Source organism: Vicugna pacos, chromosome 7 (genome assembly GCF_048564905.1).
Source record: "Vicugna pacos chromosome 7, VicPac4, whole genome shotgun sequence".
In the NCBI taxonomy this organism is placed as follows: Eukaryota; Metazoa; Chordata; class Mammalia; order Artiodactyla; family Camelidae; genus Vicugna; species Vicugna pacos.
The window spans coordinates 5374852-5516598 of NC_132993.1; the positions used below are offsets into that span (position 1 = coordinate 5374852).

The window sequence follows — 141747 nt, forward strand, 5'->3', positions numbered from 1 at the left end:
AGTTTCTCCTGAAGAAAATTTTTTATAGCCACTAGGTGGCAGGGTTAATCACATCAAGTGGGCTTGCTGGGGGAAATTCAGATATGGAAGTAAGCATTTGTTTTTGTTTTTTGAATTGAAGTCAGTTACAATGTGTCAATTTCTGGTGTCCAGCATAATGTCCCAGTCATGCATATATATACACATATTGGTTTTAATATTCTTTTTCATGGAAGGTTATTATGAGATATTGAATATAGTTCCCTGTGCTATACAAAAGAAATCTGTTTTTTAATCTATTTTTATATATAGTGGTTAACATTTGCAAATCTCAAACTCCCAAATTTATCCCTTCCCGCCCTCTTTCCCCCGGTAACCATAATATTGTTTATTATGTCTGTGAGTCTGTTTCTGTTTCGTAGATGAGTTCATTAGTTTCCTCTTTTTTTCTTTTCTTTTTTTTTTTTTATGATCCACGTATGAGTGACATCATTTTTTTTTCTCTTTTGGAAGCAGGCACTTGAATTTAAGTTCATTCTTGTTTTAATTCTGTTTTTGAGCTTGTTAATCACTAAGTTTAAAAAACATATTGTTGTAAGAAATATTTGCAGAGTAAAACTGAGATAAAGACCCTGGTGGGTTACTTTCTTCCTCCAGCTTAAGATGGTATGGATTTCTAAAAGTGTTTCCAAATTAGTCCTTTTACAGCTTGAGTGGATGTAAATTCTTTCCATTCTTTGTTCAAATGAGTGAATGTCAACTCAGTTTGCCCTTCTGCTCAGAAGTGGTCTTTTACTGTCAGAATGTGGCAACCTCCTTTGTTTATTGCATCTGGCAGATCTGAGTCTCTGAGAACAAACCACTTTGCTCTGCCTGACCCCTTCACAAGTCTCCCCAGGGCTCCTCCTCAGCTTCTGTCTCCCTTGGCTACCCCCCCCCCCCTTCTGAACAGCTTCAGATGAGTCCCAGATCTTTGATTTTCTGTAGGGAGTCAGATGTCTTGCCAGCTCTGCTTTTTGTTTAAAAAAATTCAAAAGCAATTTGTTTATTTGAAAGCTAAAGCCACAGACTTCAAACAGGCTTCTGTTTTGAAGGGGAAGATGAATACACAAATCTGGAAAGGATTTTGAGATGCTGAGATAGGGATGGGCAAATAATCCCAAATGTATCTCCTTATCATTATTGACGTGATGCTGGTTGATCACATACCAGTTTTTCTTCTCTGACTCTCATTTTATCCATGTTGCCTTAAACAATGCTTCTTATTGAAAAATACATAACCAGCTTTCAATTAGCTATAATCAATTTGTGCTTTCCAGCTTCTGCTCTGGGTGATACTCATTCCTCAAATGATAGATTTTATCCACAAAGTGACAACTGTTCTTTTTGAGGGAAAAATGTATTAATTAGAATGTCCGGGTCTAAGTGATAGCATATGTAAAATAACCTGTTTTTTTCTCATATAAACATCTAGACAGGCAGCCCAGGATTAGTATGTTATGCCTCCAGTAATGCTTTTTCTATTCAATGAATGGACTCTATTCCTAAATAACCTCATGGTCCCAGATGGCTTGTTCTGGGTCCAGCTATCACACCTGCATTCCAAGCATCATAAAAGAGGACACAACCTCTTTTTTAAAGGGTGCTTGCTGCCCAAGAGGTGCACACACTACTTCCTCTTAAATCTAGTTGCTTAGAAGTCACTTGATCATACTTTGCTGCAAAGAAGGTTGAGAAATCTAGTCTGCATTCAGAGAAGTTATATGCCCAGTTAATATCCAGAGGGCCGATTACGAGGAATAAAGGAAGAATGAAAACTGGGGAACAGTATTAGTCTCTGCTGAAGGGTGTTCCCTAAGCGTGGAAGACCATACCTTCCACTGTGTGTGTACATTTCAAATCCAATAATGGTTTACATAGCTCTGGTTTCCCTAATATTTCCACTTAGGAACTCTGTTTTACCTCATTTGAAGGGAGGAGAGAGGGCTTGGGGATCTGTGAGTACCTTCTCTTTTCCCAAGTTCTGTCATTAGTAATCCACATTTGTTTGACTAATTTGAACTGTGAAATGTCCAATTTTTAGACAGTCTTATATTTATACTTATCATTCAACCCTCACATCAGCCAAGGATTTAGATATAACGGTCCACATTTTACAACTGAAAGGACTATGTCTCAGGAGGCATCTGTATCTGACCCCACATTCGGGAGCTTCTGAGTTGCAGGGCTGAGATTTGCGCTCAGGTCTTCTAGTTTACTACTTCTCTCTGCAGCTGTGTCTTTGTTTCCTAGGGTTTTATTCTAATTACATAGTTTACATTTCTAGAAGTTCTTTTTGGGATTTAAAAAAAAACCCAGAGATCATTTTCTGATAATCCCTTATTTTTGCCAATACTTTAATTCCCTTTAAAAAGTTCTATAAATACATTAAACATGGTAATTTTATATCCTATGTCTAAAAATGGCAATAACTGAAGGATTTGTGTTCCAGATTTGATGTTTGTAATTTACACTGAATTTCAGGTTTCTTGAAAAATTTTTTTATTGTGAAACAGTGCTTTTAGAAATTTTTTTGAGGCCTGAGGTGAAGGTGAATTTCTTCAGACAGAATTTGCATTTGTTTCTTTAAAAAAATTTTTTTTATTGAAGTGTAGTTGATTTACAATGTTAGTTTCAGGTGTACAGCAAAGTGATTCAGTAATACATGTATGTATATATACATATTTTTCCTTTTCAGATTCTTTTCTATTATATGTTATTACAAGAAATTGAATATAGCTCCTGTGTTATACAGTAGGGCCTTGTTGTGTATCTCTTTTATATATAGTAATGTGTGTCTGTTAATCCTTGCATTTGTTTCTGACAGGTGTCTGGGGTTATAGCATCTTGAAGACTTTAAGTTCTTTCGCAGGGCTTTTGGATCACCTAAGCAGTGGGAATTCAATCCACAACTCTCTGTTGAAGTTAGCTTGTCTTCTTGAGCCTTCATTTCATTCTTTTCACCAAGAATTTGCTTGTCATATCTTTTGATGGGGTGGAATTTTTTCCAGCTGTTCCTCAAAATTGCAGATTTTTTTTAGTGGGGAGGTAATTAGGTTTTTGTTTTATTTTTGTTTTATTTATTAATGGAGGTACTGGGGATTGAACCCAGGACCTTGTGCATGCTAAGCATGCACTCCACCACTGAGCTATACCCTCCCCCCGAAACTGCAGATTTATACAGGGATCTTTACTTTGACTCCTCAGTTTAAGTGGCTCTAGTCTTCAGTATAGTCATGAAGTACAGTTTTGGATTATAAGAATTTGGCAGATGGCCCTGAGGGCAGCGTGTGGGTCAGTTAACATAAGGGGCTATTCCTTACAGGGCCCTGCTTGAAGGGCTGGCCCTTGGCTGTCTTCTCAGAATTTGGCTTTTGGCATGTTCCTATGCTGATAAGATTGTTTTGTGTACCTGGAGCCCAAATTCCATGATATCAGCTCCCCTAGACTATTTGTACAAACAACGTGATTTCAGATGGATACCTACTTCTCTTTTTCCTGAACTGTTGTAGTTGTGCAGGTGGAGAGAGTGCTTATGTGACCAGTCCAATAAAAACCCCGGGCTTGGAGTCTTAAACAGGCTCCCTGGGCAGAAACACTGCATGTGTGTTCCTGTGTGGCCCCTCACCAGTGGGAGAATGTAGGAAGCCTGCACCTGGATTCTTCCAGAGTCTACCTGATACATCTTTCCCCCTTGGGGGTACTACTGTGTATCTTTTTGCTGTAATGTAATCAAACTTAGACATGAGTACAACTCTATTCTGAGTCCTGTGGGTCCTTCAAGTGGAGAACCGAATGGGTGGGTGGTTGGGGGACTCCAAACAGGCAGATGCTGGTTTCAAAGCGCAGCCGTCTGAATTCATGCTCCTACTTCTGTTATGACCTGTTCAGTTTAGTGATGAATTTAAAACTATATGATTCATATTTTATCCAGAAGTTTTAGTTATTTTTCTTCGTGGGACAATTATTCAGAGTTTATATTTCATCATATTGTTGGATGTCCTACCTTTAAAAATGGATTCCTGAAACGATTGCATCTTGGCGTTATGTTATCTACTTATTTTTTTAAATTTAATTTTTTTGAAGTGTAGTTGATTTACAGTGTAGTTTCAGGTGTACAGCAAAGCTGTTATTTACTTCTTAATATTTCCAAACAGTCAAAATAAAAAATGCAACTCTCAAATTTTCAAGTATTCACCCCCTTAAATCTGAATTGTAGGGGGCAGGGCTCAGAGTCTCAGTTCTTTTCATCCTGTGTCCCCAGGCATTTGGACGTACAGTCCCAGGACCAGCCCTCAAAGAGAGACTGTTTTCAGGGCCAGCAACACTAGACCCAGATAGGAGGTCAGGAGTTGGAGGAGCTTTGTAGGTTTGCTGTTGGCTCATTGTCCACTGCCTCCCTCCAGCCAAGAGAAATTCCCTAAGTGAGAAGCTGGGAGCAACAACAGAGAGTTTATTTTCATCACTGCTCAGGAGGGGACATGAAGCAGGCAGGATGGTGAAGGTGCCGGGCGACAGCAGCCGTGATGGGTGCAGGAGCAGGGCGGAGTGTGGCTGTGGGGGACGGCCGACCGGGGCGAGTGGGGAGCATCTTCTCAGTCTGGTCCTTCTTCCAGAATGCAGATGCAGGGCCACCTGGTCCAGAGGCTGACTTCCAAGCAGAAGTCCTCCAGAGAGTCAGGGCTAGATTTCACTGGCCTCCAACAGTTTCTTCTAAGGGAAGGTCTCTTTTCTAAAAGGAGGGGTGAGACAACCCAAGAAGGAGAGAAAGAGTGAATTCTGTCCCCTAGAGCAGCTTAGTTCTACAGCCAATCAGATCCAACATCAGCCTCCTGGTATCTGATGCAAAGAGCAAGGTCCCACCCCGGATATGGACTTCCCTGGCTTCCCAGGGTCTTGGACTGGATATGTCCCACTTGGTCAGAGACAGGGACTCCCTGGGCTGGGCCACTCCTGGGGTAGAAAGACAGGATTGATGCCCCTTGAGACTCACTGTAACCACCCTTTTCTCTTCCCCAAAACATCCACTCTCCATTCCTGTCTCCTCTGGACAGCCCCGCTGCCCCAAATACACAGACACACAGTTTAGGGACTCACCTCCTTAGGTCGGCGTCTTTTCCAGCAGTACAGACACAGGGGGACCAGAGACGCCAAAAGGAGCAGAACCCAGACACCTAATAGCAGGCCCTGAAGGCTTCTGACCATGGCCTGGGGACAGAGAATCAAAGCTGTAGGCACCAGAGCGACAGTTGCCATCTGTGCTCTGTCTCCACGCTCCTCAATGATACAAGGTAACCATCCAGCCCATGCATCTCTGAGGAAGGAGCCCAGTGTGGAGGCGGGTCAGTGGATGTAGCCTTCAGAGAGCAGCCAGAAGACCTTCTCATCGGGCCTCAGTGTCCTCACCTGAACAGTGATGGGCTTGGGCTGTGATTTGGCTCCCTGACAAGCCCAAGACTTGAGAGGACCAAGGGTTTGCACACCTTTGCAGCACCTCACACATTTGCAACATCAGCTCATTCACGGTGATTTCAGTGTTTCTATTTCCACTAATCTGTCCCACCCACAACCTCAGGAACTGCTTCCGTGCCCCATCTGTAGTAACGGTGGTCACACTTGGTGTCGAACAGGTCACACTGTTTTTGATGGTCAGCCTCACTGTCGCCCACTATCTTGGCCTCCCTGCCCACTGTCTCCTGCTGAGCTGGTCCCCGGCTCTGCTACCTTCAGCATGTCCAAGTAGGAGATGCAGAGCCGTAGCCTTCCGACATCTGGATTTGGAGAGCCGGGGGGCCTGGTGGGCCCCCAGGATGGGGAGGTATCACAGATACTGTCATAAAAATAAAAGGAGTACTCATGGAAACCGCTAGCCCCAGTGATGATGGCGGCCATGGCCGTGGAGAAAGCTCCCAGGGCGAGCAGGGTCCTCAGGAGGGCCTGGGGAGGAGAGGAGGCAGAGAGAGAGCCAGGTGATTCGGCCTTCCGGAGCCCAGCTTCGGGCTAAGATGGGGGGAGCCCCCAGGACCTGGCAGGTGACAGGGCAGGAGGCTTGGAGTGGCTTCCAGCTTCTGGGTGTGGTGTCAACCCATGCCCTTCCCTGAACTCACCCAGTAGATGCCACCTCGTTTCTCATAAATGAAGGCGACAGCTCCAGCCAGCACAGCCTGGGGAGAGATGGAAGCAGGAGCGGGGGTGGTGCGGGAAACGCCAGCCCCTCCAGCTGCCTGCTTCCCTTTCCCACCACGGCCCCCACTGATAGAGCCAACCATCGGGCTGGCCCTTCCCCAGAACATTCCATGTGGACCCGAGATTGTGAGCTGAGCTCTGCTGTGTGTAAGATAATGGTGAGGGTGTTGAGGCCTGACTTCAACCCCGAGGCTGCAGGACCCTCTGTTTTAGTGACATTGAAAAGTGCTTACGGTCAAACAAGGGGTGAGCCCTCCTTCCCTTCTCCAAAACCTCCCTTTTGAAGCAACACCATGTGCTTTCTGAAAGCTCCAGGGTGGCGAGGTGGAAGTCCAGGTTGGTGGAGAAGCTCTCAGTATGGGATGAGTCTCCCTGCCTCGGGGGTAGGCACCCTGTGGCACCCAGCCACCCAGCCTGCTGGGCTCATGGAGCAGGAAGCCTGGCTGCTCCCAGTGGAAAGAGGCGCCCCAATTCAGTGTGGAGAGTCTGTAACTCATCTCAGTGTTTCCGCCGTTGGGTGGATGAAGATGATTACTTTCGACTGCCCTCTCAATAAATATGTGTTTGGCTGCTATTCTGTGGGTGTGCCAAAGGGCCCTGCCCCCATCCTACCAGGACCCCCTCCCCCCCCCACCGAGTTCCCACTGTGGATTGCACACACCCATCTCTTGACATAAGCACTGCTGTGATATGGATTCCCCCTGGATTCCCGCTGTGTGCAGAGGGCAATGGGAAGCCTCCAGGGAGCTGAGCCTTCCTTGCAGAGTATGCACCCTCCAGCACGTTCTGCTTCCCCCATCTCAATGCAAGAGTCTGGAGGTGAGCCAGGTCCTAAATCCTTAGCTGATATTTGCTGTTGAAGGTGGAAGAAGTGATGGGAGGAGCTCGGGGTAGGGAACCAGGACAGCTGACCAGGGACAGTGGCCACCCCCGCCCTTAGCTTGGTGCGTTTCTTGTCTGTAGAAGCAGGGTGTTGGCCTGGAGAGCTTGGAGTCTTTTCCATTGTTAACAGTCTGCATTCTGATGGGGTCGAGGGTGGTGGTCTGTCACCGCTGACAGGAGGTCCACCTGCCCACCATCCTCCGGCCCCACTCACCACAGTCCCTGTCCAGATGGCAGCGCCCGATGCACGCATGGCGGAGTTGTAGAAGATGTAGAGGAGTCCTCCCAGGACCCCACTCAGTATCCCCAGCGTGATCTGCGCTGCCTGAGACATGAAAAACCTAAGAACCCGGATCCCAGGTTCCTGGGTCCCGGAGCAGCCCTCTGCGCCTAAGGCTCAGGGTAGCTTTGGGGACCTGCCACTCTGAGTATTAACAGTTAGAACCCCGAGAAAGAGAAAGAGAAAGAGAAAGAGGAGAGGGTAAGAGGCAGGGAGGGAGAAGGAGAGGAGAGGGAAGGAGAGGAGATGGGAGAGGACGGGAAGGGAGGGCTGTGGAGGGTAGGGGAGAGCCAGCCCATGCTGAGTCTGGCCCAGGGGAGAGGATGGACTCAGGGCCCCACCAGCTGGGACTTTAAATGGTCAGTGGCTCCTTCACAGCCCTTTAGCCCTGAGCCTACCCGACTCACAGCTTTTACTGAGAAGGCCAGTGAGGGAAAAGCCAGAACTTGATTCTAGTAACAAGATAAAACTGGCCCAGGGGCTTGTTCAGAAAGAGGCTGGCACAGATTGTGCACCACAAGAGAAGGGGTCTTCCTCTCCTGGTCCTGGGAGCCTGCGAGCCCCTCCACGCTGCGAGGCAGGCAGCCCTACTCACCCAGGAGGCCACAAGCAGCCGGTGGCTGCTCAAGGGCCGGGAGGCCGGGCCGGGCGCAGGGACGAGGGGCTGCAGCAGGGAGCAGCTGCTCAGCAGGAGCTTGGCCAGCGCAGACTCCTGGTGGACGTGCACCCGGATGCATGTGGGCTGGGGAGCCTCAGGGGCCACCTCCCCACTGTCTACGGTCTCCATGCCTGTGGACATCCGTCTGGGAGGGAGGAAAGGAGTGTCAGGGCCAAAAAGTCCACAGAAGGTTTTTACAGATTTTCCTGGAGCTGGAAACTGGCGGAGGCCCTGGTCACAGAGCTGCATCCTGGACTTGAGATGTGTCATGTGAGAAATCCCTGACCGCCCTGATGCTGTGGCCACCACTGAGCCCACTGGAGCCTCCCTCTTCATCCCAGATCTGCTCTGTCTCCCTAACCTCCTCCCACGGCTGGGTGGGGGGGTCTGGACCAAGCAGCACCCGTAATCCACACCCCTTGGCTTTCTGCTCCCAGCCTGCTTGTGCAGCCATGGGCCCGACCCTGGCTCCTCTGCCCACCCCTTCTCCCCAGAGCCCTCAGGCTGCTGGACAGAACTGAGTCCTGGCTGCCTGTTGAACTTCTATTGAGACAGCTTCTTCCCAGGTGGGCCTAGCGACCGCCCCCACCCCAGCCCCTAAGTACCTCCCTCTCCACCCATGGCTACTCAGCCCTGCACTGCCAGTTCACACAGCGCCCCGCACCCCCTCAACCCTATGAAAGACCATGTCGTGGCTGGAGATGGAGGTCAAAAGCCAGAATGACTTGGCATCGAACAGGGACAGAATTGTACCTGGCCTCTGCTCCTGTCACCACCCTGAAGGCACAGCCTCTCCATGGTGGTTGGTTCCTCCCTCCCTCCCTCCCTTCTTCCTAAGCAAGTTTTGGGCGGCCCTTGAGGGATCAGGGTGGGGAATCCTCTGGGGAGGGGTCCTGTGAGAAGGGTCTCTGGGAAAGGGCCCCTGGGCCGAGGGCCTGCCTCACCTGCTCTCCTCAGGGACCAGTGGCTGGGCTGGCAGTCGAGTGTGCTGAGTCCCAGTGTGCCTTGTGATGGGGAGGGCTGGGGAGGGCTGGGGAGGGGGTGGTGCTGAGAACAGGGCAGAAAGGGGAGGGGGCTGGTGGAGTGCCAGGAAGAGAAAGATGAGGCAACTTCCCAGCACACAGCTGGTGTAAAGGGTCCCTCCAGGGTTTTCCAGCTGCCGGGGGGGGGGGTGGTGGTGACTGGGCTCCGATGCCCTGGAGAGTGTCGGGGTGAGGTGGGTGGCTTGGGAGACCATGGAGCTGACCAGCCTGGAGGAGCCCTATGAGCGTGTTCTCTCCCTATCCCGCCCAGCAAGGGCTTTCTGAACTCCGTGCTGCGAGTGTGTGCTGTCTGAGTGGGTATGAGTGTGCCAGTGTGTATGTGTGTAGGGGGGTGCTGTCTTCTCCAGCCAGCCTCATTATCTACCCAAGACGGAATCCCCCTAGAGGGGCCCCCTTGGCCCAGCTATTTTCTGGGAAGTCAAGATGCTGAAGGTCAGGGCCTCATCCCTCCACCGCTTCCTTCGGCTCCCCACCACTGGCAGGTTCCTCAGCTCTGGGGCAGCTCCTCCCAGCTCTGCTCTGCTCAGCACTGGTGACGGCAGGTGAGCAGGGCCCTGACAGCCCGGGTGATTCCCTCCCAAGAGACTCTCACTGCAGGACCCCTCTCCCTTTCTCTCAAGGGGTCTCCAAGACCAGTCCCCAGAGTTCCCATCCTGTCTCACAGGATGTCATTCTCCCCCCATTCCTGGTTCCCAGAGGACTTACTTGGGAGAGAGGGACGCACTGGATAGAGGGTGTGACCCTAGAAGGATGGCTGGGGAGGGTGGGGGTCCCGTGCCCAGCCACGTCAACCTGGCTCTCCCTCACCTTCACCAGTGCTTCATGCCTTTATTGAGGGTTGGGTGGCTGAGGCTCAGGTGCTTTTGTGATGAGAGATCCTTTGCTAGTAAAGGTGGAGGTGGAGGGCCCAGGGTGTAGCCGGGATGCTGGCCCTCTCTCCCCAGCTTTAGAGTCACTGAGAGGAATCAGGCAGAGGTAGTATCCAGGGCACCAAGAAAGAGCCCACAGCATGGAGTCAGGGTGGGGAATCTTCATGGGGCTGGCCTGGCTCAGAGGAAGAGCAGGAAGCTAGGATAATCTGGGGATTGGAGTCCAGGGTGGGTGGGTGGGGGTAGCGGTGGTACCCAGGGTGTTCAGAGGGAGCTGGAGCCCAAGGCACATTCATGACTGCAGCGTGATGCTGACTCTTGAGCCCTAAGGAAGATCTGGTTAGAATCCAGGCTGGACTTCCTTGTGTGTCTGTGAACAAGTATGAACCGCTTTGTGCATTTGCAGAATTGTCAAACATCTGTCGTTTATAGCTCAAAGGAGACCAGGCAGGTGAGAGAGTGAAACTTCTCTGAAGAGCGCATAGATTACAAGTGGGAAGACTTTAAGCTTACTGTTGTTGCTGATGTTATTAGAACTGTTATTAATAATATTACGATTTAAACAGCGACATGTAAGTAGGATGTCCATGAGAATCACCTGTAGAGGATTTCTTTTGGACCTGGGCAAGTTGATTTTAAAGTGTATGAGGAGAAGCAGTTAAGCAAAAATGGTCATGAAAGAAAAAAGTAACATGGAGTGGGGTCATGAAATAGCTCAACTAAATATTAAACTCTATACTCACAATTAAAATTATGGTGATGATGTATCATCAGACCCACCAGTGGGCAGAATGTAAAGACTAAAATAGTCTTGGATTCCTATGGGAATTGCATTTTTGCTCAGGGGAGCATTTTAGTCAGTGGCAGAAAGATGATAAACAGAACATAGTCTTCAGAAGTCAACCATCTGAAAAATATAAAATAAAACTAACTTGGATCCATTCTTTACAACTTACTTACAAGATAAATTCCAGATGGATCAACATTTAAATGTGAAAACTGAAAACATAAAAACACTTAGAAAAAACATAGAAGAATTATTTTATAACTTTGAGACGGGAAAGTCCTTTTTAAGTATGTTATAAAACTCAGAAATCATAAAAAATGATTGAAAACTTTGATAAAATGAAAATACGAGCAAAGTCAAAGGATAAATCATAAACTGTGAAGCAGTATTTGGAACTCAAGTGACAGACGGTAATTCTCAAATACACAAAGAACTCCTATAAAGACCAAAACAAAACAAAGTAAAACAGGCAGGTCATAGGACATGAATGGAAAGCTCACAAAAGAAGGGTAAAAAAAGATGACCAACTTCATTCATAATAAAAGAACTAACGCTACTGGAATAGTCACAGAAAGCTGATTATTGGTTACCTGGGAGCAGGGCTTGGGGAAAGTTTACTGGGGAGAGGACACTAGGGAACTTTTTGCAACGCAGAAATGTTCTATATCTTGATTGTAGTTATGGTTGTAAAAATTTTCACATTTGTTAAAACTCCTTGAGACACACAATTAAAAGAGGGTATTTTATTGCATAAAAAGGATTAGAATCTACAACAGAATGTAATTTTCCTTATATACATTTGAAAAACATTTCAGTTTGCTGACACCTTCTGCTAGCCATGGGGATGGGCAGTGGAGACTCTTGGAACTTGCTTCTATATGTGAATTGCATGATGTAGCTCCATGGAGGGTAATATTTATTAAAATGACAAATGCACAGTCCTACTGACCTGCCGACTCCATACCATACTGTTTGTAAGGAAAACATAAATGTCTATGAGTAAGGGACTGTTTGAAAAATTATGATGCAGTCACACAATGGAATACTATACAGCCATACAAATGAGCAAGGAGGCATTTTCTGGAGCAATGTAGGATTCTTTTCTTCTTTTTATTTATTTTATATTTAAAAAATTTTCACAGTGTTGTGTTACTTTCTGGTGTACAGCAAAGTGATTCAGTTATATGTATGTGTATATATTTCATATTCATGTCCATTATGCTTTATTACAGGATATTGAATATAGTTTCCTATGCAGGATTATTTTTAAAACTGGGTTTTGTGAACAAATCATTGTGCAGAAGCTGTGTGTGTAGCATCCTGCCATTTGTGGGAAAGAGGGGAGAAAAAGAATATTTTTACATGTTTTTATGTTACAAAAAAGTCATTGTAGGGGATGTAAGAAAATGATAGTATTTTTCCACCTGGAAGGTAACTAGCTAGCTGAGAGAGGAAGATAGGAGAGAGGGTTTTAAAGGTACACCTTTTTATATCTTCTGATTTTTCTAATCAAATGAAAGTATTATGCATAAATATATATACTAAGTTGCTGAAATAATTCAGATTCTTACCTTTGTCAATCCCAAGACCCAGACAAACTGTATCCGACCATTTAAGGGTATGTCCAAGAATATGTGTGGTGATTCAGATTTGCATCCCAGGTTAAGGGCACTGTGACATGGACACCTGCACTGGGAAGACCCTTGACAAGGAGACTGTTTTCTTTCTCTGCACTCAGGCAATGTATTCCTTTTTACCCTACCTAGTTCCCAGACTCCACCTCCGTACATCTCCCTAGCAGGCAGGATGACCCAAAACACGCTGACTGTGAATGGGGTCGATGTGGCCTCCACGCTGTCCCAGCCCACCCACATCGACATCCACATCCACCAGGAATCCGCTTTGGCACAACTGCTAAAAGCTGGGAATTCCCTGAAGGAGCGCCTTTCTCACCGCCCTTCCAAGGCCAGGATAAGCCATGGCCAGCTGGCACTAGGGGTAAGAGCGGGCTGGAGGGGGAGTTAGCAGGGTGACACTGAGGAGGGTAACACTCCTTCTTCAACAGGATGCAAAAAAGGCAAGTGGGTTGAAACCCCATGAAAACCCACTATTCATATCCCATCTTGTTTGGGAAAAGAAGGTTTTGGGAGTTTCACTACAGAGTTTGGGATGGAAAGGAATGATGGCCCTCTTCTTTGGTGAAACGTGCGCAGTCCCAGCCGGAGGTGGGGGATGGTGGAGACTCCCTGGAGGCTGTTAATTCAGGTTAATTGAACCCGCGTGGACAGAGGACCGGCAGACGCCCGGCAATATGGTAGGCACTTTGGGGGAAAACTACAGAGCGAATCCCGAGACGAGGACCCGACAGTGCCCAGCACCCATCAGAAGGGATCAGGCAAGCACACAAATACCAAGAATTAAAGGCAGATCAGGTGACATCTTGGGAGGCAGGACAGCGTCCTGTAGGGGTTGCCATCTGAACTGGATCTTGAATGAAGAAATGTGTTTAGACAGAGGTGGAAGATGGAAGAAGAGGAATCCCAGGTTCAAAGAATGGCAGGAACAAGGGCAACGAAGCCAGAAAGCACAGGGCAAGTTCTGTTGGAGTAAAGAGAATGAGACTCCTGGCTGATGAGGCTGGAAATGCAGACCTAGCTCAGCGCCATAGTGCTGAGAGCCTGAGTGACAGGGTGAGGAGCCTGTCCCGAATCACCTTCGATGGTGGGAAGGCTGTGGATGGATTCTGAGCAGGAGCCTGAGCTTTCGGCTGCCTCACAGCCAGGAGGTGTCCAGGTAAGAAGTATAGAGGTTCTGCTCCTGCAAGGTCAGAGCAGAAATGATGAGGAAAGAGAGGAGCCCATCCTTTGTGGATGCGGGTCTCCATGACGTGGGAGTGAATGCACTGGGGCTACAAGGGAGGAGAGGAGTCTGAGAAGATGCTGAGGTTTGGAGTTTGGGTGACCAGAAGATTGGAGCTCTGGAAGTCAGGAAGGAAGACACTGGGGGTGGGGATGGGGGTGGGGATGTGATGGATCCGAGAGGCCAGCAGGACACGTAGGTGGTGATGTCTAAAAGGCTGTGATAGCTGGATCCTGCAGCAAGTGGATGAGTTGTTGCTGGGGGGTACAGGACATTTACTGGGGTGTAACACCCATGAAGGGAAAAGGGCAAGGGCAGGTTTGGGCAAGGGAGACATCAGCTCATGATGCAGACAGGGTCTGTGCCAGCCTAGCGGGGAGCTTGGGAGCAAAGACTGCTCATTACAGGAGTTCCATGTTAGGCGGACATGGTCCTCGTAACCCCGCCTTGTCTAATCATTTGGCTGGGCGGCCATCCCTAAAGAGTGTGCCCTCAACTTGAAAGATGAGGGGACCCTGAAGTCGCTGACCCCTGTCGGCTCTCAGCTAACCACACCCTGTTCTCGAAGGAGGTCTTTGTGACCCCTCCTGGGCAGGGTGATGGGCTTCGCAAGGGAAATTGAGGGAAAATAAAGCAGGAATCACCAGGTGGGATGACAAAGTGTGGTACTGAGGAAAACAATGAAGGATAAAAGCCTGGGAAGTCAGACCCAGGACGTGCTGCTTTGTGGATGTTAAGGGAATTTCCAGAGCCAGAGCTGCGGAGAAGTCAAAGCAGAGGAAAGGGGAGGAAGGCCGCGTGGGTGGGAGCTGGGCGGCTGGTCCCGGGGGCGTGGGCTCATGGGAAGGGGCCTGGCATTGCCCGTGTCTTACAGGTGGCCCAGGTGCTGCTAGGGGCTGTGAGCTGTGCTCTCGGAGCCCTTCTCTACTTGGGGCCCTGGACTGAGCTGCGTGCCTCAGGCTGTGCCTTCTGGGCAGGGTCTGTGGTGAGTAAGGCTGGGGTTGTGAGCTCAGTGGGAGGCAAGTGGTTATGGACAAAAAAAGAAAGAAAGTTCCTTTGGATCTGGGTCAGGGATTTGGGGAAAAGACCAAAGACCCAGAGCCCAAAGGCCCTTTGCCGGGAAGAAGCTGCCTTAGGGCATGGGCAAAATCCTTCCACGCGCCATTTTCCTCTTGAGGCGAGGCTGGGAAGTGTGGAGCAGTTGTAACTGGAGTCCAGTCCACTTGCTAGGATTCTCTGCCTGCCCTTGGATCCTGCTTCAGATTGGGTATTCTGGGGTCTTTGGGGAGAAGGGTGATGGGGGATATTTCAGGAAACTAAACTGCAGATTTTTCCGGTGTCTTCTCTTCCTAGGCCATAGCAGCAGGAGCTGGGGCCATTGCTCATGAGAAGCACCGGGGCAAACTTTCAGTGAGTCTTGGGCATCCTCCACCCCCACCTTGTCTTCTGCCCCCTCCTATGTCTCAGTTTTTCTGCCCTATTTTTCTGTCCTCTCCCCTTTGGTTTCAAATATCCTGGGATCTTTCCTGGAGAAGTAGGGAAGGTTTCCTGGGCCCGAAAGCTGGGGGAAGAGGAGACCGGAAAGAGGGAGTCTGTATCCTGCACCTGTCTCTTCTAGGGCTGCGTATCAGGCCTGCTCATCCTGGCTGGCATTGCCACGGCCACGGCTGCTGTTGTCCTCTGTGTGAATAGCTTAATCTGGCAACCTGATGGCTTCTTCGACATCAGCTCCGTGTGTCATTCTTTAGTCCCTGTCACCACCACCGCTGCGTACCGTCAGAGGAGGCGAGGCAGTTCCTATACACTGTGGGAGGAGGATCGCTGCAGAAACTACATGCAAATGCTGATGGTGAGAAAGGAGAGTCCAGCCTTCCAGGGACGCATCACAACTATGAACTGGGGAGCTGGGGCACCGGAGGGCAGAGATGTCGGCTCTTTGAGCTTGGACCTCATCCTAGGTCTTTGGTTCAGGAGGTTTTAACTTATGCTCAAGACATTGTTCAGGTCTTCATGAAATTTCCCTAAATCACAGGGGATGACGAGCAAAGGGGAGACGTCAAAGAGAGGATGTGATGAACCATCCTTCTGTCTTTTCTAGTGTGTGGCTGTTCCAGTTACCCACTGCTGCGTAACACACCACCCCACAATGTAGTGGCTTAGCACCACAGTTTATTATTATTTCTCCCATCCTGTGGGTTGATTAGGCTCATGTGGGGAGTCCTCACTTGGATTTTTTCATGCAGTTGCAGTCAGATGTCAATTGGGGGTGAAGTCATTCAAGAGCTCGATTGGGCTGGACTGCCAAGATGGCACACTCACGTGGCAGGGACCTCAGCTGGGGCTCTCAGCCAAGGAGCCTACAATGACTTCTCCAAGTGGCTTGGGCTTCTCATAGCCCAGCAACTAGGTCCCAAAGGGAGCATCCCAGTGAGCATTTCAAGAAGTAGGAAATGGAAGCTTCCAGGCCAGTTAAGGGCTACTCCGTCATTGGCATAGGGTCATTTGCACTGTATTTTATTGATCAAAGCATTCTCAGGCCCCTCTGGAATCTAGGGGTGAAGCAATAGAACCCCCACCTCTCCCTAGGGGGGTGGTTAGGTCACACTGCAGACCAGCAAATGGAGTGGAATCTGCGGCTGGCCCCATAGTTGGAAAATGCCATCTGCTTTGGTGGGAAGTAGTTAGTTGGACAGAGTCTGATACCTGCTGGGGCGACAAGGTGAGAGTAACAGAATCAGAGGAGTGGACTCCCAACTGTAATCTTTTTCTCCCTTTATCTTCAGAACTTCTTCCTGGGAATCCGCGCTCTGCTCCTGGCCATCTGTGTCCTGCAGGTCATTGTATCCTTGGCTTCCTTGGTCATAGGTCTTCGAAGCTTGTGTGGCCAGAGCTCCCGGGCCCTGGTGAGCTGTTGGGGGGGCATTAGGGAAAGACTGGGTCTGGTGGGTGAGGCTGCAGGGACAGGGTGGGACATCAGGGCCAGGAACACTGCTTTGCAGTGGTCATGCTCCACCTCACTCCACTTTTTTCCCATGCTCGGCTCTGCCCTTTGCTGTCTGGGGAATGTGAGAACATGACCCCAACACTCTGTCCTGGGTTACCTTCTGCCCTCTGCTTCCCCCTAAGCTCCTTTACTCTCATTTCCTCACTTCCCCTCTTTTTTGTCCTAAATCTTGTCTAGCTCCCCTTCCCCATCACCTTTTCCTCCCCTGCTTCCCTCTTTTGCCTTGTACCTGGTTCTATGGAGCTAACTGCCCCATCCTTTTCCTCCCGAGAATTGATTTTCCTCCTGTTTTCTTCCCCTCCAGGATGAGGAAGGGTCAGAGAGGAAGTTACTAGGGGAGAACTCAGTGCCTCGCTCCCCCTCCAAGGAGAAGCCCACAGCTACCATTGTCCTGTGAGCAGCCCAAGACCTTGCCTGGACCCTGCACGTCCTTCCAGAGCAGCCCAGGGCCTGTGCAGAGGGGCACATGCTCCCCAGGGCCCCTCCCTGCCCTGTCCCTCACACTTGCTTCCTTTGGCCCCGCCTCCTCTCCCCCCCACCCTCACCCACTCTCCTACTCGTGTCCTCAATTCAATGGACAGGTATTGTCATGTTTTCCTCAATGCTGATTAAAGAGAATCGACTACAAACAAAAATTTTGTGCAGGAAGGATGTGGTCTCCCTTTGTTGATATGCGTGGTGTGTTGATACACAAGAAATTAAACAAAAGTTATTTATCTTATGGCCACAAGGTTCCAATAAGACTCAATTTAATTATGTTCTGCTCTATATCCCAAGTGCAAAAACTCCTTGTTAGGATTTCTTTCTGTTCAATGTAAAGTGAAAATAACCCTCATAGACTGAGAACGTTTTTAACCTACCAAGATTGTCTTCAAGCATCTATAACTGGTTTGGGTTTTACAGAATTATGTGAGGGATGGAACAAGATTTTTCCTCCCTCCCTCCTTCCCATCCTTCCTTCCTTTTTCTTTCTTTCTCTCTCTCTTTCTCCCTCCCTCCCCCTCTCTCTTCTTCTCTGAGAGGCAGGCTTTATTACGACTTAGCAGACCCACAACAGAAGTGGCTGGGGAGCCCCCCTTTGCCCACTGCACAGTCCTGCCCTGCAAGGCTGCGCTGACAGGTGCAGAGCTGCTGGGATGAGCGAGGCGTGGCCCTGCTGTGGGAATTTAGAGTGGAGGGCTCCTCACTGGCCTAGTCCTTAGAGATGTGTCAACAGGCTTGTGTAATAAAAGGTCACAGAGATGAGACAGAATTATGTTCAGAGTATTGGACAGGGTTTGGCAAATTATAACCTGAGGGGCAAATCTGGTCTGCCATCTGTTTTTATAAATAAAGTTTTATTGAAACACAGCCACACTTACTGGTTTCCACACTGTCTATGCTGCAAAGGTAGAGTTGAGTGGTCTCAGCAGAGACTAAATGGTCCACAAATCCTAAGATAGAGTTTGCCATCCTGGTGCTGGGGACCCCAGTGGAGGGAGTGGGTAGTTCTGCTGGGTGACTGACGGAACTCAGGGATCCTGAACTCTGGCTTCCCCAGCTGTGCACCTGCCCCCAGATTCTGGGACCAGTGGCATGGGTAACACGGAGCGCTTGCTAGAGACACAATCTCTTTGCCCCACCCTAGACCTCCGAACCAAGATTTGCATTTTCTCAAGATCCCCAGGTGCTTCCTGGGCTCAGCACAGTTTGAGAAGCACAGGTAATGATATCTAGGGGGCTTTTTCAGACAGAGGACAGACTCTCTTGAATTTGATCTCTTTGTTTTCATTCTTTTTATGAACTTGGTAACCTTAGAGGTTTTTTTTTTAATCCTATTTTTTCTTCCAGTTTTATTGAGATATAATTAACATACAGCACTGAATACATCTAAGGCACACAGCATAATGATTTGACCCACATACATCATGAAGTGATTACCGCAAGCCCAGGGAACAGCCACCATCTCACGCAGGTACAAAATTAAAGAAATAGAAAAAAGTTTTTTTCCTGTGATGAGACTTCCCAGAACCCACTTCCCAGTAGCCTTCACATAAAACATATAGCAGTGTTAATTCTATTTAACATATGGTACATTATATCCCTGGTACCCATTTATCTTAAAACTGGAAGTTTGTACCCTAAAAAAATATATATATTATATATATTAAAAAACATCTTTATTGTGGTATGGTTCCTGTACAGTAAACTACACACATTCCAGATGTAAAATTTGATAAATTTTGATAGATGTGTACTCGATAAACTTAGAGTTCTAAAAAGGAATTTTCGTGATAAGAAGCAACAGCAGGGCAGAACTGAAGATGCTGGGAAGAGGAGGCAGCTTTACTTTTTTCAGCTTAAGATGCTGTGCATTCCTGTGCGTCAGTATTTCTAAACCAGTCCTTTTATGGCTAGATCAGACAGAAGTTCTTTTCATTTTTCATCCTGGTAAACAGACGTCAACTTGATGATTTGTTTAAACGCTGTCGTTTTGGTTTTGCAGCATGAAGTCATCTCTTACTGTCAGAGTCTGGCAACCTCTTTTTTTCCCCCTGAAGTTTCTAAGTCTCTGGGGGAAGCGACTCCTCCACCGGACTCCCCCACCCTCCCCGATTTTCTGTCTCCCCTGCCCTCCCTCTCCTCAATTTGTGAATAGCTGTGGGAGTTTGCTCATCTTTGGTTTCCTTTTCTGTAGGAAATCAGATGTCACACTCCTCTCCCCCTCGATAGATGTGTACATGGTAAACTTAGAGTTTACCCCTTGCTTTTGTTTACTTAGAAAAACCAACGGCTATTTGTCTATTTGCACAGCGCAGTCTTGGTGGCCAAACTGCATACACGCAGCTAGAAATCACTTCATGACCCTGACATGGGGTCAGGCAGATAATCCCAAGCCTCTTTATATTTACTGAAGGATTTAAAACCATTCAGAGTGTAAACGGGAAATGGTTCTGTTACTCGTTTCCAATCACTACTTTCCACCGTGTTTCGTCGGCTCCTCATTTCCCCATTTGGATACTGGTCTTTTAATAACAGCACCAGATTCCAGATTCCTAAACGTGGTCATTAAAGTGGTCTCACATTTGGTGTTTAACACCCAGTTGTGTTCATGTTTGAGCCTGCAGTCTTCAGAGCTTGGTCCCCCGTCCCCCCCCCCGCTCCGGGAGCTGACCGCTGCTTGGACCAGGAGGGGCGGAAGGAGCCCCTGTCCGCCTGCAGCTCCTCCTCCGTTCGCTTCCTGGCTCCTCCTCCGGGCTTTCCAGGCTCAGCCCGGGGCCAAGGGTTGTTTGCTGTGATGTGGGTGGTCGCTGTCCTTACTCAATCTGGGAGGCATCTGGGAATTTCCCTGCCTTCTGCTCCGTTACCTACCTGGGTCAATCAGGAAAACTGCCTGGAAAAGTGTATCCTAAAGAGAAAGCTATGAAATGACGGGGAGGGGAGGGCTTTCCTGCTACTGGAATATTCATTTACTGTTTCTTGCCCCTGCAAGGCCCAGAGTCTGTTCAGAGATACTTTAGTGGACGGGATAAGGCCAAGTCACCTTAAACAACACAAGGAAGGCCCCGGAGATTCAGATCCAAAGACTTGCTGACAAAAAAGTTTGTAGTTAAGTTTTATGGAACATTATCAACTTTGTTTAAAAAAACAACACCTTTCTGAAGCAGGAGGGAGACAACACGGTGTTGGTTTTCAGTAGCAGCATGTGCTTCTCCGAGCGTCTTCAGCGTTTATTGGTTTGGTTTATTTCTCCCTCTCCCCATCTTCAACCCCCCACCCACTGCTCATTCAGGAGGATTTCTCCTTTTGTAGTGGTTTCCTTTGAAATCTTTTTCTTTTTTAAAGCATGTGCACCTGACTAAACAAATTCTAAAGATAATCAATAGCCTTGTCCTTTACCTGAAAAATATATAGTGCCTTTAGAATGCTCCTTGTTATATGAGATTCTTATCTTGAATTTTAGTTTTATCTCGATTTATTTTAACCCCACAAATTAGATTTTTTGTATACTCAGTGTTTGTTTAAATTTATGTATGTTTTCATTAAAGAAAAAAAAAAAGCTCTTCTTTTCTTTCTATAGTCCAGGCATTCTTTTGGATATAATTTTTGTTCTTTCTTGAGGTGCAGCCTTTAAAAGTTTCTTCAAAACTGGAAGTCTCTTATATGATTCAGCAGTCCCACTCCTGGGCATATATCCAGAAAAGACAAAAACTCTAAGTTGAAAAGATACATGCACTTCAATGTTCATAGCAGCACTATTTACAATAGCCAAGACGTGGAAGCAACCTAAGTGTCCATCAACAGATGACTGGATAAAGAAGACATGAGGTGTGTGTGTATGTGTGTATAGAAAGGAATATTATCCAGCCATAGAAAAGAATGAAATATTGCCATTTGCAGCAACTTGGATGGATGTAGAGATTATCATACAAAGTGAAGAAAGTCAGAAAGAAAAAGGCAAATATCATGGATATCACAAATGTGTGGAATCTAAAAAATAATACAAAAGAATCTGTCTACAAAACAGAAACAGACTCAGAGACATAGAACACAAACTTATGATTACCAAAGGGGAAGTAGGGGGAGGGGTAAATTAGGAGTATGGGATTAACAGATAGATACTGCCATATATAAAACAGATAAACAACAAGGATTTACTGTATAGCACAGGGAAATATATTCACTAGCTTGTAATAACCTAGAATGGAAAAGAATCTGAAAAAGAATATATACATAAACATCTGAATCACTTTGCTGTACACCTGAAACTAACACAATATTGTAAATCAATTATACCCCCATGAAAAATAAAAATAAAATGTAAACACGAAAAAAAGTCACTGCAAACACTGGAAAAAAAAGTGGGGTCTCTTGGTGGTAAGCCTTCTTAGTTTTTATTTATCATAATGTTCTTTATTATACTCGGCTCAAGATAGATAGTTTCACTGGATATAATATTCTAGCTTTAGTTAATTATTTCCAGTTCTGGTTGCCTTTAAGATCTTTATCTTATCTTTGGTATTTTGAAGATTTACTTCAAAATGTGTAGTTGTATAGGAATTTATTTTCCTTCGAAAATGCTCCCTGAGAAATTATTTAAAAAAATAATTTTTCAAGATACTATACTAGCTTCTTTTTAAAATATTTCTGTTCTTTTTTGATGCTCTCTTGTTCCCAGTCATGCCATTGATGATCTATTTTGTTTCTTTAAACTTACTACATTATTTGTTTTCTTTTCTGTAAGAAAAGTACCAACTTTGAAGTCTTTGCTGTTTTTTTCTCCCAACTCTCACTAAAAGTATCTTAGTTATTTATGTATTAAAATTTATTTATTTTCATTAACTTTTAAAACCATTTAAACCATTTTAAGTGTATAGTTTAGAGAGAGGGGAAAATTGGGAGTTAGTATTTAATGGGAGGAGAGTTTCTATTTAGGATAAATGGAAAATTTCTGGAGATGGATGGTGATGATGGTTGCACAACAATGTGAATATACTTAATGCCATTGAACTAATGCTCCTCCAACAAAAGGATACGAGGAAACCGCAAGGGGTCAAGAGGAGGGCACTGAGGTCAGGAGGAGGGCACTGAGCATGATCCCTGCACGCAGCACCAGCACCACAAGGGAGTTGGGCGGACCATCCTAGCCTCCCTCTTCTCCAGCCCAACCCTGGTCAGCAGGAGCATGAGAAAAACCCTTTAAGCCATCATACAGTTAAGCAGTTACAAACACCATTACAGATGGTCACCAATGATAATAGGGTGCTGCTCACTTACATAGTAAGGCCTCGTTTTCTGACGTTTCGGGGTTTGGGAGTCCAGAGTCTCTAATCAGACTTCCCGGGTGGGGAGGGTCCCCAGGAAAGTCCCAGAGTGGATGTGGCACATTCAGGCTGCCTCTACCTTCATTTGCAAGAATGAAGACCAGGTGCCTGAGGAAAGCAGAGGTCCCAGTGAGCTGCTAGAGAAGCAGAAGGGAAACACATCCAAACAGCACCCTCAGCAGCATAGGGAGCAGTCCATTGCAGCCATCAGCCATAAGGACATGCTGTCTCCGGGGACCAGAAGACAAGAGTTACTTAGAGATCAAACCTATGGTTGCTAAAAAAAAAGTCCAAAGAAAATCTAGAAAACAAAAAGATGAAGAAGAGGAAGAGGTATGAAATATGAGAGAACAAAATCAGAGCAAAAGAAGATAATCGGTTCTGTTAGTGAGACATCCACTAATAGGAACCTCTGAAGGGGAGAAAGGACTGGGGAGGAAAAATCAGTATGAAGAAGACTACAGAGTTACGGGAAGACTTTAATTTGCAGAATGAGAAGGCCCACAAGAAACAGGAAAAAATCGACTCTTTCACACTTAGACCCATCTTCATGAAATTTCTGAGCACCCAGGATAAGAAGAAAATTCCAAAAGTTAAACAACAAACAATGGCATTAATGATTAGGGTGCTTACAAAGGTATAAGAATTAGACTGGCATCAGATCCAATCTAAGCTGGAGAACAAATGGAGTAATGGCATCAGAATTTTGAGGGAAAATGATTTTGAATTAGGAAGTTTTTAAAGGGCACCAATCTGGCTCTTGAATGAAGGGGCAGGAAAAATTATTTTCACACTATCTGGAATTTGGAAATTGTGCCTCCCACGTACTTTTTAATGATATTTGATGGTTTATGCTAAAAAAACTAGGGAGAAACCCATCCAAAGGAGAGGTGGGATCTCCCAGTGGATCAGATCTGGAAGAAGATACAAGAGATTAAGTTGGCAGCAGGTGGGAGTTGAAGGCGGTGGGGATGAGGGAGGAAGGGCAGGGTGAGGACACCCGCATCTTCCCTGTGGGAAGTTGGAGCAGTCACTCCTGGTGATGGAACGAGACAGGGAGACAGGTATTCATAGATAATGAAGATGTCACTGGCTGAGAAAAAAGTAAACGTTGCAAAGAAAACTCAAAAATAACTTTGAAAGAGGATCAACTTAAATTATGCATAAGTAAACTACATCACTGTGGTGCGCACTACTGTCAATACATGAATGAAACATTCAATTTTGATTTGTCTTTTAAAAATCATCTACATAATTCACTTTATTTTGTTTTAGATATTTGTAATCGCAAATAGCATTGCTTAAGGATTGCTCTCTAAAAACACAAATTTAAAAGGACATTTTCAAGCTATACCCAATAGTAACACACCCCCCCCCTCACCCCCCTCAGGAACACCTTTTCTTCTTTCCACGAAAGTTTACCTTGATCAGGTCTAGTTTCATCTATAGTCCCCTCATATTGCCTTCCTTGGGAGAATGTGTTTTATCTTGAAGGGGTGTTTGCTGGTTTCTGTAGAGGAGAGCTGTGTTTAATACCAGATGAGACTCGTCATTATCTCAGCTTCCCAAATTGATAATCAGAGGACCTGGTTTCAGAAAATAAGACAGGAAGGATGTTCAAGTAGGATCTGCAAACACGTCGTGCTTGTTTCTGGTATTGCATTTTCTATCATTCCTGGACTGATGGACTTTTATGGAAGATGCCGGGAGTCAGAGGAAATCACCATTGCCCGACTAGAAGAATTATCCAAGTGTGTAATTAACCAGGATCAAATTGAGGCGTCAGCAAGGGAGAAACAGACATCACCTCAGTCTGAATTTATATTAAACTGGAATATCGTTGGGCCTTTTAAAAGTCTCTTGAGCATTTTAAAATAGAAATAAATACTGACCTTAAGAACTTAAAAATTTTTAAAGAATCTTTTTGGGCGACTTGATTGTTTTGGCAGCTTAGCATCCATTCCTGCTTTCTGGGAGCAGGCTCCCTGATTTCCTTTGGAAACACTCCTCCTCGGCTCTCAGCTCCTGCACTTTACCTGAGTGACTCCATAACCTCACCCTCTCTCATGCTGGGACTTGGGGGAGGGGGACCACGTGTATCCCATCCTCCATCCCCGAGGCATGGGTTTAGGGATGGGCTTGGGATCCAAGGCTGTCCCACAAGACTCAGTCCTGGGATTTTTGTTGGAATAATTGGAAAAAGAAGTTCTTTTTCTTCCTGGATTGCTAGCTGTAAAAATAATGTAAGCTGGTGCTCTGCATACGCCCCTCCCCCACTGAGAGGGCCAGTGGGAGAGAAACTAACACTAAAAGCTGTTATGAGAGGTGGAGGGAGCAGGAAGAGAAGAGGAGGGGAGGAGCGGGGGGGGGAGGGGAAGGGGAGGAGAGGGATGGGGAAGGGGAGGAGAGGGATGGGGAAGGGGAGGAGAGGGATGGGGGAGACGAGGAGGAGGGGAAAGAGAAAGAAAGGACAGAGGGAGGGGAGAGGGGTAGTGGAAGCAGGGGAGGGGAGAAGAGAGAGAATCTAGCTATGACTGAAACGAGAAAAATTTCCTTTTTTGCTTAAGCTGCGTGAGTGGAACTTCTGTTTCCTGCAACAAAAAGGGCCTTACTGATTGGATCGCTTACTTAGAACTAGAGACAATATTGTAAAAGTGATGAGAATGGTGCTAATCACACGAAACAGACAAAGCTGACTGTAACTGCTGAGAGTGGACCAAAAATTTAGGACGCAAACCAAAATTTGCAAAAGCATCTCAGGTTTAGAAAGTTATCCAAAGACATCTGTTCCGGATTCCGGGACCAGACGTAACTGCTTTAAAGTCGATATGTTTGAAAATCAGCAGCCTTCATGCCCAAAGGGTAGAACCATATAAAACCAATCACCAGACTTCGTAATTTAAAATATTTTTTTGTGTTTTCAACGGTGAACATTTCATATTTGTTTTTATTTTTAGCGCAGTATTTTTCCTCATTTCTTTCTAAAATTCTTGGTCATTCCTTTGACCAGCCCCCCTCTACCCTTACCTCACCATTCCAAACGACTTGTCTAACTTTTTTGTATGCTTGTTTGTACTTTGATTTGCATTGGTTTATCTTTATTGGGGTATAATTGATTACAATGAACTGCACATATTTACAGTGTACAATTTGATAAGTTTTGACATATATAGAGCACAATTAAGGTAGTGACTACATCCATTACCTCCTAACAGTGTCCTTGTGCTCCTTGGCAATCCTCCCTCCTGGCCCCATTCTCCCTCCATCCCCAGGAAACCACTAATTTGCTTTTTGTCAATATAGTTTAATCTGCATTTTCTAGAGTTTTGTAAAAGTGGAATCATACAATGTATATTCATTTTGTCTATTTGTTTGACTTCTTTCACTCAGTGTAGTAATTTTGAGATCCATTCATGTTGTTGTGTATCAGCAGTTCGTTTCTTTTTATTTAGAAGTAATATTCCTTCATGTAGATATTCCCAAGTTTGTTTATCTGCTCACCTGTTGATGGCCATTTGTGTTGTTCCCAATTTCTGGCTGCTACAGATAAATCTGTGATCAGGTACGGGTCTTTATGGACATAGGTTTTCCTTTCTCTTGGGAAATACCTAAGATTGGAATGGCTGAAACATCATGGATGTATGTTTACTTTTTACGGAAGGGACCAACTGTTTTCCAAATCAATTGCATCATTTTACATGCCAACCAGTTCCTCCGCATCCTCACCAACACTTGGTGTGGTCAGTGTATTTAATTTTAGGCATTCTAATCATCCTTTTAACGATTGCACAGTGTTTCCCTGATACTCCTACTGATGAGCTTTTACCACATTTCCTGTATTTTGGCCTCTGGGAACAAAGCTGTGCTTCTGGGCTGCACTGACTGGAACTTCGATAGCCGTGAGATGGAGTTTTTGGAAGGGATTGCTCATTAAAACATATAAATATTTACAAATGCAATAAATATTATCAGAGAGCTTTCCCAAAAGGCTGTAACTATTTACAGTTACCAGCAGTGCATTAAAGTGTCCTTTGTCCTTCTCCCTAACCTCACTATCCATTTCTGCCAGGAGTAGATACTATAACTCATGTTAATGTTTGTAAATCAGTTTAATTTTCACCTCCTTGACTAATTAGGAAGTTGAGTATCTTTTCAAGTATGTATTGGCTATTTATTGTTCATCTTTAAACAATCCATACGTATATTGCACATTTCCCTTAATTTTTTTTAATAACAGATCTGAAAATTTCATCTTTTTTTCAAATCTGATTTTCTTTTGTCTTTAACTTTGATGCTATAATAAAATACTTAAAGATATCTTTTCTTTGGTAACTTCTGGCTTCATGTCTTGCTTGAAAGCATACCCAACTCTCAGAGTATACATATAGTTTCCTATATTGTATAAAAGATTTTTGTTGTTTTGATTTTTACAGAGAAGAGTTTAATTCTTCTTGGATTTTTATATAGTCTGAAGTAGGAGCTCAGCTTTATTGTCTTCTAGCTGGAAAAGCATTTAGGTAGGCACTACTTACTAAATAAACCATTATTTCCCTGCTTTTGTCATATATTAAATTCCATTGTTAACTGGGATTCACTACGTACTATGTACATTGTTGTATTATTTGTTCTTATGTCACTCCAGACTGATTTAATTATGCTAGGCATTTTTCATCCCATGGGAGCCTTATCTATTTTTAATACAAAAAGTTGAGATTTCAGTTGGAATTAAATTACCATATACCAATTTTGGAAGAATATTTATTTTATGGTAGTATTTCCGTACAAGAACATAGTATGTTTTTCTATTAGTTTGGTCTTGTTTCACTGCTCTTGGAAGCTCTCCACTCCACTCCAGTGATCACATCACCTTCTCCCTCTCAGCAAGGTATTATCACTGCCTTATCCTTTGTGACATTCATTCCCATGCTTTTCCTCATAGTTTCACCACCTACGTCTGTTGCTTTAAATAATATATATATATTTAGTTTGTCCATTATGAAGTTTGACAAAAATGGAATCAGAGTCTGTATTCGCCTGGGAATTTCCTCTTTTATTCAGCATAGTGCATGTGAGATTTATCCATGTCCATGCAGGTAACTGTATTTTGTTCATTTTCACTCCTGCGTATTATTTCATTATAGATGGTGTTCTACAGTTTGTTTATTCAGTCCATTGTTGGTGGATATTTAGGTTGTTTCCAATCTTTTACTGTTATGAGATTTCTTATAAAAAATATCCTCATGTATTTGTTCATGTAAGTGTTTACCAATTGTTTCCAACCTTGTATATTCACTAAAAGAATTTTTTAAAAAAATCTAAATGCTCTCTTGAGCATTTTAAACCAAACTTAAAATTTTTTGTCATCATGAATGTTTGCAAAGAATACAATTTCTAATACATTGTAGATATTAATATTTTAAAATAAAATTGCAACTTCTTAAAAAAAGACATAAATAACATAGAAATTGAACACCAGCCTTGGTTATTTTTAAAAAATACAGGAATATAAACAAATAAATAAATAAACATGAACAAGCTAATGGTCAGAAATTTTATACTGTTGCTCTTTCTTCTGCCTGTGCATTTACATCCCCTATAGAATTGTATTTTTTAATAATGGATTTTTATGCTGGAAATGCTTGATCACCCTGGCACATATTGCTGCCACAAAAATATATATGAAAATTGAAAAATCTTCTGTGACCATAAAACTTTCAGTGTAAAACATCTCTTCTGTATTTAGTTATTATTAGAGTATTATTAGCACACAATTGACCAAAGCAACAAACATGTTACAACATTTGTAAAATAATAATTTAATGGTAAACTTTTTTCTTTTGGAAATGCATCTCTCAGGATGAATGAGACTTTTTTCCATTTACTTCATATATGCATGCATGATTGTTATTCTCTGCTAGAATGAGACAATGTTCAGGTTAATTCTCCTATTTTTTTGTTTTAATCAGTGCAGGCACTGAGGAACCTTGTTTACAAAAATAAATAATAAGGAATGAAAACACTTTTTTAATGGCAATGCCACTCAATTCTCTGAACCACTTCCAAGATGAATGACAAAAAAACCATATAGCAATTTATCATTAATTTTTAATTATCTATTAATGGGTATATCTGCCTTCCTTTTGTTGAAAACAAAACGGAGTAAACTGCTTGACTTGCAAAAGGGAAGTTATTAGCCAGTCATTAGAGACATTAAATTTCACAACACCTGGGAAGTATACCAAAAAGGCTTTACCAAGACTATATTATATCTCTTATTCTTTCACTGAGAGGCTGAAAAGTATTTGTTTAACCCAATGTACCTAAAATATTTGGAAAAAGTTGAAATATTGTAAACTTTGATAAACCTTTGTCAATTTCTTCCAGTTTTATTGAGATATAATTTATATACAGCACTGTATAAGTGTAAGGTGTAGAGCATAGTGATTTGACTTATATACATCATGAAATGATTATCACAATAAGATTAGTGAGTATCCATCATCTCATATGGGTATAAAATTAACAAAATAAAAAAAATGTTTTCTTGTGATGAGAACTCTTAGGAGTTACTCTCTTAACTTTCATATAGAACATACAGCAGTGTTAATTATATTTATCATGTTGCACATTACATCCCTAGTACTTATTTATCTTACAACTGGAAGTTTGTACCTTTTAACTGCCTTCATCCAATTCCTCCCCAACCTTCACTCCCTGCCTCTGTTAACCACAAATCTGATCTCTTTTTCTGTGAATTTGTCTTTGAAGTGTAATTGACCTACAACACTGTTAGTTCCTGTTACACAACATAGTGATTAGCTATTTTGATACATTTCAAAATGATCATCATGATAAGTCTAGCTCCAATGTGTTATCATACAAAGATATTGTGTGGTTATGGAGTATATTCCTCACATGGTACATTTCATATCCATAACTCATTCATTTTGCAACTGGCAGTTTGTACCTCTTAAACTCTCTCACTCATTTCTTTCCTCCTCTCACCCTACTCCCCTCTGGCAATCACCTGTTTGTCCTCTGTATCTATAACTCTTTCTGTTTTGTTATTTTTATTCATTCGTTTTGTTTTGTTTTTAGATTTCACATATAAGTGAAACCACATATATTTGTTTTTCTCTGTCTGACATATTTCACTATGCATAATACCCTCTAGGTCCATCCATGTTGTTGCAAATGGCAAAATTTCATTCTTTTTTTTATGGCTGAGTAATATCCTGTTGTATGTATATATGCCACATCTTCCTTATCCATTTATCTATTGATCGGCACTTAGGTTGCTTCTATATCTTGGCTATTGTAAATAATGCTACAATGAACATAAGGGTGCATATATTTTTTCTAATTAGTGTTTTCATTTTCTTTGCATAAATACCTAGGAGTAAAATTGCTGGATCATATGGTTCCATTTTTAATTTTTTTGAGGAATCTCCCTACTACTATTTTCCATAGAAGCTGCACCAATTTGCAGTCCCACAAACAGTCACAAGGGTTCTGTTTTCTCCACATCCTCACCAACACTTGTTATTTGTTGTCTTTTTGATAATAGCCTTACTGCCAGCTGTGAAGTGATAGCTCATTGCGGTTTTGATTTGCATTTCCCTGGTGATTAGCGATAGTTTCCTTTATTGTGAAAGCTTTTTAGTTTGATGTAATCCCATTTGTTTACTTTTGCTTTTGTTTCCCTTGCCTAAGGATACATGTACAAAAAATATTACTAAACAGATGTCAACTGCCTATGTTTTCTTCTAGAAGTTTTATGGTTTCAGGCTTTACATTTAAGTCTTTAATCCATTTTGAGTTTATTTTTGTATGTGGTGTGAGAAAGTAGTCTAATTTGATTCTTTTGAATGTAGCTGTCCAACACCATTTATTCAAGAGGCTGTCTTTTCTCCTTTGGATATTCTTGCCTCCTTTGTTGTAGATTAATTGCCCATATGAGTGTAGGTTCATTTCTGGGCTCTCTATTCTGTTCATTTGATCAGTGTGTCTGTTATTGTGCCAGTACCACACTGTTTTGATGACTATAGCTTTGTAGTATAGTTGGAAGCCAGGGCGTGATACCTCCAGTTTTGTTCTTTCTCAACATTATTTTGGCTATTCAGGGTATTTTGTGTCACAAATTTTAGAATTAGTTGTCCTAGTTCTGTGAAAAACATCATTGGTATTTTGAGAGGGTTGCACTGAATCTATAGACTTCCTTGTGTACTATGGTCATTTTAACAATGTTAATTCTTCCAATCCATGAACACAGTATGTCTTTTCTTCAGTTTGTGTCATCTTCAATTTCTTTGATCAGTGTCCTATAGTTTTAGTGATATCTAGTAATCATTGATGAGCATCACCAAGATCTATTAATTTATTAAGGATTTCAAAATGACAAGACTTTAATTTTATCATCCCTTCTGTGTTTATTAGCTGGGATATTTTTATAAAAATGAAAGTATTGGGCATTGGGAGCTCTTTAAGGTCACCTCTTATGTCCTTTTGATATGTTCCCTCTCTCAGCCCCTCCTTTTTGTATTTCCTTACTTTTTGACGCTATAAGTTTCTCCAAGCTCATCTTTCATTTTCCCTTTTCCAGTCCTGGAATCAGCCACTTCTCAAAGGAGTCTTGGTTCCTTTTTTTGAAGAATGGCACTTAGAAACCAAGATCTTGTGCTGGCTGTTCTCATTGCTCTTGGGGTGTTTCTGCCTGTAGCCTCTCTCAGAGGACATCTAGGAAATCCATACATGTATTACTAACTCACAGATACACACACATATGTATTTGGTTTTCTATATGTTAAAAAATAACACCATGAACGCATACTAATATTTGTGCCTCCAGTCCAGTACCAAGATATATTCTAGCATTCTCCCTCTGCTTATTTGTTTTTTATATTAATTTTAAAAAGAGAAATATAGTTGGTTTACAATGTTGCATTAATTTCTGGTGTACTCTCTGCTTATTTGTAATTTCTTTTTCTGACAGTGAGAAATTTCCTTGAAAGATATAGGATTATTTAGGCCACCTATTTCTTCTCAAGTGAGTTTTGATAGTTTGTGTCTTTTAAGGAATTGAAAGACAATTTCACCTAAAATGTCAAATCTATGGGCATAGAGTTAGTCACAGTACTTCCTTAATGGCTGTTTAATTTTTGTGGGATCATAGCAATGTCCCCTCTTATTGGGGCTTGTGTTATGTACTTTTTTCTGTTGGAAAATATTCTTTAGAGCTTTATTCATTTTATTGATCTTTTCAAAGAATTAGTTTTTAGGTTTTTTTTTCCTGTTTTTAATTTCATGATTTCTACTCTCATCTTTATCATTTTTTCAATCTTCTTGCTTGCTTTGAGTTTCTTTGTTGTTTTTTCTCTAGTTTCTTAAGGTGGATGGTTAAATTGACTTTTTGAGAGGTTTCTTCTTTTCTGATATAAGCATTTAATTCTTGCTATGGTCCAAATGCTTGTGCTCCCCTCAAATCATATGTTACATTAATGTGGTACATTTGTTGCAGTTTATGAGCCAGTATTGAGATATTATTATTATTATTAAACTTTTTTTATTGAGTTATAGTCATTTTACAATGCTGTGTCAAACTCCAACTATACATGGACATACAATTATTCAGTGTCACATATTTTTTCACTGTGAGCTACCACAAGATCTTGTATATATTTCCCTGTGCTATACAGTATAATCTTGTTTACCTATTCTGCATATGCCTGTCAGTATCTACAAATTTTGAAATCCCAGTCTGTCCATTCCCACTACCCACCCCCTTGGCAACCCCAAGTTCGTATTCGATGTCTGTGAGTTTGTTTCTGTTTTGTATTTATGTTCTTTTCTTTCCTTCTTTCTTTTTTTTAGATTCCATATATGAGTGATCGCATATGGTATTTTTCTTTCTCTTTCTGGCTTACTTCGCTTAAAATGACATTCTCCAGGAACATCCATGTTGCTGCAAATAATGTTATGTTGTCAGTTTTTATGGCTGAATAGTATTCCATTGTATAAATATACCACTTCTTCTTTATCCAATCATCTGTTGATGGGCATTTAGGCTGTTTCCATGTCTTGGCTGTTGTAAATAGTGCTGCTATGAACATTGGGATGCAGATACCTTTTTTTTTTTTGAAGACACTTTGGCTTTTGCAGGTGTCTTTTTGAAGTAGGGTTCCTTCTGGATATTTCCCTGGAGCAGGATTACTGGGTCATATGGCAAGTCAATTCCTAGTCTTTTAAGGAATCTCCATACTATTTTCCACAATGGCTGCATCAAACTGCATTCCCACCAACAGTGTAGGAGGGTCCCCTTTTCTCCACAGCCTCTCTAGCATTTGTCATTTGTGGACTTTTGAATGATGGCCATTCTGGCTGATGTGAGATTATACCTCATTGTAGTTTTGATTTGCATTTCTCTGATAATTAGTGATACTGAGTGTTTTTTCATTTGTCTATTGATTATTTGTATTTCTTCCTTAGAAAATTGCTTGTTTAGGTCTTCTGCCCATTTTTGGATTGGGTCTTATTATGTCATGTGAGCTGCTTATATATTCTGGAAATCAAGCCTTTGTCCATTTCATCATTTGCAAAATTTTTCTCCCATTCCATAGGTTGTTGTTTTGTTTTACTTATGGTTTCCTTTGCTGTGCAGAAGCTTGTAAGTTTCATTAGGTCCCATTTATCTATTCTTGCTTTTATTTCTATTGCTTGAGTAAACTGTTCTAGGAGAACATTTTTGACATGTATGTCAGATACTGTTTTGCCCATATTTTCTTCTAGGAGGTTTATTGTACCTTGTCTTATGTTTAAGTTTTTGATCCATTTTAAGTTGATTTTTGTGTATGGTGTAAGGGAGTGTTCTAGCTTGATTGATTTACATGTTGCTGTCCAGTTTTCCCAACGCCATTTGCTGAAGAGACTGTCTTTATTCCATTGTATATTCTTCCCTCCTTTGTCGAAGATCAGTTGACCAAAAGTTTGTGGGTTCATTTCTGGGCTCTCTGTTCTCTTCCATTTTCTTTTTTGTGTAATATCTTTGTCTGATTTAAGTATGAGGATAATGCTGACCTCATAGAACGAGTTTAGAAGTGTTCCTTCCTCTGCAATTTTTTGCAATAGTTTCAGAAGGACAGGTGTTAACTTTTATCTAAATATTTGGTAGAATTCTCCTGTGAAGCCATCTGGTCCTGGACTTTTTTTTTGCTGGGGGTTTTAAAATTACAGATTCAATTTCATTACTGGTAATTGGTCTGTTTGTATATTCAATTTCTTCTTGGTTCAGTCTTAGGAGATTCTATGTTCCTAAGATTTGTCCATTTCTTCTAGGTTGTCCATTTTATTGGCATATGTTTATTCATAGTAGTCTCATGACCCCCCTTATATTTCTGTGGTGTCATTTTTAACTTCTCCTTTTTCATTTCTGATTTTATTGATTTGGGCCTTCTCCCCTTTTATCTTGATAAGTCTGGCTAAAGGTTTATCAATTTTGTTTATCTTTTCATACAACCAGCTTTTAGTTTTATTGATCTTTGCCATTTTTTTAGTCTCTATTTTATTTATGCTCTAATCTTTATGGTTTCTTTTCTTCTACTAACCTTGGGTTTTGTTTATTCTTCTTTCTCTATTTCTTTTAGATATAAGGTTAGATTATTTACTTGAGATTTTTCTTCCTTCCTGAGGTAAGCTTATATCTCTATAAACTTCCCTCTTAGATTACAAGCCCTCCTGACAGGCTATGGGTGGGCTGCTTTATAGGGTTCTTGTCAGGGAAGTGGGCTGAGAGGAGAAGGTGTCGGGGAGTGGGAAGGTCTAGCTCAGTGGTACAGCTCACTCACACCTCTCCATTCCTTGGTCCAAGAATAAAGCTTTCCTTTGCCACTGAAAAAAAAAGCAAAAATAAACAAATGAGACCTAATTTAACTCAAAAGCTTTTGCATAGCAAAGGAACCATCAACAAAAAGAAAAAAACCTACTGTGTAGTAGAAAATATTGCAAGTGATATGGCCAATAAGGGGTTAATATCCAACATATACAACCAGCTCACACAATGGAACATACAACAACAACAACAACAACAACGAATAAAACAAATGGGCAGAAGACCTGAAGAGAGATTTTTCTAAAGATTACATACAAATGGCCAAGAGTTATGTGGAAAGATGCTCCACATTGCTAATCATCAAGGAAGTGCATATTAAAACCATATTGAGATATAACCTCACCCCTGTCAGAATGACTATCATCAAAAAAGAACACAAATAACAAAAGTTGGTGAGGATGTGGAAAAAGGGGAACCCTCATACACTGTTAGTAGGAATGTAAATTGGTGCAGACACTATGGGAAACAGTATGAAAATGAAATTGAAGCTATAAAGAAAAACCAGTGATCAATAGGCACATGAAAAAATGCTCAATATCACTAATTATCAGAGAAATGCAAATCGGAACTACAATGAGGTACCACCTCACACCAGTCAGAATGGCCACCATTCAAAAATCCACAAATGACAAATGCTAGAGAGGCTGGGGAGAAAAGGGGACCCTCATACACTGTTGGAGGGAATGCAGTTTGGTGCAGCCACTGTGGAAAACAGTATGGAAATTCCTCAAAAGGCTAAGAATAGACTTACAGTATGAGCCAGGATTCCCACTCCTGGGCATATATCCAGAAGGAACCCTACTCCAAAATGACATCTGCACCCCAATGTTCATAGCAGCCCTATTTACAATAGCCAAGACATGGAAACAGTCCAAATGTCCATCAACAGATAACTGGATAAAGAAGATGTGGTATAATTATACACTGGAATAGTATTCAGCCATAAAACCCAACAACATAATGCCATTTGCAGCAACATGGATGCTCCTAGAGAATGTCATTCTAAGTGAAGTAAGCCAGAAAGGGAAAGAAAAATACCATATGAGATTGCTCATATGTGGAATCTCAAAACAAACAAACAAACAAACAAAACATACATACAAAACAGAAACAGACTCATAGACATAGAATAGAAACCTGTGGTTTCCAAGGGGGCAGGGGGTGGGATGGGATAGACTGGGATTTCAAAATGTAGAATAGATAAACAAGACTATACTGTATAGCACAGGGTAATATATACAAGATCTTATGGTAGCTCAGAGAAAAAAAAATGTGACAATGAATATATGTATATATATATGTATATGTTCATGTATAATTGAAAAATTGTGCTCTACTCTGGAATTTGACACAACATTGTAAAATGATTCTAAATCAATAAAAAATGATTTTTAAAAAACCCTAAGAATAGAAACATAATGTGACCCAGCCATTCTACTTCCAGGTATATATCTGAAAAAATGAAAACACTAATTCAAAACGATACATGCACCCCAATGTTCATAGCAGCATTCCTTACATTTGCCAAGATACAGAAGCAACATGAGTCTATCAATAGATGAATGGATAAAGAAGATGTGAGATACATACATACTCAGTCACAAAAAAGCATGAAATAATGAGATTTGCAGCAACATGGATGGATCTGGAGGGTATTGTGCTTCCCCAGATTCCTTCCAAATTACTGCCTCCGTGCTGGGTCTCAGAGCATGTGAGATTTTGTTTGTGCTCTTTAAGAGTGACGTCTCTATCTCCCACAGCCTTCTGGCTCTCCCACAGAAAGCCCGTCCGGCCTTCAAAGCCAGATGTTCTGGGAACTCATCTTTCTGGTTCAGGCTGGGACTCGGCAGTGGGTTCTCCCCTTGCTCCTTGGGGACAATGTCTGTGCTTGTCATTCCCTGCTTGTATGTGGGTCACCCACCTAGGGGTGTGAATCTTGACTGTGCCCCCTCCTATCTGTCTTGTGATTCCTTCCTTATATCTCCAGTTGTGGAAAATCTTTTCTGCTGGCTTGTAGGTCAGATTTGCTCTCTAAATAGCTGTATTTTTGCTGTGCCCATAGGAGCAGGTGAGCTTGGGATCTTCTCACTCTGCCATCTTGGCCACACTCTGAGTGGCAACTCTCTGGTTTTGACCCAGGGTTTTTTTCTCAAATTTTATAGCATAACCCATGTTTCTTCCCTCCCTGCAGAGTATATGCATGGTCTAAAATATGGTAGCAACTAGGCAGATTTGGCTACTTAACTTTAAATTTAGTCAAAATGAAATAAAATTAAAAATTCAATTCTTCACTTACACTCATCACATTTCATGCGCTACTCAGCCCACATGGTCAATGACTGCCACACTGAACCGCTCAAAACAATTCTATTATTGCAGAAAGGTCTAGTGCTTCTGGATGATGAGGTGGGCAGGTCTCTTGAATGAGCAAGTATGGACATCTCCTCCTCTCACTTCCTCTTTCCTCCTCCTTCTCAACAGCTCAGCATCACTTCCTGGCTTAGCATTGTCTTCAAAGTTAGAGCAGAGGGCAGGACCTGGACTTTCCAAGTAAGTAAATAAGGGTGTTTGTGGGGGTGTGGGAATGGAGGGAGGGAAATGTGTGATTTGGTGGAGAAGGGACCCTGGATCTGTATCTTAAACCTCCCTGCACACTTGCTCTCAGAATATGTTTCTCATTGGTTCCTGTTTCCTGTCTTTGCTGATTTTAAGCTATGATCTGTTTTGAAGACTGAGCCCTACAAACTGATGCTTCTTCGGGGTCACTGCTCAGAGGATACTTATACAAATAAATGATTCCTTTTTACCATTTATAGAATGTACAAATAAACTTGAAGTTCTCAGGAGTAGGATTATTTGAGCAGATCAAACCAGTTCTGTGGGGAGCTGGTAGTGTGAAGAGCACTGGGAGATGTAAGAGGCACAGCTCATCACACCCCCTGTTCATAAACCAGCAAACAGGTCAAGATCAGAGGCTCTGCTGCCCAGTTAACTGTCTGCTCAGAGCTGCCCCTTTGGAACTTTCCTCCTCAGGAACAGTCCCTTACTGGGCCTCACCTAGACTTGGGCAAGGGCGACTTTTAGGAGAAAGAAGGAGGCAGATGCCAGCCCATGTTATTGTTTGCAGTTCAGGAGAAGCTGGGGACCAATGGATGCTCGTTTCTTAGGCAGGAATAGGAGAATTCAGCCGTCCAACATCAGTACGTAGGAAAGTGTGGTCCTCTGGTTTTACATCTGAATTAGGATAAACAGAACACCACTAAAGAATGCTGCAGAAAGAGCCCACATACTGGAAGGAGGACCTTAAGAAATACCTAAAATCTTGTGTTTTCCTATTTTGGTATTCTGCCCCTTCTCCTAACACCAATCACCAACATCAGTTTTGTGGTCAAAGACGATTGTTTTCTTAATTCTGTGATTTCTCTTTCCAGTTTTCAAGAAGCTATTTCCTACTCCTTATACCTAATCCACTTTCTAAAGAAGTACCGTCTTTCTAACATTGTTTCATATTTGTATTTGATAGCTTCCATCAGATGAGCCCGTCTTGCCTTTTCAGCCTGTTCTAGATAAAATCTGCTCTAATAAGAGTTCTTCAAATGGCTTTCTCCATTGCCAGACATTAGTAGGTAGCAATGAGAGAAAACATTTCAAATGTAATACCATGTTTCAATAAAACTAGGCATTGTTAACAAGGAAAAGATCATCTTTTTCACAAACTGGATGTGGGCTGGACGTAAAGATCAATCAGTGTAGAGGCAAGAATCAGAGGGATTTTTTAAAAAATCAATTCACTTGTTTAACAAATACTTATTGAGAACCATTCTTTGTCCAATATTGTGCTTACCCCCACGGAGTAAACGGACATACAAGACACAGAGGGTTCAAAACCACAAAGCTTCCAGTCTACAAGAAGACAGCAAAGAATCAGACAAACAACTTCCTCTTGTAGTATGTATTCTGCAGAAACTCTTGGAGTGCAATTAGAACAAACTCCACATCAAAGCTAGCTTGTTGGGTGTGATGGAGTTGGGGGTCGAGGTGGGGAAATAAGCCCTCTCTGGAGAAATGACAGAGAACTGAGGCCTGAGGGCTGAGCAGGAATGAGCTGAGCACTGAATTGGAGTGGGAGTGCTCTAGAAAGGAGGAGCTAGAAGCTTCAAGGGTCTAGAAGCTGGAAGGAGCTTAGAGGATGCAGGGAGCAGTAAGGAGGCCAGTGTAGCTAAAATCTTTTGAGAGAGGGAGTAATTGATCAAGCAGGGCCTTCTGGACCATTCCAACGATTTCCCACCATTTGAAAAATAAAAAGCAAAAGGAATTCATTAAGGAATTTAAACAAGAAAAAAACCAAATTTCAATTTTTTAAAAAGGCATCTGATTATTGAGTAGAGAAGGGATTAGGATGAGATATCAGTTAGGAACCTGTTACGTTGTAAACCAATGGCAGTGGAATGGATTCACATGAAGAAGGGGAGACCTCGATAATCTTGCATTTTTTTTTTGGAAGTAAAATCAATAGAATTTGTCGATGAACTGATGAGCAAGTGAGGAATGAAGTGTTGTAGATGACCCCAAGAGTCTGCATGAAGCACTGGGTGATGCGATTGACTGAAATGGGGACCAGGCTGGGGATGGAGGTAAAGGGTTCCGTTTTGCTTGAGTTCTGTTTGAGATGTCCATAAAATGGCCAAATTTTGAAGTTGAATGGGATATAAAAGTGTGGACCTCTGAGGAGGGTCTAGGCTACAGACTGCATATAATTGGCATTCAAAGCAAAAATTCATTGAATAGAGTGGGGAGGGGCACTCAGAACTAGTGCCAAGGAAGCACTTGGAGCACTTACATGTGTGTAAAGAAAAACGAACAATCTGAAAACGAGGCTGGAAACAGAGATTTGAGACGTATTGAGAAATAGAATAGCAAGATTATGAAAACAGAGAAATGATTGGTTATGTGAGGTTGACCTTTCCGGTTACTTTCCATTTCCCCAAAATGATATAGTTATTTTTTTTATTTACAGGAATTCAAATTACCATGGAAACCCAATACTCCAGCGATCCCAGGACCAGCTGTGGTGAGGGGCTGCTGGGGGCTTGGCAGGCCAGGCTAGAGGGAGGAGGACTGGGTGGGGGTCCTCTCTTACCCTGTAGGCCCGTCCCCATCTGAGCAAGAGCAAAATAGTTCAACTTCATTTCTTATTTTCCCTCCATTTACTCTGCTCTTTCATTTCTCTCAACCCTCTACACTTTCTCCTCATGATGTAGCTTAACAGCTAAGAGAAAGAGAGATTAAAATATATTGATTGATCCTGAGCATAATGAGTTTCTTATTTCCTACTTCCTACCATGTGGGCACACCAGAACATCAGGTTGTAGCCTCTATAGTTGTTTTTCTGCCCCTTTCTTCAGCCTGAGAGAGGATCAGGAAGGAGGAATGTGAGTGTAATCAATTCCTTGTTCAGGTCCCTAATTGCCCTGCTCCTGGTGGCCTCACTATAACCAACAAATTGAACAGACTGGTCACTCAGTTTCTCGCATAGCCCTCCCTCTACTCCCTTATCCATAGAAATAGATTATGTCATTTGAGCTTTTGCTGGTTTAGCAAACCACACACCATTTAGTTGCCTAAAACATCACCTATTTAGTTGGCTCTCGATTTGGTGGGTCAACTGGCAGTCCTTGGGTCTGGGCCATCTCGACTAATCCTAGCCAGACTCACTCATGCATGTAGGGTAAGCTGGTGATTAAGATGCAACTGGATAATCCTGGGTAGCCTCATGGACATGTCTGGTAGTTAGCAGGCTCCTGGGCAGACCAAGGGGACAGGGATAGTAGGGCCTTGTGTTATTCATCAAGTAGGCTAGTCCAGGCCTCTTCATAGGGCAGTGGCAAGGTCCCAAAAAGCAGAAAGAGAAAGCAAACTCCAAAGTGTCAGCACTCTTGGAGTCTCTGCTGGATTGTGAGTTCACTATCCTGTTGTCCAAAGCCAGTCACAATGCCTAGTCATATTCAAGGGCTGGATAAACAGCATCTTGATGAGAGGAGCTGCAAACCCACATCCCAAAGAGGCCTGAGTACAGAGATGAGACCATCCATGGCTGTATCTGCAATCTATCATGTCCGTTGCCATCCACATGCTATCAACGCTGACAGGTTGTTGCAGTGCTGGAGCTGGCCTTTGGTGCCTTTTGTCTTTTGGTGCCTTTCTTGGTTTTCCTGCTCCCTCTCTCTATAGCCAACTGGCCAACCGATGCCCTCAGGATATCCTTAGGTTGGAGTCTCCACTGTGATGCTAACTAATAATAGTCTGAACTCCCACCCACATTTTTCCTTAGATAATCTTAGCCATCCTGTATCCAGTGTTCTCAGCTTTGGGAAATTTACCTCTTTCATCCCAGGATTCTGGCTGTCAACTGTGGGAAATTTTGTGGAAGCCGAAGTGAGGGGTTCCACAATTTCCCTCTTCTGTTTGACTGATATTTTTAAAAACTATTCCAATTTGCATAATAGACTGAAAGGGGCAAAATGGAAGTAGAGAAGCCATTTAGGAGACTACCAAGGCATAGATGGTAATGGTAACTTGAGCTAGTATGGTGGTCTTCAAAATAGAAACAGATTAGTGAGTGGAGCCAAGAGAACTTGCTGACGGGCTGGATATGGAAGGTAGGGGAAAGAAAGTAATCAAGAGTGAAGCTTAGATTTTTAGTCTGAGGAACTGAGTGAATGGTGATGATATTTCTGAAAATAAATCGGAGTTTATAACAGTGTCTATAACGTTGGAAGTGAGATAATGTACGCATTGTCTAAAGGCTGAAATAGATGGTTATAACACAGGATTCCTCATGCGGGACTCAGTCTTATATTCAAGGGTCATTTTGGCACGGTCTGCCTGCTTGGAAAAACAGGCTTGGAAAAAAAGAGCTATTAGATAATTTGGTGTTTAAGTTCCAGCACAGTTATTCTGAAAATATGGTTTTGGTGGGAGAGGGTACAGCTCAGTGGTAGAGTATGTGCTTAGCATGCTCAGCCCTAAAACAGAAGCTTCAGGGGGAGAAAGAGAACAAACACTGAAATACTGGGGTGTGTCCTAGGAATCAACGCAGCAGTTGTGGGACATAAATCGTCCTGTTGTAGGATTATGTCCTTGGAATTAAAGAGGAGCTGTGGGATGAGAGAAATGTCCTGCCTTTCACCAGCCTGGCACTTTCTTCCCCTTGTTAATCGTCCAGGGGCATAAGCCTGCCTAGTCACCTCTCTCAGCTAGATTTCTTAACTAAGGTCAGTAACTGTAAATGTGAAGTATTTTGTTTTTCTGAGGGTCACCATCTCTGATCGGATTGCTGCGTGCATGAAGGATGAAGGGATACTTTGTCTTCCTGCATGGGTCTCTTTTCTACCCTGCAAGGGTGAGATGGGTTGTATAACCCATTTGCCCGGCTTCTTAATGGAAAAAAGAAATGTTCCATTTTGAATATAAATTAGGTGGGGAGGATGTCCCTCTATGATGTCCCAAAGTCGATTTTGTATTACTCCCTGGTTATCTTCTGAAAAACAGCAACCAGTAGCAGCTCAGAATTCTCCCCTTTAACCATTTGGTTTCCTCCTCTGTGGGCCACTTAACTACACAAAGTCAGAGTAAGAAGCTCAAGGAGATCCTGAAAAGTACTTGGGCAAGTGTCCAAATACTGCCAGGAGGACATCAGGCCCACGGGGCTTTTCATGGACCTCCCGTGAGTGCAGAGGCCACTCATGGGCAGAAGCCTGGCAAGCCACAGAGAAGGGCACCAGTGCGGCGGTGAGGGTGGTCCTGCCGGGGAGACAGTTGGAGGTCTACCCTAACACTGTGACTTTTGTTTCCTGATGTTCCAGGGCTTGGAAACCAAGACCACAGAGCTTCGCAACTGAGACTTGTCTTAGTGGGTAAAACTGGAGCAGGAAAAAGTGCCACAGGGAACAGCATCCTTGGAAAGAAGGAGTTTCCTTCTGGCATTTCGGCAAAATCCATCACCAAGTTCTGTAAGAAAGAAAAAACTGCCTGGAAGGGGAGAGAAGTTGTTGTCGTGGATACGCCTGGCGTTTTTGACACCGACGTACAGGATGCTGACACTCAAAGGGAGATTGCTCGCTGCATGGCCCTGACCTCCCCGGGGCCTCACGCTCTGCTCCTCGTGGTCCCGCTGGGCCGTTACACGCTGGAAGAGCACGAAGCCACGGAGAAGATCCTGAACTTGTTTGGAGAGAGAGCTAGAAAACACATGATTCTCTTATTTACCCGGAAGGATGACTTGGATGGCACTGATTTCCACGATTACTTAAAGGAAGCTCCAGAAGGCATTCGAAAGCTGATGGGCAAGTTCGAAAATCGCTACTGTGTGTTCAACAACAAGGCGACAGGAGCTGAGCAGGAGAACCAGAGGGAGCAGCTGCTGGCCATGGTCGAGCACTTGGTCGTGAAGTGTGGAGGATGCTACACTAATGAAATTTATCAAAAGGCCGAGGTGCAAATTCAGAAACAAATCCAAATCTACATAGCAGAGCTAGAGAGAGAGAAAGTGCAGATGAGAGAGAAGTATGAAAAGGAAATCAGAGAGCTGAAGGATGAGCTGGAGCGCGGGAAGCAAATGGCACAAATGAGGAGGGAATTGGAAGAAAGGGAAAGTTTCTGTGCTTTAAGGCAGCAAAACGCCAGAGATGAAGTTGAGGATCAGGATGTGATACTTGAATTCATCTTATTAGCGTGGAAGGTTGCTTCCTTTCTTTTCTCTGTGTTTTGGGAATAAACATTAAGATTAAACTCAATGAAAATCTGTCTGTATTTCCTGCATATTTTTGGGTGGCCCTGCCCCATAGAACTCAGTCACCGAAATCAAAGCACCCTTCCTTTTCTGGCTCTCAGGCTCTCAGGACTAAGGAGCACAGTAAAGTTCACTGTTGGCAATTGGTAGATAGCTTGATTGGTTTACAGGGGAAGGCCAAATTCTCAGTTTGTGAAACTCCAAAGCAGAAGTACTGATGCTCCTTAACTTTGAATTCTTTCTCAGAGGCACAGAGAAAAGGAATGCAGGTGACCAAAAGAGATGACCCCAAGCTTTCTCTGCTTATCCCTAGTAAAAGTTTCCACTCTAGGTTCTTTCTAGATTGGTAGGTAATCTCCCTGCTGTGCCTTCTTCTGACTTACTTTGCCCTTCAGACCAGTGATCATTTTACCCCTATAGCTTATTAGAAAGATCAATTCTTTGCATTTCTTAAGCTTATAGATGGAGGTGCTTAGGGAATTATTTCTAGATGAATGGAAATTTGTTTACTTACGGTTTTACAGAAGGGCTCAAATTGTTTCTTACCATCTGCCCGTTGATGAGCAAACAGTTATCTGGAAAGAACTCAACTAAGGATAATGTCAGAAAGAGTGAAAGGCAGAGATTGAACAGAGATCGAACAACGTATATGGGGTGGTTCAGATGTTATCTGTAGAAACTCCTTCACCAATATAAACCAATCTACTCAATACCCAGTTCTCTCCCTGTGACGTTAACTGCTGCTACCCCACCTCCATCACCCACACCTTGATTACTCACTGCTTGGCGGGTTGTGGGCCCACTGCTGCCCTACCCAGTTGAATTGTTTGCTTATCGTTATTATAATAAAAGCCTTCTGTTCTCTCATATTTGTGCAAGTTGAATCTATTTTTTCCTCCCCTAGGGAAATACCACTAATACTTCTTCTAAGAACACAGGGATGAAATTCAGTTTTTGGAAAAAGTTCAAGATGATTTTGGTCTTGGTCTACCCTCCAGACTTCTCCCCTTCTCCTTTTCCCTGGAAGGTTTGAGCCACATTCTCGACCCCTCTCCTGGTCAAAGACTGTGTTCTCCTTGGATTCATTTGTTATATGTTGATAGAAATTATGTGTAACCAAGATTTCTGAGCCCTTTGTAGCTTTCTTGTTGCAAAAATTCTTTTTAATATATGGATAAAAATACCTGAAATTCTTTTCTACTCTTCTACTCGGCACTCCTCACCTGCTAATTTCTAGGATCTCCCAAAGCACATTTCTATATTCTGGTGGTTATCTGTGATCTTTGCCAGCTCTTCTTGCTCTGTCATCTTAAAATTGTCTTCTCCAAGGGGTAAGTTGGGAGTTCGAGATTTGCAGATACTAATTATTATGTATAAAATAGATAAACAACAAGTTTCTCCTGCATAGCATGGGAACTATATTCAATATTATGTAGAAACCTATAATGAAAAAGAACATGAAAATGAATGTATATATATTTATATATGTATGAATTGCTGTACTGTATGCTAGAAATTCACACTGTAAATCAACTACACTTCAATAATAGAATAAAGAAAACTATGAGACATGAAAAAAAGTAAATAAGAGCTTAATATGAAAAAAAGTATAACTCCAAGTGTTATTTTCTGTGTAAATGCATTCAGTTATTCTTACCTTTGCATCCAGGTTAAAGCTGTAGATGAGGCAAAGAAAAAGGCTCTGCTCTTGAGAAGCAACGAGGAGATAAGAAGCCTATGTGACAGATCCTGAGAGCATTGCCCATTCGTCTTCTAGGGCAGAAGGCAGACAGAAGTGTGGGGGCCCATGATCAGGTTAATAAATTGTAATAGGCCCCAGCCGCTTGTGACCTTTTAGAAGAACAAATGTGCTTTGCTAGCAGGTGCCTGTGCATCTGCACTCCTGTCTCCTTGCCGTAAAAGGCAGAAACAGTGCCTTGCTTGCATAGTTGAGGTTGTAGCTTAGGGCTGCTTCCACAATGGCAAAGCCATTGTGTGTCCCTTACTATAAATGCAGGACATGGCTTGTTTTAACCATAGGTCCATAGTTCATTGCAAAGCGATGACCCATGCCTTCAGCTATAGACACTGGGCATGCTTTCTGCTGTTTGGATAGTCTGTAACCCCCAAGACAAGGAACTGGCTGATCTGGTGGTCTGTTTTGTAATCAACATCTTATATCTGAAGAATGTACTTAGTCCCCCTCTCCCGACTGCCCTGAAGATAAATTGAGCCTTTGTTCTCATTGTGGATTTTATGATCCCTACCCAACCCTGTTTTCCCTTAAGCTCCTGCTCTCCATGACACAATTGTTTGTGACCTTTTCTTTGATTGTACACAATAAATATGAGAGTGTTTGAGAGGCTCGAGGAGTTGGTCTCCAACTCCCTCTCATTCTCTTGACTTTCCACAGAGTCTTGAGTAATTCATTCCATCTCGGTGGGACTTCTGCTGGACAGAACCCACACCGAAGGTCCTTGACATATACTAATTACTGTGATTAATACATTAGAAAAATGAAACATGTTCCCTTCTTAAGAGTTTTGGGAATTCATATTTATTCATCTATTTAATAACATTCATTAATTGTTTGTACTTGGTGGTAGGTTTTATGCTAGACACTGAGAATCTAGAAATAAGTAAAACAAAGTCCCTTTTGAGACAGGCTTCATTCATTTAGCATAATGATTTTGAGAATCATTCAAGTTATATGCACCAATAGTTTGTTCTCTTTTATTGCTGAGTAGTATTTCATCTTATAGATACACCACAGTTGATCAGTTTTCCTTCACTTATGCTTATGTCCCTAATTGATTTCTCTTGTCTAATTGCATTGGCTAAAATCTCCATTATAATGTTGAATAGTAGTGGGTGGGCACACTTGCTTTGTTCCTGGGTATACATGCCTTCAGTGTTTCCCAATTAAGTAAGTGAGATGTCTCCTGGACTACAGTAGTATATTAAATGTATTTGTGTGTGTGTGTGTGTGTGTGTGTAATCATATTAACCAATTATTCCCCAATCACTATGTTCTTGAGAGTTTTTATCATGAATGGCTATTGAGTTTTATTGAAGTCTTTAAAAAAATAATTTACGAGAATAATCAAGGTGAATGATATTAATAGGTTTCCCAACACTGAACCAATTTTTATTTCTCTTTTGTAGCCCACTTGGTTATGATGTATCACATTCTTAATGTGGTGTTGGCATCTATTTGCTAAATATTTCATTTAGAATTTTTGTGTTGATATTCATGAGATATTGGTCCGTAGTTCTATCTTTTTGTATTGTCTTGATTAGGCTTAGATATCAATATTATATCTGTTTTGAAAAAGCAATTAGGAAATTTCCGTTCATTTTCAATGCTCTAGAACAATTTAAAGAGCACTGAAATGATCTGGACTTTGAAGGTTTGTAAGAATTCTCATGCAAAACAATCTGGCCCTGGTGCCTACTTTGTGATGTGGTTCCTTAATAGCTTTCTCCAATTCTTCCATGTAAATTGGTCTATTTAATTTTTTTCTCTCTAATGGAGATAATTTTGGTAATCTGTACTTCCTTAGGAAATTATCCATTTCATTTAGTTTTTCAAATTTATTTACAAAAAAGTTTTGAATTTTAAAGTTTTCTTCTTTTTCAATGGTCATTGCTGTTGTCATTTTGAAAGTTTATTTGTGCCTTTTTCTCTTGTTTCCTGAACAATTTACTTAGTAGTTTGCTAATTTTAAATTTTTTTCAATAAACCATGATTTGTTTTATTAATTAGGTCTAATTTTTTCTGTACTACATTAATTTTTGTCTTTCATACTTGTGCTTTCTTTTGCTTTAATTATTGTACTTTTTCCAGTTTTTTGAAATGAGAACCTAATATATTTTCATTCTTTTATTTTTAGTGACAGTCTTTTGTGCAATGCATTTTCCTCTGATCACTTCTTTAAATGAATCCTATAGCTTCTGATATTTAGTGTTTTCATTAGTATGATTTTTAAGAAATTCTGAAGTCTCAGCTTATATTTTTCTTTTCAACAAGAGTTGTTTAATAGAAGTGTTTTAATTTCCAGATGGAAGGACTGTTTTCCCAAAAATAACTTCTGGCTTTATCACATTGTGATCAGAAAGTGTTTTTTGTAATACTTCTGCTTTATGGAACTCACTGATGTTTGCTAATTTTTATTAATAGTTGATCAATTTTGGGAATGTTTCATGAGCATCTGCAAAAGGATGTATTCTGTTATTATGCAAAGAGAGTGTATTCTCTATATACCCATGAGAGCTACTTTCTTCACTTTGTTAATTCTTATAACAAAGGAACGGACTTCTCTTTCCTTACTTATTCTTTGTCTACTTGATATGTCTTTTCTGACAACAGTATATTAAAGTCTTCTATTATTAGGGTATTTTAATCAATATGTCCTTGCATTTTCTGTAGTTTTTGCTTCATAAACAAGATTACTGTGTTATATGGTGCATAGATTTTCCTAAGCATCATATGTCTAATACAGGATTTGTAAGAAAGGAGAGTGAGACAAGGAAATTTTTAAGTTTACTTTTGATTCCTTTTGCGGTAATAGTTGCCTTTGTAGACAAAATGCTTTGAACAAGCTTGTGGAAATGAGTCCCCTGAGACTATAAGTCAATTGCTTCCTGTGGAACAATGTGGAATTCACTGGAAACAGCCTATGTGTCAAAACTAAACATATGCTATATTTAGGGCATAAAGAAGAAATTTCCATGTTTAATTTGTCTTAGTTTTATAATCTTTCGTAAATCCCATACATTACTTCTAGGGGAAATATATAACTAAAATTTACTCTTGTTTGAAAACCAGCCCAGTCGGATCTGTTGAAGAGTCCCACAGATAGTGTCCAGTGTCTCCACTTTGGTGACTTTGGGACCCCTCAACCATCGTGTTCCTTTCCTTCAGTGGGGGATGGATGACTTACATGATGTGGTTTGTGGAGGACGATGAGGTCTCCAAGCCTTGGCCTCTGTCTCCTCTAGTTGTTGGGTGATAGCCCATGTCTGTCAGGTCTCTGAATTCCCACTGGCCTCCAACAAGAAAGGCCGCGAGCTGGTGTAATCTCACGAAGTGAGCTGATTTCTCACTCCAGACTGTGCCCTTTGAGGGGCTCCTTGGCTGACATCCTCATAGCTCAGCTCCTGATGGTCTAAATTCCCTATGGCTGGTCTGGCAGTGACTCTCAATCAGCCCTGGAATATCGGCTAGAGAGTATGTTTGACTGCACGTAAGAGAACTTCACCAAAGCAGCTTAACAAAGGGCTCAATTTTGAGACAACAAGGAGTTTACAGCTGATGAGTCCAGAGACGATGTAACTATCCAAAGAACTTGCTATTTTTTTCTCCCATCATTCTTTGCAAGTAACTGATGTCCTCAGTGTGGCAAGATGGCCACTTGACCTTCAGCCTCAGGTCTGAATTGTGGTGGAAAGAACATAGAAACAAGAAGGAAGACAGAATGGCACTTAAATTACAAAAGCAAAGCCAACCCAGAAATTTCCACAGGACTTTTGCCACTACCTCTTGTATGGTTACCCTGGCTGCGAGAAACACGGTGCAACTTAGTAGTTCACATGAGTCCATTGTTGTTATAGGCAAAATTGTAGTTTTGTTAGTGAGGAAGAGAAGGCAGATGCTAGTCAGCAGATGACCAGCAGCCCGCGCCACGTGCAGCTGGGGTGAATTTGCTCTATACCTCGCTCTAGAGTGACCTCGCTCTCACCCCACTAGTGAATTCCCTTGACAATACCCCCAACCAAACTTTCAAATCATTCTAAACACAAACCAAGGAAAGGATAAGAAAATAAAACCCCAAGACTTGAGTCAGGTTCCAAAAGTAACAGGCTTGTAACATACTAAATATCCTACAGATAAACTTCGGATAAACTACAAAGAATCAAATACTGAAAAGGACTGGGGAGCAACCGAAATCAGATAGAAATGGAAGAGGTTTCGATTCTTGAGAAAAGGCCAACATAGGGTGATGTCCATGTTTAAAAGGCTTTCGCAGAGGGCACTTCCCAGATCACAGCTGAAGAAGTGACCAGAACTTAATTATCTAATATACCTCTTGTTTCCTAAACCTGGAGAAACAGAATTTAGGACACATATCTGATTGCTTTATCCCTCTGCCTTCCTCTGTTTCCTTTCCCCTATAAGAAGAAGGGATGTTTCCATCTCTTATTAGCTGGACTTCCAGTGTATGAAATGTTATTGCCTAGTGACTGGACCTGGGTCTTTTTATGCAAATCGGGGAAGTGATAAAATATAGACAATCCATTCTAAAGGAAACATCCAGGTTTACAAGGCTGTCATCTTTTGACAAAAATTCTATTAATTTTATTTAATATTAGGATATGAGTGTTCAGGTTTGGTTCTGTATTTTGTGAAGTATTAGTATGTATCTGAGCCACCTGGAAGGCTTTTTAAAATATAAGGTTTCTGAGTCAGTAGGCCTGAGAATTTGCATTCCTAGCAAATTCCCTGGGGTTATTGATGCCATTAGTCTGGGGTGGTACTTTGACATTTGACTACATAGGAGCAAATATACTGTGTTTGGGGGAAAAAAGGAAGAGAGGAAGTCACTTCAATCATTTTCAAGGCATTTCTCCTGCTCCAAATGTTTCCAGCTAGATCCAGAGTGCCAAAGATCCTTCTCCTCACCAGTATTCTGAAGGAAAATTATACACACAAAAAGCTGAACCAAATAAGGCAAAATGCCGTATTTTTACCAAAACTCTAGAACTTCTTAGTAAAGTTGAAGTGGAGACCACAGCAGGCACCAGAAACCACAACTGAGAGTCTTCCTTCACCTCCCTGAATGGAAAAGAGTTAGTTATGCAGAAGGAGACCACTCGACTATCAAAGTCAGTCTGAGAAGATGAAAGCAAAAAACGAAGACTTGCTGGACAGCCAGAAGGAGAACTTCAGTCTGTTTATAGAATGAAACAAGGAACCAAAAGCGTTGTCATATCTGGTCACAGTAAGCCAAAGGAGAGAGATTGCAGTTTGTTTCCTGTTTCTGAAAATGAAAAGAATAACAGGAAATGGTCTAATGGGTGTCAGGCTCTCCCAGCATGCTAACATCCCCAAACAGATCAATCCCTCTGCCTTTGTGAGAGGGAGATAATTGACGAGGTGTCACCCCAGAGTTTCTCAGTCCTGGGTTATGGAGGGACAAACACTTCTTTCTGAGCCAGAGGAGAACAGTCAACTTGGAGTAATGGGGCAAAGTGCTGCTTAGGGGACCCCTCCCTGTGACTTTCAAAATTTCTAGTAAAGCCTACAAAATGCTTAGAATATGTATTTATTGCAAAAGCCGGCTAAAGAACTGAATTTCGAGTCTACATGAGAGAACTGTGGTGTACAATTTAGGAAGTATTGGGAAGCCTGAGGAAGGAAACTCTGGAAATTCCCAAAAAAGAACAAGAAAGATTTTGGGCTCTCCATGCTGGGGAAATGTAGCTTCAGCCAAGTCTTACCAAGTCCCCAAAGGGCAGAGTGAATACGTACTTAGTGAGTGCCTCATGTGTGGCAAGAACTTGGTACACAGCAGTGAAGGAGGAAGAATTCGCTGCCACCGACTACTGTGGTGGTATATGTCAATATACTGGGGCAACAAGTAATGAAAATTCAAGTAATATTTTAATTCTTTGTCCAAGGCATACACATCATCAAACTGGTATAACTCCTATTTGTTGTCTTGCTGAGATGGGGAATGTTTCCATAAGAAGGTAAGACATAAGGTGAATCCTTCCATATGAATCCTTCAGCTGTGCTGAGTTCTCTGTTGGAAACTTGCACCACTGATTCTTTCTCTGTGTTCTCTGCATCACAGGGAAAGAGGCTGGACCAACACTAGCCGTTTCCTGACAGGTCCAGCTTAGAATCTGCAGAAGAGAAGCACCTTGTGAGATCTGGAACGGGGACGACAAGGAGTACCACTGCGTGAAGACAGCAATGTGATTCACAGCTGATGGCTCCTGGAAATCACCCAGCTTCCCCGGCCTGGGCAAATCTCTCATTCCCTGGATTAAAAGTATGTCCTACTTTTAATACCTAGATTGGCTTCCATTTCCCTAATCAGATACTCTGTATAAGTGGAGGGAGATGAAATGTTTCTGGAAACAATCAAGGCAAAAGAAAGGCAGAATCCAGAAGTGGAAGAGAGCATGGCCCAGAAATTCTGGGGCACAGAGTATGAGTGTGAGGCTGAAGACTATTGCGTGTGCTTCCATCCAGAGGGGTTTGTGCCAAATGTCTATGAAAATTCTCATCTGATAGGTTTAAAAATATCTGGTGGGGAGGGTATAGCTCCGTGGTAGAGTGCATGCCTAGCACTGAACCCATTCTGGTTTCAATCCCCTGTTACCTCCATTAAAAAGAAATAAACCTACTTAACTCTGCCATCAAAGAAAATTAACAAAAAAGAAAAAATTTTTAAAACAAAGAAGAGTTGGTCACTAAACATAAAAAAAATTGCTGTACACATGAAACTAACATTGTAAATCGACTACACTTCAATAAAAAACTTTTTTTTAATATCTATACCGTTAATCTGTTTTATTTTATCCTGAGTTTACAACATTTTTCATAGATTTGAGAATACTTTAAGACATTCAAAATATTACTTGGATTGTGTCTTTTTTTAACATTTTTAAATTGAGTTATAGTCATTTTACAATGTTGTGTCAACTTCCAATGTAGAGCACAATTTTTCAGTTCTACATGAACATACATATATTCATTGTCACATTTTTTTTTCGCTGTGAGCTACCATAAGATCTTGTATATATTTCCCTGTGCTATACAGTATAATCTTGTTTATCTATTCTACATTTTGAAATCCCAGTCTATCCCTTCCCACCCCGTGCCCCCTTTGGGAACCACAAGTTTGTATTCTACGTCTATGAGTCTGTTTCTATTTTGTATTTACGGTTTTTTTTTTTTTAGATTCCACATATGAGCGATCTTATACGGTATTTTTCTTACTCTTTCTGGCTTACTTCACTTAGAATGACATCCTCCAGGAGCATCCATGTTGCTGCAAATAGCGTTATGTTGTCGGTTTTTATGGCTGAGCAGTATTCCATTGTATAAATATACCACTTCTTTATCCAGTCATCTGTTGATGGACATTTGGACTGTTTCCATGTCTTGGCTATTGTAAATAGTGCTGCTATGAACATTGAGGTGCTGGTGTCATCCTGAAGTAGGGTTCCTTCTGGATATATGCCCAGGAGTGGGATTCCTGGGTCATACTGTAAGTCTATTCCTAGTCTTTTGAGGAATCTCCATACTGTTTTCCATAGTGGCTGCACCAAACTGCATTCCCACCAGCACTGTAGAAGGGATCCCTTCTCTCCACAGTCTCTCCAGCATTTGTCATCTGTGCACTTTTGTATGATGGCCATTCTTACTGGTGTGAGGTGATATCTCATTGTAGTTTTGATTTGCATTTCTCTGACAATTAGTGATATTGAGCATTTTTTCATGTGCTTATTGATCATTTGAACGTCTTCCTTAGAGAATTGCTTGTTTAGGTCTTCTGCCCATTTTTGGATTGGGTTGTTTGTTTTTTTCTTATTAAGTCGTGTGGGCTGCTTATATATTCTGGAGATCAAGCCTTTGTTGGTTTCATTTGCACAAATTTTCTCCCATTCCATAGGTTGTCTTTTTGTTTTACTTACGGTTTCCTTTGCTGTGCAGAAGCTTGTAATTTTCATTAGGTACCATTTGTTTATTCTTACTTTCATTTCTATTGCTTCAGTGGACTGTTTTAGGAGAACATTTTTGAGATGTATATGAGATAATGTTTTGCCTGTATTTTCTTCTAGGAGCTTTATTGTATCTTGTCTTATGTTTAAGTCTTTGATTTATTTTGAGTTGATTTTTGTGTATGGTGTAAGGGAGTGTTCTAGCTTCATTGATTTACATGCTGCTGTCCAGTTTTCCCAACACCATTTGCTGAAGAGACTGTCTTTATTCCATTGTATATTCTTGCCTCCTTTGTCGAAGATCAGTTGACCAAAAGTTTGTGGGTTCATTTCTGGGCTCTCTGTTCTGTTCCATTGGTCTATATGTCTGTTTTTGTACCAATACCATGCTGTCTTGATGACCGTAGCTCTATAGTATTGTCTGAAGTCTGGGAGAGTTATTTCTCCAGCCTCTTTCTTTTTCTTCAGTAATGCTTTGGCAATTCTAGGTGATTTGTGGTTCCATATAAATTTTATTTTGATTTGTTCTAGTTCTGTGAAATATGTCCTGGGTAATTTGATAGGAATTGTATTAAATCTGTAGATTGCTTTGGGCAGTGTGACCATTTTAACAATATTGATTCTTCCAATCCAGGAGCATGGGATGTCTTTCCATTTTTTTAAGTCATCTTTAATTTCCTTCATCAGTGTTTTATAGTTTCCCTTGTATAAGTTTTTCACTTCCTTGGTTATATTTATTGCTAGGTATTTTATTACTTTGGGTGTTATTTAAAGGGGATTATTTCTTTATTTTCTTCTTCTGTTGATTCATCATTAGTGTAAAGAAATGCAACTGATTTTTGAACATTAATCTTGCAACCTGCTACCTTGCTGAATTCTGTAATCAGCTCTAGTAGTTTTTGTGTGGACCTTTTAGGGTTTTCTAGATATAGTAACATGTCATCAGCATATAGTGACACTTTTACCTCTTCTTTTCCAATTTGGATCCCTTTTATTTCTCTCTCTTGCCTGACTGCTGTGGCTAGGGCTTCCAAGACTATGTTGAATAGGAGTGATGATAGTGGGCATCCTTGTCCCAGATTTTAGTGGGAAGCTTTTGAGTTTTTCACCTTTGAGTACTGTGCTGGTTGTAGGTTTGTCATATATAGCTTTTATTATGTTGAGATATGATCCCTCTATACCCACTTCGGTGAGAGTTTATATCATAAATGGGTGTTGAATTTTATCAAAGGCTTTTTCTGCATCTATTGAGATGATCATGTGGTTTTTGTCCTTTCTCTTGTTGATGTGATGTATTACATTGATTGATTTGCATATGTTGAACCACCCTTGTGTCCCTGGGATGAACCCCACTTGATCATGATGTATAATCTTTTTTATGTGCTGTTGGATTGTATTTGCTAATATTTTGGTGAGGATTTTTGCATCTATGTTCATCAGCGATATTGGTCTGTAATTCTCTTTTTTGGTAGTGTCTTTGCTTGATTTGGGTATCAGGGTGATGGTGGCTTCATAGAATGAGTTTGGGAGTATTCCCTCCTTTTCAGTCTTCTGAAAGAGTTTGAGAAGGACGGGTATGAGTTCTTCTTTGTATGTTTGGTAGAATTCCCCAGTGAAGCCATCTGGTCCTGGATTTTTATTTGTAGGGAGGTTGTTTTTTTTTTTTTATTGCTAATTTGATTTAATTTCTAGTGATCGATTTGTTCAAGTGGTCAGTTTCTTCTTGATTCAGTCTTGGTGAACATTATGTTTCCAGAAACTTGTCCATCTCCTCTAGGTTATTCATTTTGGTTCCATATAGTCTTTCATAATATTCTCATATGATATTCTGTATTTCTATTTTATTTGTTGTAATTTCTCCATTTTCATTTCTTATTTTGCTTATTTGTGCTCTCTCCTTTTTCTTCTTTGTGAGTTTGGCCAGAGGTTTGTTCATTTTATTTACTTTTTCAGAAAAAACCCCAGCTTTTGGGTTGATTGATTTTTTCTATTTTTTCTAAATCTTTATTTTATTGATTTCCTCCCTGATCTTTATTATTCCCTTCCTTCTGCTGCCTTTTGGGTTTTTTTGCTCTTCTTTTCCTAATTCTTTTAGTTAGTGGGTTAGATTGTTTATTTGAAATTGTTCTTCTTTGTTGAGGAAGTCATGTATCGCTATAAACTCCCCTCTTAGCCCTGCCTTTGCTGCGTCTCATAAATTTTGTGTGGTTGTTTTCATTTTCATTTGTCTCAGGGTATTTTTTAATTTCAACTTTGATTTCATCCTTGACCCACTGGTTTTTTAATAATATGTTGTTTAATCTCCAAGTCCCCTCCCTTTTTTTCCCTCTGTTTCTCTGTAGTTGATTTCTAGTTTCATGACGTTGTGGTCAGTAAAGTTGCTTGAGATAATTTCTATCTTCTTAACATTGTTGAGGCTTCTTTTGTGCCCAAGTACATGATCAATCCTAAAAAATGTTCCATGTGCACTTGAAAGGAATGTACATCCTATTTTTGGGGGGTATAATGCTCTAAAAATATCCACAGAAACTAATTTTTCTCTTGTATCATTTAATTTCTCTGTTGCCTTATTTATTTTCTGTCTTGAAGATCTGTCCTGTGATGTTAATGCAGTGTTAAAATCTCTGACACTGATTGTATTCCCATCAATTTCCCACTTTGTGTCTGTTAGTAATTGTTTTATGTACTTAGGTGCTCCTATATTGGGTGCATATATATTAATGAGTGTAATATCCTCATCTTGTAGTACTCCTTTAATTGTTATAAAATGTTCTTCTTTATCTTTCTTTATGGCCTTTGTTTTAAAGTCTATTTTGTCTGAAATCAGTACTGTTACACCTGCTTTTTTGGCTTTTCCATCTGCATGCAATATCCTTTTCCATCCTTTCACTCTCAATGTATATGTGTCTGTATATGTGGGTCTCTTGTATGCAGCATATTGAAGGTTCTTGCTTTATTATCCAGTCTGCAACGCTATGTCTTTTGACTGGGGCATTTAGTCCATTAACATTTACAGTAATTAATGATAGATGTGTGTTTATTACCATTTTGACGTTATTTTTGGAGTTGATTTGGTATTTCCTTTTTGTTCCTTTCTTCTTCCTTTTGTGGCTTGGTTATTTTCCTTTGTATCATCTTGGATTTTATTTAGTTTTTGGCTTGTGGTTACCCGTTTTTGTAAGTCTATTAACCCATTACTATAACTGTTTGTTTTAAACAGGTAGTAATACATTCTCAAATCCATCCTACCGAGAACAAAAGGTTTAAAAAAAAACCCTCTATATTTTCTTTCTTCCCTCTCCCTCTCTTAATGATTTAGATGTCTTCCTTACTATTTCACATTTATTCTATTTCTAACTCATGGTAGTTATCACCTTTTCAGTTATGAGTTTCTCGTTTCTGTAGCATCCTGCTTCTTTTCTATTTAGAATAGACCTTTCAATATTTCTTTTAGCATGGGTTTAGTGTTGCTTAACTCTCCTAGTATTTGCTTGCTTGTGAAATTCTTTATCTCTCCTATTCTAAAGGATAGCCTTGCTGGATAGAGTATCCTTGGCTGCATCTGTTTTTCATTCAGGACTTTGAATATATCTTGCCACTCCCTTCTGGCCTGTAGTGTTTATGTAGAGAAATCAGCTGAGAGCGTTATGAGGGTTCCCTTGTAACTCACTCTTTGTTTTTCTCTTGCTGCCTTTAGGATCATTTCTTTATCCTTGACTCTGGCCATCTTGATTATGATATATCTTGGTGTGGGTCTGTTTGGGTTCTTCCTGTTTGGGACCTTCTGAGCTTCCTGTACTTGGATATCTGATTCCTTTTTAGGTTTGGGAAGTTTTCAGTCATGATTTCTTTAAATACGTTTTCAATCCCCGTTGTTTTTTCTTCCCCTTCTGGAACTCCTATTATGCATAGATTGGCATACTTTATATTATCCCATAGGTCCCTTATATTGCTTTCATTGTTTTTTATTTGTTTTTCTCACAGCTGTTCTGATTGGGTGCTTTCTGTTTTCCTGTCTTCCAGGTCACTTATTTGTTCTTCTGCATTATCTAGTCTGCTTTGTACAGCCTTTAGATCAACTCTCATCTCAGCAAATGTGTTTACCAGTTCTACCTGGCTGTTCTTTATAGCTTCCATTTCATTTTTGACATATTTTATATCTCTAAACACTATTTCTTTTAGTTTCTTCAGTACTTTGATCATTCCTTTTATGAAATCTTGATTTAGTAGGACATCAATGTCTATTTCATTGATTATTCCTTCAGGAGATTTCTCTTGCTCTTTTATGTGAGAGTGATTCCTCTGCTTCTTCATATTGCTCATATTTCCCTGGCACTGTGGCTTATGGAATATCAGTTATCTATTGTGGTCCTTAAGGAGTTTATTTATTTATCTATCTAACACCTATGCAGGAATAAAACTTTAAATAAAAGAGAGAGAGAATTTTAAAAGGGAGAAAAAAAAGTTTCAAAACAAAACAGTGTATAATCAATAATAGAGGAGTAAGTTGAATCAGACTAGCAATTGAGTTCAGACGTCTTTTATAAACCTTTAAAAAAAAAAGGAGAAAAGAGCAAAAAACAATATTTGAAACCTGTGTATAATCACTAATAGGAGATCAAAAGCTAGAGAAATGAAAATGAAATCAGGTGGATTTTTAAAAGTAAAAATAATAAAAATATTTTAAAAGAAAAAAATGTAAAGGGATTAAAACTGGAAGCATATACAATTGTTTAAAAAGTAAAAATTATACAGGTAATAGAAAATAGAACAGATGAAAAAAAGATTTAAAAATTAAAAGGGGGTGATGTGTTTTCCTAGAGACTGTGCGCTCTTAATGATTTTATAGAGAAAGCTTTCTGTCTTTGCCCTGCTTCTTGAACTCAGCTTGCTGCTTCCAGGGGTCCTCCATTGGCACCCTCATCTGTGCTGCTCCCAGTGCCTGTTGGCAAGCAGATTGCACCCCCTCCCAACACTGTGGTCAGGTGCTGAGCTCTTACCTGGTGGGTGGGCAGGTCACTCCCCCTCCCGATGCCACAGTCAGATGCTGTGCTCTGGTTAGGTAGTTGGGCAGATCACGCCCCCTCCCATCACCTTGGTCAGGTGCTATGGGCTCCTGCCAGGAAGGTGGCTGGCCGCCCACCCTCTCCCAGCTGGTCGCCCCTGCTCTGTGCAGCTGCCCACTCCACCTTGGGTTGGCCCTCCGTAGGCGGGCTCAGGGAAGATGGCGGAACAGCCCTACCCCTGCACCATGCAAAAACTCAGCTCCTTGTTTGTTTTGACAGTGCAAGTTCTCTGAGGTACCAGGGCAGAAAGATCCTATTTGCCTCGGGCTGTAAGCAAGTGTCTATCTGGCCTTTGAGGCTGCTAAGCCCTTAGGTAGGGATTCAGCTTTTGACCACACCCCCGCCTGGGTGCTAAGTGCTGGAGGATATGGCGGCTGTGCCTGAGCCCTGCCTCTCTTCTCCTGAAAACCTTTCACGGGTTTTTGGAAATGGGGGTATGGCACCTTTTCCCCCAGGGCACATCAGCCATGTTGTTTTATGGGGGGCCCAGGTTGTTCGCCCTGTGTACCCACTCATCCATGGCACTTAGCACCCTGCAGTCCCCCATGGCTGCCTCAACGTAGCTGCCCTAGTCCTCCGCCCGGCTGGGGCGGCCTGTCTTGTCCCCCACCTGCCACTTTACCTCTAGGGCTGGAAATTGCAGAGACCCTCTGTGCCTGTTTAACTTGGTTCTGTCAGTCAAGGGGTGCTCTGTACAGATCTGAGACTTGGAGGCTCCCCCTCCATCCTGCTGGCCTCTCTGTTGGAGAGGGGGAGACCCAGCGAATGAGTGCTATTACTCCTTTGTTGCTCCCTCCCCGCGGGACTGATCCTGCTTTGTTTTGCTTTTTCTTCTTTCTTTTTTCCTTTTCTCCTACCAGATTCTTGGCGTCTTTGTCTTTTGAAGAGGACGATGTTCAGCCGGAGTTCAGCAGGTGTCCTGGTTGGCTGGGTGTGTCCGTAGATGTGAGTTTTGGTGTATTTGTGGGAGAGGATGAGCTATGAGCGTCCTTCTACTCCACCATCTTGGCCCCCGCCTCGATACATTATTATTAATTGAAGTCCACAGTTTACATGAGAGTTCACTCTTGGTGTTGTATATCCTATGGATGTTGACAAATGTATAGTGACATGTGTCCACCGTTATAATATCAGACAGAATAGCTTCACTGCCATAAAAATACTCTGTGGCCCACCTATTCATCCATATCCCCAAATCTTGGAAACACTGATCTTTTACTCTCTCCATAGTTTCATCTTTTCCAGAATGTCAGAGTTGGAATCATACTGTATGCGGCCTTTTCATATGATGTCTTTCCTTTAGTAACATGCATTCAAGTTTCCTACATGTCTTTTCATGTCTTGATAGCTCATTTTTTTCAATACTGAATAGTATTCCTTTGTCTACGTATACCAAAGTTTATTTAGCCATTCACTTACTGAAGGACACCTTGATTGCTTCCAAATTTTGGAAATTATGAATAAAACTATTACAAATATTCATGTGCAGATTATTGTGTGGACTTAAATAAAATATTTTTAAATAAAGGTATGAGAAAGGAGGGCTTTCTAGAATGATAGAAGCCATAAAGAAAACATTGGTTGGAATTTCCAGACTGAGCAAAAAACTTTTCATAGCTAAAATAAGAGATAAACAGCAGGGGGTGGTTTTTGCAAGACATTTGACAACAGTTGACAGTTGCATTTTACTGAGCATATCATGAATTTAAATGACACACAAGTCTCAGATTTTTTGACTATTTTATTTTGTTTTATTTAAAAAATTAATTAATTAAAAATTTTTTGGGGGGGGAGGTAATTTGGTTTACTTATTTATTTATTTTTAGGGGAGGTACTGGGGATTGAACCCAGGACCCTGTGTATGCTAAGCACATGTTCTGCTACTTGAGCTGTATCCTCCCTCCTATTTTGTTTTATTTTATTTTATTACCTGCATGCTTATGGCAGAAGAAGGAAATATCAGTGATGGATTTGTCTAAGAAATCTTGCAGATATTTAGACCTGTTAGGAATTACTAGATTTCAATTTATATCTCACAATAGGAAAACACTTAATTAAATAAGATGACCACAATTCTACAAGCTTTTAGAGATGCATGGTTATTTTCAGAGGGCAGAGCTACAATTTTCGAAGACTGGGTAGCTCACAGACTCCTTTGCAGGAATAATATTTGCTGTTTCCCTCTGTAGCTGTAGGGACAAAGGGACAACGGGACAAAGAAACAATTTCCCTCCTTTTTTATTGCTGATGCTTCTTTCACCATCAGTTACAAGCATCTATGGTTTGAAGAGTCATGGCTAGAAGTCCACAAGTTAATGCCAAAGGAAAAAAGCGAGTCCCAAAGAGCCACAAAACTCTAAATAAGGAAAGGAAAGGGGCAGAAAAGGCATGTTAACCAGTGTAATATTTTGCTTTCTTAAGTCATAAATGAAGGCCTTTCTTGAATCAATAAGAAAAATACATACCATTTAACAGAAAAAATCAGCTAAGCCTGGGGCAGGGCGTTGGGCTGTGCAGAGGAAAAGCATGCAATTATCAGGCTGGCCAGAATGAGACAGACATGCATCTCCCCACACATAAACAGGCTGTTTAGAGGAAAAAGCATACAGTTATCCTCAGTAGGAGGCCATCCTATCTCAGCCTCAGCAGTAGCCAAGGAGATGCTTGAAGACAGAATCAAGATGATTCTTTTCCATGATTAATTTGCATTTCTCTAATGCACAGAAAGTAGCTGATAGAAAGCGCAGCCTCTGCGGCGTGGGCATGTGAGTGTTAGCCTGGGTAGCTCCAGGCAGGTGAGAGGGCAGGTTTCCCTCAGCCATGAAAACTTGCGAGGTGTGTGCGGATTTGCTACCTTTGAGCAAGGTCCTTTTCTTGTGTGTCAAGCATTTATTTACAAGCTATATGCTGGGATGACTGAATAAGTTGACTTAAGGCATATAAATAGTCATGATAAGCCGGTTTGGAGTTGATAAATGTGTAAGTCAAAAGAATTATTTTTGTTTTAGAGGAGCTGATCTTTAACCCTACCCCCCACTCCCCCGCCCCAGCCAAAATGAGATATCAGAAGCATTTCTAGCTAAAAAAGAGAAAATGAAGTCTTCTGTATGTTAGAAGCATGCTTTTCTGTCCTCTATTGTAGGAGGGCACGTATCCACCTCATTCAGTGTCATAACTATTATTCTTTGAAAAGTTACAATTATGGTATTAATATAGGAGAATATTTTTGTAAGTCAAGCATAACTTTCATTGCAAAATGTGAAATGTGTGTGTTATTTGCATTATAAGTATCGTCCTCTCCAAACTAAGCAAAGAGATGCCTGCCTTGAGTTCAGCCTTCACCGCCATCTAGAATTACGTCTAAGAAGCTATCTTTATGCAGGAGAGGTGCGTGAGGAGATGCGTGTCAGTCTCCTTCTGGCCAGTGAAAGGCAGCAGGTGATGCGTTTGGGAGGCAGCAGCGTCCCAGATGCTCCTTGGCTTCTCTGGGTCTCCATTCTCCAGAACAGTTCTCCAGAACTTATTTTGCACAAAAGCAGAAGAGACCTGTGGTGGGGAGAAGGAAATGGAGCCGTTAGTAGAAAGAAAGCAAAACTAACCGGCAGAACCCTCTTCCTCTAGTGTCTCTGAGGGCTTTTAAATCACTCAGGGCGGCTTTGTGAGGAAACTCGCACATTGCTCCTTTCCTACCTGGGGTGGGGCATGGTCCCTCTCTGGCACATAGAATTTGTGGCTAGTTTTTTTTATCTCTCACTGTTCTTGTGCTTTTTTGAAGAGACTAGAAGCCAATGAGAGAGGCTGCCTAGGAGAGAAGGGACAATTACTGCACTGCAAGACTGTAGTGCTTGCAAAACTTTCCAGGACCCGCCAAGTAACAGGGTTTATTTCTCTCTCTCTCCGCGCCCCCCACCTCCACACCATCTACCAGTAACAATCTATGTCAGTCTGCACCCTTGATCTTTCTAAGCCTCAGTTTCATTATTCCTAAATCATTAAAGTCAGGAATTATAGACCCTAAAGCCCAAACTCCATGCAAGTTGAAAACATCACTGATACTCTGTTTTTTAGAACCTAAAATTGTGAACAGAATGAGCTCAGACAGTAGCCCTTTGGTGATGCTAGCTTGCTTATTTCTTGTGTTTGTGCAAAAGCATTTTCACATAAGTGCATAGTGGCAGCTACACCCGTGTTGGTACAGAATCCTCTACACGTTGCTGGCCAAGGGACAATGGCCCGACCCTCCTCCCTGCAACCTGCACCCAGAAATCATAAGATGTCTTTTGAAGAACGGGCTGGAAATTCTGTTTTGCGATTTTAAGCTGCCTTGATTTCTGTTGCCTGTTTTTGCTGCATATACCACTCAGCCTTGAAGGAAAATTTCTATTTTAAAGAGAGGAGAAAGATTTCAGGACTAAGACTCGAGGTGATATGCTCAGGTAAAACATTTTTATTTCTGAGAAAGAAATACAATTTATTGTTTAAAAAAATGATTTAACCCCCTCATTAGAATTGTAATTGTCATCCGAATGGTTACAAGAGCGTCATTTCTGGAGGGTCAGCTTGCTTCACATCCTGTGACAGCGACAGCATCTCTCAACAGCATCTTGTTATGATTCCTAGTTAGTGTGACACCCTCTCCAATGCGCTCCAGTCGGGGGAGAGGGGGGATGACACCATGAATACATTTGGCAAATGAGAGGAAGATGATCTGCCCAGGTTTCGGTCCATTTCACCATTTCCCCAAAGGTGCCTCTGACTTTCCTGGCGCCACGTGCTCCTTCAGTCCAGCCTGGTGGAGAGGTTACAGGACGTGGGGCTTCCCAAGAGTGGGAGAAGAAATCATCTTCTTTCCGTCTTCGGCAGGAGCTGTTCTCTAAACTGGTCACACAGTCCTCCAAGTGTAGGTAGAGAAGTGTCCAGCAAAGCCAGATATTTGATAACATTTTAAATGAATTAATGGAAGGATTGATGGCTATAAAATGAAAGAGGTGGGTTGGGGGCTGGCCCCAAACAGCCTTTGAGCAGGAGGGAGCACCTTGGTTTCAAAATCATCAGCACAGAAAATGAGCTGATATCTTAAAAAATATCCCCCAAAAAGAGTTTCCCCATTTGCCACTCTCCATGCAATCATATCTTTAAATCCTCCCTATAGACTTTATCCTTGAAAAGAACCAGCCAAAGATGAGAGTTATTTCCAGGTTTGTCCCTTCTCCAGTTTTCAAAGAGAGAGTTAGCTGGATCGATGTATTAGTTTTCTTCAGAAAAACAGAAGCAGTAAGATAATGTATGAAGAAATGCATTTGAAGGAATTGGTTTATGCAGTTATGGGGGCTGTTTGGTCCAAAATTTTTAGGGCAGGCTGGAAACTCAGGCAGGAGCTGATATTGAAGTCTTAAGGCAGAATTCTCTTTTGGCTCAAAAATATCAGAATGAATTACAAGATGTCAGTGAGGAGGGTATAGCTCAGTGGTAGAGTTTGTGCTTAGCATGCAGGAGGTCCTGGGTTCAATCCCCAGTACCTCCATTAAGAAATAAATAAATGAATCAATAAATTTAATTCCACCCACCAATCCCTGCTCCAAAAAAACAAGAAAAAAAAAAAGAAGAAAGAAATTCTTCAGGTCAAGAGGATACCAGGAGATTGTCTGATAGAAGCTGGATTTTGACATTCAAATTCAAATATCTCCCAAGTGATTTATTTATTAAATTATTTTTCCTTCAGAGGTAATCACTGTGGCCAGTTTCACACATGCAGGAGCTAGGTAACATCCTTTATAGTGTGAATCCTAAGGAGCACGGAAATTTTGTTTAGTTCACCCATCCTAGAGGCCAAAATTCCACAATTAGAGGTTCATTCTTTTCTTTTTAGACTTTCTTTTTTTAGATCAAAGTATAGCTGATTTACAATGTTGAGTTAGTTTCAGGTGTACAGCAAAGTGTTTCAGTTATGTGTGTGTGTGTGTGTGTGTATATATATATATATCTTTTCTATTTCAGTTTCTTTTCCATTATAAGTTATTACAAGATATTAAATATAGTTTCCTGTGCTGTACAGTAAGCCTTTGTTGGTTATCTAGCTTATAGATAGTACTCTGTATATGTTAATCCCAAACTCCTAATTTATCCCTCCCCACCCTCTTTCCACTTAGGTAACCATAAGTTTGTTTTCCATGTCTGTGAGTCTATTTCTGTTTTGTAAATAAGTTCATTAGTTTCATTTGTTTTAGATTCCACTTATAAGTGATATCATATGATATTTGTCTTTCTCTGACTTATTTCACTTAGTATGATAATCTCTAGGTCCCTCCATGTTGCTGCAAATGGCATTATTTTATTCCTTTTTATGGCTGAGTAATATTCATATGTATATATATATATATATGTGTATATATACACACACACACACGTACATACACACACACACCCCCCACATCTTCTTTATCCATTCATCTGTTGATGGACATTTAGGTTGTTTCTATGTCTTGGCTATTGAAAATATTGCTACTATGAACATTGGGGTGTAGAGGTTCCTCAGCATTAACTCCTTAGACCTGTTGCAAAGAAAATACTCTAAAACTTGGCACACAGCGAGGTCCTGATGTAGCTCTGGAAATGTTGTGAAGGGCTTTGCCAGCAGTGAAGCTTGAGTAGGACCTGAAGGGACCCCCTAGCTGAGCACAGGAAGTAGGAGTTAGGAAGAAAAGGAAGGATCAGAAAAAGGCATATGGGGCACAATGGAAGAAGGTTGAGTGGGCAGGTGAGAGATGCCTCTGAGGTAGCTACTGGTCCAAGACTCTTTGAGCTAAGAACATGGAAGCAAGATCTTTGGTAACATAACAGCTGGTCTGAGCCTAACAAATCAGGTCTTCTCCCTGCTTACTTGATGTGCTCCCCACCCCACTGCCCACCTGGACTCATGACAACCTCCTACTCCTGGCTTGACCAACTTGTCCTGGTTTGCCTGGGACTCTCCTAGTTTCAACACTGAAGGTCCTTTGATCAGGGGATCCTCAGTCCTGGGCAAACTGGGATGATTGGTGACCACCATCACCATGGAAACTTAGGGGAGAATTTTGTTTGTGAGTTTATCAAAGGTGGGAACTCTGCCAGGCAAGCTTGGGTTTGGGTGCCAGGACTGAGACCCTCAAGGCAGAGAGCCAGGATGCTCAGTAGAAAATGACCAACTTCCTTGTTTGGTCTTCTGGGTGAACAGCACGTATTCAGTGCCTCCAATTGCCTAAATGCAGGTGGTGGGAAGCCATGTGCAGTGCTGTTGTGACAGGGCTGTCTATATCCTCTAAGCAGGGAAGCTTAGTCTAATGCCAACAATGGCTGAGAGTCAGCAGACCTGGGTTTTAGTCTTAGCTCATGCATTAAATTGTGTGTGACCCTCAGTAGTTCTTTTTTCTTGACTTCATTTTCCCATCTATAAAATGTGCTGTTTTGTGTTGGCTATCACATCTGACTGCAGTATGAACAATCTCTGTATGTTTTCCCTCTAGAATAAGATGAAAGGACTTCAGAAGAGGTCAGAAGCTGCCTGCACCACAGGTAAGGTCGGGTGGAGCCCTTGATGACACTTGGGGGCCATGAACTCAGCACAGGGGCAGCAGACCTCCCACCTACATTGGAAGTTACAAGACCAGAGTCACCCCAAGACAAATGTGTTTCCCCCAGGAAATAAAACTTATTGGACTATTTACTGTCATATTGTTCTTAGTGAGGGTAAATTTTTTCAGATAAAATCCTGCCATCTCATAAAACAGAGACTAAGCAGGGATGGGAGGAGTTGGAAGTATGAGACAAACAACTTAGTGGTTGTTGGAAGCTCTGAGCATCAGAAAGCCTTCAGAGTGGGGACTGAATAAGGAGAAGGCTCTGAAAAGGGTAGAAAAATTCAGCATCTCAAAGACTTTGGCGAGCTGGGCTGATTTATTCCATCAGCCCTGTGTGGGTTCCCTTTATTCTCTACAAGGTGTACTTACTTTGAGCCCAGCCCTTCGGGGGAAATGGAGTGTGATAGCCTAAATCCAGGGATGCGATTTCTTCTGAGTCTTTGCCTTTTTAGCTTTTGCTCTCTTCCTCCTCAAAACACATTTATTACTCTTTAAGTCAGTTTAGGTTTCTAACACAAATACTATTTATTTGTTTTTACTGGGTAGTAACCAACAAGTATATATTTCTGTTCTGGAGGCTGCCAGGTCCAAGATCAAAGTGTGGTAGATTTGGTGTCTGGTAAGAACCCACTTCCTGGTTGCTGTGTCCCCATATGTCAAAGAGCTCTCGTCTTTTCCTCTTCTTAAAAGGGACACTAATTCTACCATGAGACTCCATCCTCAGGCCCTCTCTAGACTTCATCACCTCCCAAAGACCCCACCTCCAGATACATCACACTGGGGATTAGGGTTCGGCATATGCATTTTGTAAGGACACAAATTTTCAATCCATAGCAAGTACATATCAGCTTTTTGTGTGCTCAGACAGGTTGGAGGAACAGAAAGCTTAAATCCAGGGTCATCTCTGTTGAGGATCATCCTGGTGGGCAGAACAGGCAGTGGGAAAAGTGCCACAGGGAACAGCGTCCTCTGCCAACAAGTGTTTAAGTCCAGGCTGGGGCCCAGACACTGACCAGGACGTGCCAGAGAGCAACGGGCAAGTGGAACGGGAGGATCATCCTGGTGGTGGACACGCCCTCCATTTTTGAGGCAAAGGCCCAGGACCAGGAGACATACGAGCACATAGGGAATGCTACCTGCTCTCGGCCCCCGGGCCCCATGTGCTGCTGCTGGTGACCCAGCTGGGGCACTTCACTGAGCAGGACATGGTGGCCGTGACCAAGGTGAAGGAGGTCTTTGGGGCAGGAGTCATGAGACACATGGTCATCCTCTTCACCCACAAGGAGGACTTGGTGGGCGAATCCTTGGATGACTATGTAGCAAACACAGACAACCTCCAGCTGAAGAGCCTGGTCCAGGAGTGTGGGAGGAGGTACTGTGCCTTCAACAACCGGGCCACTGGGGAGGAGCAGAGGGAGCAGCTGCTGGAGCTGATGGTCGTGATCGAGAGGCTGGAGAGGGAGCTCGACGGTGCCTTCTACACCAACGACCTCTTCTTTGATGCACAGATTCTCCAGCAAGGGGGGGATGATGCACGTGGAGAAGGCCACAGGCTCTACCTGGACAAGGTGCAGTCACAGGTTGTAAAGCAAAAGCAAGATCTGGATCTGAAAGGGGCCCAGAGAAACTGTGTGTTCAAGGCACTCCTCCGGGTCAAAAACTGGGTCATGTTGCATTATGAGCTTTGTGTTTGCCTTGTTTGGTGCAGTTTACTTTTTGTTCTTATTCTGCTGATCATCTTGTATCATCTTGTACCATCTTGTGTGTGTCATCTGTATGTCAGAGCATTTTCTAAAGTATCACCTCAGGGATTCATTGTCCAATCCGGAAGTAAATTCCCACGATCTGCTGAGGACATGGTGTGTTGTCTCTGCAGCTCTCATTCCGCGTTCCCCTCATAGACTTCTGGCTTGGTTCACGCCTCTCCCTCTCCCTCAGTGAAGCCATGAACCCCTGAAGAAGATGACAATGACTCAGTTCCAGGGACGCCTGGCTGGTCTACGTACAATCCCATTTTCTGTGGAGTGATTAGCTCCGGCATGGTCCTGAGACCCAATTTAGGCCACTGGGAAGTGAGTAAAAGTCTGCAGAGGTGGGGCCAGAAGGTTTCTCCTTTCCCAGGAGAGATCCCCATAGACAGACAGTCTCCCTCTGGTCATTGTTGGATCTGGGCGTGATGACTGGAACTCCAGCAGCTACCAGCCTGAGCTTGAAGGCAACACTTCAAAGCAGGGCAGAGTGATGGAGCAGTCTAAGCCCTTGAATCAACCAGTCCTGAATCTTACCCTATCTTTGGATTTCCAGTAATGTCAGCCAGTAAGTTTCCTTATGGCTTAAGCTGTTGGAATTTGGGGTCTCTCTTATTTACATTTGAAAAAAATTGAACTAATAAAGAGTTCCCCATATCCCTTTTTGGAAAAAAAAATCCTTAAATCTGTCAGAACTTCCCTGTTCTCATGCTTCCAGTGAGGAAGTGGCATCAAGAATAAATAAAATGATTTTTCATTTCTCGTTTTTAGAATTAGGAAGGACTCTCTCTACTGTTACAGTTTCTGCTACAGAGTAGACATTCACTGAATTCTGAAGAACGAGAAAAATCCCCATAGTTGGATTATTTTGAAGAATGATGGTGGTGGTGGGCAGGGTGAGGGAGGAAATGGGCCAGCCCCTAGGCGGGTCTTCTCTGGGTTCCCTTTGCCAGTTGAGGGAGAAAGAGAGCTCATATCTGAGTACTTTCTAAGGAATTACTTTGGCGAACATTCATGTGTTTGTAAAGATTTAGCAAAACCCTTTCTCCTTTCCTATTGCAAAATATCCTGGGTTAACCCTCCAGCTTTATTCCCCTTGGAAACCGGCAAAGGTGGAGCATCACTTGGAGGATGGGACAACGCTGCTGGAGGGGAAAGAGACGCTTCCTCGGTGCTGGGAGGCCTGGAAATGGCCCAGCTGCAGACTCAGAGGGCGGCCCTCATCCTGCAGCCCTGCTCTCTAACACTCTCTTCTGCCTGGTCCAGATGCCTTCCCTGGAGAGAGGATGAGAGGGCCCAGCCGCAGAAACCTTCAGGGTCGCACATCCAGATGCAAAGTCTTTGCCTTCTTCTGTGTAACCCATTCTCCCTCAAAGGGCCCCGGGCAGTGACAGGAGACACTGCTGCAGGGTGACTAAGATAGAAACCTGGCTCCCTCCCGACCTTGCTGTTAGTGACCGCACTGTGCTGGTTCCACCTCCTCCGCGTCTCCAGGATGCATCCTGCCCGCCTCCCGCCCTCCCATCCCCATTCCTTGGGTTGTGGCTCAGACCCTGATGACCGGTGGAATTCTTTTCTTCTAAACGTTATCCCTTGTTCCAGGCTTACATGTATTTTGTCCCAGTGCCCCATTGCTACAGCGTGATCTCCCTAAAATTACTAATCTGCCTAACAGTCTCCAGGGACTTCCTGTTCTTTACAAGAAAGCCCTCAACCCTGAGGGTGCTGCCCAGGGCCCCGCCCAGCCCCGGCTCTCCCTGCACCTTTACTCCCAGGATTCTCACTCCCCTCCTTGACCGTGGGCTCCCTCTGCCTGAAGTGGCTCCCTCGAGGGCCAGCGCCGCACCTGACAGCTCCAGCCCCACCCTGGTTAGGTGCCTCTGCCGCTGAGCCCTCTCTCTCCTTCTGGTGGACCCCCCTCCCCGCCACCCCCTGCCAGACAAATTTCTCTCGCACCTACTTTCCTATGCCTTCATCCGTCTACAGCACAGCCGCATTTGTGGAGCAGGAACCTTGCGTCTTTTCTCTTCTATTCCTGGTTCTGAGCATAGACCTTGGCCCTCAGTACTCACAATAAGTGTGTGTGGATCGGGACTGGGTTAAGTCAAGGAAGGGAGAGACCAGGTTAGGTCACACAGCTTGGGAATACGGCATCGAGGAGGTGGCCCTCGGTCTGAGAACTCAGAGTTCCTTGGGGTTTCACGGGATTGAGGAGCTCAAACATAACACTTCTTTTTTTTTTTAATTTTATTTTTTATTGAAGTGTAGTTGACTTACAATGTTAGTTTCATTTGTACAGCAAAGCAATTCAGTTATACACATACATACATATCTATCTATATATTTTCTGATTCTTTTCCATTGTAGCTTATTACGAGAAGCTGGATAGAGTTTCCTGTGCTATACTCTAAGTCCTTCTTGTCATAACACTTCATGCACAAGTTTAGAATCGCTTATATGACAGCACTCTGGACCTCAACGTGCACCTGTACTCCCAATGGAGGTTTGGGGAATGACACTGGGGTGTCACAATCAAGTTCCTGAGACTCACTCCAGAGTGAATCACTTACCCATCCAGTCACAGGCTGCCTGGGATGACCGTGGGTCTCCCTTACAGGTACGAAGCAGCAGGGAAGTGGGGGCAGCTCCTCAGAAGGAGGTGGGCCCACCTGGGCCCTCCTTATCTGATTTCCTGTTTCCACTGACTTTGTGACCTGATTTTTACCATAACACCTTGTTCTCTTTACTACTGCTGACATGTGGAATGACATCCTTTCCTCAGATATTACACATGCTTGGGCTGACGCTAGGGTTTAAGATGTTCCACTACCTCACAGCTCAACCCACCATGGAAATTTCCTCTAAGACCGGGGGTTGGCTAACCACACCCTGCAGACCCAATCCAGCCTGCCACCTGTTTTGTATAACGTGGGAGTTAAGAAAGGGCTTTCACATTTTTTAAAGGGTGAAGAAATCAAAAGAAGCATAATGTTTCATCGCCACATATGAAATGTACATGAAATTCGAATCTTGGGGCTCATAGAGTCGTATGGGGTGCAGCCTGCTCCTCACTTCCGTCCTGTCCACGGTGGCTTTTGCACTTGGAGGGGAGAGTTGAGTAGCTGGGACAGAGCCCACACAGTCTTAATCCCAAGCCCAAAACACTGCCCTCGTCATCTGGCCCTTGCCGAGCCCTGCTCCAAGAAATTTCAGTCCTTTAATCCCCAGCCACTGACTATGCTTTCCCTTAGGCGTGGACCCCATCTGGCCCCGGAGACCCCTCTTATCTCCTTCTCCCTCACCTCCAGGCACCTCCTCTCTTCTTCCTCAGTCTCTTCACACTCCAGAGTGTCCCCCCCCCAGAATGTCCTCATCTTTCTCTCTCATGTGGTGTTGTCTTTTACGACCTCCAAGGAGGTCAGACTATGTTTCTGAATAAAATAAGGAATTCTGCTATCAGCTGTCAATATAACACATTTCCTCCTCTATAGCACGACTGGAAAAAGTGGGTCCCAGAGGTGAGACAGTCCACTTACCTTCCTTTTTGCGAGCTCCTAAATATTTCATGACAGTGTCCAGTTAGTTTATTACTTACCCTCACAATTTTTAACAAAACAAAAAGGGGAATTATTTTCATCTGGATTTTTTTTCCTTTTTTAAAAAATTTTGTTTAAAACTTTTTTCAGTTTTATTAGGTAGAATTGTTACAATTTGACTGCACATATACAATATATTGCTTGTAAATACATATATACAATATACTACACACTAAAAAATTTACATACATGTACCATTCATTGTTTCTAAGAACAGTTTAGAGCTTTAGCTTTTTAAACTTTACATATTTATCGAAGGAATAAAGACAACCACAAATTAAGAATCAACAGAATGCAGTAATCCAATCATAAAGGACAGTCAAATGTGCTTGCACATATTCAAGAAATCAATCTTCTAAGTTATAAATAACAAGTAGTTCATTTGTGTCCTTTTTTTTTCTTTAAAGATTCTACATATAAGTGCTATCATATGGCATTTTTCTCTTTCTGGCTTACTTAGAATGATCTCCTGGTCCATCCATGTTGCTGCAAGTGGCATTATTTTATTCTTTTTTATGGCTGAGTAGTATTCCATTGCATATATGTACCACATCTTCTTTATCCAGTCATCTGCTGATGGACACTTGGGTTGCTTTCATGTCTTGGCTATTGTAAATAGTGCTGCTATGAACATTAGGATATATATATGTTTTTGAATGATATTTTTCTCCAGATATATGCCCGGGAGTGGGATTGCTGGGCCACATGGTAAGTCTATTTTCAGTTTTTTATGGAACCTCCATACTGACCTCCACAGTGGCTACTCCTGTTTACATTCCCACCAACAGTGTAGAAAGGTTCCCCTTTCTCCACACCCTCTCCAGCATTTATCACTTATAGACCTTTTAATGATGGCCACTCTGGCTGGTGTGAAGTGATATTTCATTGCAGTTTTGATCTGCATTTCTCTGGCAATTAGTGATGCTGAGCAGTTTTTCATGTGCCTATTGGCCATTTGTATGTTTTCATCGGAGAATTGCTTGTTTAGGTCTTCTACTCATTTTTGGATTGGGTTGCTTGTTTTTTTGATATTATCCTTTGGATTTTATTTACTTAAAGGCACCTGAAGAAAATGGGTGGTGTGTCTGAAGTAAGGAAGGGAGATTAAAAGTGAAATTATGTTAAAAAGCAAAGTTCCTTATCAACAACCTTGACTCTGAAAAAATAGAAGTTGATTGAAGGTATCATCTGAAAATGCTCAGTGTTTATGAAGAATATACAAGCTAATTAACATGGCAAGAAAAATCAAAATGCATATAATAAGAACAGCGAATACTCCGCTGTTAGAAATAATCCAGTTTTTGACACAGAGGAGTGCCTTGAACACACAGTTTTTCTGGACCCCTTCCAGGTCCAGATCTTGCTTTTGCTTTACAACCTGTGACTGCACCTTGTCCAGGTAGAGCCTGTGGCCTTCTCCACGTGCATCATCCCCCCCTTGCTGGAGAATCTGTGCATCAAAGAAGAGGTCGTTGGTGTAGAAGGCACCGTCGAGCTCCCTCTCCAGCCTCTCGATCACGACCATCAGCTCCAGCAGCTGCTCCCTCTGCTCCTCCCCAGTGGCCCGGTTGTTGAAGGCACAGTACCTCCTCCCACACTCCTGGACCAGGCTCTTCAGCTGGAGGTTGTCTGTGTTTGCTACATAGTCATCCAAGGATTCGCCCACCAAGTCCTCCTTGTGGGTGAAGAGGATGACCATGTGTCTCATGACTCCTGCCCCAAAGACCTCCTTCACCTTGGTCACGGCCACCATGTCCTGCTCAGTGAAGCGCCCCAGCTGGGTCACCAGCAGCAGCACGTGGGGCCCGGGGGCCGAGAGCAGGTAGCAGTCCCCGATGTGCTCGTACGTCTCCTGGTCCTGGGCCTTTGCCTCAAAGATGGAGGGCGTGTCCACCACCAGGATGTTCCTCCCGTTCCATGTGCCCATTGCCTTCTGGCATGTCCTAGTCAGTGTCTGGGCCCCCAGCCTGGACTTAAACACTTGTTGGCAGAGGATGCTGTTCCCTGTGGCACTTTTCCCGCTGCCTGTTCTGCCCACCAGGATGATCCTCAAAGAGAACACTTTTGATAACCACTTATTTTCTACTCCGCCTATAAAAAAATTGTGTGTGTGTTACTAAGTTAGCGATTCTTAAGATTTTTAGGTCATGGATCCCTAATGGTATCTCATGAAAGCTATGGGCCTCTGTCCCCCCAAAATAGTGATATTTAAATATACACGTGATGTGGGAGGGTATAGCTCAGTGGTGGAGTGCATGCTTAGCATGCATGAGATCCTGGGTTCAATCCCCAGTACTGCCATTAAAATAAGTAAGTAAATAAATAGATCTACTTATCTCTCCCCCAAAACAAACTAACAAAATTTTTAATTGAATACACACAAAAGTTTGCAGACAATTTTAGGTGACTTTTGAATGGTAGGAAGCCCACAAATTGGGAGCCTGAGCTTGGGCCCACAGTGAAGTAAGAGCTGCTTCACTAAGAAGGATGCTCCAAGCACTTCATCTAGATCAGGACAAATACAGCTTTTGTGAAAGAAAAGTGATCCCTGTGCTTTTCTAGGAAGGGTGCTTAGGCCAGTATCTTGCTAAGTAAATGTGAGATTAGAAAGAGGTGGATGATGTGAAGTCACAGAGGAGACCATCTTATCGTCTCTTTTTCACCCAGAAATTCCCAGGTACACTTGAGACTGCTCATCACACTCATCTAAACCTTGAGGATAAAGGAAGTCAGATGTCAGAGCTGCAGTGACCTCTCCGCAAGGACCAGCCAAATGCCCCCGGGTTTCCACTCTTCGGGTTGGGAGCTGGAGGTTTGAAAGTGAGACCACAAAATGGTTGCAGTTAATGTCAAGGAGCAAGTGTGACAGATGACCATGGATGAGTGGCTAAAGAGATAATAAGACCATTAGAAATACATGTGTTGGAAAGATCATCTATTTGGCTGATAGAATTACAGGAAGTTACAACGAAAGTGGTGTTGGAGGGGGTGATACTGAACCAAGAGTTAAAATCTTCAAGGGATGAAGAGAGAGAATGAGAATCCAAGGATTTCTAAGGTTCTTAGAAGCTCAAATGAATTAAGTGCATTTTAGGCTCCTAAACTCTCTTATTTTATTCCTTTTACTCTGTGTTGGGTCTTCCTTTCCTTAAGTATTCCAGTTTTTGTTTGTTTGTTTGTTTTGTTTTAGCAAACATGATTACTAAATCTCTATGGGGAACTTTTCCTCTTTTCAGCTAAGAGGAAAGATATCGTTTTCACAATTCGGTTCCAAATCCCCTAACCTCTAACTCGAAGTTACATTTCCTCATTTCCCACACATCGTGCACAGGGGAGAGCATCACATTCTGGGGTGGCTGGAGTGTGATGATGATCGGAGGATAAAGAACAGACCATAGCTGCCTTTTTCTTCTGCTGTTTAAAATTAGTAGGTTTCTTCTCTGTCACCATGTTTGAGGTGAGGGGTAGATAGAGAGAAAATATTTACTCTTCTCTGGTGTCTAGAGCTCTTGAGAATTTGGAGGCTTTCTTACCTTCAGCCATAGTTCCGTATGTGCTTCTCTGAAGCCCTTCCATTCTCTTCTGGAACACAAAGAAGGAAAGGAATAAAAACCAAGTGTCCATATGGGAGGTGGTAAGGCCTGAGAACACCTCTAATTCAGACACCCAAGAATAGTTATCCTGAGATGAGCCATTTCTATTGCTAATTTCTATCTCCTATTTTACTCTCAAACATTTGTACATAAATTTAAGCAAGCCAGGTGATGCTAGGTTATGTTAACACAATGAAATGTTGCTTTTTTCTCATCCTTCAGGAAAGCAAGAAATATTTTAAAACAAATCAGTTGATTATTGAAAGCAACATAAATGTCTACTGACAGACAATTGGATAAAGAATTTATTATTTATATATTATATGTTAATATATAATAAATAATACATACAATGGAATACTACTCAGCCATAAAAAATAAAATAATGCCATCTGCAGCAAAATGGATGGACCTGGAGACTGTTATACTAAGTGATATAAGTCAGACAGAGAAAGAAAACTACTTATATGTGGAATCTAAAAAAAAAAGACACTAATGAACTCATTTACAAAACAGAAATAGACTCACAGACATAGAAAACAAACTTATGGTTACCAGGAGGAAAGGGAAGGGAGTGAAGGGATAAGTTGGAAGTTCAGGATTTGCAGACACTAACTACTAAATATAAAATAGATAAACAATAAGGTCCTACTATATAGCACAGGGAACTATATTCAATATCTTGCAATAGTCTTTAATAAAAAATATGAAAAGAAATATATATACACACATATACACATATATCTGTGTATAACTGAATCACTATGCTATACAACAGAAATTAACACAACTTTTTTTTTAATTGAAGTCTAGTCAGTTCACAATGTTGTGTCAATTTCTGGTGTACAGCATAATAGTTCAGTCATACCTATACATACATATATATTTGTTTTCACATTCTTTTTCATTATCAGTTACTACAAGATATTGAGTATAGTTCCCTGGGCTATACAGTAGAAACTTGTTGTTTATCTGTTTTATACATAGTAGTTAGTATCTGCAAATCTTGAAATTCCCACTTTATCCCTTCCCACCTCTTTCCCCCCCCTGGTAACCATAAGTTTGTTTTCTATGTATGTGAGCCTGTTTCTGTTCTGTAAACAGAAGTTCATTTGCCTTTTTTTTAGATTCCATATATAAGTGATATCACATAGTATTTTTCTTTCTCTTTCTGGCTTACTTCACTTAGTATGACGATCTCCAGGTCTATTCATGTTGCTGCAAATGGCATTATTTTATTATTTTTTGTGGTTGAGTAGTATTCCATTCTATAAATACACCACAACTTCTTTATCCAGTCATCTGTTGATGGACATTTAGATTATTTCATGTCTTGGCTATTGTAAATAGTGCTTAACACAACTTTGTAAACTGACTATACTTCAATAAAAAAAAGAAAAATGAAGGAAAAAAACTCAAATCGGTTGATTATCTCCCTTCAACTTGAAAAAGCATGAAAGAAAGAAAGCGTTCTTCTATAGAATGAGAAGTGGGACTTTTTTTTTTTGATTCAAAGTAGGCATACTTGCTAAAATGGAGAATAAAATTGCCTGGCTATAAATGACATTGGTTTGTTTGAAATACTGGGCATTTTCTGAAACCCTTTGTATCAGATAGACAGTCCAGTGGCAAAGAGGAGAGTACAATGTACCGTCCACTGGGAGTGTGGAATCGGGAATCAAGGGCTCCTGGGCGGACTGACACGAGAGGAAGCAGCAACAGAGGGCCAAGCACGGCCACCTTCCTTCCTCTGCCCTGAGCAGCTGGTGGAGAGAAGGTGGTGCTGTGAATAAGGGGAAAAAAATCACCATTCAGGACAAGTTCAAGATAAATTCATTCCCTGCTCGGTTTTTAATCAAATAGCTTTCCTCCAATTATCCTCCAATTTCCTCCAATAATAAACAACGATGGGTCTCCCTATAATCACCATTATTTTAAAATTCCACCAGATATAACCAGAAATTGGCAAAACCATGGGGATAAAAGTTTCATTCAGATGAGGCATAGTATTATATCATTCTTGGTATGTTAGAAAAGGCCAGCATTCAATGTGCAACACTGCTTAAGATGAACTCTGAGACTGTATTTTATTTATTCAGTTTTAAAGATTATGCAGTTATGAAACAAACTTTGTAAGTGGAGAAATACACAGAGTAATGAAACAAATATCCATCATTTGCAATGAACAAATGTAAGTGTTTTGGCATTTTTACTGCTGATATCCTGTTTGATTGAAAAAGTTTAAACATTACACATATAGTAGTTCCATTTATTTATTTTTTGACTCCCTCAGTCTTATTTTCCCTCCCTCTTCCCTACAGAGACAGCCAAAATCTGAGGTTGTATGTATCACTCTCATTTGTGTATTTACACTTCCACCTACACATGTGTCTGTAGATAGTAACATTTATCCAATTCTTTTTAAACAGACATTTGGTGTTCCAAATATGGAACTTGCTACTACAAACAATGCTGGGGAGGAATTCCCATACACATCTTGTGCACATGTGCAACAATTTAGCTGGGACATACAATTTCCACCTGACTAGATATTGCTAAATATGACTCCAAGATGTTGTGCTAATTCACACCAGCCATGTGTGAGAATTCCCCAAATTGTCACTTATACTTGGTGATATTACATTTTCAATTTTTTTGTCACCCTTATGGGCATAATTTAGGATGTCTTAGCTGTTGTAAACTTGCATTTTACTGATTACCATTGAATTCAAATGGTTTTCATGATTTGCTATTCAGGTTGATTCTGTTATTTCTACCTTTTTCACATTTTTCTATTCATTCAGTAGGAATGAGTGGAAATGGTCCTCATTAGGGAAAACCATCCCTTTTCACATCATCAGAATATATTAAGACAACTTCTTTCTTTCCTTTTCTTTTCCTTCCCAAAAATATGTTGGAATCAATATACTGCTGTGGTTGAGATGATGATGACAGTGGTGACAATGTCAATGATGAATTTCACCATGATAAAAATCCTCTGTGCAGCCATTTATAATTTTCAAGTTTCTTTCATGCCCATTATTTTCATTGTTCTAAATCCCCTATGATGCAATCAAGATAGGTATTAAGTTTTCTATTAAAATATTAAGAAACTGAGCATTAACTGACCTGCTCAAGATCACACAATTACCACAGAGCTAAGACTGAATGAAAATGGCTCATTTTGCCTGTGTATTCTCCTAGATTCCACAGGGGGGAAGTATTCCAAAGTAGATAATAAGCCTCTTGGAACACCACATCTAATGTTGTCATCCATGGTCTGGACATAAACTGATGCAAACAGGCTGGAAGCCTGCCCCCAAACCAACGCCATCCATTGTATTGCAAAATCTTGAGTGTATATTTTTCCAAAAAAAAAAAGCTTATTCAAAGGTAAAATGGCAGGGGCAGGAGTTGCTCTGAACTGAAGTATTTCAGTTTAAAACAACCTGGTGTTTTTATGACTTGATTATCAGTGTGACCCAAATGGAGCTATGTGGCTGTCCCAAAAGCCAATCAAATTCAGGTTACATTGGCAGAGGTGTGGCACAGTGGTACTCTGAACTATCTTCCAAGTGGGTCAGGCTCCTGGGGGAGACATATTCCACTGAGAAATAGATTTTTTTTGGCAGATATTAACAGAGTGTCTGGAGACGAGTCAGAAAGGATATTGATGGAGATGTTAAAATGAGTCACGGACAAAATATTAAAAGGGCTGAACAAAGTGTAGGAAAAGACTGGAAGCATGGTAACCTTGAAGGAACGTGATATGTACCAATCTCATTGTAGACACAAAAGGAAGCATAAAGAACAGAGGTAGATCTCTTCTCCACAAGGAAAATCCTACTAAACTTCCCCCAAATGGGACCAGGAGTCATGAGAGAGTGGCAGGCAGTATGTGAGCAGAGATTATAACTGTATGTGACAGGAGGAGCAGGAGGATCTAGCTTAGGAAAGAGGTCGAAGCAAATGAACATAATGGATATTCTGATTTTTAAATTATACGATTTTGTCATGATGACACCTTATTTTATCAAACCATGAGAAAGCAGGCTCTCTCATGCTGTTTTAGGAAAGATGATAATTTTTTGTTGCCTTGTTCATAAGTATCTCTTTCACTTACCTGACCCAGTCCCTGTTTCCTGGTATTATTTTGTAGTTTAGCACTGGGATTTCAAAACATGACTCTCACAGAAGATTTAGCAAACAAAGGATTGGTTCCTATACATCCTAAACATGAGTCTGTTTGCTATAGTGTCGAATCTTACATTGTGTCAGGAAAATTGTGGGTATCTGGGGAAGGATGAAGTGGTGTTCAAAAGCTCAGGGTCATATACGATGTCCACTGAGAGGTCTCGTTTGGAACACGTGGCTCAGTGTAGTAAATACAGGATAATGATCCTGTATTTACTCTACGGGGCCCTAGGAACCCATTCCCCGCACCGGACTCTCTGGAATGTGGCGCTTGTCAGGGATAGGGGTGGGGGCGCTATAGGAGAAGTTAAGAGGGTAAAATTGAAAATTGTGCCCCACTTAGGGCGCCTTCAGGGTTTCAGTTTCCTTATCTGTCAAATGAGATGATGAATTATTAATGAAGCTTTATGAAACGCTGTGAAGCTCATGAAGATTAAAAGCGCTAAGAAGTAGGCAGTTAGGCGGAAAAGACTGCAGCGCTGTGGGATGCGATGGGCGCTGGAAGTGGGGTGAAGGGTCCCCAAACCTGTTTCCGTCCCACTCCAAATCTGCTGTTGCCCATAACTCCCCATCAGCTCCTCGTTTCACTAATGAGACACACAGAAGTACGGTCACCGATGTGAATCACACCAGAAATCAGTAGCTGTGACTCAAAGGCGGGCTCCAGGGTCCCCAAACCCCCGCCGAGTTCCCCTTACCAGGCGCGGCGCTGCAGGCTGGGAGCGCGCGGGGCGAGGAGGGGCCGCGTGAGCGGGCGGAGGTTCCAGGGCAGGGCTGCAGGGCGAGGAGGAAAATGGGGCCACGGAATGCGCCCCCTTTCCGCGCAGCTGGGGACTCCCCGTTCCGGAAAGAGGCTAAACTGCCGCAGTGGAAACCCGAGAGCGAATGCAGGGCGTGCTGTCACCCAGTGGGATGCTTTCGGTCGTCGGAGCCTGCGAGCTCCTCGTCCCCTCCAGTTTCCTCTTTAAGACTTGCGAAAATTGCTGTTTGGAGTGTTAAAGAGGAAAACACAGGCCCCAGACGGCGGCCCCTGAGCCCATGGTGCCTCTGCAGGAGTGCCGAGCTCTCCAGAAATCAGTTTCATGCCGTAGGCCTGAGTCTGAGTAACTCTGATAACAGACCCCATCCGGATCTGTCTCTGTGTGAAAGCACCTACAAAGGGACCCACTTAGAGAGTTATTTTCTTTTGCACGAGAAAGAACCACTGGGTTTCATGAAGAATTTCTCTACCTACTGGAGCCCAGTTGTGGAACAGGTTAGAACTGAGCCTTCCTACTTGCAGTTGCTCCTTTCCAGAAACCTGCAGAACTGAGTCACAGAGTGACTGCCCTTGTCTGTGTGTTTTGTTTTTTTTTTTAAGTAAGGAGTTTTTTCTTTTTGTTTTTGTTCGGTTTTGGGTGGGGGGAATAATTAGGTTGGTTGGTTGGTTATACCCCACCTTTGTCTTTTGTTCTCTGGGATTGGGGTGTCTATTTTTAGCGGTGTGTAATTTTCGAGGAGTGATGAGCAGTTCTCTTCAGTGTCTCCCAGAAATATTTCTTCAGCATGTGGAAGGAAAGATGTAGTAAATCAATTGATATATACAATTTAATACTATTTTCAGAGGAGTCAGAATGCCTAAACTTAATGATATCTGAGAATTATAAACAGTGAAAAAAATATAAAATAAACAAGAACTGGACAAAGAGTGAGACTGAATGTAAGGTATAAAAATAATTAAGACTCCCAATAATAATTAAAACACTATGTCATTTTGGGAGACAACTGCTTTATTAAAAAAGAAAAGAAGTAAAAGACAAACTTACAAAAATCTCAAAATATTTTATTAGTGGAAGAGGCAAGCACAAAACCTGTTGTATAAGAAAAGGCAAATATTGCCACTATCAGATGAGGGCTCTGCTCTCAGGGCAAACAAACATACAAATAAACAAAAGAATATTAGGTCATAGTCTGACTTTGTCTTCCCCAAGAAAGTACAGGAATCCTTTTCTAGGGAATTAAATCCATAGGGTGTAGTGGCATCTGCCCAGCCAGGCACTGAATATTGTACAAGACTATGTAAGAAAGTGTGCATTGTTTGAAATCTTCTGCTTGAAAAACTCATCCTGGTCAACAACAGCTCTCAAATAAGCCAAATATGAAACTCTTTTGGTAAAATGGCAGCTGATCTAGGCAGCAGGGCATGCAAATGTGAAAAAAAAACCAACCCTGCATTAGCACATGATCAAGGCATTTTATGCTTGAAGAGGTAAAACAAAAGGTGAGAGGAGACGAAGTCAATATGAATGTTTATCTACACAAATATACCATTTTTGAGAAGTTGGATAGCTTTTTGACCCTGCATCTGGTTAAGGAAATTCTTCCTATAGGACAGTAAGAAAGAATAAGTTTCGGTTCTGATTTCTGATTGGCCACATTTTGCCCTTAGAAATCATTTATCTCTCAGTAGATTACTTTCCTCTTCAAACAAAAGGCTGTTAATGATAATTATCCTTCATACCTCATGAGATAGTTTTCATCATAAAATATTAAGCAATAAATGTGATTATTTTATAGTGTTTTCTACAGCTGCAGTTTTCTAGTTTATGATCAATCTTGTATTATTTTGTTTTATGATCTATCTAGTATTACCTATGTAATATTAAATTATATTTTAAAAACAAAAATAAAATTGTGTGTTCCACACTTACCTATGAGTCATTTTGCATATTTGTAAATCTAAGGATTAGAAAGTAGCAATATTTTAGGGAACAAACACAACTTTAATTGTACTTTGGAAATGTATCTGACAACTAATCATGTCTTACCTTATATTATCAATAGCTCCCAACTCTATGTATACACAGAATAATGTAGAATCTTTATTATGAATAATAAGTGTGAAATGTATGTGTTTATGAGTATGAAATTTATTTGTTTTATTATTATGAAAAGTTTCTTCTTAGATTTTTTTGTTTCTGTATCATGTTCTTTTGGGATTTAACCTACAAAGTGTTTTCACGCACATGATTTCACCATACATGAAAGCTATAAAGATTAGTATTAATATATATCTCTCAAGAGAAAACTAATCCCTTTGTGCCCAAGATCTCAAAGTAAATTCACAGGGAACCAGCTCTGGAACACAAGTCCCTTGGGCCCCAGCGCACATCTGTTCTTTCCACTATCCCCGCAACGTTCTTGGTGATGCCCCAAGGAGGGCGTTTTACCCATGGATGTCAAACCTTCCTCCGACCCAATGTATTTCTATACGCTACAGTCCGCATGAGAATTTTACAATCCTAACACTCATATTTATTTTAAAAATCACGTTTCCATTTACAAACAAGACAGAAGGAATAAGTAAAGAGAGAAACTGGAGGGCATATGTGGACACCTGGACGTGAGGCAATGAAAAAATGAAAGAACAGCAGGTTAAAATCAGCTCCGTTGGTAAGCGCTACCTTGGTCCAGTGCGCATGCTCATGTGCCTGTGGTCCTGGCTGGGTGAGCTGCGGGCACCTGGTGGTGTCCCCTCTGCCGGCTCCTCTCTGGGCCCCTCAGGTCGTGTAAGGAACCCCTCCCTGGCTGAGAGTCCCTGCATGGGCACAGCAGGTTGCTAAAGGCAGGAATTGATAATGAACCTCTTTCCAGCCAGGCTTCACAGAGCCCAACTCACTGACCACTGTGACCCTCAGCACTCCCCCCACCTCCCCACAAAACTGCAGTCCAGCCTAGGCTGGTAATCCTGGGCGTCCGTAGGCCCTTAACCCCATGTGGCATCCAAACAAATGCGCATAGGGGCCTTCACAAAGAGCTGGGATGGCCATACTGCTCCTGCACACAACTCCTCTCCTCCCCCATCACCCTCTGCTTCTCAGAACCATGGTAGATTCGGGGTAGCTGCTTCCTCCTGCATCCACACCTCCTAACTAGTGCTTGGTTGATATAAAGAGAAAGACTTCCTTTAAAGTGTTCTAACACATTCAGAAAGAGAAATAAAGAGATCCTAAAGTTTGCTGGCATTTAAGAACTTACCGTGGGTTGGCCTATCCCCTATATAACCCCACAGGACAGCTGCACCTAACTTCATGCCCTGTGGCTCCTGGCTGATGCACCAGCTGCTCCCTCTCTTCTCCACTGAGACAGGAGCTTGATGGTGATGGTGATGATGATGATGATAATTTGCATAAAAATCCAGGCAGATAACCACATGAAAGATACGGCATTTTATTTTCCCCAAATCTTACTTTGTTTTGGACAGGCATGAACCATAATACACGCTAGAAAATTGGAAACTGTGTTATTTGCATATAGTTACATTAAACTTCTTGGCACTAAATCATTGTACTAGTAAATTAATGGATGTGTCAGAAGTAATCATCAAGTATAACTGTGACATCTCTCTCATTGATGATAATAAAAATCTACAAGATCACATAGGGAGATATCCACCCATAAGAACCAGCAAATTCTCAAGGACAGTCAGGGTAGCTACAGTCTGAAGGTCTGTGTCCCCCCGACATCCACATGTTGGAGACCTGACCTGAAGAGGATGGTATTAGGAGGTGGGGCTACTGGGAGGTGACTGGGCCAGAGAATAAATTCCTCAGGACTGGGATTAGTGCCCTTGTTAAAGAGGCTGCGGGAGAGCGAGCACCGCCCTTCCATCCTGTGAGGATACGGCTGAAGTTGGCAGTCTTCCGCCAGAGAGGGCTCTCCCCCAAACTGAACCATGCTAGCATCCTGATCTTGGACTTCCAGGCTCCAGAACTGTGAGGCATAATTGTCTGTTGTTTTTAAGCCACTCAGTCTACGTGGGGTTTACTTTTCTTTTTTACAAATAGCAGTTGGAGGGAGAAAGACAGTGTCTAAACAAACAAACAAAACTCACAATATAGATGTTTTCCCTTGGCTATGAATCCACTTCCTACTAAAATACTACCAGTCATTTCACTATTTTTCAAGAGATACATCAAGATGACGAACACGTTTTAAGGATATTTTATGATTGTACAAATTAAAACAAAAATTTATCTTAAAATATTTTTTTGGTTGGGGGTGATAAAGGAAAAAAAAAACAAATGTGAGATGTGAGGAGGGCCGTGTCCCAGGTCTCAGTGGAGTTCCCAGGACACACCCAGCTGCGTGTGGGTCATTGGCTTCTTGCAAGAAAGAATTCAAGAGCGAGCCACAGTTCAGTGAATCAATTTATTTAGAGAGATACATACTAAATAGAGTGTAGGCTGTTTCAAGAGACAAACACCATGAGGTGTAAGGGTTGGGTGCTCAGGTTAAAGTAAAAGTAGATATGTACTCCATAAACTGCCCACAGTCCTGAAGATGAGGGAGAGAGAGGTGGCCACAAGGTAGTGTTGCCAGTTTTTACGGCCTGAGTAGCTTCACATGCCAATAAGTGGGAGGACCATTCCAACTACCCAGGAACTGGGCCACCACCCACTCTTTGACCTTTTGTGGTTGAAACCGTCATGGTGCCTGTGGGCATCACTGATCAGGATAAATCATTACAATGAGTCAGTAATGAAGCTCCAGGTCTACTAGAAGTCAAATCTCCCACCATCTTGAGCTTGAAGGCCAAATGGGGGTTGAATCTTCCACCACTTAGGTGTTCACTGCCCCTTGAATTGCTGTGCCCTGTCCCCTTCCCTCCTGCCTCACAGGGAGGTTGTTTGTTTCTTTATTTTTTTAATGGAGGTACTGGGGATTGAACCCAGGAACTTACACCTGCTAGACATGCACTCTACCACTGAGCAATATTCTCCACCCTTTGTCCAAATTTATTTTAAAAGTGTTCACCACAGTACTTGAGAACTCAGATTCCTCTGAAGTTCCCCTTGAGCTCTAAGCAGTTTCTGTCTTGCCAACTTACCTACAAGATTCAAGTTCACACCGTCGAGGCCTGCAGCCAGTGTTTGCAGAAGTGCTTGAATAACTGGACCGTGGCATCCCACAGACCGGCCACGCTCCTGTTACACTGGGTCCCCAGCATCTGTGGCCACGCCCACAGCCAGGCCAACAGCCAGAGTTTCTGCTGCTTCTGCGCGCGGGTGGCCACTGTCTCCGCCACCTTGTGGAGCCTCTCCTCGGGGCCAGCGCCCCCCAGGGCCTGCGCCAGGCTGTACACATCATTGGTGTAGGGGGCGCCGCCGTGGTCCCTCACCAGGCCCTCTACCAGCCGCATCAGCTCCATCACCTGCGCCTCCCGCTCCGCGCCGGTGGCTCGGTTGTCGAAGGCACAGAATCGGCCCCCACACTCGGCCACCAGCTTCCTGAGCGCGCAGTTCTCCGTGTCGCGCACATAATCTTGCAGCGAGTCCCCCGCCAGGTCCTCCTTGCGGGTGAAGACCACGATGGTGCGCGCCGCGATGCCGTCTCCGAACAGCGCCTTCACCCCACTCCAGGCCTGCTGGTCCTGGGCGGTGAAGCGGCCCAGCTGGGTCACCAGCAGCAGGACATGCGGCCCGGGGGCCGAGAGCAGGTAGCAGCGGCCTCTCTCCTTGCACTCGGGGTCTGTCTGGGCGACTTCGGAGCTGAAAAGGTCTGGGGTGTCAATGATCTCTAAGTGCCACGTGGCCCACCTGCAGCTACCCACCGCGCAGGTTCTGGTCACCGAAGTGGGCCCGAGCCTGGAGACAAAGTGCTTCTGGCCCAGGATGCAGTTTCCCGTGGCGCTCTTCCCTGCCCCCGTCTTCCCAGCCAGGAGGAGCAGCAGCCTGGGCTCCTGCCACGCCGCCTTGTCATCTTCTAAACCTGTGAGCACCAATTACCTGTGAGCTTCCGAACCTTAAAGCAACGTGTCCTGCCTGGTACCTGGTCTCCTGGGCCCCTTTCGAACAGAGGAGAGCAGAATGCCTTCAACTTGTGCTTTGTGGATCAAACCTTTACTGAGTGACCTGGTCCGAGATTTGTCAACTCTGGGGGATCTTTTTCCATCTATTTCTTCCCTCTTTGGCCTCACACATGCACCTGTAGGTGCTTGAGCACCTGGTGAATGTTTCTTTAGAGGGCACCCCTCTATAATACAGGTCATTCCTCCATCTGACATTATCTGTCATCCACACTGTACAGACCTGGTCCCTACTGGACCACTTCAGTGGCCTCTGCAATACTTTCCCAAAGAAAGGCAGGAGGGGCCCTGGGCCTGGCAGTGAGGGCTGTCTGGAGTCCAACACCTAGGGTTTGAATCACAGCCTCACCCTCTGCCAGTGGTGTAACCTTGGGAAGCTGCTTAATCTGAGTGTTAAACGTCTTCTGCACAGATGGGATCAGTACTACAGAGCTGTCCTCATGGGGTTGTTGGTAGGATAAGATGAAACCAGCCCTACTCCCCCCTCCTTTCCCTCCTCCTCCTCCTCCCCTCCTCTCTCTTAAACCTGCTGCCTAGTAAGATGCCCGTTTAACCCTCCACCCTTGTTCTCTAACACATTCTACCTGGTGAATCATGTTCTCTCTAATACAGGATTTGATGTCCTCTACATCCCCTTCTGTGGAGATCAGAGTAGGGAACAGAGGTGCAGGTTAGTCAAAGAACTTAGTATCTCACAGCAGAGCAGGAGCAGAGATCTAGATCCAATGCCAACCCCCAGGTTCTTGCTGTTTCATCCGAGCATGGAGAAATCTCTGTCTTGAGTTAGTCCATTCCCTTTAATACCCAGACTCACATGTAGGGGTGAATACACGTTGTGAGTTATGCGCTTACCGTAGGCATTTTCTTCATCTCTTACCATCTTCCATCTTCCCATGATTAACTGGAAGAGTCCCAAATACAATTAGTTCATTCATTCATTCATTCAATCGGTATAACTATCTACAATGTGTCAGGCAAATTCCAAAGGCCTGATGACATCACAATGAAAATGTCCTGATTCCTGCCCTCCACTGAGCATGAGCATTTAGGGAAGACACTGGAATAGCCTGACCTGGGGTTGGAATGATACTGTGAGAACACTTGATGAGCTTGGTTTTGTCTTTTCAGGGCCTCCAAATGCAAAAAGCAGAGGGAGATTATAACATTACTGTATGTTAATGAGTAAGCTTTAGCTGTTCATTTTTCCAGGTAATTCTATGCTAGTGACATAAGCTGTAAATATTACATTTTCCCAGGAGATTCAGTAGCTGGGGGAGACTTTGGAAAACCCTGAGAACACTAAAATTTGCTCAGTAACTTAGGGAACCACCTTAGGGTTGGCCTGGGAAACAAACAAGAAGAATATTGGAATTCTGTTTTTGGAAACTGGAAAACAGACTCATCTCCCAAACCGATCTGGAGAGCTTCTGCTCTCAGGAAACCAAATAATTTGGCTTGTCTTACTATGTCTAATTACGGTGAGAATGGGATGCGACCCTCTGACTCTTAATGTTCTTGCCCCCAAACCCTTGAGGCTTCTCAGAGTAAAGCAATTACACCAGTCAAACATCATTTAATACAATTAAACATCCTGTGGTCACGTTGGCCTGATCACACAAGCACACGGTATCTCCTTGGTCCTCTTCTGCAGCCTCATTTCCAACTAGGCCCCCACCCCAATGCACTACTTTACAAACAGCAGCTTTCAGGGCCTTTTCCAACCCACCTTGTGCTTTCCCTCCTATGGCCATTTGTCTCCTCTCTCATTTCTGCCTGAGTCCTGTCTGGGCTTCACCATCCACTTCAAATTCTACCTCGTCATGTCCACCTGGTTCCCACAGCTATCTGTGGTCTCCCCATTGGCACCACACACAAAGGAAATCAAAGGCAGAGGTTGGCTGAATAACGTGTCTTTGACCAAAGGACTCATATGACAGGTTTGCCTAGAACTCAGTCCAAAGCTATTCATGTTTTTGCAGTAACTCTCCTGTCACTTCGCCAAAGTCTTCAGTAAAGTTCACCCCGTGGGAAAATAACATAATGTGATTAGTTATTTTGTGTGTGAAAACCAACCAACTCCCTTAATTGACACCAAAGTAGAAATGGAGAAACAGCCACAAAATTCAGAGCAAAGAACAAGAATTTAGCTAAAGCAAGAAGTTGTTGTCAAAGATGGAAAAGAGGAATTGTGCTACTGAAAATCCACAGAACTCTTGGGTAAGTCATTGGAATTTTCATAAAGTTTGAAATAATGGTTAAAATCTTTTAAAATAATTTTTAAAAGGAGGTAAGCTCCAGCTGAAATCTGGGCTGACAAATGATTCTTAATTACTGGGGTATGTAAAACATGTAGAATCCTAAATACTCTGAAAATTCAGTTCATGTAGTTCATTCTGGTTTTCAGAATTACTTGAGTATTCTTTTAAAATGTCCATTTGTGGGCACCATTCTCAAAGGCTCTGATTTACGGATCAGTTGTATCTGATGGAATCAACCCACAAATCAGAGTCTGAATATCAGCTATTTATTCAGAGCTCTTCATCATACAGATGAGGAAACTGAGGTGTTCTGGCAACTGGGGTGGGAGAAACTTCAATTAGAGCAGATGTTTAAGAGATCATGCAGGGAGAGGTTGAAGACCTAATTCCTAACCTCTTAGGTCTCCGGGGGGCCTCCTACTATGGACAGAGAGGAGAGGGAGAATCTAGGTGAGTAATTCGGGTGGGGTCCTGACTCGTCACATTGTAAACTAGTCTGAAGTTAGATTGCTTCTGAGCCTATAGAAATATCTTTTGCCTTTGCTGAAAATGCAATTGGGCAATGTTTAATGTCTTTTAAAATGTATATTCCTAGAAGTGCTTCCAGCTTGCACTTCTCTTACTGAATGAAGAGAGTGTGGAAGGAGACAGGAACGGATCCCCTCCAGACTGGAGAATATGCTCATAAAACTTCTTCTGAACTTCCTTTATTGAAAACTTACAAGATCTCTACAAGCCTGGAAGTCTGATCTTCACGGCTCTGGCTCTCACTTACCGGTAAGGTGCCTGGCAGAATACAGATGCTCAGACAGTAAATGCTCTCAGAATTATGCTCCCTCTGGTTGGTTGCAGCTCCTCTGCTCAGGCTGGCTTTTCCTGGTGACAGGCTCTAATGCTGGCTTGGAGAAAGTCCTGATCTCTGCTCTCCCTCAGTTGTGAGTGCAGCAGTCAGCGCCTTCTGTCAGAATTGAGGAAGTCTTGTGACTCTAAGACTCAGTACTACAGACAGCCTAGTGGGAGGACTTGGTGATGATGACTTAATGAAACAGAAACACTGTGGGTTAAGCTTTTCTCTGAAAAACCCCCTCCTGTGGTGACTAGTATGGGTCATGTCCCCAGGAAGGCCCCCGAGGAAGGGGAGGGTGTTCTAGGGTCCTGAGGCCTGACTCTACTTCTAGAATTGGTTATTGATCTAGTGTCAATGGCTTTTTACCCCCTAGGGATTATTTTTTCACCCTGTATAAAATAAATTCCGAGAGTCTCCTGACTCAGAACATAGGACAAGATTAGCTATTCTGAACAGCTGTCCAGTGTCTGGCCATCCCTTGGGGTCCAATCTGACAGAAAAATCCAGAAGCACAGTCTCACCTGAGAAAGGAATTTCTTCTCAGCGATGGAGGGACTTGAAAGTAGCCGGCCTGTGGAGCATGAGTCCCTTCACACAATTCCTGGTCAGCCGTGTGAGGACCGAGTCTGGTCACCTGTGTTGATGTCACCAACTCTAGTTTTTCCGTCTTCTCTCAAGATGGTCATGAGAACGAGGTCAGCAAAAGAGCCAGCTGTGTCATGGACAGGCTACAAAAGGACTGGACCTAGGACTGGTCAGATCACCAACCTAAACCACATAAACTTTCTGGAGTTGACTGTCCCTATGTGTGGGAAGGAGGGCTGTCCTGAGCCCTAGTCTACTGTCTGGGACCTGCTTTTTCATCTCTTTCTTTCGGTCCACTTTTTTCAGGTAGAGAAGAGACTCAGCCTCCACTATTTCCCATTCTTTTTTTCAGGTACAGAGTCTCTCGAATGTCTGACACGCTAGTTGTTTCCATTCAGCTTTGTTGAAGGCAGGTGTCTCTCGTTCTGCCACTAGATCAGAAGGTCCAGGACTAGCATGACACAAGTTTGGTGTCCAGGGCACACCATGTAAGGAGGCAATCACCGCCAAGTTCACTCAAGTGCCAACCCTACAGGTGAGTGACGCTGAGGGTGAAGACTGCTTTAAGACTGAGGTGTATATGGCTCCTCACTAGCCTCACCCTAGTCCAAGCCATGTAGATCAGTCTTGACCAAGACTTTGATACCCAACATGTACTGCTCATGAAGATGCTTTCAGTGCCTCTTGCACAGATCCTCACCATTCAGGGTTCTCACGCACGCATGTGGCATCTTCCTTCAACCACTTGTAACTCTTTGCCTGAGGGATTACCTGGTTACCAGAGGATGCTTGGCTCTTGCATGGAGCAGCCTGAAGTCATCAGAGAGCTAATGTCCCCAGGAGCAGACCTCAATCCATGACAGTTAGAAGTTAGTGGATAAATACTCCAATTTCCTTGCTTATTAAATTGTCCACTGCCCACCAAATGAGATTACTCTGAGATGTGTTCTGTGCCAATTGCTGAGGTCCCCAGCAGGACAGAGACCCAGATGTCTATGTTGGGAACCCCTCCATCATTGTCTACAGGGGTTATATGCTGCTCAGTACAACTTGGGTTGGCTCCTTTCCCTTCCCTGCCTTACATTCCCACATCCCTACTAGTGCTTTCTAGGATCTCCTTCCTATCCAGAAGTAACTGGTTCCATTTCCCCCAGCATTCCTATTAGCTTTTGATTATTTGCCATTGTCTCTGGGTTTGATCCCCTGTCATTCAGACTTGCCATCCGTTGTGGAAACCTATCTAAGGCCAGAAGCCCTGAGACTCTTGGGTGTCAGAACTATCCGGGACTCCTTCTTCTCCTCCCTGCCTCCACTCTTCCTTCTTTCCCTTTCAGAGTTACATGTTCATTGTTTTCTTCTCTACCCTTATAAATCCAGTAAAAATGACCTAGAATGAAAACATCCTTCCTGAGCAGTTCAACCCTTCTGGGATCATTGGCATGGGCAGAGCTCAACTATTAGCATCCCCAGGGCCACAAAGGAATAAGAATGATCCAAATATCATCTCAGGAGAAGAGGTTATAGGGAAATAACTTCTTCAATGAAATACTTACTATCTGAAAGACATTGGCCCCACTATGCCCCAGCATTTAGAAGCACTATTTCAGCGTCATATAGATCCTAGCTTCTTTTTTGTGGGGGAGATGAAGGTTGTGGCGATCAAGATTTACTTGTTAGAAGTATCAGCCAAGCAGGTGTTATCCAGGATTCAGTCTCACAGGACAAGAACCAGGCAAGCTTCCTAGTTTGACAGAATAACATAAAAGGAGATGGAAATTTATAAGCCAAATCAGAAGTTAAAATGCTATGTGTTTCATCTTCCAGTGTTATGTACAATGGGACACTGAAGTCAAAGATAGAGAATAAAAGTTCTGAGTGAGAGAGATGCAAACATTAACACAAACCTAGACTTAAGTGAGAACCTAGGATGAATTTCAACTAATAAAAGACAAAGAAAGAACTCTGGTATGGGTATATTTGAAGAAATACCAGCATGACATTAAAGACAAATGAATGGGGAGAAACACTCAGAGAAAATGTGTAGGACATGAAGAAAAAAGGACTGAGAATAGAATTTCAATTACCTTATAATTCTGGAACCACCAAGGGGAAAACAGTGCAAATGTTTAAAAAGTGGGACGATAGCTGAAAATTGTGTTTCTATTAAAGACAAGCTGCAGAAGGTTTGAAAAAGAAAAAAAATCAATTAAAATGAGGGATTTTTTTGCTTCTGGTTAAGTTGGAGAAAGATTCAAAAGCGCTCAGTGTCCACACTGACAAGAAGAATTGGACAGAATAAAAACATACTTCTCTAAAAGGAAATCCTCCTACACTGCTGGTGGGAATGTAGTTTGGTGAAGCCATTATGGAAAATAGTATGGAGATTCCTCAAATAACTAAAAATGGACTTACCACATGATCCAGCAATCCCACTCCTGGGCATATATCTGGAGAGAACTCTAATTCAAAAAGATACATGCACCCCAATGTTCACAGTATCACGATTTACAGAAGCCAAGACATGGAAACCACCTAAATATCCATTGACAGATGACTGGATAAAGATGTTGTGGTATATTTATACAATGGAATACTACTCAGCCATAAAAAATAATAAAATAATGCCGTTTTCAGTAACATGGATGGACCTGTCATTCTAAGTGAAGTAAAAGCCAGAAAGAGAAAGAAAAAAAACCATATGATATCACTTATATGTGGAATCTAAAAAAAAAAAAGACACAAATGAACTTATCTACAAAACAGAAACAGACTCACATTGAAAACAAACTTATGGTTACCAAGGGGTAAATGGGGTGGGAAGGGATAAATTGAGAGATTGAGAAGACATTGTTAAAAACAGGCAATAAAATAGAACAGAGAAAACATAAAGGAGAAAAATCAAAGTTAGAGTTTCATAAAATTTAATAAAATTAAACCTCTAGCCAGGCTGATGAAACAAAAAGAAATAATCACAAGTTACCAATATCAAAATTCAAAGAGGAATGATCACTATTGTTCTTGTATTTATTAAAGAGATAATAAAAATATTTTATGTTTCTGCAAATAAATTCAACAATTTAAATATAATGGAAAAATCCCTTGAAAAGTACAGCTTACCAAGATAAGCATAAGAAGAAATAAAAAATCACAACAGCCAATAGCCTTATATATGGTTAAAAAAAGAATTCGTAATATTAGTTTCCTAGGAAAGGCTTAATTTAATATGTGTTTGCGTTTGGGGATCAGAGAGCTCAGAATCTGCTCTTTAACTTTATCAACAACCCAAGGTTGAGTTTCTTGATCTCAAGATTGATGTAGGCATTTATTTTGGGGCAGCTCTGCCTTCCGTGTTTGCCTGTCCTCATGGCTCTCAACTCCCCTTTTAGCTTCACATCATTTTTAGGTGGATTGTTTGCTTCATCTTTGGAGTTTTCTTTATTTTCTAGTGAGCTTGTCAATCATAGAGATTTTGTTTACTTTTAATTAATTCAACTTCTATTTGCATTTAATGATGCTTCAGGAGATCCAGTCTGCCATCTTGTATGGAGTGTAAAGCCTCTAGGTATGTTTCAATGCTAACTGTGACTGGGGGCCAGGGATGAAAGCTGGCTGAGCCTCTTTCAGTGGTAAGCAAATTTGATGCACATAAAACAGACTATTGATGTGTGAGTGTATCTGTGTGTGATTGTTGAGCATGAATTTGTTGTGTTACAAAAATTAGCCGTGCGTCCACTTACCATCTGCTGAGGATAAAACCATAGAACAGAATTAGAGATGTGACCTCAGGAACTTTACAGTTTACTTATTATTGTTATTTTGTTATAGTTACTAGAAATTTTATTATTATTTTTGTTGTATTCAGTAGAAATAGTAGTAGTATAAAGAAGAAAAGGGGTTTTCAGGAACATAACACTGATTTTAGAGATTTGCAAATGAGAGGAAGTTTACGCTTATAACTTTCAAAAGATTTTGACATTATATTTCAAAACAAACAATAACTTAAAATAATTTGGTTCATCAACAAATAGGATGATGTTAAGATTTAAAGACAACAGAATCGCAAACATGTACTCAGGCACTGTTTTTCACCCCCTTTACAACAGTGAGTAAGGAATTACTATCTGTAACTATAATCTATGAGTCTTGCAGTCCAGTTGCCTGGTTTTTCTAAAAATTATCATTAATTTGGGGGGTATAATTAACAGTAAGCCGCAGAACAAATTGCATATATGAAAGGGTAAACGATAAAAGAAATTGCACATTCTGTGCAATACACAGAAGAACTGAATTAACAATTTGACAAACACCTGAATACACAATAAAATACACAATAAAATATACATTACTGTTTTGACTAGGGCTTTTCTTAGGCAATTTGCTTTGGCCATGGTTGTGCAACAGCTCAGAATTTCCACATACTTTATAAAGCTCCCTTTGAAATCTTTTAATCTATTCTCTGACTGCAGAGGTCCAGATTGTGACCCAGTCACTAGACTATACAGCCTGTTGGTATAGTGGTCACCCCTTTTCGCCATCACGGAGCTCTCAATCAAGTCCATCAGCTCCTTCACTTGGTCATCCCGATTGCTCCCTTCAGCACGGTTATTAAAGGTACACACTCGCCCCCAACATGCGGCCACCAGCGTGCTTAAGGCTTTGTTATTGGAGCCATGGATGTAATCCATCAAGGAGTCTCCCTTGAGGTCTTCCTTGCGGGTGAAGAGGACAATTGTGTGTCTCATAGCATCCTCTCCAAAGATCTCCTTCACCCTCTGCACAGCCTGCTGATCTTTCGTGGTGAAGCGGCCCAGCTGTGTCACCAGGAGCAGCACGTGGGGTCCTGGTGCAGAGAGTAGGCAGCACCTCTGTACCTCTTTGTACAGAGAATCACAGTGGTACTTCTCAGAAAACATATCTGGTGTGTCAATAATGACCATCTCTCTCTCCCCCCAGCTTTCCCGACTTTTACTGCAAGTCTTAGTCAAGGACTGGGCACTCAGCCTGGACTCAAATGCCTGCTTCCCAAGGATGCTGTTCCCTGTAGCACTTCTGCCAGTCCCTGTTTTGCCCACCAGAATGATTCTCAGCTCTGATCCTCTGGTGTGTGGAGCATGTTGACTCTTGGTAGATGGTCCTATTAAGAGCAAGTGTACTTTGTTATTACCATACTGATCATACCAATGGAATATTTGTAATGATAATGAAAGATCTGGGAAAAGATACTCTCACAATGTATTTATGGAATAGAAGCTAACTCTATTATCAGATAAAATAATGATTTTTAAGACATCTAGAATTCTCTAGGTCTGTGGGCACTGCCCTTTTAGGAGCCTAGAAAAACATACTTGGGGGATGAGATAGACTTGGAAACATACCTTATTACTTAAAGGTTGCCGATACCACTCAGTTCTGGCCCTGTAAAGGACAAGTTTTCTGAGGATCAGAGATGGGTAGCCAAGACTGGGTTCCGTCTCCAGGTGGGATAAGTAACCTGCCTCTGTTCCAAAGAGAGATGACTCCTCTGCCTTTGGCTGGGCGGAAGTGTGGTCATGACCACCAATGAAACGGCTGGACCAGGGAAGTGTTGGAATGAGCAGTGTGAAATCATTCTGTCTAATGAAGAAACAGCTGATAGCTTATACTTTGCTTGGAGAGGGTAGCATGATTTTTATATAAAATAGGCCCAGAATATGGTAAAACTGGTGCACACATGTAGTCACTTTCTTACCAGACTGACTGCATTCATTTTGGCCCATTGCTGTTCCTAAGGGACAGAGAGAACAGAGACCAATTAAAAAATATATTATTATCATTATTATTATTATGTTAGGGGCAAATAACTCTATAACTTTATTTTAAACTTTATTTATATTTAAAATTTTTATTCAAGTGTAGTTGATTTACAATGTTAGTTTCAGGTATACAGCAAAGTGATTCAGTTATATATATACATACACATATATATTTTCTTTTCAGATTTTTTCTGTTACATGAAAAATGATTTTTTAAAATTGAAGTATAGTCAGTTTACAATGTTGTGTCAATTTCTGGTGTATAGTACAATGTTTCAGTCATACATGAATATACATATGTTTTCATATTCTTTTTCAACATAAGCTACTACAAATATTGAATACAGTTCCCTGTGCCATACAGCATAAAACTTATTTATCTATTTCATATATACCAGTCAGTATCTGCAAATCTCGAACTCCCAATGTATCCCTTCCCACCCCCTTCCCCGCTTGTAACCATAAGTTTGTTTTCTGTCCGTTTCTGTTTTACATATAAGTTCATTTTTTTTTTTTTTTTTAGATTCCACATGTGAGTGATATAGTATGGTATTTTTTTTTCTCTTTCTGGCTTACTTCACTTAGAGTGACATTCTCCAGGGCCATCCATGTTACTGCAAATGGCATTATAAAAATGATTATTTTTTAGTTCTGACTCATGAAAGACCCTTATATTTCCAGAGCACATTCACAGTCCTGCTTTGCTTGCTTACAGGAAGCTGACGAGATGGGGGAATGAGGATTACTATCTCTATTTTACAGAGAAATTGAATCACTTGCTCAGCATCAACCCAGTGAGTCAGAAAGTAGGCTTCATTTGTCAGCTACACCTACTTCTTATTTCCACACCCACCTCATCTAATTTTTTTCCTTCCTTCTCAGGACTCTCCTGCCCCTTCTCTTGCTTTCCTTGGCCACACACCTCTGCTTTCCTCATGTCCTTTCCAGGTCTGCCTTGGGTCCGAGGTCCAGACACCTCTTTCCTTTGCTCCTTCCCCTCCTCTTCCCATCTTTCCTTCTCCCTGTCTCCAACCCTCCTCCCTTCATTCCGAGTCCTTACCCAAGAGACACAAGGAAGTAAGAACATGACTCTGGAAAAGTACATTATCCTTTAATCCAGAAACACACTTCAGTGGATCCATTCATTACTTGAATTTTCACTCATTCCTCAATCATGAAGAAGTCTTACCGTTTAGTTCTGTTTACTATGCAGAGAGAAGTATCTTAAAACCACGGCCTCAACCAAAGACACAAGGCACTGAAATATGACCATGTATTGATCGAATTCTTCACAGTTAGCATTTTTACTGGCTCTATGCTAAGGAAATTCTCTTTGTGAGTAAACTAAATTACATGAAGTTTACATTTCCCATAAACTGGCTTCACTTAAGTAGAAAGTCATCACTCTAAATTATTCCCCTTAAAATAGGGCACATTTGTTTCAGAAAATTATTTTTTCGGGCTTAGTCAGAGAACTGGAAATCAAGACTGCAGAACTTCTTGTGAATGTGGGCTTAACTGATTTACTGTCGAAAGGAACAGATGGCTTCCTATTGAAACCTGTGACTTGCCAACTCTGCCCCGAAGAGAAAACAAAAAACAAAACACACAAAACAAACACCTAGTCTGCCTTCTTCCTCTCTTCAATCTCCACCGAGCTTCCCCACTGCAAAAGAGCCCCACCACATGCCTGTGTCTGAAACTCTCGTTTAAAAAAATAAACAGTTAAAGTGGGAAAACTTAATCAAGAGTTGTTTGTTTACGTGTGGACTGCCTTTTCTAGGCAATAGTGAAAAACCAGTGTTTAAATCCTTTAAACTAGACAGGAAAGCAAGGGCTGCTGGGGCTGCTGGTAGATCTGATTTCTTTCTCCCTGGGCTGTGTCCTCACAGTTTCGGGTTTGCCTGGGTACAAACCTCCCTCTTCCCCCACCCGCAGGGGAAATTACACCTCATGCACACTGGTAGCAGTTACTGTTCTCAAGACTAAAGGCCAATGCTGCTGTGGGGGCAGAAAGAGCGGGGGCGGGGGGCGCACAGCACAGGGAGCTGTGCAGGAAGGGGGAGGGTACAGAAAGAGGAACCCAGGAGATACTCGTGTTGTCTGAGTCTGTGAGGAACAGTCACCATCACGAACGCATTTTGAAATAACTCGCTTATGACTTCCCTGCCTTCCCTTCCGGTCCAGCTCTGCAGTGTCAGGGAAGCACCTCTGGGGAGCAATGATCAGGGCAGTGGCTACAATAACAATCTGAGCGCCACATTAAGGAAGAATGACCCAAAGAGTTAAAGTTGAACTCACTCAAACGCTCCTTTTCCTTATTTATATGACATTCCCCAGAGCCGGGGAGAGAGGATATGGGACTTAGATTGCCTTTAAATATCCCATTTGAATTCTTCCAGAACCGTTACTGCTGCAGTCTCCTGCTTAATATAAGTAATCTCTTCCTAAAAACAAAACATTCTGTCAAAACACTAACAAGACCTATTTCCTATGGTTTTATATGAAAACAAATATAATGCAATATCAAACCCAAAGCCCATCAATTTTCTAAATCACATATAAAATTCAGTAAAGCACCTATATAAAAACATTTTTAATAAAATATTTAAAATATTGTTTTTTAATCCCCCAGATATTTTTGGTTTACAAAAGAGAGTTATTGGAGAATGTAAGTATCCTGACAAATAGTTCCATTTTAAAAATGAGCAAAGGATCTGAATAGATTTTTTCCAAAGAAGACAGGCATATAGCCAACAGGTACATGAAAAGTTGCTCAACATCACTAATTATCAAGGAAAGACCAACCAAAATCACAATGAGATATCACCTCACATCTGTTAGGATGACTGTTATCAAAAAGACAAGTATTGGTGAGGATGGAGAGGATTCCAATGTTGGTGGGAATGTAAGTTAGGAAAGCCACTATGAAAAATGGTATGGAGGCACCTAAAAAAAAAATTAAAAGTAGAACTACTGAATGATCTAGCAATCCTCCTTTCTGGGTAGATATCCAAAGGAAACAAGTCAGGATTTTTGAGGTGATATCTGCTCTCCCATATCCATTGCAGCATTATTCACTAGCCAAGATATGAAAAAAAAACTAAGTGTCCATCAATGGATTAATGGAAAAAGAAGAGGTATAAGCTGTATAGACTAGAATATTATTCAGCCATGAGAAAGGAGGAAATTCTGTTATTTATGACTATGTGGATGAAACTTAGAGCATTATGCTAAGTGAAATAAGTCAGACAGAAAAAAACAAATGCTCCACATATAAACTCACTTATATGTGGAGTCTAAAAAAAGAAAGTGGAACTCTTTAGAGCTTAGAGAGTATAATGGTGATTACCAGGGGCTGGAGGTTGAGGGAGATGGGGAGATGCTGGTCAAAGAATAAAAACCTTCAGTTATAGGATAAGTAGGTTCTGGGGATTCAATGTACAGCATGGTGATGCTAATGATAATACTGCATTGTGTATCTGAAAGTTGCTAAAACAGCAGATCTTGGTCATTCTCACCACATACACAAATAAAGTAACTGTGCGGGATAAAAGATGTGTTAATTAACGTGATTGTGATCATCATTTCACAAAGTATACATATATCAAATCATCACATTGGACACTTTAAAAATACGCAGTTTTATTTGTCAACTACATCTCAATAAAACTGGAGGAAAGAATTAAAAATTAAAAAATTAAAAATAAATACAGACAGCAAGTGAGTGTGTGGAATAACCAGAACTCTGCATTGTTGGTAAGAGTGTAAAATGCTACAACAACTTTGCAAAATGGCTGGCAGTTTCGGTGTCATTCACTAGAATATTATGTCTTTCTATATGTAGAGGACATATATTTCTTGTCAACTTTATTTCTGAAGATTTAAGTTTTTGTGTTGCTATTTTAAATCAGAATTTTCTCTTTCACTCTGCTTTCTAAAGCACTTCTATTTTGTACAGAGGAGTACAATAAGGAGTGCTGCATACCAGGAATTAACACATTATAAACCAACTTCAATAAAAAAAATTTAAAAATTTTTTAATTAATTAACTTTATATCTTGCCAATTTACTTGTTTCAGTATGTCTAAAAATAGTTTGCAAACATTCCCATTTACCATCACATCAAAAAGAATAAAATGCCTAGGAATAAACCTACCTAAGGAAACAAAGGACCTGTATTCCAAAAACCATAAGACACTAAAGAAATTGAAGACAACACAAACAGATGGAAAAATATACCATATTCTTGGATTGGAAGACTCAATATTGTTAAAATGGCCATACTATCCAAGGCAATATACAAATGCAATGCAATCCCTATCAATCCCTGCCAATGATATTTTTCACAGAAATGGAACAAAACAAATTTTTTTAATTTGTATAAAAACACAAAAGACCCAAATAGCCAAAACAATCTTGAAAAAGAAGAGTGGAACTGGAAGAATCATACTCCCTGACTTTAGACTATACTACAAAGCTGCGGTAATCAAAACAGTATGGTACCAGCACAAAAACAGACACATAGATCAATGGAACAGGATAGAAAGACCAGAAATAAACCCACGCACTTATGGTCAATCAATCTATGACAAAAGAGGCAAGAATATACAATGGAGAAAAAACACTCTTTTCAACAAGTGGTGATGGGAAAGCTGGATAGCTACATGTAAAAGAAAGTAGAACATTCTCTAACACTATATACAAATATAAGCTCAAAATTGATTAAAGACCTAAACATAAGACCAGATACTATAAAAGAGGCAGCACACTCTTTGACATAAATTTCAGCAATATTTTTTGAACCAGACCCTAGAGTAATGGAAATTAAAGCAAAAATAAACAAATGGGATCTAATTAACCTTCCAAGCTTGTGTACAGCAAAGGAGATCATAAACAAAACAGAAAGCAACCTACAGACTGGGAGAAAATATTTGCAAATGACACAGTTGACAAGGGACTAATTTCCAAAACATACAAATAGCTTATACAGCTTAATATTAAAATACCAAACAACCCAATCAAAAATGAGCAGAAGACCCAAACAGACATTTCTCCAAAAAAGACATCGAGATGGCTAAAAAGCACATGAAAAGATGCTCAGTATTGATTATTATCAAAGAAATGCAAATCAAAACTACAATGAGATATTACCTCACACCGGCCAGAATGGCCATCATTAAGAAGTCTGCAAATGATAAAGGCTGGAGAGGGTGTGGAGGAAAAGAAACTTCCCCTCCTACACTGTTGGCGGGAACATAAATTGGTGCAGCCACTATGGAGGACGGTATGGAGGTTCCTTTAAAAACTAAAAATAGACTTGACATATGACACAGCAATCCCACTTCTGGGTATATATCTAGAGAAAAATATAATTCAAAAAGATACATGTACCTCAGTGTTCTTAGCAGCACTATTTACAATAGCCAAGACTTAGAAACAACCCAAAAGTCCATTGACAGATGAGTGGATAAAGAAGGTGTGTATAAAGTGTGTGTGTGTGTGTGTGTGTGTGTATTATATATATAATGGGATGTGACTCAGTCATAAAAAATAAACTAATACCATTTGCATCAACATGGATGAACCTAGAGGTGATAATATTGAGTGAAGTAAGTCAGAGAAAGGTAAATATCATATAATATCACTTACATGTGGAATTTAAAAAAGATACAAATTCTATTTACAAACCAAAAACAGACTCACAGATATAGAAAACAAACTATGGTTACCAAAGGGGAAAGGGCAGGGAGGGATAAATTAGGGGTTGGGGATTAACAGACATGCATTACTACATTATAAAATAGGTAAACAACAAGGACCTACTGTACAGCATGGGGAACTATATTCAATTTCTTGTAATAACATATAATGGAAAAGAATCTGAAAAGAAAAAAATGTATGTATATATATGTATAACTGAATCACTTTACTGTACATCTGAAACTAACATTGTAAATCAACTACACTTGAAAAAAAATTAAAAAATTTTTTCACTTCTTTTGATTATCTTGGGATTTCTAGGTTTGTCGAAGACTCAGCTGCAAGTAGTGATACTTTATCCCCTTATTTCTCAAAGTGGACCTTCTATTGCTTTTCCTTGTATAATTTCCATTGGTTATTGCCATTTAAAAAGTGAGCTAATTTTGTTTTTTACTTTTTATTTTAACTTCATGGCACCTAATATCTTATCATTGACACTGATGCTGGATTTTGGCATTTAATTAGTTTATTTTGAAATCAGTATAGTCCACTTCTTGCAGCCTTATTTCATTAAAGTCTTTTTATCTGAGGTGTAAGTTTGTAAAAATGTCTTTTCATGTTGATTGCAACAATTCCATGATTTTTTCTTTTAACCTATTAATATTGTAAATTATATTAATACATTTCCCAATATAGGTGGTATATGTGTGTGAGTATTAAAGTCTGGGCTCCAAGGAACGCAGACTGCTGAGATGGAGACAGGTATGCAGGGAGTTTATTTGGGAGCCATCTCAGGATTAACACCTGAGCTGGGAGGAAAGAACACAGGATCAGGCAGAGGGAACTTAGACTGTGATGCTGTTACAACAAATGCCCACTCCACAAAGATGCAGAGATCTAAAGTCTGGTTGCACCTTTAGAGTGAAGGTGAGTGGCTGTGCTTTATAATCCCATTTGCCGGTTTTTGGATGAAAACTTCCCCTGGGAAGGACTTACATAAGGCATCTCTCCTCAGCACAAGCCAATTTCTGGACGGAGCTGACAGCTAGCAGCAACCCCTGCAGCTGGAGAAATAGAACCTTCTGTTTTTATACCATTCCTCTAGGTTTTGAGGGACAAATATTATTCTTCATTACTGGGCCATCTGAAGAGAAGTCCCAGCATACTTTTAAAGACATCCCTGATGAAATTTCTTCTTGGCAATGATGTTCAATTGAATGTTCTGTGATGACAAAAATGTTCAATATCTTCATTGTTCAGCGTGGTAGCCACCAGCCACATGCGACTATTGAGCCCTTGAAATGTGGTTAGTGTGGTGGAGAAAATGAATTTTAAATTTTATTTAATTTTAATTCATATAATTCAATGATCTCATGTGGCTAGTGGCCACCATATTGGACAGCACAATTATAGAGTATATCCTTTTTAATAAGATAATACAAAACATTATGTTTGTTGATGGAGAGGGGTGCACAGGTAAAAATATGGTAAGAAAATGCAAAGTAAAAGGAATAAATTGTTTAACACCAAAGAAATTTCTCAAAACTGGAATAGGGAGGTTTTCATTGAGAAACTTAAAAATTGAAGTGGTCTCTTTTAGGCCTGTTGCGATTTTTGCTCTACTAAGCAACTCTCTATTTTCAACTCACTATTATGTTTTAATCAGTAAGAATTCAGAGAATGTTTAACCTCAAGTTATCCCTCACCATTCAAACACCCATAATTTGAATATTTTCTATACACAGCTTTACCCAAAATTCATTATTTGGATTGAAAACCCATATAGCAAATCTGACTGTGCATGTAAATCATCTGACTGTGCATGCAATGACATTGCATGTGAGCCAGGGAAAGAGGATATAGAGTGAACTGTGGGCCTATCTCAGTTGCTTTCTGACAGCATCATGTCTCGTACCCATGTTGTTTGGATGTGTTTTTAATTGTTGGAATCATATTCTCCATATCATTAAGTAAAAATTTATCCTATGAAAGGTTAAATATACATTATGAATTCAAATTACACTCCCAAATTAAAAGAAAACAAGATAATTTAAAACATGTTTATGTACTGATTAGAGTTGCTTGAAAGAGATTTGATGCTTGAAAAGATATGTGGACCCCAATGTTCACAGAAGCATTATTTACAATAGTCAAGATATGGAAGCAACTTCAGTGTCCATTCACAGATGAATGGGTGAAGATGTGGTATATATATGTGTATATATATACATACAGTGGAATATTACTCAGCTATAAAAAGAATGAAATTCTGCCTAGTGAAGTAAGTCAGTCAGAGAAAGTCCAATACTATATGTTTACACTGATATGTGGAACCTTAAAAATAAATAATATAACAAAATATAGATAGAGAGAACAAACTTGTGGTTACCAGAGCGGGGAGGGGTCGGGGGAGGGACAAGATAGGGGAAGGAGATTAAGAAGTACAAACTCCTAGTTGTAAAATAAACAAGATACACGGATGTAATACACAGCACAGGGAATATAACCAACAGCTTATAGTAACTTTAAATGGAATATAATCTATAAAGAGTTTGAATCACTGTGTTGTACACCTGAAACTAATATAACATTGTAAATCAACAACACTTCAATCAAAAAGAGAGAGAAGAAAAAGAAAAGAGGTTTGGTGAGAGAGGAGGGAAATCAAACACCAGTCACAATGGCTGTTCAGTGTGTGGGGTGAACTGATGAAGCTGGAAAGGAACAGTGATGCCTGATGTCCAGAGTTTCATGGAATTGGTGGGGGCAAAGCAAAGCAAAGCAAAACAAGAACTCAGTGAACAAATGAATAAACCTCAACAAACAAACAAACAAAACCAACCTGGATCTTTTTAAAGAGGCTGAATTTAGTGACTTGTCCACTGAAAAGTGTGAGGAACTGTTAGCTTTACATGGCAAAGAACTTACTGTCAGAGACCTGGTCCCAAATGATGCTCACAGTTTTAAGAAGGGTCAAACTCATGGAATAAGTGTGAGGATTTATGACGAAATTTTTAAATTAGAAAAATTTTCAAGAAAATTTACATCAAACAAATGGCACTAACAGAAGCATTCCACTAAAAGATGTGATTACAGCAGTGTTACGTTACCAAAGGAGGCATGTCTGCAAGCAAGGGAACACAAAGAGATGCCTATTTTGAGTTTTATTCCATTGCATTGCTTTGTCTATGGTTTTAGATGATGGCTTACAATCATCTTCTTCTGGAGTTGATGGTACATCACGTCCCATGATGTAAAGCTAGTTCCCAGCTCCTCGGAATTGGACCTGGGCCTACCCCAGGGATGGACTGTTCCACCCACTCCTTTACCAGCTCATCCCCGCAGTGTCACCCCCACTGAATAACCGCTGTGACTGCTTACCTGCTCTTTGATTGCCCTCCTCTCTTAGTGCACAAAGCTGACCAATAACTCCTTTAAATTCCTCTGACTTTACATTACTGTGGTGAACGCTGGAATCAAAACCACCAGGAGTAAAGTGCTGTCACCTTGGTGAACAGTGAAGACATTCCACCTCCAGCAGATACAACACAGAGAAGAATCGAGGAACACAGCTGACAACCAGAGAGGCACAGACATGTGGCTCTAGTCCAGTGTCCCAGCCATTTGAGCCACTCCTACCGAAGCCCCGGGCTTCATGGAGCAGAGGCACCTGGCACCTTCTGTGCTCTGCTCGACTTCCTGACACACAAAATAATGAGCATAATAAAACTGTTGTTTTATGAGTTTTGGAGTGATTTGTTATACAGCAGTAGATAATTGGCTCACCTGAATAGATTCCTAGAAATGAAATTGCTAGACAATTGGTAGATTCATTTGCAATTTTGATAGATGCTACTAAATTGTCCACAATAAAACAATTTAACCAAATTAGTTATACCAGCATTTTATTAATTCCCCCATATCCTTGCTCATGGTTTTATCTGTCAATTTAATTGATGAAAAATTATATCAGTGTGATTTTTATATGTGTTATGAAGTACGAATGTGGTGAATCATTTTTCCTCTGTTGAAGATCTATAACTTTTAAAATTAATGTCTGTCTTATAAATCTGTTGCTCATGTTTAAATTCTCTTGTTAGTCTTTTTGATATTGATTTGTTCTTTACACAGCCAGAAATGATCATCTTATCCTCTTGGATTTTTTTTAAATCCAATTTTGTTCACTGTTAGTTTATTGTGACTTGTGTCTAAAAGAATATGAAATAATCACAATATGGTAGGTTTCTTTAACTTGTTCTTAACTTTTGTGGTAATACCACAGTGTTTCCAGTTAAACAAAGTGCAGGCTTTGAGGTTGAGATGGAAATTTTTATTATGGTAAGAAAGTAATCAATTATTAGATGCTGAATTTTACCAAAGCAGATAGGAAGGAAATTTTTCTTTTCATCAGCTAAGGAGATGACAGAATTATGTTTCTCCTTGGCTTTATAAAACATTAAATTATATGAAAGTATTCCTGATACTGAACCATCTTTGCATACTTGGGACAAATTTTTATCATTTAAGGTATTGCTGGATTCTATCTGTTAATAGCTAATTAAGAATTTTTGCATTTCTTCATGAGTGATCTTATCCATTTCTAAAACAAAGTAATTCTTCTTCCTTTGATTTCCCTGGTTCTAGCTGTATCTAGTTTGGGTGTCTCATCTTCCTTCCTTCCTTCCTTCCTTCCTTCCTTCCTTCCTTCCTTCCTTCCTTCCTTCCTTCCTTCCAAATTTCTCAGTCTTATGTTTTTCTGAATAGATACTTCCTCTCTAGAAGCATTCTGGTTCTATCTTTTCAGAAAATAAGGTTTTTACCATCACCACCTTTCCCCATCACCTCTTACTTTCTTAGGCAAGCCTGACATTGAACAAAGACTATAGCATGGTAAATGTTATTAAGGAAAATGCCAGGGTGCATTGGGAGTGTGTAAGAGATAAGCTAAATTAACCAGAGGTGGGTAGTCAGAAAAGACTGCTTAGAAAAAGACTTGGGGTTGAAGTTTCACGGTCCCAGCTGTGAGCTGTGTGAAAAGCAGATTCAAAAGCCCTGTCCTTTATCTTGCTTTGCATGCTCTGCATTTGGATATCTTTTGCGGGGGGGTGTCCTCCTCAATGTCCTCTTTCACTTCCTTTGCCTCCCCACCCACCCCATCCCCTCAGTGCATGAAAGCAGAACTATTGTGGCTCAAGTGAGCTTGTAGAAGGACCCTATTTGTGAAATTTGGGGTGAGCCCACTGAGGTCTCCACCCAATCTATTTCCTGGCCCCTCCCCTGGGCTCAGGAAGCCTGTCCACCCTTCATTTCCTTTCCAACCACTTCCTACACGAAACTCTTATATTTTTCAGGTTTGTTCTATGTTCAGCTATATCTTGAGAAGAATTTGGTTTCCGGGTGTTTTCTTTTTATTTTAACCAAAAGTGAAAAATAACTGTTTCTATCATATCTGTGAAAGGAAACCACAACCCCAGAGCTGCACCTGAGGCAAGCTTCATCCTCTGAGAGGGCAGAAAACCAACTGACCTGGTGTCATCTGAAGGGACTGAAGTCCCCCTGTGCCAAACATGAACCTGCCCACTCTCCCTGAGCTGTCATTCCTCTCTTCCGAGTAAAGCTCTTCCACCAGGAGAGTGGTTAGGTAAAGATAACAACACACAGGGAGAGACTGTCAAAGAGGTCAAAGGGACTGAACATAGATCGAAATAATTCCAGCGAAGAGTTGAAGGTCCAAGTCCTCAAACACCAGGTGTAGGCTGGAAGATTCGTTCGCTGTAGTCTATGACCCACTGCTCTCAGACATGCAGGATCTTTTAAAAGAGGCACCTCAGGTCTCACTTGCTACCAGATCCTGGGTTTGGATATCATTCACAGAAATTGTAGACAAAGCTCAATTTGCTCTAGTTCTAACTTGCCATCTTCCTCCTGCCCCCTACCCCCAGTTTTAATAACCCAGAGCCCATCAGGGACCATAGATGGCCAAAACACATCCTTTGTATATATATGCAACGGGATTTTGGCCCCTGACCACAATGGCCACTGACCAGTTATGTGTCCTTGGGCAAATATGACCCTAATTTCCTTCATCTTAAAATGGGAAAAACTTAAACTACTTATAGGATTGTCAGAATTAAACGGAAAAATGCATGTAAAACCTGTAGCCCCAGTGCCTAGCACAACAGTTTCCAAACCTTAGCCTGCATCAGAATTGCCCGAAGAGCTTGTGAAAACATATATGGCCAGGCAGCACCCCTGGAGTTTCTGAGTTAGTAGGATTTGGGTGGAGCCTGAAGAGTGGGATTTCTACAAGTCCCCGGGTGACACTAATGCTGCTGGTCCAAGGACTGCATTTTGAGACCGCATGTCATCATTTACATTGTTGAGGTTGGGTTACCATCATGTCTGGGCTCCAGCTGTAGAGCTGAAGCCCTGTGCCCAGCTGCAAACAGCAGTAAGAGGTTTATCTCTGAGGCACCTTAACTTTCTGGCTTTGCTCCCTACATAGGACATTTAGGCCATTTCTTCACTGTCCAAAGCACCCCTACATTTTCTTTCTTTTAGGTCCATCTTAGATGAGAGGGTCCAATGCTGACTTTCCCAACTAAAACATTTACATTTCAGATGTGCTTTGTTTCTCCCCTCTAAGCTCCCCCTCTAGCTGATTTAATCAGAGGTGAAGGACCTTCAGAAAATGCCTTAGCTCAGTGGTTCTCAATCTTTACCATGCGTCAGCCTCACTTGGATGGTTTGTTAAAACACAGATTGTTGGACTTCACTCCCAGAGTTTCTGGTTCTGTAAGTTTGAGATGGAGCCCAAGACTCTGCATTTCTAACCCATTTCCAGTTCATGCTGCTGGTCCATGGCCCACACTTTGAACCACTAGTCTAATCACAGTAAGTCTACAAAGTAGCTAGCAGTACTGGTTTCCATGGCTCTGGGGACCATCAGAGTAGGTAGTCATTTACATAAAGTCAGATGTCTCTGATGTGTTTGTCACGTGTCAGAGTATGATGTAAGGGGAAAAAGAAGAAACCAATGTGGCTTCATCTCTACAGGTGTCCTCATATGTTAATGAAAAGACAAAACCAACATATGTGGAAAATGGAGTCCAAGAAACAATGTCTGATTAACAGGGGTGGAGGATTGATCAGATCTCAAGCTGCCATGTAGGAGGTCATAGAGGAGATTTTCACTAAAGGATGGGAGGATGGGATGTGTGGAGAGCTTTGGGGACAGACAAATAGACAGGTGGGAGGAATGAAGGCTTGACGGTAGAAGTGTTTCATGGGTGGGAAAAAGTACACAGCTAAACTGTGAAACAGATGCCTCTGCCATGTGTTTAGTTACTTGTGGCTAAACACTGTGCTTTATATCTCCTTCTCATTTCATACTTACAGCCATACTGGGAAGTAGAGATTATTAGCTCCATTTTTTTTTTGACTGACAGATCCTGCCTCAAGTTTATTTGTACAAACAGCACAGGTAGACATGAACCCCATGCAGACAGCAGCACAGGGGTCACACTAGTCCTTCTATTCTCACATCAGAGATGAAAGCCTCTACTCTGGAGCCTCTGTGGGGGCCTGGGCACCTTTGGGAGCCTGAGCTGCAGCTGCAGCTGGAGCTGCGGCCTTGGCCTGAGCCTTGGCCTTGGCCTTTGGCTGACAGAGCCTGAGACCCTTGGCGGTGCTGCAGACATGAGCACGTTTCCTGAGCTTGGGGTGAACAACGTCGGCAAGTCAACTGAGCTCGCGGCTGCCGCCCTGTGGGATCTTGGGCTTGACCTCCTTGGGCTTTCCGAGAGCCTTGATGGCCTCAGCACGTGCGCTTGTGGCCTTGGTGTTGCTGGCCTGCATCTCCTTCAGGCCCTCCTTGCTGTGCTTCTTGGCAGAGCGCATGTTCCTCAGGAACTTGGGGTCCACCCCCTTAAGAGATTCGTATCGTTGTGGTCGGGGTTTTTGATGCCACTTCTGTGCCATTTTCAGGACTGGCTGTGTGTGGTGTGGTTCTTCAGCTAGGCCATGTCTGCACCGGAGCCAGGAGATCCCGAATCACCTGGGACAGGAAGAGAAAGAGCTATTCGCTCCATTTTAAAATAAGTAAAAACATTATTCAGAAAGTTGAACAATCCGACCAGCGTTACTCAGGGAATGAGTGTGAGGCCAGTGCCTGGAAGGGAACTTTCAGGACCCCAAGCCTATCGCTTGTCTCTCATTATAAGGTAGCCAAATAGAAAGTCTGCAGCCTGATGTAAATCTGTCGATTCCAGGCCAGGAAGCACACACTGACCTATAGTTAGGGTCTCTTGAGCAACAGACACATGATAAGGCTGGGTTGCAGGAACCTCAATTTAGTAAATGACGGTCACATTTAAGAAGTGAAACTGGTGCTGGGGAAAGGGGGTGGGAAGGGGTAAATTTGGGAGTTTGAGATTTACAAATGTTAGCCACTATATATAAAAATAGATTTTTTAAAAGTTTCTTCTGTATAGCACAGGGAATTATGTTCAATATCTTGTAATAACCTTTAATGAAAAAGAATTTGAAAACGCATCTATGTATGTATATGCATGACGGGGACATTGTGCTGTACACCAGAAACTGACACACTGTAACGGACTGTGCTTCAGTTAAAGGGAAAAAAGAAGTGAAACTGAGGTAAGAGAGAAGTTACCATCTAGCTACACAAACTCCCGTTTTTCTCCCCCTTCCTTCTTTTTTTCTTACTTCCCCAGCCATGTGTTACCCAGTATTAGTCTGCGTCTCTCTCTCCCACTTTCTTTCCTTTTTCTCTTTCTTGCACAATGTCTTTTAAACAATCCTGACCCCAGTTCCGTACCCCACTATGTCAGGGATTCTAAAGTACGCAGCCTTACAAGAACACACCCTTCCTTTCGATCCTGGCTCGGGGTCCTGAGAGATTCCAGAACTGAAGGTCACAGGGAGGAGGGCAAAGGCACTAGCTTTTCTGGAAAGGCTGCTGTAGACTCTGCACAGGCTGCTCCTCAGAGACCTTGCTCACAAAAGTACACACACACACACACACACACACACCCCGTGGTCCTCAGCTCCCAACCTGTTCACAGCCTCTCCTGCTTTCTGAGGATTAGCACCTCTATGGAGGAATTTGCTTCAGAGGTTAATTTAATCTAGACACTGGGCAATGATTTCCTTTTCCAAGAGATGAAGGACATTTTGGGGAGCAGGCAGACTGTTAGGCTAAGGTGGTCAGAGAGGACTGCAAGAGCCTCTTCCCTGTAAGTGTGGCCCCCTGACCCTAAGACATGCTCACACAGGGACAGGAATTTGAATTCCTGCCTAGGGAACTGTATTGGTGTTAACAAACCATTGGAGTGTATTAACTCTAAAAGCCCTTTTCTACTGCATTAAAATATATAGGAACTTTTTTTTAGCCTTCCCCTAAAGTCATCTCTGTCTCTCCCTATTAATACATGAGATCGTCCCCCTGAGTATTACCACAGTACGAATTATGACTATGAGTGACTTAAGAAATTTTCCATCAGCACAGTGTTGCTGGTTTCCCCCTGTCAGCCCCCTCAGCGTTGGACTTTCTCATGTTGCCTCAGCATTTGTGCCTCCTGTTAAGACACAGGAAGTGAAAAGAACACGAGTCTGAGGGTCAGAAGATGAAGGTTTTGGGCATCAGGAAGCCACTGTGCTTTCTGGGCAAGACTCATAAAGCCTCTGAGTGGCACTTGTTTACAGATAAAGTGAAGATTGTGGCAGAGGATCTAAGGTCTCATCCTACTGGGACCTTAGAGTTCCCCAGGGCTTCTGACCTCACCCTGTGAGCATGAGAGCCCTGCTCACCCAGGAGCTCAAAATGCAGCCCAAGACCCCAACGAGGCTGACTCGATTCTCAAGGAGCTGGGCAGAATGCAGGTGTAACCCTGCAGGGCTGGTTCAGAGGGCTAGCCATCCCTGCTTGGAGACCCTAGAGGGTGACCAGACCAGTGAGGGACAGTGACAAACTGGGAAGCTTGGAGCAAAGGGCTCTGGCAGAGAAATATCAGTATAAGTCATCTGGTCCTGGGATTTTGACTCCATGTTCATCAGAGGAGCGTTGAGTTGGAGACATTTAAGGATAAATTAAGTCAACTTAATCTACCTTTTAGCACAAAATAATCAAGGAGGCAGGGAGTGCACAGCCCATTCCTGGTACTTCAGGTCTTTTTCTCATCTCCCTGCAAAGCAGAACATACATTCAAACGCCCCTGAATTCTTACCTTTCCTCTGTCAGCAGCGGGAGCAAACTCCGTCTAGGAGATACTGAACAGTAATAGAAAGATCAACATTCAGTGATGTCCCCTCTTCCAAGGGCTCAACACAGGGTTGGGACCAAGTCTTCCAAGGTCTCCATTTCTCCCCTTGGCAGTTTGTTTGATGACGGGTTCTCCATCACCCTCTAAAGTTTGTACCCTTAATTAGATATTATCAAAAGGTCAGAAATAACAGAAGTAAAACCAATGAACCACTGAAGTAGTAAGCAGTAAAAGATTATCTTGCACTCACCAAAAATATAGTTTGCAAGCTGGGAGCACTCAGATCAAACCATGGGAGAAGCTCAGGACTATGTTTTCACATAGCAGCTGAGGTAATGACAAGGCAGTGACTATTTATTCTTTATAGCAATAGGCTAGAATATTAGGATTTTCTTAAATGATAGGGAATTTGTTAGTGATTATCTCATATCAGTTTTGGGGAAGTTTAATTTTTGCTTATGGTTTCCAGAAGCATAAGCAAGAAATGGCCCAGTTCGTTAGTCTTGCAAAATTAGCTAAATTAAGCTTTGTATCACTACTGGTTTTATCTACTCTGGGAGTTTCCAAGCCTGGTTTCTGGTTGTTTTTCACTTTAACAGTGTGATATGAGGTTTTGTTCATGTGCATCTCAGCAAGTCCCCGGAAAGTCTGTGTGTACAATTGAGGTTAGACCAGTTACCAGAACTGCTGTAGGAACAAGACTGCTGGCAATCGACCTGTGTATGCAGCCACACTGCCTCTTGTCTTTGCCACAGCTGATTTCTATCTCACCTCCTCTATCATTTGTCTTTCCTGTCACATAATGTTATGGTCACTTCACAGGAGAGAGTTAGAATGTTGTGTCATGTGCCCGACCCTGTCCATGAGACAGTGCTCAGAATGAGAGAAAGCAGGTGAGCAGGGATGAAGAGAGGTCTCACCATGGAGAGATCTGATCTCAATGTGGAGATCTCACAGAACAGTTTTTCTCCCCAAGTCAAGAATGACACCCAACGAGGGGGATCAAGATGACAGAGTAGGAAACTGTGGAGCTCATCTCTTCCAACAAACACAACAAAAATACATCTCAATATGGAACAAATAGTTACCATATGATTTGGGATTCCCGCTTATGAGCATATATTCAGAAAAGATGAAAACACCCTAATGTTCAATGTTCATGGCAACACTAGTTATAATAGCTTAGACATAGAAACAGCCCATATGCCCATCTACAGACAATTGATTTAAGAAGATGTTGTATATATATATACTCACACACATATATGCACACACAATGGAATATTACTCAGCCATAAAATGAATGAAATATTGCCATTTGCAACAATGTGGATGCTAGAGATTATCATACAAAGAGAAGTAAGTCATATAGAGAAAGACAAATATTATATGATATCACTTACATGTGGAATCTCAAAAATAATACAAATGAATCAATATACAAGACAGAAACAGACTCACAGACATAGAAAACAAACTTATGGTTACTAAAGGAGAAAGAGAGTGGAGAGGAATATATTATGAGTATGGAATTAACAGATACAAACTACTATATATAAAACAGACAAACAACAAGGATTTGCTGTATAGCACAGGGAACTGTATTCAGTATCTTGTAATAAACTATAATGGAAAATAATCTGAAAAAATATATCACTGAATCACTTTGCTGTATACCTGAAATTAACAATACTGTAAATCAACTATACTGTAATAAAAAAAGAAAAAATAAACAAAGAACAACAAACAAACAAAAAAAGAATAACACCCAAGATCTCCAAGTGACCTAAGAATATCTTTTGATTAAAAGAAGCAAAGCATTATTGATTAACTTCAATTCTTAATAAGTTTATATATTTATATATTTAAAATTAAAGAGTAAACTTTAAGAGAATAAAAATATAACCTATAATTTGCAGCATAAAGGGAGATTAAAACAATTAAGTAATCTAATCTAAAAGGCAGAACACAGAAAAAAGAAAAGAAAAGAAACAAAATCAAAGCCCATGCTTATAGTTTAATACTGAAACACCTGAAGTTTTCCCTTGAAAGTCAGCAAGGATATTCTGTACCACCACCTTTATCCAATATTACACTAGCTGTCTTAGCCAAAGCAATAAGACAAGAAAAATTAGTCATACCATTTAGAGAAGAAAAAAACAAATCTGCTACTACTTACAGATGGTGTAACTGTCTGAAGACCCTCTCAGGCTGGTGCTGGCCTGAGGGTGAAGCAGGAGTGTCTTCCTCTGAGTCTCCAAACTCACACCAGGGCCTCACTCAGAGAAGGCACAGCAATGAGCATTTTGGACTCTCTCTGGAGCAAATAAATGACCATTTACTTGGAACGAGTTCTTCTACCCTCATTCTGCCTGTCAGCCTGAGCTGAACGTGTAACTAGAAGGGCCAGAGCTTAGGTTGTAGACAAGTAGGCTAAACAGGTGGGCATAGTTTGTTGAATGTGCACAACTGTTCATGTTGTGATGGAATCTGTCAGCCCTGTTTCTAGGAGATTACTGCTTACTGGAAATTTGGAAAATAACTGTTTCTTTGGTATGTTTTTAAAAATTCTTGTTCTAGTTTAACCATTTAAAAATATTAATTGTCCTTTCCATTTCCCAATTAAACCTCACGAAATAACACAGTGCAAAAATAGGCAAATACTGAGAATATGGGCAAAACTGGGCAAATACCACTAGAAGACCAGAAAACAGAATCCTTTATAGTCAAGTGGGGCTATACTGCACAAATTCCCCCATTCAGCATCTCACTACTCAACCTTCAACCCTGCATCTCAAGTTTGACTTGAGGGGGTACTGCCTTCATATGATCTCCTTAGGGCCATGTGGGTGGGATGGTTCTCCTATCACTTAGCACAGAAGTGCAAACCTGGCCTCCTCATGTGCCTAACACTTTCTCAGGCCCATTCCTTTCTCCCTCTCAGATCCCGTGCCTTATTCCCTACAACCATGCCTCAATGTGTTAGTAAATATTTAACATATATTAAACCAGGGGTTTTATGGAGTCATTAATTAATAAAACCCTACATGAGTGATTCTCAAGAGCTAAAAATATAAGTACCAGAGCAGATTTGCAGAAGAGACACATTTGATGGTGAAGAGAGCAGATTAAAAATTTGGCTTTCAAATCCTGCAGAAATCCTATGTTGTCCTAATAATATAGATGACTTACTGCTAGTCTGAAATCAGAATTATAAATTATAAAATGGGAAAGCAAATTAGCATTCATTTATAGAATTCTTCTATGCAAGCCCTACCTCATTTTACACATGGTTAAAATCATCAAGCTTTATAAGGTCTCTGGTCAAACTGTAACCTTCTCTCAGTGATGGTACCCTCTTCCATTTTGAACACCTTATTTAGATTTTCCTTTATGGTGAAGAAGTGTTGAAATATGTGCCCATATGCCTGTTTTCTATTTTGCACGTCAACAGACAGCAAATTTCTTCAGATCTGCATAACTGCCAAGTGTCTTCTTGAAACTTTTATTCAGTTCCTTCATTATTTTCTGTCTAATTATTTTACACACTTTAAAAATATTTCTAGCTATTCTCCCCTGAACTCTCCAAAGTATCAATACCACCCAAGATCTAGTCCCTGGAATTGGCCATCTATGTCTACATGTGGTCTGGTCAACTCAAAGAGTTAGGAGTATTATTTTCTGTCAGATCTGGATTTGTGATAAGAAATCCTGAGTTAAAAGGGCTTATTTTTGATGAGAGCTTTTGTATCATCATGAATGATTTTGCATCATTGGTTCACCTTGAGTTTTAGCTCACTGAAAAGCTCTGGATTATGTCATACTGAAAATATCCTATTAACAACACCTCCAGTCTGTTCATCTAAATTTATTTTTGGAAAACGTATCGTTTAAGAATTTTCAAAATAATTATCCAGCTGGTTTTAGTGCAGGGTTCTAGCTTGGCAATATCATTTTGTTTCCTGGCCTCAAAAGGTCTCATGGCAAATATTATTTGAAATAATAGGGTTTTTTTCCCCTGGAGAATTAAGGAGAACATATGAAAAATAGAAACCTGGACTATATGTCAACTTCATAACTGTGTGACATTAATACATCACTCAAACCTCAGATTCCTAATATTTTAACAGAAATTTTAGTATCTAATTGAACCATATAACAGGGATCTTGCAAGAGCAATGAAAACAATGGAGATAAGACAATTTTCAAAAATACAAATTTCTTCCTGGAGGAGAATAAATAGGAAGGTGATAAAGATGATGATGGTAACATTGTTGATAATTCATTGCCACCGTCACTATCTTTTGAAACATGGCAATTTGTGGATTTCAACACCCAAAGAAAATAACCAAAATTAGAAGAAACTTTTTGGAAATCAAGAGAATACCATTGATCATGGAATAGGACTAGAATGTGTGCTATGGCCACGCAGTGAGAACTCCCACATCCTGGCCTGTGGGATAGTTCATGGGGGAGCTCTTTAGAACTTCTGGCTTATCTTTTCATCCTCCTTTCTGTGCTTCTATTCCTGATGGCAATGTCTCATCTCCTACTCTCCACCACTGAAGGTGCAGAGCTCACAAGCTCTCTTTTGGTGTCTTGGTTGCCAAAGAGAAAGAGCATGGAAGCCATTGCTGGTGTCTTCTTAGCACACTTGAGGCAGACTTCCTGAGAACAAGGTGGCTCTGGGAGGTAGAGGGAGCCTGGTCCTGAGGGCCTGAGGATTTGGCCAGAAAATCTTGGATACATGACTCAAATGCCAGTTCCAGAAGCCCTGGGGAACTGGAGCAGTGAGGGGAGAGGAGGCCTAGGAGATTGTGTCAGGAGAGGGGTCCCGGTTAGATTGTAAAGTGGGAGGGATGGGGCATGGATGCAGTGGGAGCAATCCCAAAAATAGGACCACCATTTCTCACCTCACAGTTTTTTGCCCATGGCTACACTTTGCTGGCAAGTTTATGCCTCATAAAGGACATAAGGCCATGGTGTCAAACACAGAGAAAGTTGCTCCCTGCAGTAGTCAGCGTAAGGTCATGCCTCACAGGCAGGACTGGCTCTGCCAATCCCACCCTAGCCCTCTCCTTTCCATTTTATTCCATCTTATCTCATTCTTTCATACAGCTCTTCATGGGCACCTTCTATGTGTTCAGCTCTGTGTTGCAGTGTTTGTAAGAGAAGATCTCAGTCTAACTGGGTGGATGAGTTTCATCCAGAGGACATAAAGAGAGGATAAAACAAAGCAGTAATATATGTGAGGGCCCAGAATGAGTGGAACAGAAATCAGGGGCTGGGGGAGGGTAGCAGGAGGAAACCAGGTAGCTGGCCTATATCACAGGGATGGGCGAGGTGAAAAGGCAGGAGATGGTCCTTTGGGGAGCAGGGGTCTGCTGGTGGCCCTGAGAACCTCATACTGAACTCCCCCTTCTCTGCCTTTCTGTATAGCACGCTGCTCTGGCCCTGCAGGAAAGGCTGAAGGGAGACAACTCCAGTTAGAACACCTGTGAAGTTCAAGTAAGTGCTGTGTGTGAATAAACCAGTGCCTCCACCCCAGCCTGTGCCTCCCCCACCCCTTCACACCCTGTGTATATCCGTAAACTACCTTTATGTTTCCTGCCAATTTATAAACTTTTCATTGGAATTTTAAAGATGCATCTGAAAATGGAGTAGAGGGACTTCCTGTTTTGTGAGAAATCAGAGCTGACAGTTTGCTATTCTCTTGATGAATAAAACTATATTTAGAGCTGAATAACAATGAAACAATAAAAATTTATGGACTAAGCTACAGCAGTATTTAGAGGAAAATTCATAATCTTAAAAATGTACACTTGAAAATAAACAGTCAAAAAAAAAAAGGAATGGGAGTAAAACCAAAGAACACAGAAGAAAGGAAAGAAAATAATATATTTAGGAAAAGAAATCAATGAAATGTAAAAGAGCACGAATGAGTATATCAAATTTAAAAGCTAAAGCTTATACTTTGACTAAATAAAGTTCTACTAAGACTGATCAAAATAAAAAAGAGTGAGCACAATAAAAATACTAGGCATTAAAAAACAAATATCACTATATATTAAAATATTTTTAAATTTTAAGAGAATTTTATGAATAAATTTGTCAATAAATTTGAAAATACAGATGGATAGATAATTTAAAAAGATAAATAAACTATAGAATTTCAGGTAACAAAGATAAAGCAATGGCCCTATTAATCCCATAAGAAGAAACAGTTTCTTCCTATTTACCAAATTGTGTCCTCTAAATATTTGATTCCTTTAAATTTTTCTATACATATATAGACCTATTGTAAACAAGACCAATGTTTTAAGAAACATACCAGCAATTATGCATCCATATTCAACAACTGCTTTATTTTAACAAAGTTTTGTTTTGTTTTGTCAATTTATTACCATTGCTCAAATTTGCCCCCTTTTAGCTAAGGCACTTGTTTTAACACTTTTTTGCCTTCTCACAATATATCTGGAACCCCTCTAGTGGCATTGCCTTTAGGATTAGGAATCCTAAAAGAAAATTAGTCTCTTTATTTTATGGCTACCTATTATAGTTTGCCCATTACTCTAATCACCCAATTGGGGCATGTTGGAAAACTAAAATTCATTCTCAGGTCAAGTTGTGATCCCTGGAAACAGTCAAAAGTTTTGCTGCAGACATACCATAGGCTTGGCATGACAAGTTTCCTACACAGGCGTATTTTACTAATAAAACCTGAGCTTTGAGAGCCACTGATGCCTGTGGCTGGACCTTTGATTGGAGGTGGCAGCTGGTCAGATCCAACTAGGCAGAGAGAGATCTAGGAGATAAATTCCTTCATCTAATTCTCTGGCTCCCACACATCTTCTGCTGACCTCCCCTCCGTGGGGACTCAAGTAGGAGTCAAAGGACACTGGACCAATGTGGTCCCTGACCAAAAAGGGAAGAGAGTGGATTCTCAGGGGGAAATACAGAACACTGCTACCACAGAGCTATTTTAATTTAAAGGCAGGGAAATTTTTAGTTCACACTTAGAAAAGGAGAGAGAAGAAAAATAAGAGACTTGGCCATTTTTTTTTTTGAAATGGGCCATTGGAATTATTGTTTATTGGAGGATATTAAAAATGTTATTGTTTGTCTTTCTGTTCATTTGTTAAATAAACTATACTGAAATAGATCAAAGGGTCTATAGTAAAAAGTAAGTTTCCTCCTACCCTTGATCCCCAGAATCTTAAGTTCCCTTCCCCAGTGGCAAGCACAGTGACCAGTGTTTAAAGAAATATATAGTATATATACATAAATAAACATACATCTTGTATTTGTTATCTACTGCTGTGTAACAAATTACCCCAAAAACCTAGTGGCTTAAAACGACAAATGTTTATTATCTCATCTCTCACAAAGCAGACAGCAATGCTGCTGAGGCAATTGGGTGCTTTATTGACAGTTACAAAATTCTCACAAGGAACCAGGGTAATGTGCTTTGCAGGTGGTGCTAACAATCAACAGAGGATGCATTTCAGCCTTGAAATTCCTTACTTTTTAAAAAAATTTAAGTATAGTCAGTTACAATGTTGTGTCAATTTCTGGTGTACAGCTTAATGTTTCAGTCATACATATACATATATTCATGTTTATATTCTTTTTCATTAAAGGTTACTACATGAATATAGTTCCCTGTGCTCTGCAGAAGCAATTTGTTTTTCTAATCTACTTTGATATATAGCTATTTCTTACATTTGCACCTTTAAACTATGTACAATGAACTAACTCTCAAACAGAGTAATTTTGAAATTTCTTAAATTTTTGGTGTTGTGGGGAGGGGCAAGCAAAGAGAGTGGTAGGGAGTGAGCTGGAGACATACTTAACTAATCACAGTAAATTGAGAAAAAAAGTTATTTATTGAACAAATGAGATACTTTTGAAAGCAACTTCCTAATTACATCAAATATATGACAAAAGATATTTTTTTGGGCCTCCTTCCTAACATTTTTTAGTTTTTCATTGTATTCCATCCTGAGTGATTTAATTTTTCTCTCTTTTTCCTGTATACACTTACTGCATGCATCCACACACTCCTTTTCCACTTTTTGGATTGCTTTTTCTAATTGATCAGCATAGATTTTCTTCAGGACTTCTTCCTTCTTTCTCAGCCTTTCCTCTGTCTCCCTGTATATGGCGTCAGAAAAGTAGGTCCCATCATTGCTCTGCACCATTTTCTCTATCAGCTCCACCAGCTCCTGCACCTGGGCTTCCTTCTCAGCCTGGGCTGTTTTGTGGTTGTTACTGAAGGCACAGTAGCGGTCTCCACACTCCTGAATGAGGCTCTTTAGCTTCCCATCCGCATCTGCTATAAAGTTGCTTAGGCTCTGGTCCTCCAGATCATCTTTGCGTGTGAACAAGATCATCATGTACTTCTTGGCTGAGTCCCCAAACACAGCCTTGATCAAGTCCACGGTTTTCTGCTCCTCATCTGTGTGGCGGCCCAGTGGCAGAACCAAGATGATGGCGTGAGGCCCGGGGCAGGACCAGAGGACACATCGGCTGATTTCCCTGCAGGTGATGTCCAGGCTGTCCTTGGTGTCAAAGAGCCCCGGGGTGTCAACAACAAGAAGTTCTCTCCCCTTCCATGTCCGGGAAGCTGTCTGACATCTCTTGGTGACAGCGTGGGCAGAAACCTTAGATTCGAATTGTTTTCTCCCGAGGATGGTATTTGCTGTGGCACTTTTCCCACTGCCGGTCTTCCCCACCAGCACAATCCTCAGAGTGTTATCTAGGAGGGCAGCCATGTTCACATCAGAGGCTGTGGAGTGTAGGCAACTCAACTATGATTTACAAAGAAAAGGAAAAAATGTATTTAGATAACACTGAAACCATTCCCAACACTTCTTTCTTTCTTACACTCCTGAATATATAAATCATTCAAAGTCTTCTAAGGCAGGTGAAGTTTTATTTCACTTAGGATACACCCTCTGATATCTTCTACTTACTATTATAGTTCCCATCACATCCTCTTCTTATATTGCTGTGATGAAAACAGTGTTTGCAGTTTTAAAGTCTGGTATTTTACTATTTTTTCCATTTGTGTAACATATACTTTATTCTAAACAGATCCAAGTTTGTTTTTTAAGATATGAAATCTGAGGGATTTTGGTGGAAGCAGTTAGCATTCATCCTATGAAAGAGTGTTCATTAAAAAGCACTAACAATCTGGACACAAACAAAAAGAAAATCATTACTCGGGTAGACAGAAGAGGGAGCACAACTGTTATCTTATTTTGTGCAGCTGCCCTGCTCTGGGGACTCTCAACACAGAAGGAAAAAAGTCCATTTGGTGAGACATGTGAAAACTGTCTTCATATTTGTGTATGCTACAGAGAGCACACTTAATCTTATCTTCTCAAACTGCACAGAGAAAGGAAGATAAATTTGATGTCATTATTCTAAAAATACTTTAATATTTAGAAACAATAATGGGTCCTTTATAATCTATAGTAACAAAAAATGTTTGAAGTTAGCCTGATGGTCTTCTGGCTTAATATTTAGAAGGTAATCTGCATTAGGTGAGAAAATAGATCCACTAATGTCTAAATTTAAAATTACATATACCTATTGTAGGTAAATGCAGCTTAGCAATATTGACCCCGGTAGAGATATAAAATTGAAATAGACCATGATGAAAACTCTCTAGAACATACTTCAACATAATAAAGGCCATGTGTGACAAACCCACAGCTAACATCATACTTAACGGCAAAATGCTGAAAGCATTCCCACTAAGATCAGGAACAAGACCACATGTTGGCCCACAAAGCAAGCACTTCATCATAAATGAATGCTGATTTTTATCAAAAGCTTTTTCTGCATCTATTGAAATGATCATGTGGTTTTTATTCTTCAATTTGTTAATGTGATGTATCACATTGATTGACTTGGGGATACTGAAAAATCCTTGCATCTCTGGGATAAACCCCACTTGATCATGGTATATGATCTTTTTAATGCATCATTGGAGTTGATTTGCTAGTATTATATTGAGGATTTTTGCAACTATATTCATGGGTTTTATTGGCCTGTAATTTTTTTTCTTATATCTTTTTCTGGTTTTGATATCAGGGTGATGGTGGCCTCATAGAGTAAGTTCAGAAATGTTCCTTTCCCTGCAATTTTTTGAAATAGTTTCATCGGTTGATGGACATTCAAACTGTTTCCACATCTTGGCAATTTTGAATAGTGCTGGAATGAACATGGAAGTGCTAATATTTCTTCAAGACCCTGATTCCCATTTTTTGGATAAATGCCCAGAAGTGGAATTACTGGATCATACAGTACTTCTAATTTTAATTTTTGAGGCACTTCCAAACTGTTTTATGGGTAGATTTCATCGTAAGTGTTCTTACCACAGTAAAATAAAATAATTTTTAAACCATGATTAATGCAGTGATTATAGCAATGGCTATAGAACCGTAGGACTGAGAGGTAAACAGACCACAATACTATATAATAGAAAACAGAAAATTATCAAGGTGAAAAAACCTAATGCATCAACAGGGCAAACACCACTCAAAAATGAAAAGGGAAGAAGTTAAACAAAATGTACACATGTGCACACACGTCTCCCTACACATACCTGTATCTGAATACATAAAATGCAATCCAACCACGGAAAAGTAACCCAAAGTAGGGAACATTCCCACAAGTGCTTTGCGCTATAAAACACTAGAATAGTGTTGGTAGATAGAGATGGTAGAACAAAGAATGAGAAGAAAATGCAGGCCCAAAGAAACGAATTGAAGATGAAAAGCATTATCATTACAGGACCAAGAAATGAGTTTGAAACAAAGGGGTCAGAAAAGGTATACCTCAAAAGTAAATTTTAATAAGCTTAATAACAAACGCAACAAATGCAAATCTGAAAGACCAGAAGATACAACAGTTAGAGAAAAACTAAAAAATGAATAGGACCACCAACAAATCCAACTTAAAAATGAGTGGTGTTGCTCAGGTAAACAAATAGATAAATGCAACTCAAGAAGTATAATACAATAAAGAAAAAGAAAAAAAGAATTTCCCTGAACTGGGAAAACAAACAAACACACAAACAGAAATCTGACTCATTAGTACAAAAGACCACATTTCGTTCCCTGGAAACTTGATACAAAATACTCAACACCGAATTCTCATTTAGTATAACATATCATGGTCCAAGCACAAAGAATTCTGAAGTTATCCAAGAAAAAAGAAATAGTGAACTGGGGAGGAAGTAAGGCTAGTTTCCCAGTTTTCCACAAGCAGCATGGAAACAGTAGAAATGGTGGTTTCATAACAAAGTATTAACATTCTACACCTGGAAGATGTAAAAATAATACATCACAAAAAGTAGGAGATTGAAGAGAGGAGATTGAAAGATCTTCACATTTTGTTATTGTATAATATCTAAGACAGAATTCTGTTATTAATTTCAAACCACTTAGTGTCCTTCATAAGTTCTTAGTCTTAAGACTTTTCAGGAATAAATGAATCATCATCAAGGTCTGGCTCTGAGTGTAAACATGTGCATGATACACACTGATCTTGACCTTTAGCTTGTTCCCTTGCTTTTAAGTTGCGTTTGCTTCTAGAATATGAATTGGAAATGGAAAATACAGTGGAATCACTTAATGTAAATTAATTTATTAGCATTGCATCTATTACTCTTGAACAGAGGTTGGCAAGTTTTAAAAAGACCAGCAGTAAGTATTTTAGACTTTACAGTTTCAACCACTCAGCTCTGGTGTTGGAATGCCAGAGCAGCTGTACATAGTAAATGAGGAAATGGGCGAGGTAGTTGTGTTACATTGAAACTTTATTCACAAACAGGTAGCAGGCTGGCTATAGCCCAGGGGGGCCAGTTTGCGCACCTTGCTCTAGAATCACAATTTTGTGTCTATCATGCCAGAAAAAAATCTGTTTTTTTTTAGTTAGTGTCTTTAAGTTTTAAATTTTCTAAAAACACTAACCTTTTGTATACATTTTGCGATAGATGTTTGTCATTAAAATATGTGCACATTGTTGAAAACTCAGTAAAATAGTAAAATAGCAGTTTGAGAAGAGAATAAAAATGATATATAATTCCATTCTAAAATTGGAGGCTATTTCATATGAACCATTAACATCATCTCTTCATTTTCTGTCTTATTTTTGCACCAGTAATGTATTTTAGATCCTGATTTTTACATCTAACAATATATTATTAAGAATTTTTATAAAATTTAACCTTTTGTAGACATAAGAAAAAGGTCTATCCTGTTAAAAATGAGATGTATGGACATCACACAAATGAATCTCTTAGCTTCCCCTCCCACAACCTTTCCACTCCCATTCAGGCCCCCTCCCTAGTGCCCACCCTTCCTGGCCCCCTGGCCCCCAACCTACTCACAAGCTCACTTGTCTCTCTTCTTGGCCATTCTCACCTTCTCTTGCAGGACTGATGTGCTCTCAAGTTCTCTCTAAGAAAGCTACCAGAATTGTTATTTGCTTTCGTGGGAAGAAAATTATGTTTGCTCCCTCGGAAACCTCTGACCACAGAAAGTTCAGATTGGGTGGAGTCGACAACAGTAACATTTTGTGTTTAAGGAGAAAAAGAAAACACTTCGCAGTCATTTGATTGGTGCCACAGTGTTGCCTAGATGAAATCTTTTCCTCCATGTACCTGCTGTACTACCCAGATTTCCTAAAGCAGTCATTGCTTTGAATTTTAGTATTGGCTCCAGAAGACCCTGAGAAATGGCCCAATTAAAAAAAATTGAATTATGGGTGATTTACAAAGTTGTATTAATTTCAGGTGTAAAGCAAAATGATTCAGATATACATATATATTTTTTCATAATCTTTTCCATTATAGGCTATTACAAGATATTGAATATAGTCCCCTGTGCTATACAGTAGATCCTTATTATTTATCTATTTTATGTATAGTAGTGTGTATCTGTTAATCCCAAACTCCTAATTTATCCCTTCCTCCCCTTTCCCCTTTGATAACCATAAGTTTGTTTTCTATGTCTATTAGTATCTTTGTTTTGTAGATAAATTCATTTGTGTCATTTCTTTACATTCCACATGTCAGTGATATCATATGGTATTTGTCTTTCTCTGTCTGACTTACTTCACTTAGTATGATAATCTCTAGGTCCCTCCATGTTGCTGCAAATGGAATTATTGTATCATTTTATGGCTAATATTCCATTATACATATGAGATATATATATGAAATATATTTACCATGTCTTCTTTATCCATTAGTCTGTCAATGGACATTTAGTTTGCTTCCATGTCTTGGCTATTATAAATAGTGCTGCCATGAACACTGAGGTGCAGATATCTTTTTGATTTAGAGTTTTCACCTTTTCCAGATATATGCCCAGGAGTGGGATTGCTGGATATGGTAACTCTATTTTTAGTTCTTTAGGGAACCTCCATACTGTTCTCCATGGTGGCTACACAATTTATATTCCCACCAACAGTGTAGAAGTGTTCCCTTTTCTCCATACCTTCTCCAGCATTTATTATTTGTAGACTTTTGGAAGATGGTGGAATGGCCCAAATGTTGCTCAGTATAGTGTATGCTGTGGTCTGCCACTGAGATCCACCCTCAACACAATTTCAGGACTGAAGCCCCCAGTCTCCCAGCTGATAGGAGGGTTGATGACTGATAACTCACAGCTGACCTCCTCCCCATAATCTTCAGCCAGCCCCTCATGATCACTGTCAGCGGAGGAGATTCACCTCTCCCAAGATCATCCCCTATTCCCAGGGCAGTCACATCTTATGACTGGTCGATGTTGAGGTAAAAAGGCCTGACCTCTTGCCCCAGGTTGGGAAAGCCCTCACCACCATCTCAGCTGGAGCTCCTAGTGAGGCTGATTGGGGCCTTTGTTGTGACTTATCACAGCCAAGTGTTTCCTTCTGTCCAGTCCTACTTCCTTCATCTCCCTCAGGTTTTGCTCCCGAGAGTACTCCTAACTAACCTTCATGCATGTACATCTTCATCTCAGAATCTGCTCGTGCTGAACTCATCCAGTGACTCCCATCGAAGCACACAGTCTATTCTTCCTCCCTGACTTGAATGGGAAGTCAGGGAAGAGCCAGGGAGGAGAGTTCTGAATTAGCATCATGGGGACCCAGGTGTGGGAAGTAGAGCTTGAGGCCTTTCCTTGGTGACTGTATCATTTGAGATTATTTTAGTCCTTCTGGAAGCTGGCTATACTTACAGGTACATTTATATCTGTAATTTAGAACCAACTTCCCTACCCAGTATAAAAGAACAAAATTATAGGGGCTTTTAAAAAAATCAGCATTCCATTAAGTGGATCCCTACACCTAGGAAGAATGTACCAAAATTTTCATGAGAGATTTCTTTCCAGGTATATTACTTACATTTGCATTTTTTGGTTTATGTCATTGTGTGTGTTCATTAGTTATGTTTTTCTATTATTGTTTTCAATTTTAAGTTTTGGTTGAAGTATAATTATATACATAGGGCAAAGGGCTCATTTATGTTTACAGCTCACTAAATCGTCGATTTTCACAAACTGAACACACCTGAGTAACCAGTGCTCAGCTAAAGACAGAACATTGTTGGCATCCCAAAGATCTGCTAAGGGAGACCTGCAGCTGAACTTGCAATAGTAGAGGTTAGTTTCAGCTCTTCTTGTACTCTACATCAGTGGAATCATGCACTGTATGTACTTTTGTATCTGGCTTTTTTTTTTTGCTTACCATTATGTTTTGAGATTTATCCATATTATAATATGTAGCTATAACTTGAGCATTGAGCATTCTCTTTGCTGTTACTATCCCATTATAGGAATATAACCTGGTTTATATGTAATTTATAATTATCTAAATTTGTAATTTAAATATCTAAAAGTATTTTAAAAATATGAAGATACAATTTATATAATTAATCCCATTAATTTGGACCATACATTTTTGTTTTTTCATTTTCCAGATTATTTTATTTATTTATTTATTTTTCCAGATATTTTACTTTCCTGGCTTTTTTGGGGTATAATTGACAAATTATAATTGTATTTACTTAAGGTATACAGCTTGGAGCTTGATATAGGCATACATTGGAAAATAGACACCACAACCAATCTAATTAATATATTCCCACTTCACATAGTTACTATTTTTCTTCTTTCTTTCTTCTTTGTTTTCTTTCTTTCTTTCTTTCCTTCTTTCTTTCTTTCTTTCTTTCTTTCTTTCTTTCTTTCTTTCTTTCTTTCTTTCTTTCTTTCTTTCTTTCTTTCTTTCTTTCTTTCTTTCTTTCTTTCTTTCTTTCCTTCCTTCCTTCCTTCCTTCCTTCGTGTGGTGAGGGCATTTATATTGTTTCTAATTTTTTGCTATTCTGCATATCCCACTATAAATATTGCAGACAGTACCTATTGTTGGCACATGCACACATCTCTGCTGGGTATGCACCTCCGGGTAGAATGGTGAATACTGACTACATGTAATATTCAGGTTTCTGAGACACTACACAGTTTTCCAAAGTGGTTCTGCCAATATACATTTTCACTAAACATGTGCAAGTTCTGTTTGCTTCATATCCTCAGAGTTTCTTAAAGCTTTCTTCATGTAGTTTTTTTTCACAATTTTAAAGTGTGTTCTTAGGCGTTTTTGTTGTTACTTTAAAAATCACAAATTACACCTAACTGGCTGCTGTTTGTACATTAGACAATTTTTATGGTTTTATTTAATTTTGTATCCATCAACTTATTAAATTCTCCTCTTGTTTATAGTAGCTTATTGGTTTATTCTCTTGATTTTCCCAGATATATACTCATAGCATCTACAAACTGTAATCATTTCACACCCACCTTTACATTTTTTATACATGCAGTTTCTTTGTCTTTTATGGTTTCAGTATATATTTCCCCCAGTAAAAAGTTTAAAAGATAAAATGGTGTTAATAGTGAACATTTTAATCCTCAAGATCCCCATTAACCTCCAAAATCTTTATCAAAATCATTTTAATAGAATATATTCCCTGGGAAGCATTTTGGTTCCAGCTCTTTACAGCAGTTGCACAGAAAAAAGATGTGATGAAGCATTCAAGTAACTGAAAAGAGTTCTTCGAGGCCAGAGGAATACACAGGAAGAGCAAGACAATGTGGTAAGATGAAGTGGAAAATGTGAAAAGTGACCAAATTCGGCCAGTATCACCTAAAGGAGGAAAAGCTAAAAAACAACTGTGTTTTATCTTATATTTAAGTCTTTAAGTCATTTTGAGTATATTTCTGTGTATGGTGTGATGGAGTGTTTTAACTTCACTGATTTATATGCTGCTGTCCAGTTTTCCCAACACCACTTGCTAAAGAGACTATCTTTTCTCCATTGTATATTCTTGCTTCCTTTGTCTAAGATTAACTGACCATAGGTCTGTGGGTTTATTTGCAGGCTCTCTATTCTGTTCCATTGATCCGTACATTTGTTTTTGTACCAATACCATGCTGTTTTGATTATTGTAGTATTGTCTGAAGTCTGGGAGGGTTATTCCTCCAGCTTCATTCTTTTTCTTCAATATTGCTTTGCAATTTGGGGTCTTTTGTGATTCCATATAAAATTTAGGATTATTTGTTCCAATTCTGTGAAAAATGTCCTGGGTAATTTGATAGGGATCACATTAAATTTGTAGATTACCTTGGGCAGCATGGCCATTTTAACAATATTGATTCTTCCAGTCCACGAGCATGAGACATCTTTCTGTTTCTTTAAGTCATCTCCATGTATAATTCTTTCACCTCCTTGGTCAGATTTATTCCTAAGTATTTTACTTTTTTGGATGCAATTTTGAAAGGGATTGCCTCTTTACTTTCTTTTCCTGCTAATTCATTGTTAGTATAAAGAAATGCAACTGATTGCCATATGTTAATCTTATATTCTGTTACTTGCCAAATTCTTTTATCAGCTCTTGTAGTTTTTGTGTGGAGCCTTTCGGGTTTTCTATATATAGTATCATGTCATCTGCATATAGTGGCAATTTTATGTCTTCTCTTCCAATTTGGATCCCATTTATTTCTTTTGCTTATGATGGTGTGGCTAGGACTTCCAAGACTATGTTGAATAGAACTGGTGAGAGTGGGCATCCTTGTCTTGTTCCAGATTTTAGTGGGAAGGCTTACAGTTTTTCACCATTGAGTATTATGCTTGCATGATAAACCTCCTAGAAAAAAACATAGGCAAAAAATTCTCTGACGTGAATCTTAGCAGTGTTCTCCTAGGGCAATCTACCCAGGCAATAGAAATAAAAGCAAACATTAACAAATGGAACCTAATTAAACTTATAAGCTTTTGCACAGCAAAGGAAGCCATAAGCAAAACAAAAAGACAACCTACAGAATGGGAGAAAATATTTGCAAATGATGTGACTGACAAAGGTTTAATTTCCACAATATATAAACAGCTCATATAACTTAATAACAACAACAAAACAATCCAAAAATGGGCAAAAGACATAAACAAGCAACTGATGATCATACTAAACTAAGTGAAGTAAGTCAGAGAAAGACAAATATCATATGATATCACTTATATGTGGAATTTAAGAAAAAAGAAAATTTTTATTTACAAATGAAAAATAGACTCACAGACATAGAAAACAAACTGGTTATCAAAGGGGAAGGAGGAAGGAGGGATAACTTAGGAGCTAGGGACTAACAGATACACACTACTGTATATATAAAATAGATAAACAACAAAGACCTACTGTAGAGCACAGGGAACTGTATTCAATTTCTTATAATAATCTATAATGGAAAAGAATTATATACATAATTGAATCGCTTTGCTATACATCTGAAACTAACATTGCAAGTCAACTACACTTCAAAAAATAAAATAAAATTTAAAAAGAGAGAGAGAAAAAAAGAAGGGGTTTTAGGGAATCCCACAGACAGAAGGGGAGACAAAAGAAGGGCACCAGAGAAAACTGAAGCCTCCAGCACCTACAGCTGCAGCAGACATTAAACATAGCCCAGCTCTTAGCCAGATGAACATAAACCTCACACCAGAGGTCTATGTACCTCACTTTTTAGTATCTGACCTATCATCTCCAGCTTTATATAAGGTGACAAGGCATGCTAAAAGGCAAGACAAAACCCACAAAGCAAACATTAGGATTGGACTCAGGTATGACACAATTTTGGAATATTCAGACACAGAATGTGTGTGTTTATATACACACATCTATATAAGGAGATTTACTACAAAGAATTGGCTCAGGGAGGATATACAAATAGCTCATACAACTCAATAACAAAAATAAATAAATAAATAAACAACCCAAACCAAAAATGAGCAGAAGACCTAAACAAACCTTTCTCTAGTGAAGATATACAGATGGCCAATAGGCACATGAAAAAATGCTCAATATCCCTAACTATTAGAGAAATGCAAGTCAATACTACAATGAGGTATCACCTCACACCAGTCAGAATGGCCATCATTTGAAAGTCCACAAACAATAAATGCTGGAGAAGGTGTGGTGAAAGGGAGCCCTCCTATATTGTTGGTGGGAATGTAGTTTGATGTAGCCATTATGGAAGACAGTAGGGAGATTTCTTAAGAAACTAAAAATAGACTTAACATAAGATTCAGCAATCCCACTCCTGGACATTAATGTGGAGGGAATTCTGATTCGAAAAGATACATGCACGCCAATGTTCATAGCAGAACTATTTACAATAGCTAAAATATGAAAGCAACAAAGTGTCCACTGACAGATGAATGGATAAAGAAGTTTTATATACAGTGGAATACTACTCAGCCATAAAACAGAATAAAATAATGCCATTTGCAGTGACATGGATGGACATGGAGATTGTCATACTAAGTGAAGTAAGCCAGAAAGACAAAGACAAATACCCTATGATGTCACTTATATGTGGAATCTAAAAGAATGATACAAGTGAACTTATTTACAAAACAGAAACAGATTGATAGACATAGAAAAAAAAATTTATGGTTACCAGGGGGAAAAGGGAGGGTGGGTGGAGAGATAAATTGGGAGTTTGGGATTAGCAGATACATACTAATGTGTATAAAATAGATAAGCAGCAAGTTCCTACTGCATAGTACAAGGAACTGTATTCAATACTTTGTAATAACCTATTGAAATACCTTGAAATAACCTAGTGAAAAAGAATATGAAAAGGAATATATATGTATAACTGAATCACTGTGCCTAACACCAGAAATTAACACAACGTTGTAAACTGACTATCCTTCAATAAAAAAGAATTGGCGCATGTGATTATGGAGCTGATAAGTCCCAGGCTGGAGGGTCAGCAGACTGGAGACCCTGAAGAGCCAGTGGCATAGCTCTTATCTGAAGACTCAGGATGACCCCGTGTGACAGTTCAAGTCCAAAGCCCTTGTGTGGAGAGAAAATACATAAAGGAAGGAGGAGTTAGATGAGGCAGAGAGACAGCGAATATCTGTGATGTTAGGGAAGGTATGGGATACCTGCAGGAAGTGGCCAATTCTCCAAAAAAGGGAGGAAATCGTTAAAAAATCATTCCCCTGGCACAAAATTTTCTGAAAGATCTGTTGCTTTGTTTTAAGCCTCTAAGTTCTAGTTGTCCTATTTTAGGATAAAAAGAACAATATACGTGTTCTGTTTTTTCTTGTTGATGTTACCACGGCTGCTGACAAAATGCAAACAGCACAGCTCTCTGACTCGGTGGGGGCGGGGGGGGGGGGGAGAGGAGGTGCCTAGCCCGGGTGTTCCCACCGCTTCCTGTTCCCTCCACCTCACAGCTGACAGTCGCTCTTCAAGGCCAGTTCTTGAGCTGAGACTTCAGCTCACATTTTGCTCCAAAAATGGAAGCACTATCCTCTATGTATTCAGCTGCCTGGGGCACTATAAGCTGTCTCTTCCGTTCAGGGTCCCCAATAGCCTGCAAGGCATCACCTCTGCAAGGAGAAACCAAGAGCTCGCGAGAATGCGGGCCCCGAGGAAACAGGAAACACGACCGTTCTTCCTGCCCAACAGGCAGCAGGGTGGTAAGTCCAGTGTGTGGTGGAACTGTGTGTGTGTGTGTCATGTTTAGATGTGTATTGTGTGGGTGATGTGGGTGGTGTGTTTGTATGTACGTATGTCTGTGTGTGTGTAGATGTGTTTTCTGTGTCTGTTCTGTTTGTGTGTGTGGTAGATTTGTTTATATGTGTGTACGTTTGTGAGTGTATGTGTGTGAGTGGCATATGTGTCTTGTGTTTGTGTTGGTGTGCTGTGTATATATGTGTTTGTATGTTGATGAGCATATATGTGTGCTTTGTTTGCATATATGCGTGTTGATGTGTGTTGTGTATATATGTGTATATTGTTTGTGTGTGTTTGTACGTTTGTGAGTGTATGTGTGTGAGTGGTGTACATTGTGTTTGTGTTATGTTTCTGTGTACGTGTTTATTGTGAGTATATTTGTGTGAGTGGTGTATGTGTTTTATGTTTGTATGTGTGTGTGTATGTTGGTGAGCATATGTGTGTGTTATGTTTGTGAGTATATGTGTGTTATGTTTGTGAGTCTGTGTGTTGTGTATATTTGTGTGTGCTATTTGTGTGTGTGTGTGTGTACATTTGTGAGTGTATGTGTGTAAGTGGTGTGTGTTTGTGTATGTGTGTTTGTGTATTCATATATTTGTGAGTGTGTGTGTGAGTGTGTGTTTGAGGTACAATAGAAAGAGCCAGGACTAAAAAGTCAGGAGAACCTTGTCCCCTTTCTGCTTTGCCTCAAACTCACTGCTTACTCTTGGGCAAGATGCTTCTGAGTTTCACTTTTATCCCGAGAAACCTCACAAGGGTGATGTGTCCCCTCTGTGGTCCATGTTGGAGACAGAAACATGTGGAGAATGGCAAACATGTGTCACTGTTGGTGGGGAGGCCCAAAGAGCTGGGGTGGAGCACAGGGCCCGCGGATTTCACTCCCCAGGTGCCTCACACACCCTACCCTGGTCCTGGCCCCGCCTCTACCTTCAGTTACACGCACCTTCTCTCTAAAGGAGGGATGAGATTTCATTGGTGAAGGACTCCCTCAGTTTCTATCAAGGATGTAAGGGAGCCAAGGACAAAGAGACTGAGGGTCTACAGTTTGTAGAGACAGAAGCCCCTTTAAGAGGTAAAACCCTGCATCCTTATAAGAATGTTGCTGATCAGGTCTGGGTGAAGATGTTCACTTGGTGGGTCACTCTCTTTCCCTGGGAAGTCCCCAGACTTACTGGGCTGGGCCATGGGTTAGAGCTGACAGTACTGAGCCCACAGACCTGCAGCCACTCTGCCTCCCCCCACCAGCCCTGGGATCTGGCCAGGACTGCTGTGGGTGGCCAGGTTACCAGAGAGCCATAGCCCTCAAAGGATACTGTAGTGATGGGAATGCTGGGTCTATGGAGCGCCCCCACCCCTGCTCTCGTAGTTAGGCTTCCCTTCAACCCAAAGCCTTCATCTGGGGCCAAGCATCTAACTGTGAATGTCTCTGAGTCCCAGAAAAACAGTCGTGGGGCCCTGCAATTCCCTCCCTAGAGGGAAAAGATCTCAGGGTCATTCAGTTCAGGCCCAGGGTTTCCACTTCCAGGGACACTGTGGCCATCCTAGTCAGTGGCCGTGGAGATGAGTACAGAAGTCCCCTGGCTCCCAGCAGGCCTGGGCTCCACACGGAGAGGAAGCCTATGTGCTGCTGTCGTCTCCTCCTTGCCCAGCTCTTGCCTCCATGATCATCACTGCCAGGCTCTCCTACAGATCATTCTGGCCCCAAGAGCCCCTCACCAGCCCCACCAGCACCTTCCTGCTCACACCCTCGCAGCACGTCGGGCACTGCTCCCAGGACAGTCTGTCGGGGTACGTGTCTCCTCCTCCCAGAATTGCTCCAAAATGGAGACCCCAGTGCAGGGGGAGAGAGGGGGGAAACAGGGTCCCTAAAGGAGGTAGAGGGCATCTCAAACCTTCCCTCCCACACCCAATCTGCTTCCCACCAAACCAATACAAACAACTTCCTTTTGACAAGAGAACAGCCAAGTCAGGTGCCTCTTAAAACTGGGTGGAAAAATCAGTGAAACATATTCTTTTTTTCTAGACGGAGGAAGGAGAATACAAACTGATTCTCCAGGAGAATCTTGGAGCAGTGCTGTCTCTGGATCCCACACAAGACGTGTCCGGAGGTAGAATGTGAACTTGAGAGAAGCGTGGCCAAGAGAGGCTGGCCAGGGGACGTATGAGGGGCACATGGGGCATTGGGAGAGGCAGCAGGGGTCCCATCTGGTAGATGTGCCCACCTGGGCAGCCATCAGAGGGCATTTGGGGGTGGCCTCCCTTCACCCTGGCCAGATAGGAGGGAAGAGGCCCCTGTAGGCGCAGAGAGCACCAACAGCCCCTTCACTGAGTCTCAGGAAGAACGTGGCAAGATGACACCCCAGCCAGAGGTTGGAAGCCAAACAGATCCCTTTGTAGGAGTCAGGTGGCTCAGGTGTGAGAGCCCTCAGGGTCACAAGGGCTGCAAGTCTTTAGCAAACATACAGGGTGTGCTACGGCGCCTGCAGGACTGGGCTCCATCTTCCCAGGTGACTCCTTTCCCCCCAAAAGCTGTTGCATCAGGACCCAGGGGCTTAACTTTTATGGGCTCAACTCTGCCATCTAACCTGGGGAGACAGAATTTAGGAATTTTGGAATGCTGGAAATCTATCCACTTTCCTGGCCAGAAGAATGTATGTGTGATTCAGCACAAACGATTTACTATATGAACTTCAATGGCCTGAGCCAGTGAGAGTCATATTAGTTAGCTGCATAGGAAAATTATAGTGCAATTGCTGACAACTGATTTGCCCTTTTGGGCAGCATTCAAGGTTTCATATTACTTTAAAAATCCTCTTTAGGGCTCAAGGGATGTATTTGGCTTTAAAGTTGAGTGATAGGCGTCCTTTAGGCTTGTCCACATGGGAGACCACCGTCTTCGTCCAGCTTTGCACTGGAGAGAGATGAACCTTTCGCCTTCCCTGCTTTTGTGAAACTCCCACCCATTCACTCCAATTCCTTTCAAGCCACCTGGGGGAAGCTGGAGTGAGCTGATATTATCCAGTCAGAATTGGTTGAGGGGTCAGCCAGCTGATGGAGAAAGGTAGCAAGAACATGTCGTTGCCAGGGAGATACAGAAGAAGGCAGTGCCAATCCTGCCTTCAGGAGGCTGAGGGCTCTGTCACTGAGACACATCAGTGTCTTCAACGTGGAACAGACTTGAAAACCAGCTAGAATTTGGCACTTCTCTAGATGCTCTGGGTCTTGGGACCTGCAAGGCCAGGAGAAAGGAGTTCTCTTCCTGTCTCTCCAGCCCCAGTCATACCTAAAAATCTGGGTACTGTGTTTCTCAGTATTAGACAGACATGACCAAGTCTTCTCTGAGCTGGTGGTTCTGATACTCTGCTGGGTGAGAATGTCCAGCCCAAATCTCAAGAGTGTCATTTAAGAATGTGACCCCAGTATACTTCTGTGCTGTGGAGCTGGAGGGCTGTCTAAAAAGGCCCCACCCTCACAACACTCCCATTTGGGAAAACTGACATGGGGTGATGTGGTCGATCATGTCAGGGAGAGGACAGACACAGAGGCTGCGTCTTTACAATCTCACCACTCTTACTGAGAAGGGTCTCCAATCAGTAGGTGAATAGCTCAGGGTCCGTATGCAGGATGGGATGATTCCCATGTGGGTGAGAACAGGTAACCCTGAGAATATGGTTCAAAACCTAAACATAAAATGTGGTCTTCCACCATATGACCCAGCAATTCCAAAAGAGTTGAAAGCAGAGACTCAAGCAGGCATTACACAAATGTACACTAAGTTTCATAGCAGTGTTATTCACTATAGCAAAAAGGTGGAAGCAACCCAAATGTCCATATATATGAATAAACAAAATATGGTCTATACCTACAATGGAATATTATTCATTCTTAAAAAGGAAGGAAATTCTGATACTTCCTACAACATGGATGAACCTTGAAAACATTATGCTAAGTGAAATAAGCCAGACACAAAAGGGTAAATATTGCCTGATTCCACTTATATAAGGTACCTGGAATAGTCAAACACACGAAGACAGAAAGTAGAAGAGTGGTTATCAGGTGTTAGGGGAAGGGAGGAATGGGGATTGAGTGTTTGATGGGTACAGGGTTTCAGTTTGGGAAGATGAAAAATTCTTGAGATTTATAGTGATGATGATTGCACCACCATGTAAGTGTACTTAATGCTCGTGAATTGTACACCTAAAATGATTAAAATGTTAAATTGTATGTTATGTATATTCTACCATAATAAAAAAAGAAAGGAAAGAAGGAGGGGGGAGAGATGGGGGGAAGAGGGAAAGAGAAAGAAAGGAAGGAAGGAAGGAAGGGAAAGGAAGGAAGGGAGGGAGGGAGGAAGGAAGGGAGGGAGGGAACAAGGGAAGGAGGAAGAAAGTGAATCCAGGGCAGGTCCCAGGGCTTCCTCTCTCCTGTCCTCACCATGACAGTCTGCCCCTGATGAGACTAAAGTGGATGTCTGGGCTCTAACCCCAGTCCCCCACCTTCTCTCAATGCTTCTAGGTTTGAGGGAGGATGAACAGACTCCACAGAGGCTGAGGCTGATCCTGGTAGGGAAATCCGGAAGTGGGAAAAGTGCAACAGGAAATAGCATCCTTGGCCGGAAAGAATTCGAGTCCAAACTCAGTGCTAGACCGGTGACCCAGGAGGTCCAGCGGGGGCGCCGAGCGTGGGCTGGGAGGGAGCTTGAGGTCATCGACACTCCCGACATTCTGTCCCCTGGCGCGGCGCCGCAAGTGGCCAATCAGGGCATCTGTGAAGCCATTGCCTGCTCCTCCCCGGGGCCCCACGCGGTGCTCCTAGTGATACAGCTGGGCTCGTTCACGGAGGAGGATCAGAATGTGGTCCTGCGCCTCCAGGAGGTCTTCGGGAAGGGCGTCATGGCCCACACCATCCTGGTGTTCACGCGGAAGGAAGATCTGGACGGCGGCTCACTGGGAGAGTACCTGCGAGAGACCGACAACCGGAAACTTGCCAAGCTGGACTTGAATTGTGAGCGGCGACACTGTGGCTTCAACAACAAGGCAGAGGGGGCAGAGCAGGAGGCCCAGCTAAAGGAGCTCATGGTGGAAATCGATGCAGTCCTGTGGGAAAATGGTGGCCATTATTACAGCAACAAGGCTTACCATTACTCCCAGCAAAACATTTAGGGCAAAGATCAGGAAAGGGAGGACATCCAGGCGCCCGGCTTTGAGGAAGGGCTCATTGAGGAGTCCCAGCTGTAAGCACTGCACCAAATCCAGAAGGACTCTGAGGATGCTCACAGACAGCTCCTGGAGAAGACACCCATCTGAGCATGTGCTGGACTTCAGCGAGGGTTGGCTGCTTCCTGCTGGCCTCCCTCCAGCCCAGTCCAGCTTCCAGACCCTCTCTTGCTCTCCATCCCATGGGTCCCCGACCATCCCAGACTCCAAGTCAGTGTCTGGTGTGGCGAGAGGGGTGTGGGCTCCACAGTTCCTGGGTCCTTCATCACACCTTCCAGAACACGTGGGCCCTCTCCTCAACCCCCTTCCCCTCCAATCTCACATCTCATTGGCGTTACAGCTCTGTACTAGATCACTGAGAGAACCGAAGCTTCTGGAGGACAGGCTTGTGCCTCATTTGTCTTCACAGCATCCTGGCTGCTGGAGTCACTGGTTAAATGTTGAGATAGCAAATCAAGGTGGGATGTCGACCAGTCAATTCTGCACCTCTTGGGCTGTGTCCTTGCCCCCATTGGGGGCAGGCCTGAGGACTTTTAAGGTATGCTGTGTGTGGTGGGTCATAACATAGCAGTGGCTTTGTGACATGTGGGACAGGACAGGTGCTGGGCTAGGGAGGAGGAAGTAAGTAGAAACAGGGAAGTGGTAGAAGGAGCAGCCCTTTTATTCACTCTGGAAAGAGGCCACCCAGTCTCAGCAAGCGAGCCCTGTGGGAGCCTCCTGGCAGGATGCTGAGCAGAAGGGGGCAGACCTGATCAAGAAAGTGGAGCCTAGGCCTGACTTCAGAACATGGAGGCCCAGGGAGGTGCCATGTGGCTTGGGCAGAGGAGAAGCACTTCCCTGAAGCAGACTTGGACTAGGTTATACACCTGTCACTCCTGCCTCGTGATGCTGGCCCTCCGATGTTAGAGAACAGAGGTGATTTTCAGCCCTGCCTCTGCCTTACCTGCAGCCCGTTCCCGTCTCCCTTGAGAGTGGGGAGAAAGAGTGGGTGGGATGTGCCTGTAACTGGGTCCCACAGCAAGGCATCTTGGGATATAGAATGGAGGGAAGCAGAGAAAAAAAGGGAGGTTGTGGAGGAAGCAGGTGAATGGTTTAAAAGTCCAAGGGAGAGCCTACTGGGCTGATGGGGAGAAGCCTGCAACACGTGGGTGTCTTTCTGGAGAGCTGATGGTTCTGAGGAAGTGAAATGGGACAGGAGAAGAGAGCAACACATTGGTCTGGCTCTGGTCTCTGATGGGTGCCATCTGTCTGCACAGGGAGACTGATGCATTTCAGACACATTTCAGTTTCTTTGAGGTTCAGGATGCTCCTGGGGCATCTGACCAATAATGGAAACAGAGTAGGAGAAAACAGGAGGGAAATTGCCTCCCAACATACCCATCTTTTCCTTCCTTCAAGCTGTGCAGCAGAGGGGTGGGAAGTGGAGGTGAGAGTGGCAGTGCTGGAGGACCATCAGAAATCAGAGGATGCAGTCTCAGGTGTCCCATAATCTGGATGCTCATCAGCTGATGGGAGATTCTCTTTAATCAAGCAGCCAATCCGGAGACCACGGCACCCATGTTCTCCAGACACAGTGGACTCCTAAGAAAGCTTAAGCATTTCTTATGCTAAAAGATTCAGAAAAGTGTCTCAAGGCAGAACAGAACTTATTTTGGCTATGCTATCTTAAATAGCCTCTGTGCCAGACCATTCATTTATTAAGTAGGTGATCCATTTCCTGCTGAACTGCAACACAACATTTTCATATGTTAAATTTTCATATTCCCTAAGATCCATGTCAGGATTTTCAATTCTGTTCTTGTCTTCCTAATTTTCTACTCCTGTATGAATAAAATATTGATTTGATTACAGTGGCTTTGATTATAATCTGACACACCAATTCCCTCCTCAGTCAACATGTTTATATTTCCTTTGTTATTCTCAGGCAGTTATTCTTCTATGTGAAAATTAAAGTCACTTGTTTAATTTTCAAAAAATAATCTTATTGGTATTCCAGTTGGAATTTGTCTTACACTTGTGTATTAAATTTGGGAGACCTGGAAGCAGGTAAGACAGAGTATTGTGTGATATCACTTAAATGTGGAATCTAAAAAAGTCAAACCTGTTTTAAAAAAAATAGCAGAGTAAAACGGTGGTTATCAGGAGATGCGGGGATGGGCGGATAAGACTGACCGTGTTTAAGGGTACAAACTTGTAAAGAGTACTAAATAAGCCACAGAGCTCTAAGGTACAGTATATTGAATGTAGGCAATAATGTGAGTATGTAATATGATAAATATTGTTCCAACAGCAACCATATTACAATATATAAATTTACCTAAGTAATACCATTTACATTTTAAATTTACACTTCAACTTTATCCCATTATAAGAAAAAGAAAAAGTTACATTAAAAATCTAAAACATAAAACATTGGGAGAATTGGTAAATATTTCAAGGTTAAGTGAATCAAGGCTATCTTTTTTTCTAAGTGAATAGATTCATAACTTCAGAGCTATTGATGTAAAAGCTAAAATTGTTTGTATTTCCATTAGGATAAGAAGATAAATGTCTTTAATTTAGGTATTACTGTTTTACCTCTGTTAGCTTAATTGATTTCATAATAGAAAATACAAGCATTTGACCAAATGATACCCATTCAGTGACTCTTAACTGGCAAGTCACTCAAAACCGTCTTTTGTTAAAAGTTCTAAAAGAATTGTTTTTAATTATATCAGACATGGGGTTTTCTCTCTTTGTTACTAGAAATCGGGGAAGATGCCTCCCACAACATTTCTGGGGGAAGAATAGATATCGTTCCACACCATTACTCCCTCAACATCAGAGAACAGGGAGGGCAAGTGTAGGTATGTTCTGGAAATTCCATGGTCTGTATACCAGTAAGAAAGAAGTGGTATGGGTGGGGGGTGTGCAAGGGGAGGAGACAGGATTGTCTTGGCCAAAGCTGAAAATTGTCAAAGTGAAAATTGTCCAAAAATATCTCTGCACTGGAGCAAAGCATGAAAAGCAGGGATCTGGACAATCTGCAGTGCCCAGTGAGTACACGGCTACTTTTTCTTTGGTGGGTCAAAGCAGTGGGTAAAAACTTCAAGGAAGGTTTCCAGCTCCCAATTCTCCTGTAATAACATTCATAAACTATGTAGAAAATACAAAATAATGAAAAATTTAAAACAACTGTTTGAACATATTGAGAAGTAACCAAATACAGGCCGACACCATAGGGAAATTGACCCTTAACATGAGGGTACCACACTGCTGCCACATTTATGTGACTTTCCCCCTGAGAGTGTTTTCCTGTCCTGCGGACACAGAGGTAGCACTCAAGCAGATATTCACAGTGATCTGAGAGTGAGAGAATGGAGTTTGAGGGCAGCCAGAGCAGCTAAAAACTGGAGTGGAACTCCCCAAAAGAGTCACCGAGGGAGTGGGCAGCTTTAGAAATTCTGTATATAAATTCCCTTCAAATCTTTGGCTGACCCATGAACTGCAATCTCTAAAGAGTCCAGGGGAAATTTTTTCTAGAAAAAGGCTGGAAGGCTAGTTAGAGGTGTCCAGTGTTGTGGGCAGCAGCAAAGGCAGAATTGGAGATTCCATTTCTCCAAATATTCTACTGAAATACCAACAGGAGTGAAAATCACACCATTACCAAGGGACTTGCCGTCAAAGAGGAGCAAGACTGGGAAAGCCCCTTGCTAACGACATCTAAAACCAAGCTTTCCCATGTTCAAAGGGATTTGCAGTAATTTAAGTGCCTACTTGAACAAACTCAACTACAATATCCGTAAACTATTAAAAATTCTTCTTTTCTAACATAAGCTATAAAATTTCTCTCTATACACGTTTATCTAAATGGCACACATTTTTGTGTATTCTGTTTTCATTATTCAGTCTACAGTATTTTCCATATTCTTTGTGTTGTCTTTTATCATTCGTGGATTATTTAGAAGTATGTGTTTAATTTCCAAGTATTTGAGGATTTTCTAGAAATTGCAGTATCCGATATAGTAGCCACCAGCCACATGTGGTTATTGAGCACTTGAAATGTAGCTGGGGAACATGAGAAACTGAATTTTAAATTTTATTTAATAATAATCAGTTTTTAGTAAATTGAAAAACTGAAGCACTATAAAATATTTTACCATGAAACACAGCTTTCTTGTTTGGGTAGAAATACATTTCACTCTAATTGTTGTATCACATATTATTGCTGTATTGCCAGGTAGATTTTGATCACTTTTATTCTTTATAGCACAAGAACATAAGCACATCATTGATCTAGTCAGTGTCAATAGATTGATTCCATTTGAATAACCTTTCTAGTGGAGTGACGTAATACTTTTATTTGAATACTTTGTGTAGACAGTGTGTTACAGAGACACATATCTATATAGTAGTTGGTTACTAAGTACTGATTATTATTTTTTATAATATAATTAAGTTAATTTTTAGTTTAAAAATAAGTATGGACAAAATTTTAACTTTAAAATGAAGGCATGATTTGCAGCAACAGGGATGGACCTGGAGATCATCATTCTAAGTGAAGTAAGTCAGAAAGAGAAAGAAAAATATAAGATATCACTCATATGTGGAATCTAAAAGGAAAAAAAGAGAGCGAGAGAAGGGGAAGGGAATAGCTCAAGTGGTAGAGCACATGCTTAATATTCACAAGGTCCTGGATTCAATCCTCAGTACTTCCTCTAAAAATAAATAAATAAATAAACCTAGTTATCTCCCCTTCTGCCTCCATCAAAACAACATAAAAAATAAAAGACACAAATGAACTTATTTACAAAACAGACAGACTCACAGACATAGAAAACAAATTTATGGTTACCAGAAGGAAAAGGGGTGAGAAGGGATAAACTGAGAATTTGAGACTTGCAGATACTAACTTCTATACATAAAACAGATAAACAACAAGTTTCTTCTGCATAGCACAGGGAATTATATTCAATATCTTGTAGTAACCTATAATGAAAAAGAATATGAAAATGAATATATGTATGTATATGTATGACTGAGACACTATGCTGTACACCAGAAATTGACACAAACATTGTAAACTGACTATACTTCAATTTAAAAAAAACTCAAGAAACTAAAATGAAGGCATGATACTGATGCAGAATGAATGGAGATAAGCAGGTACTAAACAAGAACAAGGGAGAGAAAGAGACACTGGAAGAAGATATGGTACAACATTTATGATGAATGGCAATAGTAATTTGCTGTAATGCAGCAGAACCAAAAAAAAAAAAAAAAGCTGTTAGGTATTTCAGCATTTTTCAGCAAATACATAGGGAGTTTGATAAAATGCTTCCTCTCAACAATCAAAAACAGAGGTGACAAAACTAGTAACTGATGCCAGAATTAAATATCCAGCAAAAAACTGTAAATAACTTTTAACAGGATCTGAGCTTGCTAATTTGGGACAGCTATAAAACAGCTTGAATTATTGCATTTAAAAAAAAACAACACTTTTAGTTGAAGGGATGGTAAAAAAAATTTTTTTTCACTTTGGTTATGGAAAGT

The 141747-nt window shown here is 41.5% G+C and overlaps 8 protein-coding genes and 2 pseudogenes across 13 annotated transcripts; 4 read left to right on the forward strand and 6 right to left on the reverse strand.

The window, feature by feature from the left end:
• Positions 1-4451: 4451 nt before the first annotated feature.
• TMEM176A (transmembrane protein 176A) lies at positions 4452-9043 on the reverse strand. 2 transcript variants are annotated; one of them, XM_072964196.1, is made up of 7 exons: positions 8969-9043; positions 7962-8169; positions 7301-7411; positions 6126-6182; positions 5743-5955; positions 5116-5226; positions 4452-4750 (listed from the first exon to the last, which is right to left on the reverse strand). In XM_072964196.1, the coding sequence occupies exons 2-7, from the start codon at positions 8163-8165 to the stop codon at positions 4709-4711; spliced, it is 738 nt and encodes a 245-aa protein (XP_072820297.1). In that variant the 5' UTR covers positions 8166-8169; positions 8969-9043; the 3' UTR covers positions 4452-4708. The 2 variants fall into 2 exon arrangements, with proteins under 2 accessions (XP_072820297.1, XP_072820298.1); XM_072964197.1 differs by lacking the exon at positions 7301-7411.
• A 417-nt stretch (positions 9044-9460) lies between these two features.
• On the forward strand, positions 9461-17234 carry TMEM176B (transmembrane protein 176B). 4 transcript variants are annotated; one of them, XM_031673745.2, is made up of 7 exons: positions 9461-9609; positions 12490-12721; positions 14457-14567; positions 14936-14992; positions 15201-15431; positions 16366-16485; positions 16891-17234. In XM_031673745.2, the coding sequence occupies exons 1-7, from the start codon at positions 9491-9493 to the stop codon at positions 16981-16983; spliced, it is 963 nt and encodes a 320-aa protein (XP_031529605.2). In that variant the 5' UTR covers positions 9461-9490; the 3' UTR covers positions 16984-17234. The 4 variants fall into 4 exon arrangements, with proteins under 4 accessions (XP_031529605.2, XP_072820294.1, XP_072820295.1 ...); XM_072964194.1 differs by having other exon boundaries at positions 9508-9609; positions 12522-12721; XM_072964195.1 differs by having other exon boundaries at positions 9512-9609; positions 12525-12721.
• Positions 17235-36777: 19543 nt separating this feature from the next.
• On the forward strand, positions 36778-43923 carry LOC140697278 (GTPase IMAP family member 4-like). Of its 2 annotated transcripts, none has more exons than XM_072964198.1 (3): positions 36778-36824; positions 39292-39345; positions 42140-43923. In XM_072964198.1, exons 2-3 carry the CDS (start codon positions 39306-39308, stop codon positions 43048-43050), a joined length of 951 nt encoding a protein of 316 aa, XP_072820299.1. In that variant the 5' UTR covers positions 36778-36824; positions 39292-39305; the 3' UTR covers positions 43051-43923. The 2 variants fall into 2 exon arrangements, with proteins under 2 accessions (XP_072820299.1, XP_072820300.1); XM_072964199.1 differs by lacking the exon at positions 36778-36824 and adding an exon at positions 38162-38222.
• Positions 43924-64590: 20667 nt separating this feature from the next.
• On the forward strand, positions 64591-67439 carry LOC140697499 (GTPase IMAP family member 5-like; annotated as a pseudogene).
• Positions 67440-71062: 3623 nt separating this feature from the next.
• On the reverse strand, positions 71063-79527 carry LOC102525618 (GTPase IMAP family member 5-like). The gene is made up of 3 exons (XM_031674628.2): positions 79312-79527; positions 74360-74408; positions 71063-72917 (listed from the first exon to the last, which is right to left on the reverse strand). Exons 2-3 carry the CDS (start codon positions 74400-74402, stop codon positions 72025-72027), a joined length of 936 nt encoding a protein of 311 aa, XP_031530488.2. The 5' UTR covers positions 74403-74408; positions 79312-79527; the 3' UTR covers positions 71063-72024.
• A 4262-nt stretch (positions 79528-83789) lies between these two features.
• On the reverse strand, positions 83790-88719 carry GIMAP1 (GTPase, IMAP family member 1). The gene is made up of 3 exons (XM_072964200.1): positions 88494-88719; positions 86313-86361; positions 83790-85363 (listed from the first exon to the last, which is right to left on the reverse strand). The coding sequence occupies exons 2-3, from the start codon at positions 86353-86355 to the stop codon at positions 84498-84500; spliced, it is 909 nt and encodes a 302-aa protein (XP_072820301.1). The 5' UTR covers positions 86356-86361; positions 88494-88719; the 3' UTR covers positions 83790-84497.
• A 4407-nt stretch (positions 88720-93126) lies between these two features.
• GIMAP2 (GTPase, IMAP family member 2) lies at positions 93127-94906 on the reverse strand. Its single transcript, XM_015252281.3, has 2 exons — positions 94879-94906; positions 93127-94284 (listed from the first exon to the last, which is right to left on the reverse strand). Exons 1-2 carry the CDS (start codon positions 94904-94906, stop codon positions 93278-93280), a joined length of 1035 nt encoding a protein of 344 aa, XP_015107767.2. The 3' UTR covers positions 93127-93277.
• A 13299-nt stretch (positions 94907-108205) lies between these two features.
• On the reverse strand, positions 108206-108669 carry LOC107035158 (large ribosomal subunit protein eL29 pseudogene; annotated as a pseudogene).
• Positions 108670-118342: 9673 nt separating this feature from the next.
• LOC102525864 (GTPase IMAP family member 7-like) lies at positions 118343-123476 on the reverse strand. Its single transcript, XM_072965360.1, has 2 exons — positions 123332-123476; positions 118343-119738 (listed from the first exon to the last, which is right to left on the reverse strand). Exon 2 carries the CDS (start codon positions 119700-119702, stop codon positions 118809-118811), a length of 894 nt encoding a protein of 297 aa, XP_072821461.1. The 5' UTR covers positions 119703-119738; positions 123332-123476; the 3' UTR covers positions 118343-118808.
• A 7246-nt stretch (positions 123477-130722) lies between these two features.
• On the forward strand, positions 130723-138134 carry GIMAP6 (GTPase, IMAP family member 6). Its single transcript, XM_072964201.1, has 3 exons — positions 130723-130962; positions 133023-133107; positions 135515-138134. Exons 1-3 carry the CDS (start codon positions 130780-130782, stop codon positions 136159-136161), a joined length of 915 nt encoding a protein of 304 aa, XP_072820302.1. The 5' UTR covers positions 130723-130779; the 3' UTR covers positions 136162-138134.
• Positions 138135-141747: the final 3613 nt, after the last annotated feature.

What these genes read in the sequence shown, in the direction of transcription:
- GIMAP6 (XM_072964201.1), top strand. Translation starts at nt 130,780, where the DNA reads ATGGAAGCACTATCCTCTATGTATTCAGCTGCCTGGGGCACTATAAGC. An exon ending in GCCCAACAGGCAGCAGGGTG is followed by an intron (nt 130,963 to 133,022) that starts GTAAGTCCAGTG and finishes CTTTTTTTCTAG; the next exon opens with ACGGAGGAAGGAGAATACAA. An exon ending in CACACAAGACGTGTCCGGAG is followed by an intron (nt 133,108 to 135,514) that starts GTAGAATGTGAA and finishes CAATGCTTCTAG; the next exon opens with GTTTGAGGGAGGATGAACAG.
- LOC102525618 (XM_031674628.2), bottom strand. Translation starts at nt 74,402, where the DNA reads ATGGAAGGGCTTCAGAGAAGCACATACGGAACTATGGCTGAAG. An exon ending in ATACGGAACTATGGCTGAAG is followed by an intron (nt 72,918 to 74,359) that starts GTAAGAAAGCCT and finishes ATTTTTTTATAG; the next exon opens with GCGGAGTAGAAAATAAGTGG.
- LOC140697278 (XM_072964198.1), top strand. Translation starts at nt 39,306, where the DNA reads ATGGAAACCCAATACTCCAGCGATCCCAGGACCAGCTGTG. An exon ending in CGATCCCAGGACCAGCTGTG is followed by an intron (nt 39,346 to 42,139) that starts GTGAGGGGCTGC and finishes CTGATGTTCCAG; the next exon opens with GGCTTGGAAACCAAGACCAC.
- GIMAP2 (XM_015252281.3), bottom strand. Translation starts at nt 94,906, where the DNA reads ATGGGCCAAAATGAATGCAGTCAGTCTG. An exon ending in AAATGAATGCAGTCAGTCTG is followed by an intron (nt 94,285 to 94,878) that starts GTAAGAAAGTGA and finishes TGCTCTTAATAG; the next exon opens with GACCATCTACCAAGAGTCAA.
- TMEM176A (XM_072964196.1), bottom strand. Translation starts at nt 8,165, where the DNA reads ATGTCCACAGGCATGGAGACCGTAGACAGTGGGGAGGTGGCCCCTGAG. An exon ending in CCATCTGGACAGGGACTGTG is followed by an intron (nt 6,183 to 7,300) that starts GTGAGTGGGGCC and finishes ATCTCTCCCCAG; the next exon opens with GCTGTGCTGGCTGGAGCTGT. An exon ending in AAAGACGCCGACCTAAGGAG is followed by an intron (nt 4,751 to 5,115) that starts GTGAGTCCCTAA and finishes CCCTCCTTTTAG; the next exon opens with AAAAGAGACCTTCCCTTAGA.
- LOC102525864 (XM_072965360.1), bottom strand. Translation starts at nt 119,702, where the DNA reads ATGGCTGCCCTCCTAGATAACACTCTGAGGATTGTGCTGGTGGGGAAG.
- TMEM176B (XM_031673745.2), top strand. Translation starts at nt 9,491, where the DNA reads ATGCTGAAGGTCAGGGCCTCATCCCTCCACCGCTTCCTTCGGCTCCCC. An exon ending in CTCAGCACTGGTGACGGCAG is followed by an intron (nt 9,610 to 12,489) that starts GTGAGCAGGGCC and finishes TACCCTACCTAG; the next exon opens with TTCCCAGACTCCACCTCCGT. An exon ending in GCCAGAGCTCCCGGGCCCTG is followed by an intron (nt 16,486 to 16,890) that starts GTGAGCTGTTGG and finishes CTTCCCCTCCAG; the next exon opens with GATGAGGAAGGGTCAGAGAG.
- GIMAP1 (XM_072964200.1), bottom strand. Translation starts at nt 86,355, where the DNA reads ATGGGAAGATGGAAGATGGTAAGAGATGAAGAAAATGCCTACG. An exon ending in AGATGAAGAAAATGCCTACG is followed by an intron (nt 85,364 to 86,312) that starts GTAAGCGCATAA and finishes TGGTGCTCACAG; the next exon opens with GTTTAGAAGATGACAAGGCG.